This window comes from Strix uralensis, chromosome 9 (genome assembly GCF_047716275.1).
Source record: "Strix uralensis isolate ZFMK-TIS-50842 chromosome 9, bStrUra1, whole genome shotgun sequence".
NCBI classification, from domain to species: Eukaryota; Metazoa; Chordata; class Aves; order Strigiformes; family Strigidae; genus Strix; species Strix uralensis.
The window spans coordinates 30,915,790-31,056,275 of record NC_133980.1 but is presented as its reverse complement, the minus strand read 5'-3'; the positions used below and the strand labels follow the sequence as shown (position 1 = coordinate 31,056,275).

General features: G+C 53.0%; 3 protein-coding genes and 2 pseudogenes across 3 annotated transcripts; 3 read left to right on the top strand and 2 right to left on the bottom strand.

Annotated features, from left to right (window-relative positions):
• Positions 1-39,466: 39,466 nt before the first annotated feature.
• On the top strand, positions 39,467-44,621 carry LOC141946978 (coiled-coil domain-containing protein 183-like). The gene is made up of 12 exons (XM_074877443.1): positions 39,467-39,808; positions 40,497-40,664; positions 40,794-40,898; positions 41,090-41,212; positions 41,606-41,719; positions 41,861-41,921; positions 42,004-42,104; positions 42,371-42,531; positions 42,918-43,077; positions 43,213-43,338; positions 43,591-43,675; positions 44,334-44,621. The coding sequence occupies exons 1-12, from the start codon at positions 39,467-39,469 to the stop codon at positions 44,441-44,443; spliced, it is 1,656 nt and encodes a 551-aa protein (XP_074733544.1). The 3' UTR covers positions 44,444-44,621.
• Positions 44,622-50,546: 5,925 nt separating this feature from the next.
• On the top strand, positions 50,547-53,218 carry LOC141946977 (serine/threonine-protein kinase pim-1-like; annotated as a pseudogene).
• A 13,534-nt stretch (positions 53,219-66,752) lies between these two features.
• LOC141946976 (uncharacterized) lies at positions 66,753-93,835 on the top strand (annotated as a pseudogene).
• A 12,394-nt stretch (positions 93,836-106,229) lies between these two features.
• LOC141946975 (hydrocephalus-inducing protein homolog) lies at positions 106,230-114,050 on the bottom strand. The gene is made up of 12 exons (XM_074877442.1): positions 113,954-114,050; positions 112,803-112,942; positions 112,104-112,205; positions 111,619-111,802; positions 111,000-111,141; positions 109,554-109,719; positions 108,715-108,798; positions 108,193-108,624; positions 107,489-107,701; positions 106,881-107,083; positions 106,518-106,700; positions 106,230-106,298 (listed from the first exon to the last, which is right to left on the bottom strand). Exons 1-12 carry the CDS (start codon positions 114,048-114,050, stop codon positions 106,295-106,297), a joined length of 1,950 nt encoding a protein of 649 aa, XP_074733543.1. The 3' UTR covers positions 106,230-106,294.
• Positions 114,051-115,775: 1,725 nt separating this feature from the next.
• Positions 115,776-125,614, bottom strand: LOC141946974 (hydrocephalus-inducing protein homolog). Its single transcript, XM_074877441.1, has 9 exons — positions 125,462-125,614; positions 121,154-121,287; positions 119,987-120,123; positions 119,010-119,137; positions 118,700-118,891; positions 118,160-118,309; positions 116,840-117,079; positions 116,453-116,621; positions 115,776-115,945 (listed from the first exon to the last, which is right to left on the bottom strand). The coding sequence occupies exons 1-9, from the start codon at positions 125,612-125,614 to the stop codon at positions 115,776-115,778; spliced, it is 1,473 nt and encodes a 490-aa protein (XP_074733542.1).
• Positions 125,615-140,486: the final 14,872 nt, after the last annotated feature.

Sequence of the window (140,486 nt, the reverse complement as noted above, 5' to 3'; positions counted from 1 at the left end):
CAATAAAGCAGCTATAGCATTAGCACTCAGTTTGCAAAGTGTATGAAAAACATTCAACATATCCAAACAGTTACTAATAGGACGTGTTCTACTTTTTCTCGTCTTGCTCACTGGAAGGAAGCAAGCCTGGGTGGAGGAAATCTGCTGTTTATTCAGGAAATAATAACAATCTGCATTATCTCTAAACCAAGGCTTTCTCCCTAAAGGATTCCAAAGGACCTACCTAACTATATGGCATCTACTTTGTTTATCTGCCTAGTACAGGACCATCATGGCACACTAAGGTGTGTTCACATACGTTAGCATGGTAGTTTTGCACTTGAAAATGCCAGCAAAACACCTGCATATAAATCTGTGAACTAAATATATAAATTTTCAGTCATGCAAAAGCACATTCCATAATTCCTATATAAAAAGCAGTGCATTGTAACAGTTTTATTGTAATGGTAACTTGAGGATGCTTCTTGTTTATGGGATGCAATAACCATATCATAGACAAAATAAATTCTAAAAGATGGTGTTGGAATATTCAGCACTGAAGTTTATTAGCTGAGCACAGAGTTATTACCAAGTCAGCCAGAAACACCCCCATCTTGTGGTTGTTACTATGATGATGATGCTTTTAATTAAATATTAAAATACTAAAGGAAAAATATTTAGGAAAACCTTTCAAAATACAGGTGTAGAAAGGTGCATTAAGACAGACACTATTTTGCTCCTTCCTTTACTTTTGCCACCAACTATCCCTATTTCACCCATGCTGTAAGTTAATCTGGATTCCACAGTCTCCTCTCCTTCCTTCCAAGGAACAAATCCATGTCTGTAAGATAACAGTCCCTCTTGGTGGACTGAAACGGGTGTTCAACTGTCTCCCAGCACAAGCATCCATGTAACACTGACAGCAATTCTGTCTGAAGTAGCTAATAACTTGCCGATTGTAAAACTATGAGTTAGAGAGACATTTGGATCGTTATTAGAAAGAGATATTTCCCTTTGACTTTGCATACCAGTCTCTCTCACAATCTCCATAAACATGAGAGTTTATATGCTATAACACAGACTGTCATTTATTTATCAGCAGTGGAAATGGGGCAGTATATAGCAGTACAACACACTAACATTTCTCAGAATATCAGCTATATATCTACAGGCTGCACGACAGAAACATTTCAGACCAGCAGTTAAATATGAAACTGCCAAAGGGCCCTGAACTAATTTAAGTGTTCAGCTCAGAACATGGTGGAGTAATACGGCTTTTCAGAGAGGGGTCATTTCATGGTGTCTGGCAAGAGGGGCCTCTGGGGTGTTTCAGGCTTGTCTGACTACAATCTGGAGCCATGGAGAAAATACTCATTTATTTTTACTGAGAATAATGCTGCAGTTCTGCTTTGACTCAGGGCAGGCTGGCTGCATAATGCAGACACTCTCAGGAGATATTTTCCTCTCTGCTCATACCCCAGGTTCTTGCTTTGACTTCTTAAGCACAATAATCTGATCCTGGTTTTTACTGCGCTACCTCAGAATTTGTTGGCTGTGTTCTAGTTCAGCAATTTCATAGAAAAGGGAGACTGTTACAGATACTTCGTTCAAGTCCTGCTTCATACGATCGAGAGACTTTCACAAGTACCTTCTCCAACAAGCCAGATAATTTACATGACTCCAAGTAAGATGGTCCAACCCCCACACATAAATATGAAAGCTCTAACTTCAGATTTTTTAATCCATTTATAACCAATAACTCCATTTGCTGGTTCCATTCTCCCTTCTAAATTGAACAATCTTAATTTGCTTTGCCTTTTACACCATCTTTCCCCACAATAATGGCATTCAGAAATTCTGTATCTTATTCTCATATTCTGAGTTTTAGAGGTGGTACATTTTACTTTGAAGAGTCACGCTAACACAACATAATAAAACACAACGTGATTAAGTCTCTGACAGCAAACACTGTTGGAGATAAGACTGGGAAACGCTGATTGATTGCTCTGAATTCTTATACTCTCATGGCAATATTATTTTATTGAAATGGAAGAGCACTGATCTTACTGAAACGAGCTGCTTTGATAGTGCTTCATCCAAAACTTCCCTATGCCTGTTTTCCTATGATACACCACTTCCCTGTCACTGAACGCGAAGACCTTAGCAGGATGTGGCCTCTGTGCTGATGCACAGTCAGACCTGCCACTGCCCACAAAGCCCAGAGATTGCTAAGAAGCCTCCCTTTCACATATTTATCAGGGTTTTCTACTCTTACATCCAAAAGACCAAAGCCCGAGCCTGAATTGCAGCTGGCAAGGGCACAACGCGTGGAGAAAAGGAAGAGCTCTCTCCACTTTGAGGACTGCCAGTCAGGGAGATTTATCTTCCACCTGATACGTCCCTATCAGTCTGTCATCTCAGATCGATTCACGGCTTCATCAAACATCACAGCTCATCATTAAGCAAGGCTATAAAATCAGGTAGATGAATGGCACTGAGGCCATAGTCTGCCAGGCAATGCTGCTCTGGTTTTCTCAAAATGCCTTGGCCTCCTTTCTCCCTTTTCCCTGCTTAAATATTTCTGAAAGATGTTCATATGGATCTTCAGCAGTGATGCCTGTGAGCTAAGGAGCCTCTGTCCCCTATGGGGATATTAGCAAGAAATTAATTTCATCAGGTGGATATACAGGGTCCAACATGGTTGCTTTGAAAGACCAAGTCTGAAAGTTTAAGGAAATTGCATGTGATTCCTCAAGAGAGTGAGTGAGTTCAGTTCCAGTTTCTAAAAATCTGGACAGTTTGCTTTGCGTGTCCCTTTCACATCTCTCTTCTCTCCCACTGAAAAGCTGTGGGAGTGGAATACCTGTTTCCCTGTTCAGACCTTTGAAAATATCTGTCCGTCCTTGGTTGCCAGCACGGTAAGTCATGCCAGAGATGACAGAGGTCTTTCAGCTCCAGGGGCCCAGCGGAAACCCTTGGAGTAAGTCAGTTATGATGGGCACTTCCATGTGAACTTAAACTTTCCTGCCACTATTTTCCTACGTGAGCAATGAGGCTGATAGTGTTGAAGTGAGGATTAATTACTATTTGTAACATGTCAGAAGACAGAGTAGGTTCAGATATTCTGGCCACCTGAGCACAAGATCAACTTGCATTTCACTTTAATCTCTTTACTATCCAACTCCAGAGGTTGGTCTTAGAGTAATGTAACACAAAACTCAACACTAAGGCAAATCTAAACAAGTTGGAGAATTCTGAGGCTATCCCATGAACTTTGGAGTACCTGAAAGGAGTTGCCAGAAACTATTTATGATGGTTGTACTTTGATTCTTTTCACACACTTTTAACTGCAGGCCTACAGTGAGTGGTGAAAACACCATCACAAAGTGCAGAGTCCTGCTATGCCCCTCTCTGCACACCTTTGAAGGACCCTGCAGAGAAGTTCTCTTTGAAGCCCAAGGTCAGCATGCCCTTCTGACTCTGCCAGTCTGTTTTCAAGGCTTTTTAGCAAAAACAGTAAAAAAAGCCTGAGGTTCTACTCCTTTCAAGAGCAGTTTCTTCTTCAGGCTAACCCTGTGAGGCTGAAAAGTGTGATCATGAAATCTCACAAGTTTTTTAATCCCGTGGTGGACAAGTTAATGAAAAGGAGCTGAGGCAGAAAGTAGGATGGAACAGAACAATCCCAGAGTCCAGTGGTTGAGGGACCAGAGCAAAACAATGCCACATAAAGTCAATACAGTACATACATATAACACATTTGCTATGTTAAAAATACATATTTAATCTTACTTATTGCTCCAGCAAGTATAGACCTATCCCCAAGATGTAGTAGCAATAAACTAGTGATTTCTACAACATTTGAACAATCTTCATATTCTTTGCTCATCCACATAATGGAGATAATTTCATTTACCTGACAGTTTTTTGGGGAGGAGAAGAGCAGGCTGCAGGCAAAACAAGGATGATTCAGAAATTTTTAGGCCTTGAGAAATCAGTCCTATGTTAGCACTGAACAGCAGCAAGCAAATGAATTCATACAAGGATGATGGGTCACTGACTTTTGCTTCATAGATTTTAGAAGCAGCAACAACAACAAGGATAAAAAATAGCCTGAGGTTCTGATCTTTCTGAAACAAGAGAATTCAGTTCTGGCTCACGCTGAGCTGAGATTTCATTTTGTCATACAGCTGTGATTTAATAGAACATTGGCTTGGGCACAGATCTAGGACCTACTTGACCTGTTAACAGAGAGTTCTGTGCGTAAGCACAAAGTGCTGAGCAGGACAGCGCAGTGCCACAGTCCGTTTTCTGCGCTACGGAGGCTGTGCTTGGCTAGCCACCAACTGAGCAGTAGGAATTGGGCTTGTGGCTCAACAGCCCTGGCTCTGTTCTTCACCTGTCTCCACCCCACCCTTCACCCCATCCTGACAAGCAGCAGCAGGAGCAGGACCTAATACCAATGCTTCACTTGGCTTGCAAATGCATGAAACAAAGCTGCCCTGCTCAAAGAGGTGCAAGGCAGAGAGATAAACCTCACACCCAGTGCTGACAAGTAGCCATGTGTACACGAAACTGGAAGCTGACATAAAGTGTGTCCTCTCCTGGGTGAGAAAATATATCTGTTCTTATTTCTAAGTCAGTGGATCTAATAATCTTGTTGCTGTTATTTATCTTGTAAACATCTTCTTAAATCTACCAGTCAGCTACCATTATTTTCTTACAAGTCTCCTGATAATGATACATATCATCATTCCTCAGTTCCTCATTTCTCTGTGTACATGGAAGCCTCAGCTTTCCTTTATAAAAGACAAGCTTCTCACAGCCCACCCAGATCAGCAGAAAAATGTATACAGGTGACCAGACACAAGGAGAAGGTGAAGAAGAAAAATGTCAAACTACCGCTGAAAAATCAGATAAAAGAAAAATTAAACTCATGATTTGTTAAAGCCAATTTTAGGATTTTTGAGTCATGAATTTTGGATGCATTCAGCTGGTAGAGCTGCACATCCAGCTTGTTACATCTCTTACCAGTAAGGGGAGGAGAGGCCACTGCAGCGCTGGGCTGAAGGTATTTCTCTCATGCTACGGCGCGAAGCTGGGCTGGCTTCACACAGGGTGACCCACTGCTGCGTGCTGCTGGGGGGTTGGATCAGCAGTCCAAAATAACAGCATCAGCAGAGCCGTCTGATTAACAGCTCAGAAGTGCTGTTTTCTCAGTGCTTTTGGACATTACACCCTGCTGATGAACAAACTATCTTGAGTTTTAAACACCATTTTGCTCAAGGAGAGCTTTTTTGTGGAGACGAGTCCAAAACTAGAGCTATTAATTAAGAAAAACCAGCAGTGAATGCAACAGTAATGCCAACATTCTTCCTAGTCCCCAAGGGTATCGTTTGAAGAATACCATCCAAGGCAGTGGCAGAAGGTCTGAATAATCAGAAGTGACTGCTCATCCACCATTTAATCACCTAAAATGATCTCAAAGAGGACCATAGTCAAGCACCACAAAGTTTCTCTACTAATTCTTGGAAGAGCTGGGATGAAAGATAGAATGGAATTTGTCACCCTGTGAGCCAAGAAGATTGTTATGAATGAATGGCAGGCTGTCCAGAACTCCACCAGCTGTCTCCAGCAAAGAGGAAGAAACAGAGCAGGAAGGTTTTGTTAATCTATATATTAGCTACTGAGCCACATGCTTCAGCCAATGTGGCACTGGCACTTGGCTGGCCATCAAATAAATTCAACATTTAGAAAGGATTTTTTTCCTGATGGATGCATTCCTGAGAACGGATAGCCATAAAAGAGAAAACCAGACTGGCTATGCCCCGGTAGCAACAACCTGTGAAGTCATTATCACCAGCTCCCCCTTGTGAATTAGGATCCTGTGTCTGTGCAATGCACTTTCTGAAGTAATTTATCAGCGCATAAATTTATGGACTCTGAAAAAACTGTCTTGGTCATTGTTTTCTGCTCCAGTTTACTAGAAATACCTCTATTTAGATTTTGTCAAGATTACTGCTCCTCTGTGTCATTGCTGGGTGGGAAAAGCGGTCTGGCCTCGCAGCAGTGCAATTAAATACTCGTGGCAGGAGGATGAAATCCAAGCAGACAATGGCTTTCAGAGAGTCTAGCTGCTTTTCTCCCAGAGGTGCCCAGAAGAATCCATTCCCATCATTGTTACAATTTCCAAGATGGGTAAGTTCTTGTAGGCTACACACCTTCTCAGAAGGTTCACCCTCGCATTGCCTGGTATTTCCACAGCTCCTTTTCTAAATGCCTGGGACAGTTTAAGCTTGGAGCGTAGTCACCACTGAACCAACCGACGCATTCCTGGATGAACAATGGTCCCTTCTGAAGCACACTGTCATTTCATTTTTACATCTGGACAGAGAGTCTCTGTGGTCCTTTGAATTCCTTAGAATAGGGGTTAACATAAGTGTAACAAAGCCAGACTGCACCAGGCTCTCCACTGGCACACATCCACAGGCTGGCTCAGCTCTGGTTTACCTCAGCAGAGTCTGGCCTGATGTTGACTCCCAAATTGGTTTTATCTTTATTTGAACAGCTCTATTGACAACAGTGGTTCCAGCAAGGGCCTACATGGTGTGAATCAGGATAGAAGCAACGGGGAACATAAGGGTGATGAAAAACAATGTTTATGAAACAGAAATGCAGAAAAACAACAGGAAAAGGAACATTATTTTGAAACTCCAGCAAGAATGCACTACAGAAAGCTGTCTTTCTTCCTGAATATTGAAGGGAAGGAGCTGATATAGCAGGAAATAATCTAGCTCCCCCAACAGCATGAATAAAAATCCCATATGTACAATGTGTGCTTTCTACAGATGGCAGCACGTGGAAAGATCAGAGAGTTAACGAACAAAAATATCACCGTAAAATAACCTGATGCTCTGTGTACCTCCCAGCTCCACGTACCTCTCAGCTCTTTTTTCCCATGTTTTCACTGCTGAACTCTAGTGCAGAGCACAGTGTGAAGCCAGTGTACCTGTTACAGGTTTCTTGTCCCCTCTGTGGGTCTACACTCTCTCTCAAGTTTAGGTTCAACTCTGAAGTTCAGACTGCACATCATCATTAGACAGACTCTCAGGTATGTATGAATTGGCTTAGCACAAGCTCCAAAGCCATCTGACATGGGAGGAGGAGAATGTGGCTGGTACCTTCCCATGAACACAAGCTGTCACTGCTGTGACTGCAGTGGTTCTATTCTGCATGAAGCCCACGGCCCCTTCCACTGACAGCTACCTTGAACAGCTCGGCTGTAAACAGCCTGACCTAACAGAGCTGGATAACTGAAGGTGTTTATAACTGAGCTGGTGTCCCAAGCTTCCTCCTGCACTCAGTGGAGGGACACGGACATATCCAACAGGACATTCACCTCATCCTATGACAGGTACCTAAGGCAGGTCAGATGAAAGCTTTTGACACTGTCTCACACGACATCCTTGTCTCTAAACTGGAGAGACATGGATTTGACAGATGGACCACTCAGTGTATAAGGAATTGGCTGGATGGTCTCACTCAAAGAGTTGTGGTCAATGTCTCGATATCCAAGTGGAGAGCGGTGATGAGTGCTGTTCCTCAGGGGTCAGGGTTGGCACTGGCGCTGTTTAGCAGCTTTCTCAGCAACACGGACAGTGGGATCAAGGCACCCTCAGCAAGTTCACCAACGACACCAAGCTGTGTGATGCGGTCACACACTGAAGGGAAGGAATGTCATCCAGAGGGACCTGGACAGGCTGGAGAGGTGGGATGTGCCAACCTCATGAAGTACAACAAGGCCAAGTGCAAGGTTCTGCCCATGGGTCGGGGCAATCCTAAGCACAAACACAGGCTGGGTGATGAGTGGGTTGAGAGCAGCCCCAAGGAGAAGGACCTGGGGGTGTTGGTGGGTGGAAAACTGACTGTGAGCCAGCAACGTGCACTCACAGACCAGAAAGCCAACTGTGTCCTGGGCTGCATCCAAAGCAGTGTGGGCAGCAGGGTGAGGGGGGGATTCTCTTCCTCTGCTCTGCTCTCCTGAGACCCCCCTGCAGTGCTGGGTCCAGCTCTGGGGGCACCAACATCAGAAGGACATGAACCTGCTCAAGTTGGGCCAGAGGAGGCCACGAAGATGCTCAGGGGGCTGGAGCAGCTCCCCTGTGAGGACAGGTTGAGAGAGCTGAGGGGGTTCAGCTGGAGAAGAGAAGGCTCTGGGGAGACCTTAGAGTGGCCTTCCAGGACTGAAAGGGGCTACAGGAAAGGGAGAGGGACTCTTGATCAGGGGGGTAGGGATAGGATGAGGGGTAATGGATTTAAACTGGAAGAAGGCAGATTCAGATTAGATCTAAGGAAGAAATTCTTCCCTGTGAGGGTGGTGAGACACTGGCACAGGTTGCCCAGAGAAGCTGTGGCTGCCCCCTCCCTGGAAGGGTTCAAGGCCAGGTTGGACGGGGCTTTGGGCAACCTGGGCTAGTGGAAGGTGTCCCTGCCTGTGGCAGAGGGGAACTAGATGATCTTTAAGGTCCCTTCCAACCTAAACTGTTCTATGATTCTATTCTATGAATTACCCCTGGAGGTGCCTGTTTCTCCCCACTGGCAGTAATGCAGAGGTGTCCAACTCAGAATCAAGCAACCAGCTCTTTGTCATCTAAAATTTCATTAGAAAAATCTCATCTCTGAGTCCAAGGTGCAGCTAATAGCTGCAAGGGGGAGGGTAAATGACTAAGGAGGCTGACTAAGCCTGTTCTTTACTCTCATTGCCAACAAAGCTCTGTTGGCTCCTTTCAGCATCTCACCACCAGCTTCCCTGGGATTAAGGCAGCCTCAGCTTTGTGCTGGAGAAATGGTCCCCTCACTGAACAGGAATTGGTTGGATTTGAGAGACACGGTCAAACAGATGGGTTGGGGGGAAATTATTAGATCAAAAGAAAAGCTGGCAAAAATTCATGGCAAAGGCTGAATTTGAACTAAATCTCCTTTATGGAGATTGGAACCATCTTGATTTACGAAGCGAAGGAGCAAACCTTTACGGCAGGGGTCCAAGTGCTGAGTTTCCCTTTCTGTGCTATCTTTCCGTCAAAAGACAGGGTTACAACTCCCCCCATTCTTGCACAATCTTTCTTAGGACTCTACTACGTGTCCATTTTGTGAAGAATATGGTGGTGATTCGTGTTAAAATATGATGACTTGTTAAGAGTTTACCATGTGCATAAGTTAAAGGAGATCTGTCATAGTTTTATTGTTAAAAGGAGTTTGGAGGTTTTTTTACTCAGTGACAGATGCTAAGCAGGTGGAAAATTACTGGCGGGACCCCCGTCAGAAGACCCCAGCAACACTGGATTGCGCAGGTGAAATATGATTGGAGGAATCCCTGCCAGGAGCCCCAGCAACACCAGAAAGCCCGGGAAAGTTTGAGGGACCCTGCTGTGCATGTGAAGGAGGGACTATAAAAGAGAGTGACGTAGCACCACCCGGTGCTCGTCGGTGCGGAGTAGGAAGCCCCCCCTGCCCCCCGGCGTGCCAATTTTTTTTTTTTTACTTGTTCTTATTGCAAATAAATTTATAAAAGATATTTTCGGCTCTGCCTCGGCATTTATAACAATTTCATGATCCTACATATTAACTCATGAATCTACAGGGCTGTGAAATAGTGCCCGAGCTATTCTTTCCCCTCTCTTCACAAACAGCAGTCCAAGAGAATTGCAGAGTCAACAGTTTTATGGTACTGACAGGTATTTGCTTTGGCTTGCCAGTTTTATCTGTCAGGCTATAAAGCTGGCACTAGAAATGGATCATGCTGCTGTAGGGATCTCTTGCTGGCAACCAATACGTGGAAAACCTGGAAAGAAAAAGGTGCCATTCATTAAAAGGTGGAGGTGCTCTGGCATGGCTTAGGGCATAAAAAGGATCAAAGATAGTTTGTTTCTAGGGGGCAAGAAGAGGCACCTTGCGATTCCTGGGTCCGAATGCACTGCTGAGTTTTACTCCAACACAGCCCGTGTCCCTGGGGGCAGGGACAACCTCGGACCCACGGCCAGGCAGCTGCTCCTGTCTGCATGTTTTGAACCCGGCTTCTGCCCCAGCACATGTCTTCTTTGAAGTTTCACTTCATGTCCATTTGAAAGTTATGCTCTTGGCCAGGTGGCAACTGCCTTTTTTTTTTAACCTACTCCAGACATGCCTACCCAGCATCTGCACAAAGTCAGCTGGGAAGGCTTCTGTAGGCAGGTGAAATGAATTTCTTTTTTTGCAATTCCAAAAGCATACTTCATATCAAAGTTAATAACAACTGCATTTTGAATAAACGCTGAAGGTATATTAGGTACAAAATTAAAGTTAAGTAGCTCTGCGGAAGAGACATATTTACATTCAGCACTGGTAAAACTGGGCAAATATCTTTTAAAAATTAACTGTACCATAACTTAATAAGTTAATTAATAACCATGCTTAGCATTCTGCTTTTAATACATATGTGGTTATGGTGCATTTTTTACAAGAAACTTTAATAACACTCTTCATCCACTTGAACAGTTGTGATGAGTGACAAATAGCTCAGGTTGTGACTAAAACAGGGACAAATCCTATAGTCCTCAAACAACTGTTTTTTTCATAGGTAGAGACATAAAGATTAGTTCCACAAACTGGATGATCATGGTAAAATTGATCAGTAGAGTTAACAAGACTGGTTACAGGTAAAGGATCATGCTACATCCCTTACAAATCTCGGAAAAGACATTCTCTGCTATTAGCTTGCATTCCAGTATTATACAACTGTCTTATGAAATTTTAATTCAACCCTTATTGGAGATGAATAATTCAATGGCAGACAGTAACAGACAGTCATCCAGCCTATGGCCCTCAAAGGAAAAAAAGGAGGATGTCAGACCACGACAGTCTTTAGCCGATGTAAATCAGCATCACTCAGTCAACTCCCATGTGTCTGCACCAATTTACTGTAGCTGACAGACTAGTCTGCACGTGCGAGAAGATACTGGTCTAGGAGCAAGAGCACTGGCAATTTGTGTTCTACCAGTGAGCTGATCTGACCATCAGTTACTTGGGGATTGGCAGATGGGGTTTTTTGACCCAAAACACATCTTCGATCACATGTAGCTACCACTTACACACCAGCAAAGCTTTCCCTTTTTCAGGAAACTGCTTGAGAGGTGTGTGATTGGCAGCCTATGAACAGGGGCAGCTTGACCAGCAACAGAAAAAACCTCTCCAGCTCATATATCTTTGCCCCCAGCTGAGTTCCCTGTTCCAGATCCTGGCCTGAGCAAGACCCTGGTATGAAGCAGCAGAGATCTTCCCAGGGGACATCTCTGACTTGTACTAATGATACAAGATGGATTTCAAAAAATGATTCCTGATTTACCCCAGCCTAAACAAGAGGTGACTCAGAGCTACAGATGTTTGTCTGATTTCTGAAAAGCTGTTTGAGTCATTGTTTCTACCAGGCTAGATTTTCATTTTGCCATAGAAATTGATGCACAGAAAGCCAGCCCACGGCTCCACACCATGTCGTCCTATTGAAGCCCTCATGATGTGAACACCATTCACTCTTCACCTCTACATTTGGAGGAGAAGAGGGATAACAAGGGAAAGAAGAGCATTTGCTATTCACTCTACGGAGTAGCTGTTCCTAATTCATTACTCTCTCATTGCACAATTCAAATTCTCTGAGTATGAAGCAGAAGCCATATGGTTAAAGCTGAGCAATATATGGGATTCCTATTCTGTGGCAGATCCCCATGTTTCAATACTTTGTTTTCATCCGAAACTGTGATAGAAAGCGAATGTTTGTTATTGAACTTAAACTCCAGAAGCGTTTCAGTGAGACATTTTCTAAATGAAGAGAAACAGGTTGACACGTTTCAAGCTGAAAGATCTCACTGCTTTTTGTTGAACTGATTTAAAACATTCCCTTTTCAGTGCTCTCAGTGTTAGGCAGGATTTTCCCCTTTGGGGTACACTCTCACATCAGAGCTGAAGATTTGCCACCATTTCTGGATGAATCCTGCAGAAAATATAGCATGTGCCAGAAATGACTGAACAAGGAAGTATTTCATGGTTCATAGTTCATAGAACTCTTTTCTAAAGAGCAAAGTTGAAATTTTCCCTATTTTAATGAAACAGTTGCACATTCATGATGCAATCAGGCACCAAGACACAAATGAACTCTTTCCCATCACTGCTGCTCAAGTCAGATGATGCACTTAGTACTTTATAAGATAAAACTCCAAGAAATCTCCAGCACGCTGACCCTAAAACCCAGGTCCCTGCTCTGCAGTTGGAACATATTTGCCACTCACTGTTAATATGAGTCAAAGACTTTCAGAAAGAAATGTGTGCATTGTGACAGAGGGTCAGATTTCTTCAAACAGGAGCAATGTGAGAAATCCAAAGTTAGTTAGGCTTACAAAACGTGGGAATCTGGGCTCAATCCTGCCAAACTACTGTTCTAATGGGGCTGGAAAAGGCCTCACTTCACACAGCAGGAATCTCCTAGTCACCAGCTTCTAGGAAGAGAACTGACCAAGATGCAAAGGAGTTAAACCCAAATCTGTAAAACGCGCTTAGTTAGGAGGGAGCTTTACCCTACTGAGAACAGGTCCTGGGCCCAGGTGACTTTCCTAAGGTCAGAACAGGAGTCAGTATCGAAGGATCCCCTCAAGCCCTCGTTTAATCAAAGTCATTAATTTAAAGTATGAATTCTAACACTCCTTTAATCCTTCTTAACAATAAGAAGCACTATTAAATCCTTAATGTGCCTACTTTAATTATAACCTATCAAACATGGAACCAATTCTAAGTGGTAAACACAAAAAGCAGTATTCTGCAAGTGGATGAGATCACGCCTTTTAAAATGCAAATTGAGACTGAAGCATTAAACCTATAATAAAGTTCAATTAATATTTCTCCTTAAAACACACACAAAATATTTAATCTCAGTCTAATCTCAGAGGCTGACTGAATCAGAGCCAAAGCAGGCAGCTTTGGTCATATGTAACCAGGCAGGAGCAGGAATGTCCTGTCCTTGGAGTCACACAGATCTAGGGAGGTGGATGTTCATGTGGGGGGTAGGGGAGCAAATCCATTAAAGTTTAGAATGAAGGTGATTATTTTTGGAGGATTATATATATTAAAATTTCCCATTATCTCATGAACCTCTCTAAATTCCCTACCTGGAGAGACATCCACAGACAAGTTACCTAAGTAAGAGTGCAACAGCAGTCCCTGTCTGGGGCTGGGACAGTGACAGCCTTGGACTTAACTGATTTACAGCTCTTTTCTGCTCGCCAGTGCTGAGGAGGAGCACAGGAAGCAGAGCTGTAAATTAGAGGGGTAAATCAGAGACAGGCTGGAGAGGTTCTTGAATAGTCTCATGGTACAAAGAACCACTAAGGATGCTGCAGTGTCTTGTCTTTCTCATCTCTGGCAGTGCAGGATCTGAGCAGTCGAGGTGGATTCTGCCCTGTGCTGGACAAGCTTGTGGCCAGCCCCCCTCCTCCTCCTGGAGTGCCAGTCTGCTACAAGGCAACAACTGCGAGCTGTTACTCCTCTCAGTCCAGGGAGGAAAAGCGCTGGCAAGCTGCTGTGTTAACACTCAACTTGTGATTGCTACAGTTTCTTCTGCAGGCACTTCCCCAGAGCTGCAAGAAATGGGCTCAATTCATGTATTCCATTTCCTAGCAAGTTTGTTTTCTGCTGCTGAAGAGTGTAAAAGTAAAAATGTAAATGCCAGTCCTGCGAGTGTTAAAAAAAGGCATTTGGGGATAATGAAGCTATTTTGTTTTATGAAAGGGAAATGTTCCAAGCTGGTTACATATTTTTAAAGGAATATTTATGTTGTAAAACAAAGATACTTCTAAACAAAAAGTCACTTGAAATACAAATAAAAATGTTTTGTTTTGACAACCTGGGAACAGGATATTGATGTATTATTGAACAGCCTGACTATTTCTTTTTCCCTCCTGAAATACAAATTCACCAAATTCAGCATGCTGTTGTGAAATGTTTTGCTTTTAAAAAATGGCTGTTTTTTGCTGAAAAAATGTTCAATTGGAAGATTATAGAGCAAGTCTGCATCTGAACAAAGTGGGTGTGGAGGGTTATTAAATCAACACAGAAGGGTCTTGATATTGCTTAGGTGCATGTGTTGACACTGGATGCACTGTAGTGGAGAGATATCCCTTTTATTATCAGTGTTATTTAGCTCTGATAACGGGTTCAGTCCTGCAGAGAATATAAATGTAGCTGCACAGCTGGACAAATAATGACAGTATTTGTCTTCATGTCATTTTTGATGAAAAATATTGGCAAAACGTCCAATGAAATTTATTTGTAATGAATTACTGGATAATTCAACAAATGAAGTCAGAACAGCTAGAAAACTCATGGAGGATGACTCTCCACCACCTTGCAAGCTGTTGTTACAGCAGCAAACAGCAGCTGTAAAATGTTAGCACGGCAATCGGACAAAACTTGATGACTCCCAGCCACTCGACTTGCATTTATGTAAATGCCTGCCAAAGGCCCTGGTTAGTAGGAATCCTGGATCAGTATGATGCTAAATACAACCTTAGATCCCAATCTTTACAGAGTTGATTATAAAAGAACAGATAAAAAACAGATTGTTTTAAATGGCCTAAATACGTCCAACTCCTGCAGTGCTGAATGCCCTTAGCAATGCTTCCTTGCTGCCTAAAGGCGTCTGTCAGGAATGCTATTAATAACATTAGCAGATAATGGGTTTACAGCTTTTTTAAATCTCCCCGTGCCCTCCGTTTATTTATTGTGCATGTGAGTAAAGACGAGGCAGCCATTCTGCGTTGCTGGGAGATCTGTTCTGGTTTCCCTGACATGCAATTTCCCTGCACAGCAGTCCCTGTGGCGTCCCCATATCCCGTTGCTTTTCCTTGGAGCAGAGCTATTCACTGATGTGCACTGCAATCACACACAGAAACTGTCTGTGTGCACACATCCCTCCCTGCGATAATGTGCTGCGCTGGTTTGCAGACTCCACTTCTGTGTAAATGAGTCTAATGGGTCTTGTGTTGAGAGGTTTCATTAGTAATCCCAGGTGCCTTGACACACCACTTTTTTATTACAACAGAAAAGCTCTTAGGAATTACAGCTGACCGTGGAGTCCCGAGCACGCGATGCATTCACGTTCCATTTGGTGCATCTTGGAATCTGTGATTTAGATTCCAGTTGCAGCCGTTAAAATTTCATTAGCAGATGTCTTGTGGTGCACCAGCAGTTGCCATCTGAGAGCACTGGAGCTCTTCAGGTCATTAAAGCTGCCTCAGAGAAGGTTTGGCTCTGACTGATCTCACCACTGCTCCTTAGTTATGTGCTGTGTATTTACACAGAATAAGGCAGCTGTGTGCCAAACACCCAAAGTGTGTGCATCAGTTTATGGGAGCAGAAAAAACCCCCAAACCCCAAGTGATAAATACCACTTATAGCCAATTGGGCAGCACCAATATAAGACATTCTAAGTGGAGTCCATCTTAGTAAGGGTTAATGCTCTTTGCTCCCTGCTGGGACTGTCCAGGCCATTGAGATGGTTGACTTCAGGAGCAGACAACAGCAAACCCGAGGATCTGTCCCCTCCACACACCTCAGACACCGAACACTGATCTTGGCTGTATGGGAGGTTCAGCAGGACCTCAGTTCTCTAACTGGTTCCTTTAAAATCTTCAGCAACCAGCTGCCACCACGGCCTGATGTGTGTGCCCTGGAGAAGGGTTCTCTTCACGTGTGCCTCAGGAAGTCCTTCAGTGGGCACAAAGGTCTCGCAGACTGCAAGTCTTGCAGTCTTGTCCACGCGAGGACAATTTCTGCAGTGCTGAAGGGAAGATGGGGTGCGATACCAGAGGGCTCCCATCAACTACACCTGTTATAAATGCGCTCAGACTCATTCAGATTTTAAAAACTTAACTCCAAATTTATTGTTCGAATAAAGACAAGCAAACAGCGCTGGGTGTGCCGGGAGTCTCTGCTCTACCAGGACACACACACACACACCCCAAAACCGATTCCTTTTACAATGAAGTCCTTATACATATTCATGAGCATGGGTGTGTTCCCTGAGGGGTCTGCGAAGTCAATTTTCGGGGGGTTTTCTCGGGTTTTCCCATTTATGGAGATGACTCAGCACGGCTGATGTCCGAGCACAGGTGCGATTGCAGACATAGTATCAATGAGTCCAGACATGACACTGTCTGGTCCGATGAAGACGGCTATTTTAACTGCCCTCTAACAGCAACTGATCTTAACAACAAGAACTATGGACATAACATCTTATTGCCTAAAAAAATACAAAAGCATTGAGGAACTCCATACATAAGGGAATTACATTTTATCACTCACATGGGCACGAATCATCTCTCACACACCTGTCACACCTTGCTGATGTAAGAGACTTGGCCGTGAGGGTGGCTGGAGTGTGCAGTTCTTGGCACACGCTCTTCTGGAGCCTTTCAAAAGCCCAGTGATAAAAGTTTGTTACATGTGGGGCTAAAAGCGAGGCCAACGCTGCAGTTTGCAGTGCTGTTTTTAAACACAGCAGCAGTTTGCAAATCTGTTTGCAGATTTGTTGCAGTACTGAAAAAGAACAAACCAAAACAAAACCAAAGCTACAAAAAAACCCTCACTCATCAAAAAAACCCTAAACAAACAAGGAAAGCTTTAATTTTTATAGTAGCATGTTTAATCAGTTTCATTTATCTGTGAATTTAGTTTCCTTGTTCTAGGCATAAACCCCCCTGCAAGTTCTTGTTAATGCAAGATCTACCCCTGTTGCAATGGTGCCTGGGTGGGCTTATTGCAGTCCATCCCTCGCTTTGTGCCTGGATAGCAAAACCTGTATAATTCGTGCTGTGATCCCGGCATCCTGAAAACTCAGCAAGGAGATGGTTTCTGCCTTCCACTCTGGGTCACAAAGCCCTTTGCAGTTCTCATATGGAGAGTAAGTAATAATAATAATTTTAAAAAAGAGAGAAATTTAAAAAAGGGTCACAAGCGTCAAGAAAAGCAGCGTGTGCAGGGACTATGGGGGAGGGCAGCTGGGCTGCAGCTCTGTGAGCGGAACCGGGACGGGGCAGGGAGTGAATGGCTCCAGCTGCCGCGTACCCGCAGGGTGCTGCACACCTGCTGGGTGTCACCGACCTGCCGGGTGCCACATATCTGCGGGGGTCTCCTACCTGCCCGGTGTAATGGCTACATCTGACACTGTCACCAAGAAATACTCTGACCACCTTTCGCTACAGAATTACACTTGCTATTTGCAGAAGTGATGTCATTCTCAGTTTCTCCAGATCTTTGGACTGAAAGATGAAAATGAGATAAAACTGCTTCATGTTGGTTACATGAAATAAAAACAGAAATTAAATAGGAAAGCAAACCACAAATGCCATCTGGAGACGAGCATCAAATCCCACCCTGTTCAGCTTCCTATACCGTTAACTAAAACATGAGCTCTGGGAGCACAGGGATACTGGGCTCAGCGGTGGATGTAAGTCCTCATTTTTGGAGAAGGGCTTGGCCAGTTCTGCCCTGGCTGGCCAGGCAAGGCAGATCTTTGCCCAGCCATTATCCGGACTAACTTTCACTCTCTATTTGCTCTAAGGAGAGTTGTTCCAGTGATTCAACCTGACGGTACTCAATAGCTCTATTACAAAGGATAAAAGACTCTCTTTAGCAGGGAAGAGAAAGGAAGAGACAGAAACCAGTCTTTAATCAGAAACCTGAATTAACTTCCCAGAAGGGAATCCATGCGGACTGTGGCTTTTACTTATAAACCCATTTCTTCCTTCAGGCTTTTTGTATTTACAAGGAGAAGCAAAATCATGGAGAAAGGCAGTGTTTTGAGAATATCTTGACTGAGGGTTTCTACATAGCTGTGCTGGAAAGTCCAAATAGTGAGAATTAATTTAAACACCAAAGCATAATTCAGCAAATACAACTGTTCTCCCACAAAACAAAGAAGAAATCTCATCAACATCCGTAGAAGGTGGTCCTGCCGAGCTCCAAACAATCTGAACTCTCTTCTCAGGACTTTTGCAAATAGAGAGATTATTTCCATTTTATTCTATTAGAAGGGGGGTGGAAGGGTGAGCAACTGAGAAACTTTATTATATATTGAAAGAAGGAATGATTCCAAGAAAAATGTATTTTCGCATATGGATAAATGGATGGATATGGATATTTGAGACTCACACTGTGTTCTTCTTCCATTGCAACTTGCAAAGGCTTTTCATTCCGCTTGTATTTCATGTTGCAAGTGGATTATTTCCCTTCAGTTGATAAGAGTGTAATTCAGTCAGGCCTTGGAGATAGTTACTTCATTTCTCAAAAGGATATTTTGCATGGAAGGTTCAATTCTTTTTTTGCTTTTTTAAAAAACATCACCTAGAGCCTGTGGAAATCAGATATATTAGCAAGTACTAAATGGCTAATCACATGGAGAGCGAGGGGTAAATTAAACTGTGGTGGGATGAAAGCAATACTTTGCCTAACTATGAAGAGTTGTGTAACTCAATATGTAATAAAGTCATGTTCTGCCACTTTAGGCAGCTCCACTGGGCCCTCTATCAGCTCAGCAGCTCAGGTGAACACCTTTTTGCAACCAAGGAAACACTGCAGCAAAACCACCTCCTGCTTGTCTGCTTGTCCCTTCTGCCAGCATCTCTGGCTGCTGGACTGGCTGCTCTCAGCCTTCTGGCAACAGGAGATGCCTCCGGTGGGAAGAACACGTGTGCGTACGCTCATCTGGACACTGAGGCCAACAGGGCTCCTGTCCTGGTTTGAGCTCAGAAGGCAACTGCTCCCTCACCCCTTCCCCCTCAGGGCTGGGAAGGAGAAAATAAAGCAGAAGGCTCGGGAATCGAGGTAATGACAGAGAGGGATGACTCACCCATTACTGTCAGGGGCAAAAGACAGACTCATTAAGGGAAGAAGAAGAACAATTTAATACAGAGACTAACAACAACACTTAACAGACAGAGTAGGACAGTGAGAAGCATTACCACATTTTGAAAACACCTTCCCCCCACCCCTGCCTTCTTCACAGGCTCAGCTTTGCTGCCCATTTCTCTACCTCCTCCCCTCCAGCTTCCTGTGCTGCCCCGGCGTGGGTCCCCCCTGCGTGTTGCAGTCCTCCCAGTGCCGAACTACAACAACGAGGGCTTCTTCCCTCACAGTCCTGGCCTTCTCCAGGCGCAGCCCCCTGCTCCAGCGTGGGGTTCCCCACCGGCTGCCGGAGGGCACCTGCTCCATCAGTGACCTCCGTGGGCTGTGGGCACAGCCTGCCCTCTCCACACAGGCTGAGGGGGGTCTCTGCTCTGGCACACCCCCCCCCCCCCCCCCTTTCTTCCACTGACCTCGTGTTCACATAGGTGTCCTTCTCGCAACTCCTCCTCACAACTCCCAACTACTCCTCCGAGGTTCCCCTTCTTAAACACGTTATCAGAGGCGCAGCCACCGTCGCTAATTGCCTCGGCACAGAGCCAGGTCCGACTTGGAGCCAGCAGGGGCTTTGAGAAGCTTCTCACAAGGGGTCACCACTGTAACCCCCCTCCTCCACTGCCAAAACCCCGCCACACACACTAACCCAGCAGAGCTCCCGCCACCCATGTGGATATCCCAGGGACGGCTGCAGAAGGGGCTGGAGTGGGCCGGCCCAGTTCTAGGTTTAGCTCCCTAGAGAGGTGGGCTGAGATGCTGGCATCAGCACCTCAACACGTGTCAATCCCAGTATCAGGGTGTGGGTCTGGACCACTGAAACTGCACTGTGTGACTCAACTGTACAGTCCCAGTGCAGTTTCAGTCTCCTGCGACATGGCACGGTGAAGCATTTTTACCTAATGTCCTGCCCCCTTCCCTGACAGCAGTTTCAATACAGCCACCAGTTTGGAGACTAAGAGTTTGACCTCATGGATGTTTCAGTTGGGGTCAAGGCCAGGGAACAGCCCCTGGCCCTTTCTGGGTAATAAGCATAGACAATGCCATCTATATGGTGATATATGGAGATATATATGGGTTATATCTGCTCTGTGCTAAGAGACAGTATTTAAATTTGGCATGACAGTTGGCAGAAACCAGTTACATTGCTGCTGGCCCTAGAGAAAGGTCAGTCTGAGCCCCACTGTCTGCTCCAAACCCTCACAGCCTTTCTGGTCAGCCCACTCCACATATGGTCCAGAGGGAAAAACACTGTGGAAGAGGGCAGGCTTGGGTTCTGGCACACTGGTCAGAGATTCGTCGAATAAAATCAACAGCAATTTGTCCTTGACTGTGGGAGTGTCAGCTCTGCACAGCTGTGAGAGATTCAATATGTTGAGTCAAATCATGTGTTACTGGTCAATGATTAAGAGGCAAGTAGGCATTGGGCTGTCAGCCCTGCACAGCTGGGGGAGATTCAGTACTTAAGAGCCAAGTGGACATCAGTTGGTCAGCTCTGCTGGGTGAGCTCTGTTTGGGGAGATCGGCGAAGGTGGAGAGCTCTGCTTGGGAGAACTCTGCTTGGGGAGCCAGGCAGGAGCTCTGTCCTGTGCTGGCTTGGAGAAGCGTCAGCTCTACTCTGCACTGGCCTGGAGAAGCAGGAAGGTTTGGAGGAGAAACAGGCCTTGGAAGAGAGGTACCAGGCTGTGCTAGTGTGGTGAAGAAAATGGCAGCACCGAGACTGCCTGTATGGTATGGAACTGTTTGTGGGGTAAGAGCGTTGATGACCGTCTAGCTGCTGATTTGCTTATCATGAAGTCAGAGCTAAGGTAGCGAGAGCATAAGTATGTACCATTTTAATAATAAAGGATTTTCCTTCTGCACTTCAAGGGAGAGTCCGTGCCTCAGGTGCCACACTTGACTTCATGTCATGTTTCCACAGCTCTATGGCTTCCTTATAGCTCCTGCTGACTGACACAGAGCAAAGAGAGGGAAACTGCCGAGAGGGGTAGGAGAGACAGCAGGCGTGAAGCTGGGCTGAGCTGTGCATGTGTGGCACTGCCACTATCCAATTGCCCAGATTTTCATGGAACACAAGCCAGACGCTTGAAGCTTGTTCAGACAAGTGGCTCTGTCGATTTGCTTCTGTGGGGACTTGGAAGAGCAAAGCATATTAATGACCCCTTCCCTTTACAAGAAGAGCTCTGCTGTGGCAGAGGAATGATCAGAGACTGAACCACTTGGAGGGAGCACAAAGTGCCTCGATTTTTAGAGACCTTCATAACATCGTGTCAGAGCCCACTTCACTATGAATTTATAGGGTCATACCCTCTGACACGAAGGGAAAGTGAAGACTGTCATTCATACCTTTCAGGGGAGGGATCACGGCCAGTCTGCCTCCCTATTAAAATGTCACATATCCTTTTACCAACTCATAGCTTTGCATTTTTCCTATATGAAGCATTAAGTTTGGAGCATATTTTGTAGAAGCCTTCAATTAAACACCTCTGAGGACAATAGCTCATTAGTATGAGATTGTTGCTGTCATTCTCTTCATCCCCTCCTGGCTACTTCTATCTTGATTTGGGTGAATTACATGAGACTTTTCTGAGCTGCATTCCAATCAGATCTTCAGTTAAGTGCTCAGTGTTAGGGAGGGAAGATGGGCCGGAGGAGCTGTCACTGGAATATTAATGTGGTACATCAGCTCCAGAGAAGGGAAGGCTACCTGTGTGTGTACTGACTAACCTAGGGCTCTGTGCTGGCTCTTTTCCCTGCTCTGAAACTGGCTTCCTAATGTCACCCACCACGCTGTTCAGGACTGTAGCCAAGGACATATGTGATGTCCCTGACCTCTGGAAAACACAAGTGAATTTGTCTTCACTCCTCAAACTCTTAAAAAATATGACTAGCTATGCCTGTGAGGTGCTTAGCTCCCATATGGGGGAGCAAATCCATGTCAAGAACCATCGCCCCAGCTGTACAGGAACAGGGAAACAACCACTCACCAGTAAGTCTTTTAATCTGGTAAATCAGAGATGTTTTCAGTGAGATCCCAGCCCCTTCACTGGGTAGTTTACAGATTTAGTCCCATTCTAAGCACCTTAACCAAACAATGTGGGAAACTGAGGCACAGGAAAATTCTTTCACAAGCAAGTGTAACAGGCAGGAACTGTGCTGTGCTTCTCTGCTCTGTCCTGCCAGTTGCTTGAGGACGGGACTCTCCATCTGGGTAGTACGGGTGCTGCAGTTACCCTGGCTGAGCTTTGGATTCCTCTCCTGTATTGTGCATAAAGGCAGCTTAAATGTAGCCTGTGCATTCTCTGCATGACTACAAGGATCACAGGACCGTACTTCTAGAGCAGGTAGTAACAGTATTTGCACTTGGATGTTTGAATGCATGTCTGGGAGGGGGGTGGTGGGCTTGGAAGCATTATGCAAGGATATGTGGTAGTGAGAAACATCCTTTTTAATGAATGCTCATCTGCCTCGGGAAGGGCAAAAGTAGCAAAACTGCTTTTACAAATGACAGGGTGATTTTCCCCTACCACCCAAAAGAGACTGGGCAAATCTGTGTAGCTCCCAGTCTCTGGAGAAAGCTATCCTAGCACACAAAGTACCTGTGCTGCCTAAATACTCTTTCAGCAAAGAGTTGACTAGCACCTGACATGCCATGCGAATTAACTGTATGTGAGGAAGGCATCGCTCTGAGCCTTGCCCTCCCCTTCCTCACCTCTCAGCACAGGTGGGAGTGTGTGGGTGCGCAGGTGTTGTGAAGGGCACCAAACCACCACCTGAGCTCCTGCAGGTTCCACTGTGTGCTTCCCATGATGGAATTCATTAGTCTGTTTGACATGAATACTGTTTTCAGGTTAATATGTTTAACTTAATGAGGCATTTATTTTCAGCCTAAAAACTGTTTAAGAAGGTATGTTTTCTTCCAGTGAGTTCAACTGACGAGGGGATTAATAACAGGCTTGAACAAGCAGGCTAAGAAAATAAATCTAACAAACCCCTCTGCGCAGGTTATGAAGTGTGCTTGGATTGATCCAAGACAATCATTTCTGACAGTATGGAGAAAAATAAAACACATTCTCATTGCCTGCACATCTCAACTTATTTCTGCCGGTGGCTATCTGCTTCCTCTAATGCTTTTCTCCCAATCCCATGAAGTCTCTGACCTACGTAAAACTTTACAAGATCTTTCAGAGGTCAGAGGAATTCCGGTGATATACTGAATGAATCCAGACCTATGTATTAGCAGCAGAAGTTTTTTCCCAATCCTTCCCCAAATGAAGAAAGTGGGATATCACTAATGTACAGGGATATACTCCTGAATTTCTTCCGTCACAGGAGGGGACTTTGCACCACATTCCCCTTCATCCCTGGCCAGATGCAAAGCAGATGATCCACCTGCACATGGACACCACAGACCGATGCACTGACCCTGATCTACCACTAAAACAAGAGATGTCAAACTCTGTACTACCTCCCTTTGATTTTCGTTATAGGCAACAGATGGAAAAGGGAGTTCCCTTAAGGCTGTTAACATTATGAAGAGATTAGATTAGAAAATCTGATGGATTAATAGGGCATATTTAAGGTGTCCCCTCCCAGCTCTATTTGCAGCAATCCTCTCTCTGGGCCAAAGGAGCACCCTGGAAAATTAACAGCTAGGAGTATGGTGCTGCTAGAGTGGTTCCTGCAGCCTCTCCTGGTCACACAATTTCCTCAGTGCATCTCAGAACCCAGCAAAAAAGCACATTCTGTGCAGAGCAGGCCTTAGCAGACACAGGCGTGCCTGTCATGAGACAGGAAGACTGGGATGGCACAGAACTGCTGGAAGAACCTGTCTGGTCCTAAATCTGCTCCCCACTTGATTCTGGAAGGAGGGTCACCATCAGCAAGTCCAGGGCTGAATGAATAGTCCTGGCATACTACAGATATCTGCATTAGCTGGTCCTGTTTATTGACTGCCACCAGCTGATACAAAGATGTTTCTGATGTTTTAGAACTCCAAGGCTCAGCCTCACTTTTGGATGTTCCAGGCTCTGGTACCTGCACTGCACCCACAGTAAGTACACACCTTACTCCTACACTGCTCTGATTGTAAATTTGAGCAATTTTCAGTGTGGAGCAGATGTTGCAGGGAGTCTAAATTTCAGTTGATATCATAAATTTATTTCAGTGGTTGGTCTGGAATATTATGTTTCTCCACGATCCCTGTAGAGGGATAGAGAGTGACTCTGGGCTTCACCAAGTATTTATAGTTCCTGCCTGACAACACAGACATCCCATCCCCCCACCCACCCCCCCATGCAAAGCATCTGTTGTCTCTCATTTCCCATTTCAGGGTCTGGAATAGTAGCTTAGATGTAGCTCTCTAACTAGTAGGCAGCCAAAGTTGGACCCCAGGTGAGATTCATCTCAAAGAGACACCTCTCAAACAGGGGAATCCTGTCCTTGCATCTTTGTGCTCTACTAAAACAGTTAACTCAGATGTAGACCTTAGGATTTATTTCAGTGCCAGAGCTACAGTCATTGACAACCAAAACCTAGTTCCGCTACCATAATGCAATGATGAGTAAGTGCATGCCCTGTATTAGCTTTCTGTACTGATATCTCAGACTTAGAGAGACATGATTCTGTACTTGACTCAATCTCCCTCCGCTTCCTGACCAAACAGAACTACAAACCTATAGGAATTCACCCTCACTACAGAAGCAATGTAACAGTTATCATTTTTATATCAATACTTGCAAGGATTTCTATTCATTCTGTTCAATACCATCTCATTCCTAGTATACCACAATTTATTCTTTGTGATTAATTTTGGGTATTTTCTGTAATGTCATAGCCCAAATAACAAAATTAACTCCTTAAGCCTGTAAGGAGTTTCCTTTAATAGATAAACAGGGAACTGAGAAACAAATGTGTGGATGAAGTTGAGACAGCTAAAATAAGACTGAACTGTCTGACATCTCCTGCTGTTTCTTTTAGGATGCCCAGATGTGTGCATAAGTCCTGCCAACAATTTTTAAAAAGGGACCAAAACTCAAAAGCGATCACAGAGGACTGGCTGCAGATGAAGAGGATATTTGTGGACAGTACTGAGAAGAGGACATAAGGTGCAAAAAACCTGTCCCTTAGGATCTCTTATAATGGTATTTTTTTGTTTCCATTTCATTGCATCATTAAGCATGTGAACTTTCTTCCTTAAAATGTCAGGTTATTTGGAGAGAAACAAGCAAAGTGAGGCTGCTTTAGTCTGCAAAACTGAACTGCAGTATGCATCCAAAGGCTTCTATAGGGCGAACAGCATCGATATTAATACAGTTATATCACAAAGATACAGAAACTATTTTTCCTAAATCAACTCACATATAATTTGCCAAATACAAAAATCATTACAGTTAATCTGCCATGGATAAATGCCATCTTTATTTTCTTACTGAAACAAAGATTCCTGCACCCTTTGAGAACACTCACACCGAGGGGTCAGAAGCCAGACACACCTCCCACTGCACTGCGTGTATCCGCACATCTCAGCACACGGGCTGACAGCACCACCTCTGCATCAAGAGAAATGTCCTGTCTGTAGATGTGCCATCAACCTGTTTGTGGCATCCTGACTCCCACTGAATTTCTCTGTACTTCTGCTCTTCTGTAATTAAAATAAGGAGTAAGACCTTTGCTAAGTACATTGAGATCCACTAGTAACGATGCAGTGGGTGAATTTTGACATTCTTTTTTTCTAGTGGTTCTTGGAGAATGAAAGCTCTGACATAGCAGAGTTTTACCACCAAGTTCCTGAGTTCAGGAATACTCTCACAGAATTCAGTATTAACCCCAGATCAGTCCCTTTAGTGAAGCTGGCCTGACTGCTGGCTCAGAAACAGGGTGAATAATGCATGGGGAAGATACTGAAACTTGACACGAAACTTTCCCTTTGCTCAGAACTAAAGTCTGATGGAGATCTTGGCATAAAAAACAGGTTTAATTTGTGAATTACCTCCTCTGATAACATATCCTTTCCTACAATTCAAGAATGACTTTCTCGCTGATCGTTGTTCAAATTAATTTAGCACTGAAGCTTGCTATTAGCATTAGTATGTCACCATCCAGCACACAGCATTGTAAAGAAAAGGATCTCCTATGCATAAATATTCGTGCCACTTCCCAGGTCTCCAATGGAATCCTGATCCGTTTTGGAAATCTTTTAGCAACCTTCACAGAATGCAGCTAAGCAAACTCGCTTCATGTTTCCTTCAGAGATGCGTATCTCTCCCCAAGGAGGAAGGAAACTTCCTTCTGGCCAAGCAGGATAAGAACACATGCAACCTGTCTGTCTCTGTAAAGCATATTAATTGAATTGAGGATGAGAAAGAGGAAGAACTGTGATCCCCTCTGCTGGTGGATCCTATGGAAGGAGAGGTTTGACTTCTGTGGGCAGCTAAGGAGGCCTAGACAGTGGCAAAGCTTTAAAACTTAATAGGCAAGCTGCAGCTTTGACCAGAAAAAGTTCCCATTGCGATAGGAGCTTGTGACAGGGACATACAATTAACTGCTGCTTACATGACAGTCTGGGCTGGGATTTTCAATCCTAAATATTCTCAGTTCTCATTAACTTCAGTTATTGATTCTTGCCTGCTCTACACATCCTCAACCCTCAGTCTACATAGCTGTAACCTTCCAGGGGATACTGAGATTGAGGAAAGTGCTCCGTTTTAGCCTTTCTGGAGACTTCTGTGTAGGAGGTAAGGAACTAAACAAGAAAAAAGCACATAGGGAAGTTTTACTGGTATTTCAACATGTATAAAAACAGATACATCAGAAACCTTCCTTGTGTCCTTGTATTTCCAAATTCTCCACCTTGTGTCAGAAGATCTGCACAGTTAATCTCCACAACCAAACCGCACTGTCTTCAGGTCTCACCGAAGGTTATACCAGTAAGGTTTTGGCCTGACCTCCTTTACCTGTTCCTTACATTTGCAGACTTCCAGGCTTTCCTCTAAAATGCATTCGGAACATTAGTAACCTCCCATCGGGCTTGGCCTCTGGCATTCACTAAGCTCTCATGCTTCCTGGACCTACCTCGGTAAAAGTCTTGTCTTTCAGACCTTGCAGTGCAACTTTCAGTAAACAAGCTCCCTGCAATTGCTAGAGACTTTTCTGTCAGCATTACCTGCCTGTTGCTAATTAGATTTATGCAGGTTTGTTTCTGCTCAGAGATCCTTAAATATCAAGTTCCGTATCTCTTGGTCCCAAGGCATCTAAGTGGGAACCTGTTAGTCAACAGGATGCAATCTGGTGAGTTTGAACACATCTCAGATACTGCAACATGGCCAGGAAACCATCTGTCAAGTGAGCATCTTTGGCTTACAATTCAAACCGTTTTTTCCGCAGAATATGAGAAATGTAAAACATCCTTCTGCTTTTTTAGAGCAAGGACAGAATAAAGTCTTCCCTGATCACCTGATATATCACTGGATCGCCTTACAGTATCAATGATGAATCAATAGGGAGGAGCTGTATGAATGTTGGCTTGGACAGTTCGTGGATTGATAGGATTTGCATTAGAGAGACGAGAAGCAGTTTAGGAAGGAGGAGTGGAAATTCTGGTACCAAAAAAAGATGACCAAGAAACCTTTTAGTCTATCTTGGATGCTTTCCAGCTGAGAATCTGAAAGTGTTTCATCATTTATGGACAAAGGATACGTCTACTCTATAGTCACAGAGCCTAACAAATCGATAGTAGTCTAGCTGTCTGTACAGAACTCAGTGGGGGCTCATTTACCATCCTCAGGCTCACAACGGCCACAGGAGTGGGTGCATATCTTAAATTAAACACACAACAGACTAAGGAAGGGAGAGCACACGACTTCATCTTTATCACGTCTCCTCGCGTGACATTGGTTGAGGTGCCTGGTCCAGGCCTTTTGCTAGGGTAGATCCAGGCTGCAAACCAGCAGTGACGACACTGAAACACCACCGATGGACAGTGAGGTCAGAAGTGAGCTGTGACACTTCTCAGCACTCCCTTTCAGCTACCAAGTTCTTGTTCATATGGAGAAAAACAGGTTAAACATTGTGAGTTACAAGTGCTCTTTGATTCATGCAAATGTGAGGGAACTGATTAGTTGTTTGAGATTCCAACAGCAGCCCCAATTCTTCAAAATATATGTATGAAAGATCAAAAAAACCCTACCTATGGACATTGTAGAAAATGGGGCTGTTGTTAATCAGTATGCACATTTTGGTAAATTTACACAAGATTATAGGAAGGGAAATATTAATTCAGCTATGGATATTAATACAGAAGAAGAAGGAGCTCCCATTTGCAGCCTCAACTGTAGACAAAAATGCAATTCTTTTCAATGATATTATACTGGATTACACGCTGAACCACATTAACATACTCCCCAGTGTTTTGTGATCTTATAATGAAACTTCTATTACAAATCACCCATGAAAGAGATACTATTGTGGGGAAAAAACCACCTTAGAAAGACTTCAGGCTGAGAAAGCAACACCATATCAGCTGGTTTAAACTGTCATGGTCTCACTGACAGCTTTTGATAGGGGTCACGACAGGACAAACAAGTGGGAGGCAGGACTTGGAAAAAATTTACCCCTTCTCCTCATCAGCAACCACCTGTTTGGTGGATGTTCTATGCCACGGCATGGGAGAAGGGCTTTGCCACTGCTTCGCTCTCCCTGCAACAGCATTACACCCTCCAGATGTCTCTGAATGGAGTGATGATCCATCATCATAGCCAGATCAGAAAAATTTAGACACTCAGAGATCCATCAAAGTCCTGCAGCTGGTGACAACTTCTCACACTTCTGGAAAATATCACCATGGCTCATGCAGAGACCTGGTTGGTTGAACAGACAGAGGGTGATTACATTGGCTTGGGCCTGAGCTTTAAGTCTAACAGGTATTGAGCCTGACCACTGCTCTCTGCAGCTGAAGAGTAGGCTCTGGTGGACCTCAAGACTTTTGGGTCAAGTCACATTAACATAACGGGCAGCTCTAACTAGCATGGAGAGAAACTCAGTTCAGCCAGAGCTGTTTTTCTTGAAATTTGCTGTGATACCTTGAATTACATCCATTTAATTTAGGTTTAATAAGAATGTTGTTATAAGTTAAACAAATACCAGCAGATCACTGAAGACAAGGATGTGCTGCATTGTTGTAACTGTTCTGGAACAGATAATTACCTATTATATTATAAACCTCAAATATGTTTTTAATAATAATTGTTTAAATAACATACATTAGCTGCCTTATTACAAATTAACCTTTGAGAATCATAATTTACTATAGCAACACTTGCACATTTGGAAACCCAGAAGATAGGAGCAGTGTCTAGTGGTGAAATCTGCAAGTTAATGAGTCTTCGATTCTTTTCAAGTCTCTGCCACAGCCTCTCTCTATGATCTGGGTAATTTGACTTTCTACATCACCCTAATGGTATTCTTTCCATTTTTGAATGAGCATCATCATCAGCTATGAGCAGAATGGATTGTATGTGCTGTCCTGGTCCTTCAGAAGAGCAGGACAATATTTCCCGATGCAGAGGACACCTCGTGAACAGCAAGACCAGGTTCAGGAGGGAGGGAGGGCAGCTCTACACTTAGTGCTCCCACCTTGAGGCAGGCAGCCTAGAGAAGGACTCCATCCCATGAGAAGTTACAGCATTAAAGCTGAGCCCAAGGATAATGACCTTTGCAGTCCTTTGAAGGTTCAGAGTGATCTTTGGGATGTCTGTTTTCCTCTCTGGAAGCTGGAGCTCTGACCTATGCATTGAATGTCAACCAGGTCATGCCAAGATGTACCCCAGACTCTCAAAGGAAACGCAGCTGCTTTCATTCTTATTTTGCCCCCACTACCCCACGGTGTAATTCTCTGACACAAGCACAGTAATACTGTACCCTTGTCACTCTAAAGCAAGATACACATGATCATTCTTGGAAAGAGCTAAACCTCCCCCTCTCAAGGGAAGGGCTGCCTTCCAGGGAGTTGTCTCGAGTCCCTGAATTTGCATTTTCTGAAAATTAGTATAGTTGACAAAGCACCTCCTTATCAATAGCACTGCCTGGGGCATTGCATCCATCAGATCCAAAGCTGTTGGAGTTGATAAAAAATCTCCCAACGTCACTGGGAAGAAGATCTGACCCTTTGGTTTCCCCTGCAGGATGCATGTTCAGCAGGAGGTAAATGTGTGAGCAGAGTCACTGAACTATGAACACTCCCGCCTTGTAGGAGGCCGTCCCACCCCATGGAAACGTTCCCTGATTAGTTTTTAATGAAAAACAAGTTTGCATCAAAACTAAAATTACATTGTCAGCAGTTAATTATCACTTGTCAAACAGAGCACAGGCTGCATTGTGGATTTAATTCTCATGTAGTTTTGTAAAACTGCATTCCTTTGTGTTGCATGAGTGAGCCTCTTTTTGTGAAGAGATGTATGTTGTTTGAACTGCTCTCAGTGGATCCTGGTATTTAAATGAGCTTTTGATTTCCTGGAAGATGAGAGGCTCAGTGTTTTTAAAGTGGCTCGTCTGGAGATCAGACAGCACAATATATCTTAATGATTGTTTACATTGTACTTTCATACTGACAGAACACTTCTTATCCTCAGGTGTTTCATAAACTATTTGTAGCTGTGGGTCTACTGCTGGATATACCAAAGTATTACTCGAATGGCTCTAAGAAATGTGTTTGATAAAACACAGTTTTTGGTACACCTGAGATATCCTCATTTCTTCCATTTAAGGAAAAAGATCATCAGAATATTTTAGCATGTTGGTTCTTTCACAAAGTCATTTTGAATCCTTTGAAACAGAACCAGCTTGTGAATTTGGATGTTCTTTCTGACACTGTTCACATTTTGTAAACAGTCCTTCTCTTGGCTTTCAGAAAAAGTGAATATGAAAGACTGTCAAAAGTAGACTTGCTCTTCACCAGGAGAGGGTTGAGTTTCTATGGTCACGGGGTGAGTACCTCAGCAGCTCCCTGCTGATGCATTTGTTAGAATCTCCTGGGAAGGAAGGTGATGGCCTCCCAGCTCCTGGTGACTGTCTCAGCACAGGAGACTGCAGTTTGAGAGTGGAGGCCACATTAAGGGCATTTCCCCACTGAGAGAGCCTAGGAGATCTGCACACTTTGCACGCTAATCTGCAAATCTCTTGGCCACGGAGTTAAGGTTCACACACCCAGTGTAATCCCAACAACATCTCTGATACTTCTTATTGAGAGGGTGATTGGCACCGTGATCTCTGCAGCATCTGATGATGTCCCCAAACAGCCAGGCCACCATGTGGTGTCAGGCTGTGGCAATAAAGTGAGCAATGGCAGAAGAAATGAATAAAATATTACACTGTTACACTACAGACTATGAAAATTACCCTCATCCTGCCAGAGTGTACCCAATGCAGGACATTTTCTTTTTGGCAGCCTTTACTTCTTGCCGGCCCATGGTTTCCTTTGTCCGATTAGGACTGTAAATGCAGTCATTTAAATGAAGGATTCATGCAGCTTGCACCTACTAAGTATCTTCCCATTAACCAGATGACACTCCTGCTTTGCATAAGGCAGGGATTCCTTTATCTGGCATGATTAAAGGAAGCAGCACTTTTGAGATGCACCTATAAATTTTTGCATTCATTTAAGTCACAAATAGCACTAGCACAATGGACAGATTGTGTCTAAGGCTGGGAAAATAAAACTGCCACATGATATTGATTTAAGTGTCATCCGACCATCCGCACAGTTCAAAAACCGGAGTACATCTGTGTTAGCACAGCCATCGATAAATACACTTTGGGGATTCCATCCTGGGCAGGCAATGGGATGTGCCTGAGACTGTAGTTTGACTGTGTGGGGAATTATTGCAGAACCAGAGTGTAGGGTTGGGGAGTCAAAATGTTCCAGCAGCAATGAAGAGAGAAGTATGCAAAGGTTTGAGCTGCCAGCCTGCACACACTGGGTGTGCATGTACTCGAATGCACGGCTGCATTGCCCCAGGCTGCAGAGGTTATTGTGTAGAAAAGCCCTTGGTTACTGGAATAATTCTCTGTTGTTGAGGATTTCTGGAAGGTAAACGGCAGAGGTGTTATACTTCTGACTTGTTTATTCCCTCACTACAGCCAGGGTCTCTCTGACTGTGTCTTAGGGTGTCCCTTTCTAGCCTTGGCCTTTTGTCTGAAGTTGGTCTGCTCAATTTTTGTGATCCTTAAGGATAAAGTAGTTCATGGCGAAAACTGAGTCTTCATCTGAGTTCATGCTGATAACACAGTTCATGATTATTCTGGGTCAGGGATTGTCTCTTTTATGCTACTACGGTGCTTGTGGCTGAGTCTGGTACTCGGTCAGGGCAGCCACAGCTCTGGAAATTGGTGACACCCTCTGCTGCTGACCCATCTGTGAGCCCCAGTGGGACATCCCGTACCCTAAACCTGGCATCAGTTTTAACCACGCAGTCCTCGCACAAGGAGTTCTTGAGACAGGACATTAAAGCAAATGAATCTTACCTGGCTCTGATTTTTCTGACCCAGAAAATCTGTTCCCAGCATGATGTGTCAGCAAGTACTGGGAAGTGAGTTAAGTGTAGAGCACTGATATGCTGTAGTGAGCTGGCTGGAAAGCTGTTGTATGAAAACACACCCCTCCTTGCTAAGAAGAAATGGGAATTATTTAAGAATTCCCTGTTACTGCTGTGTGCTGGGGGTACTAGTTGGGGACTACATCCCCCCTGTGTTAGTGTGGAACAGACATCTAGTTCTGGGCTGTCACAGCAGAGCTGGTCTTGTGAAATGTGTGGGATCACCGCTGGATCTGGGATGCAACTGCTTTCCAGAAGAACATGAGGAAAGCTGCATGCTTTTGGCTGAACTCTGCTCTCTAGGGGAGCTAGAAAGGTGGCTGTAGCAAGCTGGGGGGAAGGAGAGGGCTCTCTCAAACAGAGGTGAGCCCAGTGCTGGTGGGTTACTCAGGGCTCTCGGGCAGTAAAAGGAGGGGAGGGCTGTGTCGGCCTGAGTCAGGGGATGGGGCACAGTCCAGGCAGAAAAGCAGGGATCTGAGCAGGTGATGATCGTTTCAAATGCTGCAGAGTGCCTGGGCACATGGAGGTCTGGAGAAAGGAAAGAATGGGAACTTCTGGAGTTTGGGACTCGGAGGGCAATGAAGAATGTGCCTTCAGGCTCAGGGGACCGAGTGCGGGGCTGTGGCAGTGGGACGAGGCTGTGCCTGTCCAAATGCACAGCTGCCTGAACCGTAGCCACCAGCTTCCAGTAGCACCATAAAGTGTGCAGGGCGCGATCTGTGCCGGAGCTGACTGTAAAGTGTCAGGTAAACCTGTTCTCTGATGATTGAATGCTGGGGCAGCCTTGCTCGGGTTGGGAAACAGGGAGCTTTGGAGGCAATACTGTGACAGCAGGAGTGCTGTAAAGCAACAAGAGGGAGCAGTTTGTCGAATTGCACCGTCAGACAACGCGGACCTTTGATGTGACAAAGGGAATTGCTAGAGCAGAGGGCAGAGGGCATGGAAATTGTGTCCTAGGTGGCTTCTTGGGGAAGACTGACTTTTTGTCAAGGACTTGGCTTGCCCACTTCCCACTGAGCTTTGGGATGCAGATCTCAGAGCTGGCTCCATTTAGATGGAGCTCTGCTTCCGAGCGGCCCTTCAAAACCTTGTGGAGAATGTACCCGCAGGGGGGACACTAATTACCTTGTATTTTGACCATAATGGTATGGGGAAAAGAACATGGTCAGCTGTAAGGAATAAATGAGATGTTATGTCTGATGACTCCCAGATCTTATTTTTCCTGGGTGTTAGGTACGCTGTGGAAGGCAGGAGGAGGGAGTGGGAGCCTGGGTCTCCTCAGCTGTGTAGGTGCCCCGTTTTTAAATCCTGGCTCAGCAATGGGATGCTTGTTAGAAAGCAGGGATCAAGAAGGGAGACCTGGGCCAAGCTCTTTGCTGGCAGAACTGTGCTGAACTCTGTGCCCTTGCACCAAGAGATAATTTGCCTCCCAGTGCTGGAGGGCTGAGCAAATGCTCCCTGCGGATGGGAAACAAGTTGCTCTGTCTCCCCCCTGCCCTTTCCTTTTTCCTTAAGGAAAGAGGGAAAACCCTAATGAAGACAGGATCCCTGGCACAAAAGGGGAGCCATGTGGAGTTATTTTCAAAACTCGCAGTACCTCTATGGAACCAGAGCAGATGAGGAAGGTCAGGGTGGCTGAGCTTTGGATTTAGCTTCCGCTGTGGCTCTGACAAGCCCATGAGCCCATCCTGCCATACATGACCGTGAGCAGCACAGCCCACTCGAATACCTGCCAAAGTCAGTGTGTGGGAGCAGAGGGAGCTGCTCTTCCCCAGGTTCACCAGCTGGAGAAGAGATGGTGTCCATCCTCACCCTGCCTCGGGGCTGTGGCAGTCACCTTCAGGAGACGAGTGGTCTTGGTCTGCATCTGGGCAGTGGAATGGGATATTTGCCCTGTGACACAGAGGTACCTCTCGGGCAAAGCAAAATATTTAGAGATTTTTTTGACGAATTTTCATTTTCATTCTGATTTCATGCTGCCTGAACTGTTTTGTCGAATCCTGACTGTTCTCCCCAGCTGTCCATCACCCACTCTCATGTTTTGATGGCTTTTGTCACAGACAGCCTGGTAAAAAGATCTTGGTTATTTTCTCTTTCCTTTTTTTCCCCTTTGAGAAGTCTCATGAACTTTTTGCAGCTGTCCTGACTCTCCTCCCCTGTCCTCACTGCAGCAGTGTGGCAGTTAGAGTTGCCCCCCCGGGAGGAGGTGTGCTCTGCTGGCTGTTAAAGAGTTGGCAGCGCTGTGCTCTGTGCTCATCTCCAAAGCTTCTCTGTTCCCCCTGGGCAGTGGATTTTAGTGTTCTGCCATTCCGAGTAAAGTAACATCTGTACAAATACAAAACCTCTAGCTCATGGATTGGGTTCGTGAAGCCCTGATTCTTTTAATCTCCTTCGGAAGCTCTATTGCCCCACATTTTCTCTCTCCCCTCTTCTCTGTCAAACTGTTTCACAGCTGGCCTTCTTCCCCAGGCTTTGCCTCGTCCCCTGGTCAGACTCGAGCTGTTCAGTTCCTGCAGGCCCAGGGGCTGTTGGGGGATCTGAGCTGCTCAGAGACAGCAGGGCCTGATCTCTAAAGGAAGCAGATTTTGTGGTCTGACTCTGATCTTGCTGAAGCTGCTTTTGTCACCCTTTCAGAAACCAACCGAGGGCTGAATCAGAGCTGGCCGTTTGCTGAAGGTACCAAAGAATGGGGGGTTTAGAAGTCAATGCCTAATCCTGTGGACAACCTTAATGCTGTTTGTTTGGTAACTTGTCGGAGGTATTTTATTGTGGGTTTTGTGTAAGGTGCTATAAAGCAATCCCATGCAGCTGGAAGCCAGAGGCAAGACTATTTATTTCAGGGCTTCGAAGATCTCTACTCCCGGGACAGCTGTCTCGCTGCTGCAGTGGTTGGGTTTTATTTTGCTTTGGAAAAACTGAACAAACACTTTCGTTCCATTTCCTTTTCCCTGAGGTGGGAGAATTCCTGGAAGTCTCCAAATCGAGTTAAGGGGTGTCTTCATCTTTTTTGCCTGGGCTGGGCTGAGTGCAGCTCCCAGAAGGCCGGGGTTTGGAAGGCTGGGAGCGCTGACCCGACCAGTCCGAGAGGATCCTGACAGCAGGGCTGGGCTGCAGATGTGGCTGCAGGTACTGCGGGGAGATGCTGGGTGTCTGGGTGGGCTGACCTGGCTGGTTTTGTTGTTTTGAGGGTGCTGTAGTCTCTGCACCAGCTGCTAATAAGGTGTTTTCTGTCGGCAGGGCTGGTGGCCCATCAGTCTGTGTTCTCAGAGATGAGCCCACAGGAGTCCCTCGCTGGGGCTTGGCTGCAGAGAGCTCTGTGGTATCTCGACAGTGTTTGACATTTCCCAGACAATGCTTAAACCTGCCAGCTGACGCTGTTTAACACTCTCCTCTGTCAGAGCCTTCCAGCGGGGATGCCTATCAACTCTGGCTTTCCCTTCAAAGAATTGTTACCAAAAGCTGCTGTATCTTTGTCACTTGCCAGATGCCACCAATGAATCTCTACTTTTGTTGCTTTGTGCTTTTACATGTTGCCTTTAATTAGGATGTGTGCTCATCTGTCCAGGGGCTGATGGGCAGCTCTCTGGTGACCAAATCCCAGAGAAAAGAAGGGAGTTTACTGTATTACCTCTTGTACTTGAAGGAACAATCCTTTAGCCCAGGTGTCTTTGGATGTGTCTTTTGGGAGGGGGATACCAGGCCTCCAAATCCAGCAGTTCGTCAGTTTATTCTTTGTCCTGTTTGTGTTTTGCTTCTGGCCCTTAATCTGCAGCGGCAGATTGGGGCTGCGTGATGCACAGAGGTTCAGGGCAGGGTCACCTGTTCCTCCAGGACAGGATCTGCTGATTCAGCTCAGTATTTTAAGCAAGATGGAGCCGAATGAATCCTCCTTGTAGCAAGAGCTGGTAGCCAGGATGGATGAGGAGTTCATTCACAGTTACTGAAACACTGAAGGAAATTCAATTTGTACATTTAAAATTGCTTTCTTAACCAGTGTTTAACGTCTTGGGGTCTCAAGGGTTAAAATACCCCTGGCACCTTGGATCAATCTATGGGGATATAAAAGTGCTCTGGATTAAACAGGCAAATGAGTTAAACAGCACTTAGCTGATTCCCTGGCTGTGAATAATCCAGCCAACCCTGTGCTGAAGACATCTGGGGCTCGTCTGCTGTTCGTAGTGGAGGTTTCGGACCCTTTCTCAAAGATGTCACCGGTCTGTAAGTTACGGCTTTACTGACCAGAAGGTAGGAGGCACTTTGGGAGTGGCCCCTTGTGATGGAGACTGGAGACCTCTGCTCTTCTGTCCTGGACGTCAGGCAGTGGCTTTCACAGTGGTCCCATCTCTCAGCTCAGCTCTGCTTTCTGTCCTGAGGATACAGCTTTGATTTGCCAGGGCTGAGTGAACTGGGACATCCCCTACTGCAGATCTGCACGAGACATACCCCTCTAGCAAGGTACAGGACAGCCTTACAAATACAGAAAGCTGAACCTCCCACTAATTACTCAACGGGAATGCAGCAGGCAGAGCTTTTTGTCTAGATTGCATCCGTGCTGCTGTTAGCTTCAGGAACCCAGTGCTTCCAGCCCTGCATCTTCCTCCCCGTTCTCCCCCATGCCCTGGGCAGATCTCTGTTTCAGGGTTGGCCCTGCTGTTCCATGAGCTGTGCCCTCTAGGTGTGGTTATCCAGTGTTAGGACAGACTTTGGGTGCTGCGCTGTGTTGTTGCAGTGGTTGTGTCAGTCAGATGTGGACAAGTCCCAAGTGCAGATGTGTGGTGACAAGTGCCCGTTATTTGGCCCTGACTGCAGGAAGAACTGAACCCCTTCAGCCTTCTCAGTCTGGGTGGCAATGAGTGATGGAAAGCAGTTGCGTACTTTCAAGGGATCAGTGAAAGGAGGATGCTTTGCTCTGCTCCCTCAACTAAAATGCTCTGCTGGCAAGCAGCAGCTCTGGGTTTGCCTTGATTTTTGCAGCGACTGCTTGTGTTTAATCTGCTGCGCTGTTATAAGCAGTCTCCCTGCGAGCGAGAAACTTGTGAGTGGCTGAGCTGAGATTTCCAGGTTCCTGATCAGAGGAAAGGCTGTCCCAGCCACATTGGAGTTGGGTTCCTGACTGCATCCCGATAGAAAAGATTATTCATCCAGTGGGAAAAAAAAACCAAGCCAGAACTGCTGTTTTATCGAGTGTTTGACATACCTTAGCTGAGCAGATCTTGGCACTCAGTACGAGTTACAGCTCTGCTTTTCTGAGCCCATGAGCTGGGCTCACTTACAGCTGGCCTGACTCTCAGGAATGCTGCCTGCTTTCTGACTTTTCCTGCCCCGTGGGCCTTGGGGGCTTCAGGAACCCTTTTCCTCCTTTCCTTTTCATTATTTACCACATGCTCCATCAGGTTGTAATAGCACAGTTAAGCTTTGGCATGAGGAAATTATGTTCCTCTTGCCACTGGCCTGGCTGGAGCCTCAGTGCCAGTGGCGCATGGCCAGGTAGTCTGGGTCTGCATCTGTGCCCGCATGTCGGGGGTCATTCTGACCCAGCTCATTGAGGCTGAGTCATGAGAGGGTCAGAACTACCAGAACAACAGTGGGTTCGTGGTTTTTAAGAGGGGTGTTGTTACACATCATCTGCTGTAAACAAGTGTGCGGAAGAGACCCAGGTGTGAAGCACGAGGCTTTGCTGGAAAAGCAGCTTGTGTGGTTGTGTGTACGGAACTGTGCTTTGTGCCCCTTGAGAAGGTGAAGCACTGAGTCATTTCTGACTTGTCTTTGGCCTGTAATTTTGGGAAGTGAGGCTTTGGGTCTAGAGGGGTGTTCTGCAGGGCTCTTGGATATCTGTCTCGGTCTGTTTCCCTAATGGACTGGTTTACATTATCTTACAGCCAACAAAGATTGATTATGGTAGAAACCAGGCAATCTCCTTTTGACTTTCATAATATATTCTTATGATAATCTAATAGTTCTGAAAAGCTGGTTGATGTCTATCACTGGATGGGTTACAGACCAAAACTGTTCATTTGGGTGCTTGGAACACTTGTATGTAGCTCCCACTCTGGCAGAAGGCAGGTGGGGAAGGGGCAAACAGGCACTTTCCCACGCAGCTCTGCAGTTAGCACTGACTTCTGCTGGCTATGAGCTTGCACGTCGTCTTTGGCAACATGGTCTTCCTGGGAAGACTAAGCCAGGTGGGGAGTTGTTTCCTTGGTTTCTGTGTTCAGCACCTGCAGCACAACAGGGTGGCTGCAGGTTGAAGATCCTGAGTTACAGAAACTTAATCAAAGCTGGTTTGCGAGCGTGGTGCTAGGAAGGCAGTTTCCTTCTAAAGTCTTTTTCTGCAAGTCAAACGTTCGGGATTTTCTCCGGCAGAGGGAGCTTGGTTTGATTGATGAACAAACACATGTACACGCTTGCATTTCCTGCCCTATTTGTAGTTCACAAGAGTGCACGGTGCGCATCAAAATAAACATCAGTGCTGGCAGCTGGTTTGCTCCTGCCTGTTTCAATCGGAGCGTAACTCCCTGCACCACCGTTTCCTGACTGATGCGCTGACATTTCCAAAGGTGCGTATCTAGGGAGATGGCTCTGGGCATTTGAAACAAGCTGGCAGCTCCCAGGAGAGCGCCGCTGCTGTGTTTGGATACAGGCGTGCAGCTGTTTTCCCTGAAATCCTCCTCGCCCTGTTTCTGGTTGGGCTTGGGGGGCTCCCCCGGCTGGGCGGGTTGCAGCTGCCGTAGCCATGGTGATGGGAAGGAGAGCGGGGATCTCCCCTGCCCGCCCTGCCTTCTGCTGCTCCGGAGAGCTTGGTAACTGATTATGACTTCATAAATGATCATGACTGTTCCGTGCCCCGGCGACGGTTACCAGGCACAGGGAGCTCGGCTATACCTGTGGTCACAGCCCGGGCTGTCTCCAGTGCGCGAGGAGCTGCGATGGCTGCCACACGCGCGGCGGGGCTGAAGGGCCGAGGCAGGAGCACCAGCTCCATACAGGGCCGGAAGGCAAAGCTCAGCCAGCACGCCCAGGAGCTGCGCACCATCATCGCCTCGCAAGGTGCTGCCCCTTGGGTTTGGCGGGGACGGCCCAGGGCGGGCGGGGGGCTCTCGGTCCCCCCCTCGTCCTGCGTGGTACCAACAGCACCTTCGTGTCCTCCAGAGCAAGAGAAGAAGGCTACCCTGCAGTTCTGCGAGGAAGAGCTCCACCGTAAGAGAGAGCTTCTCGCACACCTGCGTGAGGCGGTGAGGGACGTCCGTGCCCCGAGCGGCGTCCAGAAGGTACCGGCATGTCCCGCCTGCTGTGCCCCTGCCTGTGCTGGCCCTGCAGAGCCAGCTCCCCCACCGCTCCTCTCCAGGAGCAGGCAGCACCGGGCAGCCAGAGAATGTGACCGTCCCCAGGTGGGGAGCTCCCTGAGCAGATCCTTGGCCCCAGCACAGCTCCTGGTCGTCCCAGCCTGCGTGTCCCCAGGGCTGCCCGGCTTCCTGAAGGCTCCAGCTGCGTCCCTGGGAGAGAGAAGCTGTCTCTGCCCTTCCCTGCCTGTCCCCAGGTTATGACCTGGCTGTAAGGCCGTGGGGACAAGGGGCGCTGGCCCCACGGAGCTGCCTTTCCCCGGGGCCCTCTTGCAGGGACAGGGCGGTGCCACCGCTCTCTGCCAGCAGCCACATCTGGGGCACCAATTGATGGATTTTATTGGTGCCCAGCCCCAGGTCTGCACTATGCAGAGCCCCTAAGCCCGACCCAGCGCTGCCCTCAGCACATGCCCACCTCCACCTTAGCCCAACCAGCCCCCTAGAGCAAAGCTCTCCCAGAACCCGTCCTGCCAAGGGAGCGACGATATCCCGGAGCAACGTCCCGACATCTGTGGCTCTACCTCCGGGGCAGTTTTCCAGACAGGACCCTTCTCCTGCGAGAAGGTGCCCAGCGAGCCCTGCCTCCAGCCTGGCCAACGCTCCCATGTCCATCCAGGTGGCCCAGGAGAAGCTCCAGGCCGAAATCTATGCCCGGGTTAACACCTGCAACATGCTGCTGTACCAAGTAAGGCAGCGGAGCCGAGCCCGGGACGAGCTGCAGAGGCGGCTGCGGTGGCTGCAGGCTGTCGAGAAGCAGGACAAGCAGCACCAGGAGCAGCTGCAGGTACCCAGGGCCCCTTCCTGGGGTGGCAGCACCCGTGGGGGGCCTTCATCCAAGCCCTGCACCCCCCGGGTGGGTTCCAGGCTCGGCACGCGGGGTCACCCCGTGTCCCCCCTCCCGTCTCTGCCCCAGGTGGTTCGCCAGCTGGAGAACAGCATCGAGAAGATGCTCATGAAAGTCCACGCTGGACAGAAGGTGACCGCCCTGTACCTGGAGGTGCGGGATGTCCTGAGAAAGGTGAGCTCCTCCTCACTGTGCCATCCTCCCACCTGCTCCCCCTGCCAAGGCAACAAGGTGTCCAAGGGGCTGCTCTGGTGGGATGCCCTGCTGCATCAGCCAGGTCCTCCTGCTCCCCTCCACCCCCTGTCACAGTGCAGGGGACCCCTGGGACTCAGTGGGGTGAGGTGCTGTGACTCCCTGTGTCCCAGGAGCTGGCCCACCTGCCTCCGCACCTGGACCTCCTGTGTGGGACAGCCGAGCTGTACGATGGGGAGCTGGAAGACGTGGAGCTCATGGCTGCGGATGCCCTCAGAGCTGCTGCTGCAACCAAGGTGAGATGGTCCGGGGAACCTTGGGGCCCTTTCCCATACTCCAGAGCCCACAGACGGCACCATGCGCCCTGGCTGGGGAGTCTTCCTGCAACAGAGACTCAGCTGGGCTTGCCCACAGCACCCACATGCCTCCAGAGCTCCTCCTGGGTCTCACTCTTGGGCCAGACTGCCCTGGGGCTGGGGACAGCCTCCCTGAAGCACCAGCCACGGTGAAGGCAACGTGCACATCACGCTCCCATCCTCCAGCCCTCCTGGCCCACTCTCCTTCCCAGCCTGGTTAGGTGGTGTGGGGGGGTTGTCCTTTTTGACACTGGTCACCCCAGAAGCTCAGCCGGCTCCCAAAGGTCCATTCTGGCTTTGGCAGTCACTTCTCCCTTCTCTGATACGCTGCAGGAGGACCTGAAGAAGGTGGAAACCCAGCTGCGGGCGGACAGAGAGTTCAGGTACCACTCCCAGGCTGCGCAGGAGGGGCACGTGGAGGAAGGCAGGGAAAGGCATCTGAGAGAGGTGAGCTGCGGGGACCCGGCACAGGCAGGGTTGTGGGCAGGTGACAGGCACCAGTGCCGAGCTCCCCGTGGGTGGGGGGCCTGCTGGGCCAGCTCCCCCAGGGTGCCAGCAGCTCGGGGGTGACACTGAACGTTCTTGCAGCAAGCCGGGCACAACCTCGCCACGGACTTCTTGAACCTGCACCTGCAGGACCCTCTTGCAGGTGAGTGCCTGGCGGGGTGCACGGGGGTGGGACGTGGGCACAGCTGCAGGCAGCATTCCCTGACGCTTCCCTCCCACCCCAGGCACCCAACTGGAGGCCACCAAGTCCCAGATAGAGCACGAGGCCTGGGTCGCCACAAAGATGGAGAAGGCCAAGGCTGCGGTGCCATGCTCCCACCTCTGGGTAACGTAAAAACCCATCTCCGTTAAAACGCAGGGCTGCGCCAGCCCTGGGGAGCCGAGACCTTTGTGTCCTTGCGGGGTTCTCTGCTCTCCTCCGCCCCTGCAGCCCCCCAGACCCCCTCTTGTGCAGGCAGGGATGGAGCTGCTTTTCTCCATGCCATGAACCTGCAGCAGTCTGTGGTGCAGAAACCTCCCCGAGGCCACGGCCCGGCTCCTGTACCCTCCAGGAGTGCCACGGGCTGAGTCCTTGTGCTCTCCCCTGGCCAGGGCATGGCTGGCAGGTTCCTGGCACAGCAGAAGTCCTCGGCGGAGCTGGAGCAGTATCTCCAGCAGTGCAAGGAGAAGGAGCAGGCACTGAAGGACACGCTGAGGAAGCTGGAGCTGGAGCACGCTGAGCTGAAGTTTCGCCAGCCCCCCAACACCCACAGGTGCTGCTGGCCTTGGGACAGTCGTGCCAACTGGGCTACCACCCTTGGAGGAGGGACATGGGCATCCTGGGTGTCCCAACAGGGCGCCCCTTCCTCCGTCCCACTGCAGCCACCCACCCCTCCTGCTCTGGGAGGATTTCTGAGCAGAGTGCTCCCCCAGCGCTGGTCCTGGCAGAGCACCCAAAGCTCCCACTGTGGGTGGCAGCAGGAGGACCCTTGCTCCTTGCCTGGCATGGGGAGTGGGACCAGCAGCGTGGGGTTGGGTTGCAGGCAACATCTCTGCTCTGCAGGCGGTGCGGGGGGCGAGACGAGCAGTTTTGGCAACAGATGTGGGGTGTCTCTGCACCCCTATGCAGTTGTATGGATGTGAATGTGTTTGGCTGCAGGAAGCTGGAGGAGGAGCTGAGGAGGAAGTTGCAGCAGGAGGAGGCTCGGCGGGAGCAGATGCGAGCCCAGATGCTGAGGGACGAGGATCTGCTGTTCCAGATTGAAAATGCCACCAACAACCTTGTTGTCCTTCTGCGTGGCATCACCGTGCCCGGCCAGGTACCCGTGCGGTGCGGGGGTGACCACGGCTCCAGCCGGTGCTTGGGGGTGCAGCGCGGTGACGCTTGGTGCGGCCACTGTCACCCCAAGAGGCTCTTCTTCCCACCAAGGGGGTTGTTCTCTCTCTGATTCCAGGACTCTTCTGCCAAGGCCCAGGGGGTGCACGAGAAGCTCCAGCACTGTAGGCAGAGGCTGCAGTACCTGGTGCAGCGTGTGGACAGCCTGCCCCGCAACAGCCACAGCCTCGATGAGGACGACAAGGTGCGTGTGTGGGGGCTCCATCCCTGCGGTGGTCTTTGGGGACCCGCACAGGGCTCTCCCAGGTGGCCATCCCAGCTGTCCTCCCAGCTGGGAGGATGGAGGTGGCCCCAGGGAAGAGCTGTGGAGCAGCTCAGCCCCAAGTGGCACTGGGTGCTGTGGGGTGTCCCCCACAGGGGGACATGGAGGTGGAGCACCCCTGGGCTTGGAACACCCCCCTCCCCTTCAGCACTTAACCCAGAGTGTCTTTCACAGGCTTTTGTGAAGGTCAGAAACCTCCTGGAGAAGACAATGGCGGAGGATCCCCAGAACCTGAAGATTTCCTTGGAGGAGACAGAGAGTAAGAGAGCACAGCGGGGACACTTCCCCCAGCGACTGTCCCAGCCCCTGTCCATGGGGAGTTCTGAGCGCCCCACTGTCCCAGCAGACCCCGATCCAGGAGTTGCCTCCAGACCTTGTCTCCAAGGCTTTGAGCACGGGGGGTGGCTTTAGGTGGGGATGTGGGAGAACGATGGCAACCGGTGGGGTGGTAAGCGCTGAGCCCCAGCAGAAACAAGGAGAGATGCTGCGGGGCAAGGAGGGGGCCCTCGTCTTCAAAGTCCCCTTCGCTGGCTGTGAAGAAGAACTAGTGCTTGGCTCTGCCTGGGGCCTCCTCTGATTAGATGCTCTTGGAGCAGACAAGGAGCTTTTGGCAGCTCACCGCCCTTTTATACCAAAGCGGAGGTGAACCCACCGCCCCGCAGCTCCAGACCTTCATGGGAAGCCCCAGCAGTGTTGGGGATGGACCCCAGCAGTGGCATCCCCAGGTCCTGCAGGTCACCCTGGGATGCTGGGCTGGAAGAGCCCGTCAGCAGTGCCTGTGCCCGAGGGCCTGGCACGGGGCTCTCTGGGATGCCACCAGCCCTCCAAAACGGGCCAGATCTCCCCGGGGACACGGGAACAGTGGAGGTGGCCCCGCAGACCCTCCCCAGCCTGCTCCTCTCTGCTCTCTCCTCCAGACCCCCCTGCTTTTGATGATCAAGACCACGACCTTGTCCTCACCCGGGAAGACATCAAGAAGCAGGGGCTGCGCCTGATAGAAACCAGCAAGAAACATGGCAAGAAGTAGCGGTTGCTCTACGCACAGGAGCTCTGGATGCCTCCGACCACTCCTTCTGCTTTGGATGCCCCCGACCACCCATTGTACCCTTTTTCTTAATACAGCAAGTGTTCTTAGGCTTAATACAGCAGGTCTTTGTCATTTCTCCCAAGCCTACAGTAGAGCTGGACCGGGAGCTCCTCGGTCACTTCTGTCAGCCAGAACGCAGCAGGGTCAACCCCTGAGGGGTGCTGAGCTGGGTTTGGAGGCAGCCCCATCCCCCTGCCCCTCGCCCGCCCAGCTGCTCTCCCCGCAGAGGTGGGGATGGGCTGGGCCGGGCTCAGCTTTCCCAGACAGAGCAGAGCTGGGGGCAGGCTGGCTTTCTCCCCCTTGGTCCTTCCTGGGACCTCTGCCCCCCCAGACAGCTCTAGGAGCCCCGTGGGCTGGTGTCTGCCCAAGGCAGCTCTGGGGAAACGTGGGGCAGGGGCTGAGGCCTGGACAGGTACTGGATCTCGGGGGGGGGGGGGGGTGCGTCTTCGTGTGCGTGCGTGGGAGTGGAAGGGCAGAGCCTGCCTTGGAAAGGGAGAGCCGAAGCGGAGGTGAAGCCCCTCGCCTGGGCTGTCTGACCTGGCGTGGACCCTTCGTGCCTCTTCCCTCCCCTGCTCCCTGTACACACATTGTGCGACTCGTCCCCCTGAAATCCGAGCGAGCGTCGGGGACAACCTCTGGGCTGCAGGGAGGTGCCTGGAGGGAAGGGCTGACCCAAGGTGCCCCAGGCCAGCAGAGGATGCTGCAGCAAGCCTTTGGCTCCAGGATGGGATCCCCAGCCCTGTCGATGGCTCACAGACACCCAACCGTGGAGGCCGCAGCGTCTCCTCTGCAAAGGCAGAGAACCGGGGACGCTGCTGGTTCCCAAGTGCAGCCAACGCTGAGGGATGCTGCCAGGGACCTGTGGTCCCAGCTGGAGGCCCCCGAGAGTGGCACCTCCTCCAGCTCCCCAGGGGCCATCAGTATCAGAGTGAGCTTTCCCTGCCCTTCCGACTTGGTCCCTGTGCTTCATGCTGACACCACCACGGGGGCAAGGAACAGCTCTTTCTGCCAAGCCTCTCGGCAGACTGGCAGGTCACCCCAAATGTTCGTGGTGGGTTTTGTGTGACTGCAGGTGCGGGGATGACAGTGCCCAAATACAGAACAACTTGTGTGTTTTAAAGGAAGCTCCAGAGAAAGCGTCACGTGCCAGTGAACGCATCTAACGGAGCTTCCCCGATTCGACAGTCGTCTAGGCGGGCTCTTCTGCAATTAAAGAGCACCCTAGAATTACACCCACCCACCCACCTCCCAGCCCTGTCCCCTTCTCGCGTGCCCACCACAGCCAGGCTGTGGCTCAGGGAATCCTCTGCTGCCAGGAGCTGCCCAGCCATGGCAGTAGAAACCTGAACATACTCTGCAAACCAGGGGGCAAAGCAGACAGCGGGGGTGGGTGGTGCCGGGCCACTCTGACACTGCCCACGCTCAGCACACCCAGGGTTTGAAGAACCTCAGCCAGGCCGTGCTCAAAGAGGTGCCGTTAAGAAACAAAACACCTGCCCAGCACCCCCCTTCCTGCTGACCTGCCATCTCTGCTGGTGGTGTGCAGGCAGCGCGGGCAGCGCGGGCAGCGCCGCTTCAGCACCCTGGAGAGCGCCCGGCGGCAGCGGCGCGGGGACCGTGCGCGGACGCGCCCCCGCCCGCGGAGTCCCGGCCCCGCCCGGAGCCGAGACACGGCCACGGCCACGCGCGACCGGCCCCGGGAGACGCGGCCGCCACCCCCCGCCGCAGGCGCAGCGGCACAGTCGCGCAGGGGCGGAGGCACACGGGCACCGGGGCCGGGCAGGCGCAGAGCCCCGCGCACAGACAGCGTGTGCTCACGCACCCGCGCAGGCGCACACTGAGACACGCGCACACGCAGGCACCGGGGCGCGACACCCGTGCGCGCTCCCGTGGGCGCGGGATCACCCGCACCCTGACGCCGACACCCCCACAGACCCCACACGGCCCCGCGCCCCACTCGCGCCGTCGCACACGCACTTTCTCACCCGCCGCAGCCCCCGTCCGCGCTCCCACAGCCCCCCCACGCGCAGGCACAGTCCCACGCGTACACCCAGCGACCCCCGGACACAGTCACACCCGCGCACGCACACCCGGACCGCGCGTGCTCCCGGCCCCCGACACGCCGACACACACGCCCGCGGGAGGGGCGGCAGGCGCGGGGGGGGCGCGGGGCGGGGCGGGGCAGCTGCCGGCCGCGGGGCGCGGGGCGAGCCGGTGCCGCCCGTCCCGGCGCGCCCCCGCGCCGCGGCCCCGAGGCGGGGGAGCAGCTTCCAGCCCCGGCCGAGCTGGCGGCAGACAGGGACAGCCCGGATCGCGCCGGGGCTCCCCCGGCACCTCCCGCCCCACGGTCAGGCTGCGCTCGCGCCCGCAGCGAGGGGGAGGGGGGCTGGTCCGTGAGCGGGCGCGGGGGGGCGCGGAGCAACACGCGGGGCCGGCGCCGGGCTCCGCGCCGAGGGGGCCCGTCTGAGCGGGGCCCGCGCCCGCCCTCGGGGCCGCTCCGGGCAGCGCTCGGTCGTGGCTGCGCGCTGGGGAGGGAGGTGTCTGCTGAGAGTCTGTGCGTGTTCATGGGAGAGGGAGAAAATGCGCGAAGGATAAAATTGAAAGCGTGCAAAGTAAATTAAAAAAAAAATGAGAATAAAATAGGTGTTTCTGGGCGCCAAATCCATGTGGAAATTGCATTTTGGGCAATAGTGAGATTGAATAAAGGATCAGTTTTCTCGTCCCTTCTCAGTATAACTGGACTATGTATATTTTAGCGGATTTTTAAAAGCTGCGGGGAGTTGTCTCTAGGGAATGCTGATGTCAGACTCACAGCAGACACCCGGCATTACCCTCCAGAACACCATCTGCCAGGCTGTCTGGAGATGGGGGCTGGAGTCTGACATGGGATGGCTGTTAGAACCCTTTAACCAAGGTAAGAGTGTAACTGCTTGAGGAAGCAAGAGTTAATGCCCTGGTTGTGGCCGGGTATAGAGAGGAAGGAACTGGCAGAATTATTTCTGGTGCAGGAGCACAGGACAGAGGTGCAAGGGTCTCTGTGACCGTGTATTTCTGGGATGCACCCACGGTGAAGCGATGCTCCCAGACCCCGGGTTTCTGTTCTTTATAATCCATGACCAGCCACATCGGTAACAATAGCAGCCAGGTGTTGTTTTTAGGGTGCACTGAGCTTTTTGGATTGCTGGTAGATTTTGCATAAAGTGTGTCAGTGTAGGTTTGAAGGGTTTTGCTTCAGAGGTGAGAGCCTGGAGCCTCTGCTCTGAGTTGGCAATGCTGTGGTTTTCCATGTCCGTTGGTAGAACCTGAGGTTGAGAAGAGACCTGCTGCGGTGTGAAGCTGCAGGAGGGCACACAGTGACGGGCGTTCCAGAGATACAGTTTCAGTTGGTGGCACTGGATTTACTTGTAAAGGTAAAACCTGATGTTTTTCCCCATTAATGTGTTTTTTTTGTTTGCTTGATTTGTTTGTTTGTTCTGGTGTACTTAACCTATTTTAAAAACAACAAATTAATTGTTTAAATAGTAATAGGTAGCTGAACTCTAAAGAACAGGCAAACCTCCATCTGCTGGAGAGGACTTTTGCCTGTTAACTGAACTGTTTTGTGTACCAGTCTGTTATCAGAGCTGGAAGAATCACACTGTTTCATGGATAGTCTGAATAGATTTTCTTGTAAACTGGTTACAGGTGGTTATTTTCTCGGGTAAGATAGTACTGCTTCTAGTCAGGAGATGTGAGAGATGTTTATCTGATTCGTGCCCATGTGAGTGATAAAATGTAATTCCCTTATGTATGGAGTTCCTCAATGCTTTTGTATTTTTTTAGGCAATAAGATGTTATGTCCATAGTTCTTGTTGTTAAGATCAATTGCTGTTAGAGGGCAGTTAAAATAGCCGTCTTCATCGGACCAGACAGTGTCATGTCTGGACTCATTGATACTATGTCTGCAATCGCACCTGTGCTCGGACATCAGCCGTGCTGAGTCATCTCCATAAATGGGAAAATCCGAGAAAACCCCCCGAAAATTGACTTCGCAGACCCCTCAGGGAACACACCCATGCTCATGAACATGTATAAGGACTTCATTGTAAAAGGAATCGGTTTTGGTGTGTGTGTGTGTGTGTGTGTCCTGGTAGAGCAGAGACTCCCGGCACACCCAGCGCTGTTTGCTTGTCTTTATTCGAACAATAAATTTGGAGTTAAGTTTTTAAAATCTTAATGAGTCTGAGCTCATTTATAACATCCTGATCAGCGTATGAAGTCAGGTAACGCTGGGTCAGATCAAAAATGCCAACAGTGAAGAGCATGTTCTTGAGCAGCATCTTTCGTACTGACCTTGTGCTTCTGCCACAGCACACTAAGCGCAATTCCCTCCCCGTTGGGCTGTTTCTCTTTCCTTTTTCTGTTCAGAGTAGTGGGTAGGTGTAGTGTGATAATTAGCTAGCAAGTGGATAGGAGTCCCTTCTGGATTCTCCCAAGTTCAACCTCCCTCCCAACTTATGCTTAGAGAAGAAGAAAAGGTTTATAAATTCAGCACGTTTGCTTTTTTATTTGTTTTTCTCTAATCTATTAAATACGACCTATTCAAAGAACCCTCTCTTTTTAGCACTAGCATCCCTTAACAGCGGGCGATGGGGGAAATGCAGTTTGGGGCTGGGCTGGGTTGGTGTGGGGCATTTTGGCCGCGGCCGAGGGGCTACAGGGGCGGCTCCTGTGAGAAGCTGCTGGGAGCTTCCCCAGCCCCAAGTCGGCCCCGCTGCTGGCCAAGGCTGAGCCCATCAGCGCTGGTGGTCGTGCCTCTGGGAGAAGGTATTTAAGAAGCGGCGGGGGGAAAAACCCCTAAGAAACTGCTGGAAAGCCTGCTGCAGGGAGAGGAGTGCACAGTTTGCGCGTGCCCCCGTGGGAGGGGCGTTGTGCGAGCGCGTGCATCGCTGGGGTGTGCTGTGAGCTCGCGGGTGGGCGCAGGGGCGGGTGCACGCAGGGTGCGTGTGGGGCGTGCGGGTGGGTGCGTTCCGTGTGCTGCAGCGTGTGTGTGTGTGTGTGCACACTCGGGCTGTGTGTGAACACCACGTGTTGCACTCTGTGTTCCACGTGTGTCTCGCAGTGCGGGTGTGCGCACGCTGCGGGTGTGCATCGCACCTTCTCTTTGTACCCACGTGTGTCTCCAGGCAGTGTGTGTGTGTGCATGTGCCCCAAAGCTCTCTGCATGTCGCATCGACTTTTCCTGTCCTCTTTCTGGCCCCGATGTGCAGGTCTGCTCCGTGCTGTGGGGGCTCTGAGCACCCTCCTCTCAGTAATCAGAGACCCCCATCCAGGAAATTATCTTATCTCTGGAACTCGGGGAAGCATCTCAGACAGTGACTTCTGAGGAAAAAAAAATTTTAAAAGGATTGTTAGTCAAGAGTCCCCAGCTGGAGTCGCCACTTTTACTAGAAGAGGGAAAAGTTCAGGCAGCGGTTTGCCAGTGGTGAAGTAACGGCAGCGTGGGGCGGGAGGGCGGGACGGGCTCCACCGGGAAGTTGTGAGATCGCAGGAATAAAACAATAAAGTGAAGAACAAGGCAATAAAACATGGGGATTTTGGCGCAGATGCGGGAGGAAGAGGAGCTCCGTGGCTGCCAGCCGGCCGGTTCTGCCGGCCCGGCAGAGAGAGCAGCCTGTCAGGGCGAGCAGGCAGCATGCCCGTGGGCCCGATCCCGGACTGGCGGCAGGGCTGGGCCAAGCCTGCCCATACCCCCTGCCCGTACCCCCTGCCCGTGCCCCCTGCCTGCACCCCCTGCCCGTGCCACCCCCCCCCCCCCCCCAGTTTGCATCCTGCGAGCCGTGGCAACCGCGGAACGCTTCGGGGCTCCCTGGGCAACAGCCCCGTGGCCAGGCAGTCGGGCAGCGGACGAGTGATGGCCGGCAGCAGCGGTTTGGCTCTCCTAGCGTTTCTCGCCCCCGACCCCCCCCACGCCCCTCTGGCCCCTTCCCCTTCCCGCCGCACCGGGCCCCACCGCCTCGTCCCTGCCCCGCGGCTCTCGCCCTATTGGCGGTGGCGCCGCTGGATGGGCCGGCGCGGCTGGGCCTGGCGTGGCAGCACCGCCCCCCAGCTCTGCCTGGCCCGGCCCTGGCCCCCGCTCCCCCCGGGGCCGGCGGGGGGCTGCTGTGCCGAGGCCGCTCCCTCCCCGCCGCCGCCTCCGTCTCTGCCTCCTCCGTCTCCTCCTCCTCCTCCTTCTCCCCGGGCTCCCCCGCCCGCCCGCAGCCACTCGGCAGCCCAAGTGCCGGCACCGAGCCACCGGTGCCCGGTCTGGTTCGGGAGGTGCCGAGCCCGGGCCCGGAATCGGGCGAGGGGGTCGGGGTGCCGCTCCCGAAGATCCCCTCGCCGGCCCGTCGACGTCCCGGGAGCGGCGGGGGGCTGCATGTGGCCAAACCACTGCCCGGTCAGAGCGGGACGGGCCGGTTTGGCTGGGCCCGGTTCGGCAGGGGGCGGGGGGGTGGCCGGGGCGGGGCGGTGACGGCCCGGTCTGGCCCACAGGGAAGGAGAAGGGGCGGCTGGAGAAGCTGTACCGGGAGGGGCAGCTACTGGGGAGCAGCGGCTACGGCTCCGTGTACTCGGGCATCCGCCTCTCCGATGGCATCCCGGTAAGTGGCGGGGACGGTGGCAGAGCGGAGGGGGGGAGGAGAAGGAGGAGGGGGAGGCTCATCCCGCCACTCCCCTTGGCATGCAGGTGGCCATCAAGCACGTGGCCCGGGAACGTGTCACAGCATGGGGTGAGCTGGTGAGTGACCGGGGCTACCAGGAGAAACCGGGGCGTCACAAGGTGGGGGATAAGGCGAGGCCCGAGAGGACGGAAACTGGGACACCGTGGGGGGAGCAGGTGTGGAGTCACTGGGGGACACGGAGCATCCCGGGTGAGGGGCTGCCCAGTACTGGGGCGGCCGGGCGGGGGGGCACTGGAACTTCGCCTTGGCAGGGGGGATGCCCGGGCACCTGTGGGGTCAGGTGGGGGGCACTGGAACATCCCGGGCAGGGGCTACCAGACCTGATGGCATCACGGTCCCCCCGCAGCCCAGCGGCACTCGAGCGCCGATGGAGATCGTGTTGCTGAACGCGGTGGGCTCCTCCGGCTTCCACGGTGTCATCTGCCTCCTCGACTGGTTCGAGCTGCTGGACGGCTTCATGCTGGTGCTGGTTCGTCTGGAGCTCGCGCAGGATCTCTTTGACTTCACCGTCGAGAGGGGATCCTTGTCAGAGGAGGTGGCGCAGGGGCTGTTCCGGCAGGTACTGGAGGCCGTGCGGCACTGCAACGCCTGCGGTGTCCTGCACCGGGACATCAAGGCGGAAAACATCATCATCAACCTCGCCAGCGGTGAGCTCAAGCTCATCGACTTCGGCTGTGGCACCTTCCTCCAGGACACGGCCTACACCAAATTTGCCGGTGAGCCCACAGCCGGGGGGATGCTCCCGGCACTGCACGGCCCAGCCTGACCGGGCACCGGTTCCCCCTTTGGAGGGGGGGGGCGGAATTAATTACTCAGCCGGCTGCCAAGTTGTTTTTGGCACGGGGCGGATGTTGTGAAATGGGAGCCGGCTCCCAGCCGCTGCCACCCACCTGCCCGGGGCTGGGGTGGGGGGAGCCAGCCTGACAGAAACAAACACCCGTGGGGGTAGCAGAGGCAGTGGGGTGGGAACCTGTATGCTGGCCAGTTTGGTTTGCAGGCGTGGAAGGGCTTGGGCTGCTCCACTCCCCTTGTTTGCCTTGGCTTTTTTAAAATTTTTTTGGGGCTAAGGCAGGGGGGAAAGGTGTGGTTTTTCCCCACCCATGGGTTTTGGGTTTTTTTTTTTTTTTGCACGTAACAGTCAGGCCTTCCCCAGGCCCGTGCTGCCCTCTTCCAGCACCAGCGGCTTTTTTTTACAACCCAAAGTTTGTAAACAAGAGTCCCGTGTTGGCGAGGGGGCGGCAGGTCACACCATGCGTCGTCCCCCCCACCAGCGGTGCAGCCCCCGTGTCCCCAAGGACGCTCGGGTGAGGATCCGGGAGCGGGCAGCATCCGCCTGACGAGCTCCACCTGTCTCCCGTAGGAACACGAGAGTACAGCCCGCCGGAGTGGGTCTGCTACCACCGCTACCACGGGCATTCACAACAGTGTGGTCCCTGGCCATCCTGCTCTATGACATGGTCTGCGGGGACGTCCCCTTCGAGCAGGATGAGGACATCATCAGGGGACAGCTCTTCTTCCGCCAGCCGATCTCCCTCGGTGGGTCCCCGGCTTCGTGGCGGGCAGCGGGTTTGGGAGATGGCACCGGGTGCACGAGCATCCCTGCTCTTACGGCTGTGGAGGAGGGTGATCTCCCGTGTTTAGCTGGGGGAGGTGGCACATGAGGAGGGTGATCTCCCGGGGTTAGCGGGGGGAGGTGGCACGTGTCCTGCCATCCTGCTCTCCTCCAAAACAGCTCCTGGATCGGGAGGTTTGGGGGTAGCTCTGAGCACACCCAGCATGTCCTGGGCACTGCGGACGGGGGTGGAAGGTGCACAGGAGCCTTCTCTGACCGGCCATGTCTGGTTTCTCTCCCCAGAGTGCCAGCATCTCATTGGGTGGTGTTTGTCCTCGCAGCCTTCAGACAGACCATATCTGGAGGACATTTTCAACCACTCCTGGCTGCGAGGTATTCACCTGCCCTAGGAGATGGCAGAGACCCCACCTGGACGGTTTGGCCCGGGACCCTGGCACATAACAGCTCCAGGCATCTCCTGGCCATAAGAAGCAGAGAAGACCAGGCTTCCTCACCACCGTAGCACTGAGCAGGGATCGTCGGGAACACGCACATCCTGTCCCGAAGCTGGGCTGGAGACTGATCTTCCAAGTGCTGGTGGCCACCATCCAACCCAGCTGTCCTGGGCTCCATCTGAATGACCCTGTGTCATTTGCTGGTCTTGCCAGTAATTTTTTTTTTTTTGTTTGTTTTGGTTCTGTTATTGGTGGAGAGAGGAGACCTTATTGCAAACCGTCTGGTTTTGGTGGCTCCCAAACATCTCCCTGACCACCTGAATTCGGGATGGCGAGAGGATCGGAGACCTTATTGCAAGAGAAGCTTCAACGGGGGAAAAACAGTGGCCGAATGGCTGCCGCCTCCGCTGTCACCGTAATCGAGTGCCTTCAGCTGAGATCTGGGCTGTGCTGGAGGAAATACTTGAATTTCCCTACACTGCTGCTTTTCCAAGACTCGCCTGGGTATAGACTTCCTCTTCCCCTTTCAAAAAGAAAACAGGTCAGAAGAGACCTGGGAGCCAAGCAGGCGATCCCTCACCTCCTGTGCCTCCACCTCGCCTGGATTTTCTGGGTTTCTTTGCTTCCCGGTGCCCTCACGAATGCACAAACAGTGCAAACCAACAGAGCTGTAAATGTGTTCAGTTATACAGGAGCGAAGTTTGATGTACAGTTGTTAATAGTGACAATGTTTTACCTTTTTTTCTTTTTTCCAGTTTTTGTTTCCAATTTATTTTCATGGATTTGTTTATTAAAGAGAGAGTTCTAGCCAGCAGGATAACTTATTTATTTATTTATAATTCCCATGGGTTTCCAATCCACGCTTGCTCCCACAGCTGCTGCCCCCCCGGTTTTCTGTTCGGGCCTTCCCTCCGTGTCTGCCCCGTGCCCATCCCCACCCGCAGTGTTTCTGGCTGGCGGGGTGCGGAGTGGCTGCCTGCTCCCCAGCTCTCTCTGTACAGAGTTCTGGTTGCTCTTGTTCCCTTGCCAGGTGTTTTGGTTTTCCCCGCGGGTGTCTTGTTTGGGGCTGGGGAGGGGGGAGCTGCTCCGGGCTGTCCGCGCTGTCAAGTCTTTATATGTTTTAGCTGGCGGGTTTTTTCTTAATAGTTCGTATTGTACAGGGAAATTCAGAAATCTTATATTTTTTTAATGCAGTTTTAAATAAAAACAAACCACTTGACGTGATGGAGACATCCCTTTACTGCGGGGCGGGATGAAGGATGCTGCGAGCATGCCGGGTACCGGTGGCCACACCGTGGCGTGGCTACTGCGGGGCTACTGTGGGGACCGCCCGTTTGTCTCCAGCTGAGACTAACCCCAAAGGCTCGCTGAGCCACGTCAGCCAGGACCAGCCAGCGACAGCCCCATGGGGAAGGCTGGACCCATCCCTCGGCGGGGTGTTTCCAGGGCCGACAGCTCCTGGCAGGTCTGGGAGGGATCGAAGGGCTGTGGAGCCCTTTGCGTTTCTGTTCACCCACAGGCTGGTGCAGAGCGTGTGCTGGGGACGGCGAGGGAACAACCATCAAAGTGACCTTGTGAAAGGCCGGGTGTTGTCAGCCACATTAATTTTCAGTCAGGCAGATCCCGTTGCTCCGGCACTGTTGGCGCGGAGCGAGTGTTGGGTGCCGGGGGTGAAGAAAGCCACCGGCGGGCTGTGACCACCTCCAGCTCGGCTGCGGCAAACACGGAGCGAGAGGAAGTTGATCTTGGGATTACGAGAAGTCGGTCGCTGTCAGTCAGCAGCGGTAACGCTTCGCTCGAGCTTTTACCCTCCACCCTGTCAAACCCCACTTCCCAGCTCTGCGGTGCTCCGGCTTTGGGGGTGTTGGTTTTGTTTTTTGTTTCCACTTGGGATTTTTTTTTTTTAATTAGTGTGCTGAATTTTGAAGCCCTGTTCCTGCTTGACCTCATGGCGCACCTGCTGCGCTGCGCACACAGGGCTGTGTCTGCCCCAAGGAAGGGGCACATTTCCCCTTCTGCAGGTTAATTTGCAAGTCCCCCAGATCTCAGACAACAGGACCATCCTTTCCTTTTCTTGCCCCAGGGCTTTATTGCTTAAACCCCCCGTGCCCTGGCAGCAGTCCCTCTCCCTGGCTCACCCCGGGCTTGCCAGCACCGCTGTCCGAGCCGGGGGGCTGCTGTGCGAGGGAATGAGGGGTCCTGGAGCCACGTCCCAGCCTCGTGGGGTGACCTGGTGTGCTGTGTCACTGCTGTGCCTCCGTCTTCAGCAGAAAGCCTTAACTCTGTTTGTTTGTTTTGCTTTTTTGGTTTTTTTTTTTTAAACTCAGCTGCATCTTTCACCTCCTCAGGGCTGCTACAAGCAGGAAGCGCAGCTCCACACGCCTTCAAAGTTTAGGCCTGTTTTGAGACGTGGTTTGTATTTAACCTCCTCTCTCACTCACTTTTCCCCCCGGACCATCAGGGAAGCTGCTCTTACACAAAGCAAACCTCCCCGCCATGCTGCCTGCTACCGCGAGGAGCCTGAGCCCCTCAGGTGGCTGCCGTCCCCCTCGGCACCACTGAAATGCTCTGGCGGCTGCCCCGGCTGCGGGCTGAGCTCAGCCCCCCCTGCCCGTAAACGCTGGCTGACTGCTGCGGTGTTCCTTAGAAAACTCGCCGCAGAAAGGCTGAGCAGGTCAGGCGCGGGGCTGGGGCGCTGGTAGTCACTTTGTTTCCACCTGTTGCTGATGATTTTGTCCCTGCCAGGCTTGTGCTGCAGGAGGGGAACGGTGCCATCGTGTCCCCCGGCAAGATCCCGCTGCCCGGGTACCGTTTTGTCCTGCCAGGGTGACGGGGTGTATCCAAGGTTGGGTGTTGGGAAAGGATCGGTGCGTGTTTGATCCCCGTGCACCCGCCTTCCTGTGCAGTAACGCCTTCACGGGGCTGAGAGCCACCAGAGTCATGTCCCAGACCTCTGCCACGGGGACAGGACCACGGTAGGTGTGACGGGAGACCTGAAGATGGGCAGCCGATGCCCGTTGGTCCCCTCCACATCATCGCATTGTGGCACAGGGGCTGGGGGAAAGGAAAAGGTCTTTTCACCCCTCATTTCTCCTCGACAGGGAGATGTTCGCTGCCCTTTGGGGCTGTCAGCTATGATAGGAGAGGATGAAGAGGCAGGAGTTTTCCAGCAGGAAGCGATTTGGAGCCAACATTGCACTCCCACCTCTATTTCACAACTTTTTATTGCTCCCTGCTGTCAGCAGGGGAAGGACCCACATTTCAGAAAGCAGAAAAAAATGATGAAGCAGGAGCAGGATGAGATTTCAGACTGTTGGACCTCCCATTCTGGGAGTACCAGAGTCCCATGGATGGCTGAGGACTCGCAAAGGGCCAGCACTCATCACACCTGTGGCTTCCTGTACCCATCCATCCCCAACAAAGGTGCTTGGTGATGCAGAGAGGACTGGCCAGGGCAGCCTGCAGCCACAGCAACAGCGAGGGTTGTGTTTTGCACGTCCCTGTCTGGGAATGAGAGATGAGCAACAGCCAAACCCCTGCCACGGCTGGAACAACGCAGATGAGCACCAAGGAGAAAAACCCCCTGGGGAGTGGGGGCCGGGCTCGCCGCAGGGACCCCCAGAGCTGGAGACTTGGAGGTGGCATCTCAGCCCACGTCCTGCCGCAAGGAAAACATCCAGCTGCCCCCGAGGCGGCGTCTGAAACCCTTTGGCCCTTCTCAGCACAGTGAGGCACAGGAGCTATTTTAAACACCTGCCTTAGGATGGGGTGAATTATCAGCAAACCAGGTGTCCCGCGGCTCCGCCCCCCAGTAATGAATCCCGGTGGAAGTCGGTCTCCAAAGGCTTTTTGCCGATGGCCTGTGTGGCAACAGCACCACCTCCACAGGGCAGGTGGGGAAACTGAGGCACGGAGCCCCAACCTGCTGGAGATCTTCTGCGGTGGAGCTTGGGCTCACCTGCCTTTCCCTGCCCTACCCCTCCTTAGGCTGGGACCAGCCGCAGAGGAGCTCCCAGCTTTAAACCCCTGATGGCCCCACATCCCCCAGACGGGATTTAGTGCTCCAGGAGTCAAGACTAAAGCCCTGCACCCCCCTCAGCATGAACCCGGGGTGAAGCCTGTCCCTTCCCAGCCCTCCTCTGAAAAACAAACCCCGTGCTGTGACAGTGGGGGCGGCCAGGTGCTGGTGTCAGGCACCTGTAGCCCCGCTCCAGACCAGAGTCTCATGTGTTGGGGTTTACACCGACCTTCCTGAGAGTGGGATCTGCGCTAACCCTGCCTGCGTGACACGTCGAAACTGCATCACTCGGCCTGAGAGTTGGTGGGGGTTTTGATGAGGAAAAAACCACTTTATTCACTGTAAAACAGACAAACAAACAAACAACAACTGCAAAACCTTTCCAGCGTGTAAAGTTGAGTCAAATTTAGCAGCTTCAGCTAAGGAAACATATTTTTTAAAGGAATAATCAGTGTGATTCTTTCATCCTTTTCCAAGCTTTTGGTCCCCTTTCTCCAGGGTAATATTTGTGTGTCCTTAATCACTGTGTTTATTACAGTTAGGAGGGGGTTAAGCAACCCGAACATGGAACAGCTGCTCCTGTTTCACATTGAAGCAGCCGCTTCAGTGAACCTGCAGTGACACCCCGGCACGCGTGTGCATCTCAACGGCTGCAGGGACGGAGATCTCACCCCGCTGCAGAAGCTGTGAGAAAAACAGAGCAGCAAAATGTCATTTCAGGTCAACCCCTGCCAAAAGTCTTCCTCTTGCCCCAGCTCCCCGAAACGTGCAGGCAGGGCCGGGCCCCCGGCACACGCGCGTGGCCTCGTAAGCCATCAGCACCCACCCCAAAGGAAACCGTCCCCGTGCTGCCACCCGCGTGGCACGGGTGTGCCACGACAGCCGTGATCTCGGTGCCAGGCTACTACTCGTAGTAATCACTCGCTGTAGCGTCCCTATGTGTGCACATGGGTGTGTGTAGATCCCCCCAAACACATAAATTTGGCTCAGTTGGGCCCAGGTTGGCTCCTGCCGTCACCAGCTGAGACCTGACGGCAATCGAAGCACAGCTGAGGATGCCGAGGACTTGGATTTCAGCCCTTTTCCCCCATCCTCTGGGGGGGGTTTCTCTCCTTTTGGGGAGAGGAGCAGGATGAGGGCAGCGTGGAGACAATGAGCCCCCTTCCCTTTCCAGGGTGGAGGGGTCACTCTCCTGCTGCTCTAGCAGGGTGTTTCCAAACAAAGTCTTCAATAAATGAAGCACGAGAAGATGGAGTGGACTGGCCATGACTCCAGGACAGACGGACAGACTCTCTGGCGTGCTCAGCCTCCCGCTGACACTGAGGGCTCCCGCTCTGATGCAGGATGGTTTCTATCTCTCAAAGTCTGCAGCTGTGTTACGGGATGAAGTGATTTGCAATAACCCTGTTTGTCACACCTTGCAGCCCACAGGTTTTTAACTCTGGTGGAAGGAACAGTGTTTCCACCCTGGATGAACCAGCACCTTTCTGGAAACTTTGCTAGTCCAACACTGCACCCCTGACCAGGAGGGCAGTGATCTCCCTGCAGCTGGGTACCTCGAAATGCTCTATTGCTTGTCAGTTCTTAAGTTTCTCTTCTCTGCTTCAGCTTTGAGATGGGAAAAGGAACCGACTCTTCTCTCTCAGTTTTCATTCTCATTCAAAATTGAAAGCTGTCAGAGATCCCGGGCTCGTTGCCACGGTCTTGGGCTCACTCTGCCCCCCGAAATATCTCCCTGTACCCCGAGAGCAGCTGATGGTGAGGGAAGGAGCAGGAACAGGTTGGGTCAGGGCAAAGCACCCAGGTGCCAGGCCAGACCCTGTGGTGAGGCGCCAGCGATGAGCCTGTGCTGCCCTTTGCTGTCAGCCCTGTCCACCCAAAACAGGCTGGTTTTGCAGAAATGCACCTGCTTTTTAATTTTTCATCCCTTTTTTGAGTGCTTCCGATCCTCCTGTGTCCTGAAAGGCTCTCCAAGCCTCTCCCTGAATGCTTGGCAGGAGCCATGATCCTGCCAAGCCGGGACCTGAACCTGAGGGGATGGCAAGAGCCACCCTGGCCAGGAGGCTGAGCTGGGGGGGGTAATTATCCCTTTTCCGATGACCCCCCCCACCTGTGACACCCCGAGGGACAGCCAGCTCCCCTCCTGCCATTGCCCTGCCCTTTGCAAACAGGGGAAGCTGAGGCATCTCCTCAGGACCTGACTCCTGTGGGGCAAGGCCCTGCCGGCGGCCTGACCGTGTGAGGCGGGTGCTAATTCAGCAGGGCCATCGCACGTTTCCCTCAGGAGCAGGACGTCCCCATGTCCCCACAGCCCGGGGACACTGGTGACAGCAGACCCTGTCCCTCTCTGCCCATACCCGGCACCATTAAGGCCCAGTGGCTGCTGGCCACCCCTGTGGTGAGGTTTCTCCTCAGGGCACGAGAGGGATGGCAGTGCCCTGCAGGCTGGCAGGGTCCCAGTCCCATGTCACCTGGGAAGTTTGGGGGGGTTTCTGACATCTGTGGGGTTTTTTTCCCAGTTTATCCCCATTTATTCAGGAAGTGACTGCTTGTGCCTCATGGTATGTCCAGCAGAGACATCACATCACAGAAGTGGTCAACTGGGCTGGGCCACAACCCTTCAACTGGCTTGAGAAGTCTGTGATGATTGTGAAACCAGTCAGTGCCCCAAGCCCAGAGCCGGCTGCCAGTGGGGAAAACACCTTCCAGCTCATCAGCCTGTACAGAGCATGGGGTGACACATGGCCAGGGACTGACTGTAGGACACGGTGGCCAGCGGGTAACACTCGCAGACTGCACGAGATCCAAGGAAATGGAGCTGAGCCGTACAGTCCTGAGCAGAGATGGTCCGTCCCCTGTCAGGAAGCTGGCCAGCAGCCCGGGCGGGTTGATGGAAGCACAGCACATCTCCGAGCTGCTCAAATCCACCAGAAATACATCGGGCTGTGGCGACGCTGGTGTCACCACCAGCACAGTGACGCTGTTCCCAAGCACAGCCCCTGCACAGACACTGAGAGAGAGGAGGAAGAGGCACCTGGAATCAGGCGCTTTCCCAACCCCAGCAGCAGAAGCTCTCCTGGTGACGTGTTTTTCCCATTCCCCTTTCTCCATCAGTGTCCTTGGTCTGTCTTGTCCCCTCCTGTCAGAAAGGGCACCTCTGAGAGAGGGAATATTTGTGACAGAAAGCGTTACCAGAGGGAAAGCAATGTTTGCATACACCAGGCTGTATTGGGTACCCTGAACAAGAGGCCTTACTCAGAGTTGCTTAAATTTTATGTGCTTGCTACCCCTGGGAGAGGATGTATTGTTTACCGGGAATCATCGGCCGCAAAACTTCTTCTCATGGCCCCCTGCAGGCCCCACAAAGGCTTCTCATCACCCCCAAGGACACAGGGGACATTTATTGTCCATGCAAGTGTTTCTCATCAAATACAAGGACAGATTGGACACATCAGACAGGTCAGGCTGTCCTTCAAACAGTCAGCAAGGAACTTCTAATCAGGAGCTATGGTCCTTGGAGAGGAGAAACACCCTGGAACATGGAAGCTCATTAAAATTGTTTTACTTAAATCAGTTTAAGAACCTGCCCAGACACAGACCCTCACCCTTTAGAACTGGCGCAGACAATTAAAACCCCACTGTCACTTTAAATCAGAGCGAGCACGTCACTCCCCACTGAGGGGTACAAGCGATAAGTAATTAACCAATACTCACTGCAGTAAAGGTGTAACCATGTAGTCTGGGGTGTATGAACACTCCGAAGTTCTTTTGTGCCGAGTGCTTGACCTGCGGACTCTTCCCCTGCGCGGGATAAAGCAGTATCTCCTCTCCAAACTCACCTTGGTCTCCAGAGTCTTTATTTCAGGTGTCACACTCCCGTGCAGGGCTCCACACTCCGTGCGAGAAGAGCAGCGGGGTCTTGGCGAGGCTGCTCCTCGGAGCGCGCCTTTCCCCCGAGCAGAGGAGTCGCCCCAGGGAGGTCCCTGTCCCCACCTCTGGAATAAAGAGGGAACAGCCTCTGCTCAGGCTTCAGCAGGACGGCCGCTGCGCCTCAAGTTATTCCCAGGACGCTCTGCACAGGCGGGAAAGGTTTCTCCGTTTGCTGTCGGCGGGAGAAAGGCACCTCAGTGTGGGAGAGATTTAAATCTCAGCCCACGGCCGAGGAGAGGGAGCAGCACCAGCACCCCCAGCTGTGTGTCTGGCCAGGCAGGAGCTCCCGGCACTCCCTGAGTTGCTGCGGGGGGTGTCCAGCTCCTTACCGCGTCCCGGGATGGGCCCTGCAGGAACGGCACGGACAGAGCAGCGGCAGGACAAACGGACAGCTCGGAGGGGTCCAAATCTGCAAATGCGGAAACTTCAGATTCCAGACATTTTTAATTCAACATCCTGGCATTTCAAAATACAGCACTTTCAAATTCAGACTGCCGACATTCCAAAACCCGGACAGATCAGATTTAGAATTCAGAAAATTCAAATCTAAAGTTCAGAGATTTCAAAATGTTGAAAGTCAGAAATTTCAGATTTCAGAAACGTCCAATTCAAGATGCGGACATTTCAAAATTTGTCATTTTCAAATTCAAGATTCCAACATTCCATAACCCAGACATTTCAAATTTGGAATTTGGAAAATTCAAATCTAAAGTTCTGAGGCTTCCAAATTTCCAAATTCAGAAATTTCAAATGTGTCCTGGCAACCCCACACCCCCCAGACTCCCCCAGGACCCCCAGACCCTCCAGACCCCTCCACAACCCCCAGACCCCCCCTAGGACCCCTCCTGGCACCCCTAGAACACTCCCAGGATCCCTAGAGCCCCCCCAGACCCCTGCCATCACCCCCAGACCTCTCCAGGACCACCCCCAGCACCCCCAAGACACCCCCAGCACCCCCTGAGGATTCCCAGAGACCCCCAGACCCGCCGTGGTACCCCAAGACCCCCCCCCCAGGAACCCCCTGGCACCTCCAGACCCCCCCAGGCCCCGCCCCAGCTCTCCCTGACCAGGGCGACCATGCGCTGCCCCTCCTCCCGCAGCTGCTCCTGCCGCTGCCCCTGGGCCTCCTGAGAAGGGGTGAGGGCGAGGGGGGGGTCAGTCGCCCCCCCAAAGGCCGGGGGGTGTTGGGGGGACGCGGGGGGCTTCGGGGGGGCAGGGAACCCCCCCAGAGCGGTGACAGACATCACAGACGCACCCCGAGCCCCGGTTGCAGAAGGTGCAGTGGGGTCACTACCAGCTCTGCAGTAAAAAAGAGGTGGGGGGGTCAGGGCTTGGGGTCACCCCCAAAACTCGGGGACCCCCCCAGGAAGGGCGGGGACCCCCCAAACTGACCTGGGGGCTGGGGGGGCCATTGGCGAGGGGGGGGGGCAGTCGCAGACCCCGCAGAGGACGCTGGGGCCGGGGTTCAGGAAGGTGCGGGAGGCGCAGGCACAGCCCCCACCTCGCTGCTGGTGTTGGGGGGCAGCTCCAGAGTCGGGGGGGCCCCTATAGCGCTGGAGAGGAAGAAAAGAGGGTGAGGGACCCTATAGATCCCCGTAATCCCCCATAGGGGATCGGGGGGGTTGGGGGGGCTGTACCCTGGGGTCCCCCCATGGGGCTGGCTGGGGAGTCTGCCTGGAGGAGGTAGGGGGCGGGGGGACACTCTCAGGATCTATAGGGCCTCTATAGGGGCCCTACAGACCCACATGTGACCCCAGGAGCCCCCCCCCAGGCCCTCCAGCCCCTCTACAGACCCTCCAGCCCCTAGGGACCCCCCAGCACCCCCTATGGCCCCCCCAACCCTACAGATGCCCCATAGAGCACTCACAGCCCCTACAGAGCCCCCCTATAGCACCCCCAGCCCCTACAGAGCCCCTCTACAGCCCCCCCAGCCCCTATAGAGCCCCCCCCAGCCCCGTACCTGTGGGCCTTCCCCATCTGTTATTGGCAGCGAATCAGCCACCAGCAGCCCCTGGGGGCGGGAAGAGGAGCCGCTCCCAGTTCACAGCAGTACAGACCAGTATGAACCAGTGACACCCCCACTCTGCCCCTCCCTGTACATCCCTGGGCACCCCCAGTATAGCCCAGTGCCCCACCCACCCCTCCCAGTGCAGCCCAACCTCCTCCCAGTCCCTCCCAGTATAGCTGTGTGCTCTCCCCAGTCCCTCCCAGTTCCCCCCAGTCCCTCCCAGTCCCCGCTCACTTCAGCCCCCCCACCAGGATGTCAGTGAAGAACTGGGGTTTCGGTGCTGGTTCTTGGGGGGAGGGCAGGGGGAGAGTCAGAGTCCTCCCAGTGCATCCCAGTACATCAAAGTGTCCCTCAGCACGTCCCACTGCCCCTCCCAGTACTCCCCAGTATGGCCCAGTGCCCTGCAGTATGTCCCAGTAACCCTCTCAGTTAGCAAAATACTGGGATGCTAGAGAGGGAAATTGGGGTTCTGTGGGGTATATATTGGGGTGATACGGGAGGACTGGGGTCCTTGAAGTTTTGGGGTCCTGCGGGTTTTGGGGTACCTGCATGGCGTCGACGGTGCCGCAGCAGACGGGGTTCCCGAAGTGGACGGTGTGGCAGTGCCAGGGGGGCCGGGGGGGCCGGGCTTCCAGCCGTACTTCTCCAGGGTGCTGAGCGCCGTCCGCAGCCCCCCCAAACCCTGTGGCTGCCCCCCGTCACCTGGGGGGGGACAGGGAGGGTCAGGGGAGCCCCCAAACCCCCACCGCACCCCCACATCCCCCCACTCCCCCTCCCACCGCCCCCCACACCTCATTCCCCTGTATTTTGAGTGCCCCCCTCCATTTTGGGTGCCCCCTCGTAATTTTGGGTGTCCCCCTCCTGCATTTTGGGCCCCCCCTCCACCACACCAGGCACAGGCTGTCACACAGCAGCTGGGCCCCGTCCAGGTGCCGACACTTGTCTCGGGGGGGCCGGGGGACCCCCAAAATCGGGCTCAGCTCAGCCAGCGTTGCCTCCCCGGGGTCCTGGGTCAGAGCCACCTCCAGTGCCGCACGCAGCGCCCCGAAATTGGGCGGGGGGGCCCCTCGCTGCCCCCCAGGGTTCGGGGGGACCCCCCCTGGGTCGGGGCGTGCCCCCTCGGAGTGGTCCGCGATGGGGGGGCACCCCTGGGAGGACCCCGTGGTGTGGGGGGAGCCCTCAGGATCTCGGGGGGCCCCTCAGAGGCCTCCGGGATGGGGGGGCCCCCCCGGGGTGTGTGTGGAGCCCCCTCCGCCGGGACGGGGGCACTGGGCTCGGCCTCTTCCACCATCACCTGAGGGGTGAGAAACGGGGAGGAAAAGGGAAATTTGGGGGGGGGTGATGGCGAAAATAACGAGTTAACGGGGCAGCGGTGACTCTAATGGGGGCGCACCCCTCACCTGGGGTCCCCGAGGGGTCCTGTCCCCCAAAACGCCCCTGGTGGGGGGGATCCCAGTGGGGGGGGGTGTCCCTCTCCCCACCCTGTCAGGGGGGTCCCGTCCCCTGTTCCCAAGTGCCCTGTCAGGGGGGTCCCCGGGAGGGGGGGGAACGGGGGTGCGTGAGGGTCCGGGGGTATCAGGGAGAACTCGGGGACCCCCGTCCCCAGCGCGGGGGGTGCCGCGGGGAGGGGGCGCCCAGCGGGAAGCCCCTGCCTACCTCAGGGGCTGGCGGGGAGGAAGGCGGGGAGAGGAGGGGGGAGAGGAGGGGGGAGAGGAGGGGGGAGAGGAGGGGGGAGAGGAGGGGGGAGAGGAGGGGGGAGAGGAGGGGGGAGAGGAGGGGGGAGAGGAGGAGGCAGCGGCGGCAGCGCCCGCCCCGACCGGCGCCGCCTCCACAACGACAGCGGCGGCGGCTGCTGAGGGGAGGAAAGAGCCTTCCCGCCCTGCCGCCGCCCGCCCCCGAACGGGCTGCCCTCACCCGCCATGGCGGCCGCGGCGTCGCTCCGCACCCCCCTCCGCGTCCTGCGCATGCACCCCGATGGCCCCGCCCCTGCCCTGGCAATGCCCACACTCCCCATGGAGGACGCGGCGTCGCCGGACCCGCCCCTTCGCGCCTGCGCGGAGCCGCCTCCCTTTAGTCTCGCCCCTTCTCCCCGCTCCCCTCAGGGCCACCATGATGGCGGCGGCGGCCCCGCGGCTCTGGTCGCTCCTCCGGGCCCTGCGGGCTCAGGTGAGGCGGGAAGGCGGGTAGGGGGGGACCTGGGGTGGGGGGGCGGACCTCGGGGGTGGCGTCACGCCCGCGTCGCGGCCTCACCCCGCCCGGGGGGTGTGAACACGGCGGCTCGGGGGGGGGGGGGTTGGGGTCCTCCCTCCCCTCTTCCCTTCCTCCTTGTCGCCGTCCCCTTCCCCGTCCTTCCCGGGGGGCACCGGAGGCCGGGATGTCCCGGCGAGCGCCCCGAATGCGGGTCGCGCGGATTCAGCCCCCCCGCAGGCCCGGCGCTGGCGGAGCCGCTGGAGGCGGGGGGGTGCGGGCAGGCGGGCGGCCTCGCACTGCTCACGCACCAGCGGTGGTAGCGGGGCCAGGCGGGGCCCAGCGTCCCTGGGGGGCGACGGGGGGGTCAGGGGCAGCCCCCAGGGAGCCCCCCCACACCTGCCCCGAGGCAGCCCCCACAAATCCCCACCACATGAACCCCCACAGGGACGTTTCACGGACCCATAGAGACCGCCCTGGCCCCACAGAGACACCCCAACCCACAGCCACCCCCCCGATCCCATAGATCCCCCCTCAGCCCCACAGAGATCTCCCCCAACCACCCAGAGACCCTCCCCCAGTCCCACAGAGCTCCCCCAACCCCAGAGACCTCAGCCACCCAGAGAACACCCCAGCCCCACAGACTCCCACAGAGACCCCCTCCAACTCCCCAGATCCCCCCTCAGCCCCACAGAGACCCCCCCCAGCCCCACAGAGCGCCCCCCCGCTCACCAACAGCCATGGCCCCCACCAGGGCAGCCCCACGTGGAGGTGCAGGAACCGGAGGAAGTTTTGCACCAGCCCCGCGGGGGTGTAGGCCCCCAGCCCCAAATGCTCCATCCGCTCCTCCCCCTCCACACCCACGGCGGGGAGGGGGAGGGGGAACCGAACCCACAGCAGGGGGTTCAGACTCACGGTGGGCTCTGTTCACCCCACGGTGGCTATGGGGGGTGGGGAGGCTGCCTGGGAGGGGGAGGAGAATGGGAGTTATAGGGGGGTCTGACCCACAGCCCCCCCGAACCCCCACCCTGCCCCGTGCTGCCCCCCAGAACCCCCAATCTGCCCCCCAGAGCCCCCAATGTGCCCTCCCAAAATCCCTGTCCTGCCCCATGGCCCCCCCAGAGCCTCCAATCTACCCCCCAGCCCCCCCAATCTGCCCCCCCCCCCCCCCCCCCCCGAACCCTCCGTCCCCCCCTCACCTGGGCACTGGCGGTGGCGAGGGTGGGTTCAGGACGTGGGGCCCAGCCCCAGGGGGGGTCTCCAGGCCCAAAGGGGCCCCCGCAGCGTCGGGGGGGTGGGGGGCAGGGGGGGGCATGTGATGTCACATCACATCATCGCCTCCCACCCCAGGGGCAAAGCCCTCCCTCCGCAGAGCCCCAGCACGGCCGTGACGTCACCATGGAGGGCAACACTCATAAGGGAGAAGTGGCAGAGGAGCGTGACACCACTGCCGGCCGTGATGTCATGATATACTTTAAAAAAAAAAACAAAACACCACAGGAAATGACCCCTACTAGGTCCTGCCCCTCGTCACTGCCTCTACCTGGCTTGTCCTTGAGGTATGGTGGGACGGGGCGGTTTGGGCAGGACCTACAGGAATGTTTAGAAATGGAGAATATGGAGGGTTTTGGTAGGACCTACAGGAATATGCAAAGTTTGGCTATGGGGGGGTGGGTAGGACCTACATGAATGTGTAGAGATGGGGAGTATAGGGGAGTTTTGGTAGGACCTACAGGAATGTTTAGAAATGGAGAATATGGAGGGTTTTGGTAGGACCTACAGGAATATGCAAAGTTTGGCTATGGGGGGGTGGGTAGGACCTACATGAATGTGTAGAGATGGGGAGTATAGGGGAGTTTTGGTAGGACCTACAGGAATGTGTGGGGTTGGGGCACACAGAGGGGTTTGGGTAGGACCTACAGAAATGCAGGTGGCACCAGTGCAGTGAAGGTAGAATCCAGCTCTTGGGGTCACCACCCCTGAGAGCCCTGTGCAGCCCAGGGACACGGAGGCTGCTGCAGGCACAGAGCAGGAGATGGGCTGGGGCAGCTCTTGGGCTGCATGTGAGGGGCGGTCACTGCAGGGAGTTGCAGAGGTTTGGGGTTTTTTCTTGGGGTGTGGGAACAGTTTCCGTGTGTTCCAGACACCCAGTGCCCCCTGCTTAGAGTGACAAACATTCTCCTTCCCATCAGCTCCTCAGTGATGCATCGAACCAGCAGCTGCTCACCAACAGAATTCAGATTTCCTGGGCGAGGTCGCGGGAGAACTGGAGGTAAGAAAGGCTCCACTTCCTGCGCTGCTCCAGAGTCATTCGCAGCTCTGCTCTTTTTTCCCTCGGGGAAAGCAGAGCCTGGGGCAGAGGGTAAAACTCTGCAGGCGTGGGAAGCTTGGCCTTGTGCTGGTGACCCACGGGGTTTGTGTGCTGCTGGTGTCTGGGGTGGAAGGGCTGAGGTGGGGACCCTCTGAAGAGCCCACGCTGCCCCAGACCCAATCTGACAGACCCACAGCAGAGTGCAGCTGTTGCTTTCGTACTTCTCGGCAGCTCTTTGTCCTGATCCTTCCCAGAGCTTTGACCTGCAGGAGGAGGGTGACAGTCTGTCGGGGGAAGAGGAGCTGCCCTGAAGAGAAGCCCCCGTCTGCCTCAGCCCTGCACCCTGGGACTGTTCTTCCCTCTGCTCTGGATCTCTGGGGCTACTCAGAGCTGCCCTTGGCAGAGTGAATCTTCTCAGGCCCCGAGAGCTCTGGTGATGTCGTTACTGCAGGTTTCTTCAAGGCAAAGCTGGTCAGGAGAGAGAAGCCATGTTTGGGCCTGCAGGGCAGGGTCCTGCCAAGATGCTTTAATGGTACCTACTGGAGAGAACAATCACTAAATAACTTTTTGTATAAAGCTTTGAGCTCGCGTGCTGCTGCCCTTCTGTCAGCAGGCAGCCCAGTTACTGTCCAGTGCCAGTCCAGCTGCCAGCCCTCGCCATCGCCTTCACAGCCAGCGCTGCCTCTGCCCATCGTGATCTCTGCTGCAGAGTTTCTCTGGGTTTCCTTCCCCGTTCTGTCAGGGAGCAGCCAGGGCACTGCTGAGCACGGGGGATTTCTCCTTTCAGTCCCACTAGAGCTGAATCTGGGGGACTCACCCCAGGAGGTTTCTCCTGTCATGCAGTTTCAAACTGTGAGTTGCTGTCAGCCATTTACCTTACTTGGCTGTAAGCTTCCCTCAATGTGCAGGGTATGCCCTGACCTACTAGTTAATTCTTGAAGCCTTTTGGCTGTTCCATATGTTTCTTCTTATCTCTGAGGAGAAAATAGCCTCACTCCTCAACCCGTCAAATGGACCCATTGCTCAACTATCAGGATGTGTCCCGATCCCAAAGTGTCAGATGGGTGATTTGTCCCCAGCAAAGATGTCATCTTTCCTGCCAGCTTTTACTGCTGCACCATTAACGTGCTTCAGAAGTGAGTCAGCTGATAAAGATGGTGGTGTGAGTATGATCTCTTTCTTGATCCTTTTGCAGAGATGTGTCTGAGCTGAAGGCAGAGCAGATGAGGCGTTCTGGCTCTGTACTTGTAAACTGCTCCCACCTGAACTCTGGTGTGCAGCTCTGGGAGCCCGTCAGCCTGGGCAGACCTGTCCTAAAGGGTCAGGCACAGCAGCAAGCGGAACAGGAAACAAGCCAGAAGACTTGGGAAGTGATGCCCTTACAAGTCAAGGGGGACCTGGAGAAGAAGGAGCTTCAGGACAGGTGAATGTGTTTTAAACTTTGCTGTTACCAACATTACCTTTTGTGGCTGCTTCTTGGATTCACAGGCGGGCTGTGTTCACATTTAAAACCCACCCGTTCTGCACAGCCTTGTTTCTGTCCCTAGCCAAGCTATGGCCTTCAACAGCACAGGTAGAAAAACACGTCTGACCGACAGAAGCTTTTGTAAGACAAGACTGGAAAAGAGATCACAGTGTATTACAGTGTTTTTGCTGTTACCTGATTGTTGGTGAGAAGTTGAGACCAGCATAAAGAGAGCTGTGTCTCTTGTACAGCCCTTGGTACCCCCAGGGCTGTGCAGAGGAGTTGGGAGGGATTTGCCCAGGGCCATCCTAAGCCCCTCTGTACTGACAGTTCCTTACCAGACTGAGTGCAGAAGTCCTTTGGGGCAGGAAGGGCCATTTTGCAACATCAGGCATGTTAACCTGTAGAGATGAACGCTGCCTTTGCTGTATTTTCTGGGCTGAACTTTCTCTGCTGTGCTTCTGGGAGCTGCTTAGCTCCTCAGCGGGTGCTGGTGTGCGATGCTTTTGGAATGGCACGTGGACCTTCTCTTCTCAGGGGGACGGAGCTCTCAGCCTTGCTCGTGCAATCTCAGAAGCAGAACGAGGAGAAGGAGAAGACAGTGAAAACACTTAACGACACTGTGGAGATTCTAGTATGTTTTACCTTTATTTGGGAGATGGCCCAATGGTTGCTCTCCAGCTTTAGCACAAAGGGGTGTGGTTTCCTCAAGAGAAAGAGCGGTGAGGACGCTGACTGTGTGGGAGCATCAGGCACGTGTGAGTCAGCCCAGGGGCAGGCAGTGGCGGGGGAGCTGCAGACAGTTCCGGGGGTTGCACCAGTGCTATTCTGCCTGTGACTAAATCTCTAGGGATCAAAGTTCCTTGGAATTGACAGCTTCATAGCAGCCTGTGAAAACCAGCTGTTGGTCTTTCTCTTCTTAGTTTTAGCAAAGAAGGAATTCAATAGATGTGGGAAGGGATACACTGGAATCACTAGGGCTGAGGTTTATCAGCACGACGATGCTGCTGAGGCTGGGAATGCTGCAGAGGGGAGCAGCTCTTCCCCACCCACCCTTTGCTTATTCTATTCTCAGGAAGCAAGTCGGTTAGAGAAAGAATATGAAGCTTCATTGACTAAAAGTGTCAAAGAAGAGAATCTTTCCCTCCAAAAGCTGATAAAAGATATAACAGAGGTGAGTACAGAGTTGGGACCACATCCCTGTAATTTGATTTAAAAGTACTTGAGGAAGGCAAATGACTGGCCCAGGGAATAGATATATATGTTTTATACTGTCTGTGTTAACTGCTACTGGCTGTTTAATTATTATACCACTTTTCTGACATCAAACCTGCTCTAACTTCTGAGTTGGCTGTCCTGTGACACTTGAGCTAAGTCACTAGAAGTTTCCGTACCTTTGCCTTTCCTGTAAGGTCTCTATTTGACTGTGCTTTGAGTTGGCTACTTGACATTTGTGTTCTAGTGTTGCCTGGAGGCTTCTCCCACCTCCTTGAGCAATGACTCTCTTGTTCTTTAGATTTTTATAAAAGGTCACTGACTGAATCAATGCGCTTGCCAACTCTGCTCCTTCACTCTGCATTCACTGACCATTATTATCTCCCCAGAATTGCAACTGATCTAACTGTTTAGGGCTAACTTTAGCTTAGTCCTAAACCTCACTCTAGGGAGGGGGGTTTAATCATCAGATGTTTTACACAGCTTCTCACAAAGTCAGTTCTTTCCCCTTATGTAGTCATTTTTATCCTCTTGTGCTACTGCTCAGAATAAACATTAGCTTTTTCATTGCTGTTTTCCAGTATTCCTCAGCTTCCTTCTTCCCTGGGTAGCATTAATATTTCCTTTCATTGCTATTTCCAGTGTTGACCTGGTGCTCCTCATCTCCGTGGCTCTAAGAAGCTGAAGGAGACTAAAATCATTCATGAGAGCTTCAAGAAACTGAGCGTTCAGGCAGCCTCCAGCCACTTCACACTTGTTTCTTCTTGTTTGTAGTAGCTGTATTCAGAAACCCCTGGAGCACTTGTGACCGCAGGGACAAAACTTCTTTGTTGACTGAAGAAATGAGAGAATTGAGTTTTTAATGACTCTAGGGTGAAGTGGGAGAAAAAGGAGAAATAGACAAAGAAAATCAAGTAGAATGAGCAGAGAGTAACAGCTTGATGTGGGCTTTCAGGTGGTGTTAGATGAATGTGCCAGCGTGGTCGCTGACAGCTCCCAGCAGGCAGAGTCTGGCAACGTCCTTTCTTGTCAGAGCTCCGTTGATGCAGAGCGTGCCTTTGTGTTGGTTCAGGAAGCGCTGGCAAGGAGGAGAGGAGCAGCACAGGTGAGAATTTCTCCTTGCCTTCACCACTGGCCGCAGGCTCAGCTGCTGATGCCTTGCTTATCTTGAAACCTTTCCATTCCCTTAGCCAGTTTCTTTCTAGCCATCCCACTCTTGGTACTCTATCACCTCACCAGTCTCACCAGCTCTGTGTTCTGCTGCTTTTCTCTCTTTGATCTCCACCCCCTCATCACAACTTTTGCCTTCAGGTGAGCTGTCTCGCTGCTTGCTTCTCTCACAGCTATCAGGAGCCATCTTCCCTGCTCCTTATTGCTGTTTGTGCTTTTCCCTGCCCATTCCTTGCAGGCCCTAAAAGAAGAGCTCTCTGCCAGGCAGGACTCTATCAGTTTCCTGCTGCACCAGCACAGGCAGCAGGAGGAGAAGTGCCGGAAGCTGCAGCAAAGCCTCGAGCAACTGGAGCAGGAATGCCAGACGGCCAGCAGCCACCAGCAGCACCTGCAGTCTCTGGTAGAAGCACTCAGAAGGTGAGTGTTCCCTCCTCCTCCTGCGGTCTGGAGGCAATCTGCTTCCAGTTCTGGCAGTTCAGAGCTGTTACGGGCAAAGAACTCACCTGCCCTCCCCATGTATGCCCCTGTTTGGCACTTCAGCATCCTCCTGTCACTGCTTTTCCTGCTCTACTGTGAATCCTAAGGCTGTCTCGGAGACTCAGAGCGACGTTGGAATACAAGACGCCTCCCTCTCGATGTGCTGCTTCTCTGAATTCTGTTCTTTGGGGGCCCTTTCCTAGCCACGGCTTCTCAGTGAATGAAGGCAAAAGCCTGCCTGCCTTCCTCTGTCCCTCTCCAGTGACCTTGTGAGGGGAAGGGCAAGTTCTTCCTTACCGTGCTGCCCACAGCGCCAGCCTGGAGTGACTGGAATGGCATCCGTGACTCTTCAGGCCTGTTCATTCTTCTGACTGAGCCTTGTCTCTGCAGTGACCGTGCAAACCTCGAGAAAACCAGGGCAGAGCTACAGCAACAGCTTGAAGAGACGGAGCAAGAAGCCTCGCGTCTGCATCAGAGTAACACTGAGCTGCAGCTGAGGGAAGATGCAGCCCAGGGGGAGAGGGTGGAGCAGCAGCAGAGGATGGAGAGAGCACGTCGTGACCAGGAGCTCCTGTGAGCATTAAAGCTTCCTCTGGGCAGGGGTGGGTGCTGCCGGACGGTGGGAGGCCCCCCTAAAAGAATGGATTTTGTCTGCTCAGCGTGTGTAGCACAGACTGGTGAAGGGAGCACGTGGGCAGGTCTGGCTCCCTGCTGACACACAGCAGAGCTGCCTCCTTGTACTTTCTTTATGGCCCTTGAAAAAAATCATTCCAAAGCTGACCGGAGTAGTTGATGACAGGCCTAAGGTGAAACAAGAGAGGTTCAGGCTGGATTTAAGGAGAACAAAAAATGGAACCATGAAGGCAATCCTGCAGCAGAACAGGTTGCTCGAAAGGTTGTGCAGATTCCATCCCTGGGAATTTGGAAGCCCCAAGTGGATCGAGCCTTGAGCAACCTGGACTGATCCCATAACTGACCCCAGGTGCTTTGAGTGAAGATTGGGCTAGAGGCCTCCTGGGGTCCCTGCCAGCCTGAATCATCCTGTCATCTTATGGTTATTGGATTGGAAATTCATACAGATCTCCCCAAATAGATTGCAGGCTCCTTCATTGTTTTGTTGCCACAGGCAAGAATAATGGAGAGAATGTTAATCTGGACTTTAAAAGTCTGTCTTATGCAAAGAAGAACTTTGGAAAGTCTGGTATCTAATGTATCAAAAAGGAGAGAGAGAGCTAGCAGGCAGGAAGCTGTTGAGAGCACCTGAACTTTTTGGAAACCTGTGATTTCTGGAAGCTTGTTTTACTTTCTCAATGATGAATGTTTCACCTGGGTCAGTGACAAAGACTGATGCAGCGCTAGGCAGGAAATTGCAGCATTCTTTGGGGGTAAATAGAAAGCTGTTGCAAATCGTTCAAACTGCCATATCTCAGAAATAGTATGTAATCTTGGTTTTGGAAATGAGAATGTTTTTACATTAAAAACTTGTTTGTCTTTCCCCTTCTTGTAGGCTGAAGGACTTAGCCGCACTTGAAGAAGAACATTCTTTATTAGAGAGTGACCTGGTAGTTGCAAGAGAGACACTGGAAGAATCGCACCTTCAGAGGGATCTGCTGAGGCAAGAGAAGCATGAGCTTACCATGGCCCTGGAGAAGGTATGGTCACCTTATTCCTAGCAGAACTTGTGGGAGAGGGAGTTGTGATAGCAAGACCAGCACAGGTGCCGTTTCTGTCAGTAGAAGACAGTGACAGTGTTGTTCTCCTCCTTGGAAAAGGGAGATCAGACCACACAGGCTCCTTGGTGCAGTCAGTCCCCACATGGTTATTGGGAGCGCTGGGCTGGGGGTGTGTCAGAGACACCAAAGGGGATCTGGAGTCGCTGCTTAAAGTCAGGGATTTTCTTGTCTTTGCTTTCATGTTGTTCTTTTGTCTCTTCAGGCAGAGCAGTCAGTAGCAGAGTTGAGAGGGGCTCAGAATAAGCTGAGTGCTGAAGGAGCTGTTCTACACGTTGCAGCAGCGAATATGAGCAGTGTCAGTGAAGCTCTTGCACTGGATAAAGTGCGACTGAACAAACTTGTGTCGCAGGTGAGCAGTTGCCAAAGATCTTGCCAAGTGTTCGTCTGCAGCTGCTGCTGCTTTTCAGACTTCTTGCCTTCAGACGTATGACTGCCTGAATATGGAAATGTTCCTTTTTCTGTCGAAGCCAAACCTTCTCCGTGGTAAATCTCACTGTATTTCATTTCCTCTGTGCTTCTGTGACTGCAGCTGGAGCAAGAGAATGAAGTTCTGTCGGGTAAAGTGGCTGAGCTGGAGAGAGTAAGGATCTCTGACCAGGAGAAGCTGAGCTTGTGTGAAAGAACAAATGAAGAGCTCGGTGCAGAGAAAGCCCACCTGGAGCAGCTGCTGAAGAAAGTGGAGGAGCAACGGGAGGGGCTGCAGGTAGAGCTGAGGATACTGGCAGAGGAGAAGGCAGAAACCAAGAGCAGCTCAGTCAGGTGAGACCAAACACCTGGTGCTTTCCGGGTGGGCTTTTGGCTGCTCGGCTCGGTGAAGCTCAGTCTGTTGGATTCTGGGGTGGTTTTGTCAAGGAGACACTTGGTAGTGCTGGAGGTCAGAAACTTTGTTTACTGCCTTTTGGAAATGTGTTGGTGGCTGGCAGAGCTGTTCTGCAATTCTCTCAGTTGTCCTCTGCTGCTACAGATGACTTCAATCCACCTGCCTGTGGTGGCCTCTTTTTTGGCTTTTGATAAGCTGCAGAGAGATGATTTGTCTTGCCCATGAATCTGATGAGGCTGCTACTCTCCCATGTGGCAAAAGAAGCAAACAGCGTAGCTCTTCACCCTTTTTCTGAGTCAAAAAAACCTGGGGTTGCATGTTTCTACTTACGCTTTTTCTTGCGAATCTGCAACTTTCAAAACTCCATTTGTTGGAGCCTGGAGAGTGGAACAAAGCTGCAGGTCAGTGTCTGCTGTCTTGTACTGCTAAGAACGGGAATGAGATCCTGAAATTGTTGAAATTGTATTTTAAGACATACATGTAACTTTGTGGCTGGAAATATGCCTGGGGAAAAAGGACCTGGAGGTGCTGGTCAGCAGCTGGCAGGTTATGAGCTGGCAGTGTGCCCAGGTGGCCAAGAAGACCAATGGCATCCTGGCTTGTGTCAGAACTAGTGTGGCCAGCAGGACTAGGGCAGGGATTGTCCCCCTGTGCTCAGCACTGGTGAGGCTGCACCTTGAATACTGTGTTCACTTTGGGCCCCTCACTCCAAAAAGGCCATTGAATGACTCGAGCGTGTCCAGAGAAGGGCAACGGAGCTGGTGCAGGGTCTGGAGCACAGGTCTGATGGGGAGCGGCTGAGGGAACTGGGGGGGTTTAGTCTGGAGAAGAGGAGGCTGAGGGGAGACCTCATGGCCCTCTACAACTCCCTGAGAGGTTGTAGCAATGTGGGTGTCGGTCTCTTTTCACATTAACAAGCAATAGGATGAGAGAAAAAGGACTCAAGTTGCACCAGCAGAGGTTTAGGTTGGATATTAGGAAAAATTTCTTCATGGAAAGGGTTGTCAGGCCTTGGAACAGGCTGTCCGGGGAAGTGGTTGAGTCACCATCCCTGGAGGTATTTAAAAGCCATGTCGATGTGGCGCTTAGGGACATGGCTTAGTGGAGGGCTTGGCAGTGTTGGGTTAACAGTTGGACTTGATGATCTTAGAGGTCTTTTCCAACCTAAATGGTTCTATGATTCTGTGAGCTGTTAGAGCCTCTTCAGGCTTTGAGGAAGATGAGAAATAGGTGATCACACAAGACTTTTCACTCTGGACTAACTGATTTTGATACCCTGGAAAAAGAGCTTGGGAGAATCATGTCACTGAAGGAGACCAGGGAGTTTGTCATCATTTAAATGTCAGTTTCATAATGTATAATCTTGGATATTATGGGATAACTTTGAGAGAATTGTTTGTTTTTGATGGTCTGTTCTCTGTTAGATGGTCAGTCTTGGAGTCCACGGTATGTGGTGTTATATTGAAGAAAAGCAGAGGTGTTATATTGAAGAAAAAAGCTAAAAAAACATGGTTAATCTTCAAGTTTGAATACCAGCAAGGTATATTAGACAACTTCTTTGTGTAAAACAAGCAAATAGTGTTGTTGACATGAACTACTGTAGGAATAGAGTCTACCATCTCTTTGGCCGCATCAGCCAGACTTCAATAAATCACCCCAAGGGCTGTTTCCCTGCTCAGCATCACCTCATTGCAGCCAATGCACTTGGATCTTTTTCTTTTTTTCCAGAAGGAGAAACCACGTGTATTTTCACTTTCTTCAGCAAGCAAAGTTGCTTTTGCTCAAACTTTTCTGAAAATTTCCAGCACTGGGATAGATTCTGATAGAATTCCAGTTTGCAAGGTGGCAGATCTGGAAGGTGCCGTATTTTTGCGTGCAAACACGTAGTCTGGTGTATTTATGTTTGCTGTGAAGGGGCTGTGTGGTCGCAGGCAGCCCAGCGTGGCCTTACTCATCACTTCCAAGTTAACAGTCCCAGTGCCTTTTGGCAGCCCAGGGTATTAGCGTGGTATGGAGCAGATGCTCTTAAACTTCCAGCCCGCAGTACAGGAGCTCTTTCTCCTCCAGCTGAGGCAGAAGTGGCACTGGCTGGCTCTGCACAGAACTCCAGAGAAAGGGCTCTAACTGCCTTTTGTTCTGCTTTCAGGTTTACCGCCAGCAAGAGTCAGCTCGCAGCGGTCTGGAGCAGCTGTGCCAGGAGTCCTCTCGCCAGGGGCATGCACTGGCCACGGTGTCCAAAGAGAAGGAGTTCCTGGAGCATGAGGAGGCTGCCCTAGAGGTGCGCCTGGCAGCCCTGCAGCGGGACAGACAAGGCCTGTCAGAGCAGCTGGCAGAGGCCAGGTAAGGGCGGGGAGGAAACCCTAGGCAGGACATTATATATTGGCTGTAATTATAAAGGTGGTAATCATTCCACGAGGATTTATTGCATCCTGTGTGCTTTTCAAATGTTTTCACCTTCCACGGGCAGAAAATGAAAGAATCTTGAGCAAAATGAAAAAAAGTATACTATGATTTTAACGTTGTTTTCCTGACAGCTCAAACTAGCAAACATCTCCTGGGCCTCGGGCTCAGGTTTATGTCTCCCTGCACATTCCTGTGTGAAGTCCAAAGCAAGGCAGCTTGGCTCTGAATTGAGCAATAATTAAACCCTGCAGGCGTTTACTGAAACTGAAGTTTCTCTCTGGTTTTGGTTTCTTGTTCTATGCATTTGAACATAGATCTGTCCTTATCAAGTAGTTTGGCTGTCGATGGCTGTTCCATGCAGACGTTGTGAGTAGGACACTGCCATCTAGGGTGGAGCCAGAGGCTGGTGCTGCAGATCTCGAGGGCCTTCTGGTTGGAAGGTAACTCTTGTTACTGTGGTGCAGGACCCAGGGCTGGTTACTCCAGCAGCTGGAAAACCTCTTTTGAATCCTCACGTCTCTGAGGATTCTTGCCCATCACTGATGTCTGCGTCCTGTACTCCTTACCACCTGCTGTTTAGAGACAGATGTGGAGAAGTTACACAGAGAAGGAGCAAGATTCTGTCCTTCTGCCTTTCTAAGGTCATATGTGATAAGTTCTGCTCAGAAAAAAAAAATGGAGTTGTTTGTCATCCTTGTAGGTGTTTTTTAGAAGACTCCTGAACTTGCAGAGCTGTACAAATGATGTTTTAGACATTGTTTTTCATGTTTCTTGACTTTTACACTTTATTACTCCAGAGTATGTCGTTAGGATGGCTGATAAACACCCATTTTGACTCAGTGTTTCTTGAGAGCTGCTGCTTCTTCTGAGCTCCAGCTTCTCTTATTTGATCCAGCTGAGTTATGTTTGGTCAGTTATTGGGCTGTTACTAAAGTATTAAATGTTCATCTCCTTTTTAAAAATTTTTTTGAAAAGGGATACATTATTTTTTGAGAAGATAAATTAGTTCTGAAGAACCTTTGACAATAGATAAAAATTCAGCAACTGTTCTTGGCAGATGTTGTTCTCAAGAGCCTTTTGTTGTCACAGTTTTGGACTCGATCTTTTCTGTTCTGTTTTAGAGACTGATTCTGTTTATCCTAAAATGGAGCATATTTGCTTTGGACTGCCAGAGATTGGCACAATCAGAAATATGTGCTTGTTCTCCTTGAAGATACACCCTCCATTGTCCATCCAAGCAGTGAAATTCTACTGCTGTGGTTTTTATGGCACCCCCGTCCTAGCGAGGCAGTGCTGTGTGTTGTGGGAACCTGGCACACAGGGCGCTGTGTTAGATCAGGGAGGTCACTTCAGCTCCTGGTTCCAGAACCCTCATGTCATACGCAGCAGTTGGTTGAAGTCTGTGGCTGTAAGAATTTGGCTCTGCAGTACTACAGCTTCCATTTTAGAGAGCAACAAGTCACTTGGGCTACTGCCTCCTTAGTTAGCAACACTTAGAGAAAAGCAGCAAGTTTTTCTCTTGAACTTTCAACAGTTGAAACTGAAGGCTGCCCGTCTCTCCTTTCAGTGGTCCTTGTTCAGATAGAATCTAGTTCAGGTTTCTTACGAGTGCTGCTCCAAGCGAGAGATCCTGCTATATCATCTCATGTATTTCTTGAGTCCCTTTTAAATACAAGGAGTCTGGAAAGTTACTTACCTATAGCTACACTGTGAACAGCATTCAAAAAGTCACCCAGGGAAATAGTCTTGTTCTGTCCCCCTGCAGAGCAGCTTGGAAGCGCTGATGAGCTGAGGGCTGTGAGCAGAGCCCGGGCTTTTGCTTGTTGGCCCAGACTCTGGGCACAGCTACCCGCGTGTCAGCCAACAGCAATTCCAGATTTGGCCGTTGAGATCAAATTCAGCTGGGCTTTCTGTGTTATGCTGGGTCATAAGCAAAGCCTGGGCATCCCCCGGAGGGGCCGGCATTGCTATTTTAAATGGCAGAAATATGCTTTCTGTATACAAGTTTCCTTGCAACCCATCTTCTGTACTCAGGGGTAGGGATCTTGAATGACTTCTTACTGGAATAACTCTCAGTGGGTGTCAGGAGCAACAAACTCATTTCTCTCTGTACTCACAACTCACAGGTCAGTGAAGGAGACGCTGGAATCCAGCCTGTTTGAAGCTCAGCAGCACTTCTCTCAGCTGGAGATCACCAGGAGTCAGCTGGAAATCCAACTTCACACAGTCATGCAGGCCAAGGAGGTGATACAAGGTGAGAGCCTCCTGTCTCTGGTGATCCCCCTGCTAGGGAAGATGGTATAAAAATAGCTCTGTGTCCGAGTGCTTCTGAGGAGTGAAGGAGATGGAGGCAGATCTCTCCTGCACTGAAGTGCAGATGGCATAAGGTCAGTGAAGTCAGAACCATTGTGTAGACTCTGAATCTTGCCATTTGTCCTGTTTGCAGGGGAAGTGAAGTGCCTTCAGTGTGAGCTGGAAGCAGAGCGATCTCTAATGAGGCAGGAACGGGAAGACATGGCACAACAGCTCTTGCAGGCAGAACAGCAGTGTAACAATACCCTCAAACTGCGGCAAGCTGATCATGAAGTGGAAATAAACCAGCTCCTACAAGACCTGGTAGGAAACAATATGCTTCTGAATTCTTCAAGCAAGCTTTGTGGGCTGGCTTTAGAAGAGTAATCACCTGAGTGTGTGAAATGGGAGAAACCATCTGTCATAGGTCACACCTTGCTGGGCCAAGCAGATAATCCTGACCCCTAACCCCATAACCCTAACCCCCAACCCCTAACACCAACCTCCTACCCCTAACCCCTAATCCCTGACCCCTCACCCCTACACCTAACCCCTAACCCCAACCCCTAACCCTTACGCCTAATGCTAACGCCTAAACCTGACCCCTGATCCCTAACCCCACCCCTAACCCCAACCCCTAATCCCTACCTCTTACCGCAAGCTCCTAACCCCAACCCCGAACCCCTCCCCCTCCTCCCTACCCCCTAACCCCCAACCCTCAGCCCTAACCCCTTATCCCAACCCCTAACCCCTTATCCCAACCCCTAACCCCTTATCCCAACCCCTAACCCTATCCCCTATTCTCCCTAACCCCTAACCCTAAACCTTGTACTTGAAGGCATGTGAAGACCCCCAGGACTCTGCCAGGACAGTAAAAGCAGCCACAGATTCAGTGTGGGCCTAAGGCGAGTTTAGCTGGAGGTTGGGTGCCACCCAAAGCCTGTCAGGAAAGGGGTAGGATCTTACAGACTCCTGTCTGCCATGAAGTAGACTCCTCACATTGCTGCCAACTGCAGTCACGGGAACTTTCTCCCTTTCTTTCTGTCCTGTCACCGTCGTCAGAGGTGTTATCTCTGGGCGTGACGCATGTGGAACAGGCCCCTTGTTCCTGGTACTTCCGTTTGTGGCCTGTCTTGTGACTGGGGCATCAGGGTACCGGTCTCTTTCTCACCCTGCAGTTCATCTACATCTTTTCACTGATGGAAAGGGATGTGAGCTTTGAAAATAGACTCTAAGAATAGAGAGAAATCCTGAGGAGACAGGTGCTAGGAAACAGGCAGCCATGGAGAGAGGAAGGTAACATCTCCTTTTCATAATGGTTGGACTCAATGTTCTTAAAGGTCTTTCCAACCTAAATGATTCTATGATTCATCCACCTGCTGACCCACCTTTTAAGTTCCTTGACAGGACGTGATTTATGGAGAGCACAAAGCCATTGTTGTGCACTGTTGAGGTGGGGGGTTGTGAGAGGGATGAAGCTTCACATTTGTTTTGAGGAGCGTGGCTGGGACTTCACCTTGAAGTCTTTCCCTCCACTCCTCAGGCAAGTGAGCGGGAAGGGCATCATTCAGAGCTGCAGAAGATACTGGAGCAATGGGAAAAAGAGAGGGCAGAGACAGAAGGGGAGCATGAGAAGAAGCTGTTTGATATGAAGCAGAAAGTTGCTACCACACGAGCTCAACAAGAGGAGGAACGAACCAGAGTTGAAAATGCCAAGCAAGAGGTACAGACTGTGAAAGGAGAATTTGTGTAGCTTTTTTGCAAGGCTAGAGCTGTGGGAGATGTCTGGATGTCAGGCTGTGTGGAGCATGCCCTACATGTTTTCTACATTGAATTTGGTGAGGTGAAAGGCAAGCAGGGTTATCTTTGGGACTAGGAGTGAGACCTGTCAGAGGAAGCCAGGCAGAAGCATCCCCTTTCAGTTGAGATTTTTGTGCTGCTATTGGTTTTTTAAGACTTACCTCAGAGTATCTTCACAGTTCTCTTAACAGTCCTCCTTTGATCTGTACTGATACATGCTTATAACCTTAACTCCATTAAAGACCAAACGGAATTTGTAGGACTGAATCCCCATGAGGATGGGGTTTTTGTTTGGGGGGGACAGGGGGGCATGGCAGGATTGTTGACAAAAGAAAAACAATTTTCAAGACTCCTCTGAAATATTTCTGAGCAGTAAAACAGGGGTGTCTTCTGGGCTGTTTTAAGTCACTTGCTGGTAAGCTGTTTTGTGCCCAGATCTCCTGTGCAACCCTGTCACACAGTGAGAGTCCTCCTTGTGTCCCACCCAAAGTCCTCTTCACAGAGTCTGCCTGGGGACAGCAGTACCCCCAACTGTGTCTACAAGTATTGAAATGCCAGGGCAGTGCTCAGAGATGTCAGTGTGTCCCTGTCATGTCAGTACTTTACCAAAGTCTAATGAATACCTTAAAAATGAAGTAATTTTCACCAAACCCCACTTGGAATACATGAGTTTTCTGAAGGAGCTGCTCGCTTCAGCCCTCTGGCAGCCCTGCATTTTCTCTGCTGCTAACTAGGTGTAAAAGTTGCTATTGAAAGACAAACAGGACACAGCAGAAGATGAGGGACACCCTCACCAGCAAGGCGAGACATTTGAGAAGTGCCACACATTTTCCTGTTAGATGTTTGTTGGAGGTTCAATCACAGGGGGACTGTGGCTGGACCATGTTCATACGGCCAGTCTCACTTAGGAAGCTGTGTCTGCAAGTGGGCAGAGAAGGGCCTGGGAGAGCAGCAACACGGCGCTTTGAGAACGTGTCAGCCCGTCGGTGTTGGAGCCTTGCCACACAAATTCTGTGTGGGAAGTTTAAACCTGTCTTCTCCTTGTTTCTGTGCAGGTCCTGCAAGAAAAGGAGCATGAGAAGAGTGCTTTGTTAGAGACACTACTTCAGCCTCAGGGAGAGCTAAGAGAAGCCAACCAGCAGCTGGAGCAGCTCAGGCAGGAGGTGAAAGAGCAGCGCGAGGATGGGCAGGTAAGTCTGACTAGTAGGGTGGGTTGAAGGAACAGGCCGTTGGCAACTGGACGTAAGCTGAGAGAGGCTGAGAGACCCAGGTAACAGAGTGAAGGGCAGTAACAAGGAAATAAAACCTAAGTGCTGTGACTGAGGAGGCAGGGACTGGTGCAGGCACTGAAAGCACAGAGCCTGATGAGCTCCAGAGATCAGCAACAGGAAGGAAGTGTTACAGTGGAAGCAGAGCTGGGTAGAAAAGCAGAAGTGGCTGAATGAATGTGATTTTGAGACAGAAAGAAGAGAAAGCTGGACCTGATGGCAGGTCCCAGCAGCTTGCTCTCCATTTGTGTTGGCAGAACATCACAGGAAAACTGCAAGCAGAGCTGCAGGAAACTCAGAGTAAGATCAAGGCAGTGGAGAAGAGGCACAAGGAAGAAATCAAAATAATGAAAGAAGAAATTAATGTCCTCCTTCAGCAGAGGGATGCTCTACAAAACCAGGTGAGTGAAACAGCAGTAGCTACTCCAGTCATCAACCAGGTGGTCTCTCCCCATGGCAGAGCAGCAGGGGATGGGGTGAGTCCCTCTGGCTGCCATCACACTGTGGTCTCCATCTCAGCTGGGCTGAAGGAGACTGACCGGCCAGCTGCTGCCCTGGACAGATGGGCTGCTCTTTGTGCCTGTTTGCCAGCACTCATCAGAATGGATTTCTGCTGGCCTGGTACTGCTAGCCTTGTTTTTTAAGGTGCTTTTTCAGATGAACATGGTGACCCACTTAGATTTTTAAACAAGCCAGCTGTATCCATTGTGGATCTGGTATTTTCATGAAAGGGTGAAATTTAAAGTTGTTCTTTCCCTTTCCTCACAGTATATGATATGGCTGATATGGCTGACAGTGGCAAGCTGTAGTCTTTGACTGCTTTGTTGTGTTTTACTTGAGGTGGAAGAGTTGACATCTCAACTAGCAGCCTCCAAAGAGTCCCAGCAAGTGATTGGCCACAAAGCTCAGCAAGATCCGAGTGAGGCACAGGAACTGTCAAGGCAGAAGGTGCTGGAGGTTGTGCACGTCCAGAAGATCCTGGAGGAGAAGAGGAGTCAATGGGAGAAGGTAGAACATCAGAACAAGGAGCTGCAAGTGTGTTTGCAGTCTTTGGAGGGGGAAAGGAGTTGATGAGAAGTGGAGCATCACAACACAGAATTTCAGGCTTCGTTGAAGGTCCTAGAGAATGAAAAAGCCAGGTAAATGAAAGTCTGTGAAACTCTCTGTTCTGTTTAATGGATTCCCTCTTTCAGATCTTCACATATCCAAGTGGCTCTGGCAGCATTTCATAAAAAGCAGAATTCTGAACTATCCATGCAGATATGTTTCATTCTCTTGATGTGGTGTTTCATTTTCTTTTAATCCTTCAGTTACAGTTTTTCTGAAGACAGTCGCTTTTGGAGTAGTCCTTTCCTTAAAAGGAGGTGTTGTTTTGTTAGGTCGGCATGTTAATGCTGTTAAATGAAACTTTCAGGGGTTTCAAACCTGAAACACACCAAAGGAGGCAGAACGAGCTGCAGTGTAATGAGCTAGATACATCCATCAGCTCTGTCTTGGGTCTAGTAAATTTTAAACATTTGGGATCTGTATCGGTCTTCCATCCTGATACCTTTGGTTAAAACCATGATTTTGAACTAAGCCAGATTCCCCTCTGAGGCACCCAAGAAATAAGCATGTTTCTTACTGCCATCTGTTTCCTCATTCCTCAAAAATTCCCAGCCGGTGTCTGGAAGGGCTTGAGCAGAGTCCCTGCCAGCCTCAACAGTTACAGATGTTACTGACTGTCCAAGGAATGCAAGAAAGAAGATGAAGGGTAGGTAGGGTACTTCACCTGGTAAAGTCTTGCCAGCCTTCAAGACACACCTTCATTGAAGAAGAGAAATAAAAAGCTGTGCCCTCTTGCTTCCCCCATGAGGGATCTGGCATGTTATATAAGGATCTGAGTATTTCCTCCAAACCTCCATTACTGCTTCTGGTATCAGCCTTCATTTCTCTAGCTGAAAGTAATATGGTGCTGCAAGTCTTGTGAAACTGCCCAAAGATCACCTGGCTGTCAGTTGCTGCTGTTCCTACCAGGACAAGTTAGGGGAAGAAAATGTCTCTTCATTATTGACAAAACCTCTCCCTTGGAGCCTCATTAGTCAAAAGAAAAATCTTCCTCTGCCCTAATGTCTTCATTTCAAGACTTTGTTGTGTTTCTATTCACATTCCCATCTCAAAAAAAAATAGGGTATTTAGCCAATAATTCACCTTTCTTCTGTGGAAAAAAGCGTAGTGGGCACGTGCTTGGGTGTGGTTGCCAGCCTGGCTGAGGACTGAACAAGCAGCCTAGTTGTTCAGACAAACCTCAGCAGACAAATCATTTTTCCCCTTTGGTGGTGGAAGTCCTAAGAGTTTATTAAATGTTATATACCATGTAGTAATGAGTTGCTCTGACTTTCAGGCTGACTGTGTCTCTGGAAGAGAAGGAACTGAGCCTCAAAACCCTGGAAGAAAACAACCTTGCCCAGCACAACAAGGTGTCTCAGCTTCTTTCTGCTCTTCGCCAGGCCGAGCAGCTCCATTCAGACCACAGAAGAGAAATACAAGAGCTCAACAACCAGGTGACCTGTGCACTAGCATCCTCTTCTCCAGGGACATAGAATACCACCTTCAGCTTGTAGGCCTCAACTTGTTTTCCCTCCCAGCAACATGCACTCCTTCTGTGTTCTGCCCAGAGACTGCACACTGAGGCTGGATCTGCTGTGTTCTGCCTGGGTTTTCCCTGGTTCTCTCATGGTTCATGGCATTGAAGACTCCTTTGGAGCTTCTCAGTATCTCTGTTCCAGATGTTGTCCCCAGATGGTGTTTCTGCCCCTGCCAGGCCCTGAGCAGTCTGGTGAGACAGCATTGGTTATGGCAGTCTGTGGGAGCACTCCCAGCTCGGCCGTTCAGCTGGCATTGGGGAGGTGCCCCATGAGGGGTGCCGATTGTCTCCCCTTTGCTTCTAATCTCAAGCGTCCCTGGCAGCCCCACTCTCCATGCAGGAATGCTTCATCTGCCACCTCACCCTGCCAGCCAGCCCCTCGCACCCTCACACACACAGGAACCTTCATTTCTGAGGTTGGAAAGCACGAAAACCTGACAGTGTGACCGTTCCTTTGGGGATGGGGAAACTTCCTTCAGGCCCCTTAGCCTCCAGGTACCTGTTTGTAGCTTGTTTTGCTCAGTTTGAATCCTTGCCCTCGTGCGTTCTGTTTCCAGTGTGGTTTTTGGCTTGAAGTAATTCCTCCTTGGCCCCTTCCTCTATCCCGCTCTGTGCCTCAGCAGCAGCGCTGTCCCTGAGCGCTGTGCGTCTGTGTTACAGGTGCAGTTGCTGCAGGAGGCAGCGCTGGAGGAGGAGGCTGGCCTGGCAGCTGGGGAGGAGCAGCTGCTGCGGGATCTGGAGGAGTCCCAAGCAGGCGAACGGTGCTCGAGGAACTCTCTGCGCGTGCTGGAGGCTGAGGTGTCTGAACTGTGTTTGAGGCTCTGTAGCACAGAGAGCAGAGCACAGGCATTGGCCACGGAGTGTCAGCAGCCAACAGTGCCCCCCGCGAAGCCCGATCCCAGCTGGACAAACTGCACTTGGTTCTCCAGCGCACGGTCTGTGACAGCAGAGACTTAGTCCCTTGGAGTTCAGACAAGTGTGGGGCTGGGTTCACAGGTCTGTAGGCGGGTATATGGGAGCAGGTGCAGGGGGGGTGGTTCTTTGTAATCCTGATGTGACAGACCTGTCCTGTCAGTTTAGGCTGATTCAAGCCTTGGGAAGTCTTGGAAGCCTGACATCCCTGCAGAGACAAGTCCGTGTTTGTATGTGGAGAAATGACCAGCATCAGAATGAAATAGGGCCCAAGTCCCAGGGCACATGCATCCTTCCTTGAGGCAGTGCTGACATTAGTGGTCATCAAAATAATGTTAGCCCAGGACACACGTCTTGCTGTAACACGAGCTCTAGGATGACATCAAAGGCACTGCCACCTCCTCCTGTGCATAAAGAGGCCTTGTTTGTTGGAGACCCTTTTGGTTAAAGCTTGCAACAGAATGGCTTCTCTCTCCAGAACAGGGTCATGCCTGGGGCCCAGCTGTTTCCCAGGCCAGGGACCTCCCTGCAGAGCTCACAGTGGACAGAGTGGCCGCAGCCCTACGAGACCTGCGTCAGCACCTGGAGCAGACTCAGCAAGATCTGGTAACTTGTGTCTAGTGCACCCAGAAATCCCGTCCTGCTGCTGCACTGAACTGACAAGCAGAGTGCCCAAGCCAGAATGGATGTAAATTCTTGTGGGCCAGGTTGGCTTGCTGCCACGGGGGAAAGGAGAATCCCCATCCCATGTACCATTACTGCCCAGCTGCCCCCTCCCACCTTGGCTGTTTCTGCCTGTGTGTTTGTACCTCTTTGTCTCCCGCCAGCAGTGGCTCTGTGAGGTGATGCTTCTCTTCTTACCTCTTCCAGAAGGATGCAAGGAAGAAGATACAGGACTCGAAGCTGGAGCTGAGCAAGAGGCAAGCTGAGAAGGAGTATTTCAGTGCCTGCAATCAAGAGCTGCAGAAACAGTTGGCTCAAAGCCAGGAAGGTACAACTTCCCTTTTCCAACCCACTGACCCCATCCTGTCTCACCAGTGGGGGTCTCTGATACCACACAGAGGAAAAATGCAGTGCCCAGAGATGGGAAGAGGAGAAAAACAACAAGCCTGAGACTTATTGATAGAACTACCAGGGAAAGATTTTTGTAGAGAAAGATCCAGTGTCTGGCAGTGCATCTGGCTGTGTGACTGGTGATAATGTGCAGAGGTGGTGCCTTTCAGGTCCCATGTCACTGCTAAGTAGGTGTAGCATGATGCCTCACAGTATCCTTCTCTGTATGGTCTTTAAAAGCACCAACCTCAAAAAGCCTTGTCTTTGTCGACTTCCTTTTCCTCTTACATGGCAGACTCACAGAGCATGAGTTCAGTGTTAAGTTCCTGTGGTATTGCATCCTTCCTTCTGCTGCTTTTCCTCGTTCTCTGGTACCTCATGCTTCTGCATCCTTCTTACCTGTTTTCTTGCCGATACTGATTTGGTGTCTGAGCTCACAGCCATAGAAAACACAATTTTTTACTTCCGTAGCCTTTGGTAACATGTTCATGTTGTGTTTATAAACTGGTTTTCACATGTAGCTAGTTGCCTTTTCCTCTAATCTCCAGGCCATCCCAGAGCCTCCAGGGCTATTGCCCTCTCTCTATTATAGCTGGACAGACATTCCTTCTCCTTTCTGTCATTGCTTTCCCAGTCTCCACATCAGAATTGGGTTTTTATTTCATTGTTGTGTTTTCCTTGTCCCAGACTGCAGGAACAGGGAGGTGTGGGCATTGCTCGTTGCCTCCCTCACAGGCTGTCGCCTGCTCATGTAGAGCCTTTACCTGTTCAATATTTCTTCATGTTCCCTCTCTGAGATGGAACTGCTGATCATTTTTCAGAGAGTTTTCTAGGCCTTGGATCACTGCTTTTTTCTGGAACATTCATAGTTTTTACTACATATGTTACATATGATAAAGCTTATATACTTGAAATTCTGCCATTGGATGGATCCTGCTTGTCCCACTAGTCAGTTCTTTCCATCCTTAGTTCCTGTCTATTAGTTTAGTGTATTAGTTTAGTTTTAGTCCTGTCTATCTGTAGTCATCCTTGATTCAGGTCTCGGTACTGGTGTGATGTTCAATTGTTTTTTCCTTGCCGTTGTCCTAGTACCACTGAATATTTCCTTTCTTCCTTTTCCTGCCAGTGCACAACATATTCCCCTAGCTTCGTTCTTTTGAACAAATACCAAAGCACATCTTCAAGCACAACATTGACAGATCTGTTTTTTTCTGTAAAGTCTCTTAAGTCTTCCTGGTCAATGAACTGTGTCACAGTCAGTCTTCACTTTTGCTTCTTCTTCCTTTTCCTTTAGGACACTGGATCTGACTCTCACCTCCTGTCTCTGCCCGTGTTTCACTGATGTCAGTGCTACCTGCTTCTCACACTGTGGGTGATGTGCTGCCATGCCCTTAGCCCTGCCCTTTCAACTCGCAGAAGAGCAAGCACATTTTCATATTCTCCTGAACCTTGCCACTCTCATTCTTCTTCTATTCTCTGCCTGGAAGTTTCCTTTATTTATGTGTGCTTTGAAAGCCCTTGTGGGCTTAGGGCCTGGAAAACACAGACAGGCAGGTAAGAAAATGGTGTTTTCTCTGTAGGATGCAAATCAGTTTGGTTTTGCTTTGCTTGTCATCTTCTCCTTCATCTTTCCTGCTGCAGAGACACAGATGGCAGAACACAGGAAGAACTCTCTACAAAGTGCCTTGCAGGAGGAGGCTGCTGCTCTAAAGAAGGAGACTGTGACTCTACATCAAGAGGTGGCACCTTTGGAAAGGAAACTTGAGACCACTGAGAAGCACAGAAAGGATGTCCTGGTGAGGATGGCAGATGCCATGAAGAGCCATTTCTTACATATTTTTTGGCCTTCTGTTAATAATTTTAAGGAGCAACTTTTTCCAGTGGAGATCTGATTTTAGGTGGTCTTGTACAAGTGCAGTCCAGATCGGAGAAGGCAGAGAATATGCAAATGCTCACCAAGCTTCCCTCATTTTCCCCTTCCATTCATCATTCCTGTTTCCCAGACTTGCTCTCCTGCCAGGCCAGGTAAGCTCAATTAGCAGGGTCATCACCTTGGGTAAGAGAAGGCAGTCCAGAAAGGAGAGATCATTGACATGACCAATATCACAGACTTTGTGGAGAGACCACAGACCACCATAAGAGCAGAAGAATATTGTTTAAATCAGTGGCTGTTTTTTAGTTTAACTTTTCCAGTTACATCCCTCTGAATAAGTAGGGAAAGATGCTGTAGTCATATAAAATTCAGTTAAGATTCAGGGTGTTTATTTTCCTCTATTTTGACGATTTCTCCCCTTGAAGCTTAAGTCAAAGTAATTTTCAAACTTGTCTCTATTTACATTGCATGGTGCGGGCTATTATTTGTGTCCAAATCCGTATTTAGATTTCTAAATATCTGGATCAGAAAAAAGGGGTGAGAATACAAAAGTTTGCTAATAATAGAAAGCTGTTCAACATTACCACTGAGAGCAGACAGTGGGAAAAAAATAGAGACATTTGAGAAACAAAAGTGCTGAGCCAGATAAATATGTCTGCCTGCAAGGGGACAGCCAGTCCTGATTTGAAACACAGAATGACAGTCTGTGATCTGACCATCACTCCTTCGAGAGGCCACAGTGCGGTTCTGGAGGATGGTACCATGAAAACACTACACAGTAGAGGTCCAAAAAAACCCCCAACCCCAAAATGGGAAATCAAATGTCAGGGTTGTTCTCTCTTCCCTTCCTCCCTAATAGAGAGAACATCATCGTGCCACTGCCTAGATCATGCTTAGTCTGGACTTTAAATCCTGGCTGCAGTTCTGCTGGCTCCTCCCCAGAAGAACATCCCAGAAGTTCAGAGAAGGGCAAAAAGGCAGATAGGCCAGTGGGACTCTGAGGGAAGAAATAGCCATCCTGCAGAGAATGGTTTCAGAGAGGGACACGGGCCGGTTTCATCATCTATGAAGGATTCTAAAGGTGTTTCCCATAAAGATAAAGGAATATATATTCCTACAAATACATGACCTGCTTGGCCAGAGAAGCCATGCTTGCAGCCAGCAGGTTTGCCTGTCTGTATAGCTCCGGCCGGAGACCATTCACCTGCTAGAATGTTTTCTGTCAAGCCCAGAACTACTGAAGGAACTACGGAGCTTGCTGTTAAAATTACCTCAGGTGCAAAAGCTGGGGATGGGTAATTGGTTCTCTCTTACCTGGGCAAACCTAGCCAACATGTTGTGGTTAGGATTTGGCATGGAAAGGAAAGGGCACAATTGAGCGAGAGTAATGTACTAAACTGTGGTGGTTTGACCTTGGCTAAATGCCAGGTACCCACCAAGTCGCTCTATCACTTCCCCCCACTTCCCCTTTTTTTCTCAACAGGGCAAAGAGGGGAAAGAAAATAAGATAGAAAAAAAACCCAACCCTTGTGGGTAAAACAAAAACAGTTTTAATATAAGCAAAATGAAGCAAAGGTCCGTGTGTGGAAGCAAAAAAAAAAGAAAACAGATTTATTCTCTACTTCCCATGAACAGGCGATGTCGGGCCTTCTCAGGAAGCAGGGCTCCAATACTCATAGTGTTTGCCTCGGAGGACCAAGGGTGACCACCCCCCCCCCCCCCCCTTCCTCCTTTTTCCCAGCTTTATACTGAGCAGACGTCATATGGTCTGGAATATCCCTTTGGTCAGTTGGGGTCAGCTGTCCTGGTTGTGTCCCCTCCCAAGATCTTGCCCACCCTGTCCCACTGTGGGGGGGAAATGTCAGAAAGAGCCTTGGTGCTGTGTAAGCACCACTCAGCAGTAGCCACAGCACCAGTGTGCTATCAACACCCTGCCAGCTCCCAACATAACACAGCACCATGAGGGCTGCTACAGGGGAAAACCAATTCCGGCTCAGCCAGACCCAGTACATAAACTTAGTAGAATCGTATCACAATGGCTGAACAGCAGCTGCACTGATGGTGCTTAGAGGATGCTTTCGGAGATTTAGACTTCTGAGGTACAGCTTTTCCAGTGTATTGAAAGGAATTGAATTGGTCTCATTGCCTGATCTGGTTAACGGCTTCCTTGTGCATTCAGGACGTCCTTGTGCTGTGGTTCAAAAAGCAAGAAGGCAAATTTGTGTGGATTTCTCCAAGGTGATCTGGAGGAGGGCCCCTAGGGAGAGAGTGTGTTGTCTTGGCCTGTGGACAGGAGGAGAAGGGACTTAGCACTGTCCATGCCTTGGGCCGGTCACTCTCCCAGACTTGTTGATTCTGGCCCTTCCAACCCTGATGTGGCAGCAGCTCACGTAATCCCCTCTCTGTACCCAGCAGGCTGCTGCAGAAGGGGAGCAGCTCTCATGGCTCTCGGAGAAGAGACTCCTGTCGCAGCGGCTGGAACGTCTGCAGCAAGCGGTTGCAAGGCTGGAACTTGAGAAGAAGGAGCTGAAGCAACTCATTGCTGAGCTCAGGAGGACTCTTGAGCAGGTAAAACCGGCTTTCACTGCCTCTGCAAAGCCTCACGGTCCTCTGGAACACAACACAATTCCTCAGACAGCACTTTGGAGTCCTCTGCTTGTTTCCTTCCCTCTCCCACTTTCCCCTGTGGACACACACTTTGGTATTTTCTCTCTCTTCTCCCACCCCATTGCCTTCACAAATGCACATTCACTCCAGTACCACCCTTCTTGCCCCAGTGTCCCCATACGCACACACATGTCACTCTCGTGTCAGGAACTGTTTCCTCTTGCTCTTTCTCTTCCATAGTCTACTTCGAGTGCTTTTTGCCCTCGCTGTTCTCTGGTGCAGTTCCAGTCTCTGAGCAGAAATCTCCCTGCCGTGATGTCCAGAGGTCCTTTCGCCCCTTGTTTGGTGGCAGCTTTCTGTGACCCTTTCTCCTGTCTGACCTGCAGGTGGAACGTGAACGGAGGAGACTGAAGAGATGTTGTTGGTCACTGCCAGATGCACGAGGATTTTCCCTTTCTGACCAGCACTAGATCCCTGCTTCTAGAGAGGTGAGAACAGAGTCTTACTTGGTGGGAGGAGGGTCTGGCCATACAGAGGAACGATGGCAAATCCCAGTGGCAGCAGCCCCCCAGTATAGACCCAATAGAAGTTGAGTACAGACCATGGCCCTGACCAGACTGGAGACTAAAAAGAAATCCTTGCGTTTTCTTCGCAGGAGGAGTCTTGGGCTCGCTGCAGTCACTGATGAGCTGAGTTGCAGAACCAGGTGAGGAGTAGGAAAGCTCTCATCAAAAGCTGCTGTGCCCGTACTGATGGGCACAACTTTGCACAACTCTACAGCCCGAGTTCTGTCTGGCTGTCAGGAGGTGAGTGCAGCAGTGCTGGGAGGGCCCCGTCAGACACATCTGTTGGCCATGGCCAAACGACATCATTCACCTGGGTCTAGTCTCTGACTTGCCTAAAGGTCAGGCATGGTGGGAAAGAGATTGAAAGAAATTCCCTTTGCAGGGCTGGCTGTCTGGGTTTCACATCTAGTCTGCTCTCGATGCTTAGCAGATTAGGGTCCCCTTCTTTATCTGGTTTGGCTTTATGTTGACAGACCTTGGTACTGTAATTCAAATGTAGCAGGTTCCATAAGCCACAGAACTCCTTTAGGAATTGCTTCTGTTGTTTGAGTTCACATGCCAAGAGAATATTTTCATATTCCCAGCCTGAGGTTGGGGGTGGCATTCCCATGGGGAACACGGCCCTTGGCAAAGCTCGTGTCACTTTGAGAACAGAGGAAAGCCTCTGACCTGAGCTGTTTCCCCAAAACAGCAAAGCCCCGAGCGCTGCTCCCAGTGCTGGCGTCTCCCACTCTCCAGAGCAGGCAGAGGGCAACATGCCAGAGCTGCTGTGGCTGCACCGCACTGCAAACCTACTGGGGGGTGGGAGCAGCGGGGTCTGTCCCACCAAAAACCCAGCAGGCACCACCCCGTGTTGCCAGGAGATGGTAGAGCTTGAGGATTGTCAAGGCCTCGGCAGTCCTCATCGAGTTACACTCTGCTCATTTGTGAAACGCTCTAAAGTTAGGAAAAATGAGGGTTTGCTCCCTTTCCGTGTGCTAGCTGTCAGGTTTTTAAGCCAGACCCTGCAGAGCAGTTCTTCACTGCCTGGTGTAACCAGTAGAAACTTGAATTGTTGCTCATCTGAGCTCGGCTCAGGGGACTCTGGGAACCTGCTGCTCCCTGCGGCACAAGGACACAGCGTCGGTCAGGGCTGGAGGTAGAAGGTGCAGCCGGAGCCGTGGAGCTGCGGCTGGGCCTGGCGCTGGGGGCTTGTCTGAGCTCGGCCTTTTGCCTCTTCCAGGCGTCCCTCCTGCAGGCACAGCCGGCACGAGACCCAGCAGCCGAGCAGGACTCTATTGGGTGCTGTGCGAAGAGCAGCCGGGAGCTGTCGGACCTTCCCCCAGAGCTGTCTTGCTCTGTAGCAGTTGGGCTCAGGGAGCCCGAAGCTGCTGTGCTGGGAGCAGAGACTGGGAACCCGGGTCCCCTCCCTGAGCCGCCGTGTCCTGCAGAGGGACAGCTCTTGGGGTTCCTTTCTTGTCTGCCCAGAAATGTGCCATGTTTTGCTGTGGGGAATGGGGGTGCATTAGTTCTGTTGGATTTGGAAGCATCTCCTAGTGACAGAGATTTTAAAAATTATTTTTATAAAAGAAATTTTGCAGGACTGCACTTTTTCACCATTTTTTGTCCCCATCCCTGGGTGTGTTTAAGGGCCGTTTGGATGAGCTGTGGGGGGATGTGGTGTAGGGGAGAACTTTGTAGAGTCGGGCTGAGGGTTGGCCTTGATGACCCCGAGGGTCTTTTCCAACCTGAAGGATTCTGTGATTCAGTAGCAAAAAGCAGGCGGTAGGTAAATATGTGGTTTAGGGAGAAGGTGACCCCAGTTTTCGCTGGCCCAAGGAAGCTGTTCCAAGCTCCTCTCGAGCTCTATCCGCAGCTGCTGGCGGGGCAGAGAGGGCAGTGGGGGCGTTACCCCAGCGAAGGGGGGAGCACAGGGTGGGGATGGGGGGGCAGGAGGGGGGGTTTTTCCTCCCTTCCAGCCTCAGCACAGCAAGCGCCGGTTCGCTTCCCGAGGTGGCTGATCTGCTGTCAGTGAGCGGCTGTGAGAGCAGCCTGAGGGCAGCCCGGGGGGTCTCGAGAGGGCACCGGGAACCCAGCCCCGACCGGCCAAAGCGGGAGGTGGCGGCGGGGGCGATGTCAGCCCGCGTGGAACCGCGGGGTTGGGGGGGCTCGGAGGGGACCTGCCGGGGCCGGGGAGGCCTGTCCCGCACCGGGAAGGGAGCCCCAGCCCGGCCTGCCAGAGCCCTCGGCCGGCTCCAGGCCGTGCTGCCGGGGGGGTGGGGGGGTGGTGCCCGAAGTTCCAGAGATGGACTCTCCAGGTGGATCCCACCTCGCCTAAGATCCAACACACGCACACAGCATTTGGGAAGTTGACCAAGTTGGGACGGTTCTGGATCAGATCCCGTCTATCATGCCAGTGATGGGAGTGGGTTAGGGTCTGGGTGCCAGCAAAGGGCACAGGTGACAGTGAGGGTCTCAGCTCCAGCCGCTGGGACCAGGACCAGTAGGTGTGCCCCGGGTGCAGCTACTGGAGGAACTGGGATGAGTAAAGTGAGCAAGTTGTGGCAGCAGCACACGAAGCAGGACTGCAGGTCACAGCCTGTGGGCCTGGTGCTGCCTCTGGGGAGCCAAAGTGATTACATCTCCCACAGACAGCAGGGAGAAGTGCTGGGGATGTCACGTCTTAACAAATTTCAAGTGGGGGCGACTGGTGAGGAGGAGGTCCTGGGTCCAGGCAGGGTATCGGGCACAGGCTCACGCTGGCATGTGGGGAATGTGTGGGTGTGGAGCGTCTGTTGGGTAAATGTGTCAGTGCGTGTGTGTGCACAGGAACTAGACCAGCTGGTGTGTAGGAGCGAGCCGGAGGGCTGAGGGTACAGGGCAGGGTTATCAGATGGACGGAAGAGCTGTGCTGGTACTCAGGGCATCTGTGCTTTCACTAGTAACCTTCAGTCCTTGCCAGCTGTAGAGGAGAAAAGGGACACGGCTGGCTGTGGTCATGTGTGTTGGGTTTGTGTGTGTGTGACAGGGGGTTGGTAGCAGGGGAGGGGGCTACAGTTGTGGCCCCCCGTGAGAAGCTTCGAGGCTCCCCTGGCTCCAAGTTGGACCCACCTCTGGCCAAGGCCGAGCCAATTAGTGATGGTGGCTGCACCTCTGTGATAATGCACTTAAGAAGAGAAACCTGGGAGGAAGAGTGGGAGTGGTGAGGAGGAGCTGTGAGACACCTCTGCAAACACCGAGGTCAGTGGCAGAAAGGAGGAGGAGGGGGGCAAGGCACACTGGAGCAGAGACCCCCCTGCACCCCATGGGGAGAGGGCAGGCTGTGCCCTGCGCCTGTGGAGGTCACCGGGGGAGCAGATGCCACCTGCAGCCCAGAAAGGACCCCAGGCCGGAGCAGGGGCTATGCCCAGAGAACGCCGTGACTCTGAGGGCAGCTCACCCCGGGGGGCTGTGACACACCGGAGGGACGCAGGCTGGGTCAGCTCGGGAGGAGCTGCAGCCCCTGGGCAGGGCTCCTGCTGGAGAAGGTTCATGGAGGACTGTCTGCCGCGGGAGGGAGCCCACACTGGAGCAGGGGAAGAGTGCGAGGAGTCCTCCCCTGAGGAGGGAGCAGCAGGGACAGCAGGTGACAAACTGACCTCAGTCCTCATCCCCTGCCCCCCTGCGCCACTGGCGGGGAAGAGGGAGAGAAATCGGGAGCAAAGCTGAGCCCGGGAAGAATGGAGGGGTGGGGGGAAGGTGTTTTTAAGATATGGTTGTATTTCTTACTGTCCTACTCTGATTGGAAAATTAACTGGTGGTGGTGTTTAACTTAAATTGATGTTCTTCTTCTTCCCTTAATGAGTCTTTTGCCTGTGACCATCATGGGTGAGTCGTCCCTCCCTGTCCTTACCTCGATTCTCAAGCATCAATGAGGACGGACTTAAAAACTCACAACAGCTCTACTGGAGGAATCGCTCATGGCTGTACTCAGCATTCGCACCCCCCCACCTGCAAGCGCAGACATACTGCAGGGCACTGGGCCATACTGGGATATATTGGGGAGCGCTAGGAGAGTCACTGGCACATAGTGGGGGCATTGGGAGGGTTGCTGGGATGTACTGGGGAGCACTGGGAGATACTGGGGTGCACTGGGGTGGTTACTGGGATGTACTGCAGGGCTCTGGGACATGCTTGAATATATTGGGGAGTGCTAGAAGAGTTATTGGCATATACTGGGAGGCATGGGGACATACTGGGGGCACTGGGAGGCTTACTGGGATATACTGCAGGGCACTGAGACATACTAGGATATATTGGGGAGTGCTAGGAGGGTCACTGGGACATACTGGGGACATTATGAGTTTTACTGGGACGTATTGTAGGGCACTGGGTGTTTTGGTAATTGGGGATATCAATTAAACTCAGACACCAGAGTGAAAAGAGCGGGTGTATTTTACTAGAAATAACTAAATAATGTAACAGAATAATACAGAAAATATACAGTAAGAAAAGACAGAACAGTGCACTCAAACAAATAGGAAAATACAGGGTAATGCATCACATCATTGCTACCTGAGAGAGAGAACAGTGATTAAGGAAGATCCATCCCCACTCACACCCGTTCCCACCACCCAGACCCGCAGGTGCTGGGCAGCCCCGGGTGCAGCGAGGATTTGTTGAGCCTGTCCCGGCGAGTGGGAAATCCTACGCGGGGCGTCCACCCGTAGGTGAGGGACCCAAAGCTGTGAGCGGGTCTGGCCTTACATACCCAAAAATCAGCAAGGCAGAATAGCTGGCACCTTTGTTTTAAGCGGAAATACCTGGTTTAAATTTCACATTAGGTTCCCCCAGAGCCTGGCCAGGGCTCAAGGGAGAAGCTCAGGGAGTTTCCCTGCTTGTCGAGTTGATTTATGAGCAAGGTCACACACCAGGTCACAAGGCCAGACAACTGTCTCTGTGACCCTGTTACCTTGCTCACTCACACAAGGAAGGATACATTCAACATAGACATGTTTTATGATGTTTAAGCTACATCTTCTATGCATATTTCACTAATGACTACACACAGAGTTAGCAGTTTCAGTTCAGGGCCTGTTGCTCAGGCTTCAGTATTCCCACCTTTTACATCAGAACAGTTGGTTTGCTGTAACTTAGTATAATACCTGTTAGCACAATGGTTATCAGTTATAAAATGTACAGGATTCATCTATAGGTCAACTCTGGCTTGGGCTGGTTGTCCAAGCCTTAGCACTTCACTGGGACATACTGGGATATATTAGGGAGCACTAAGGGGGTCATTGGGACATACTGGAGGGCACTGGGATATATTGGGGAGCACTAGGAAGGTCACTGGTACCCAGTGAGGGTCACTGGGATGGTTACTGGTACTTACTGCAGGGCAGTGGGACATACTGGGATATACTGGGGAGCGCTAGGAGAGTCACTGGCACATAGTGGGGGGCTCTGGAGGGTCGCTGCTATGTACTAGGGGGCACTGGGACATATTGGGGCGCACTGGGATGTATTGCAGGGCACTGGGGCATAGTGGGATAATTGGGGAGTGCTAGGAGAGTTACTGGGATATACTGGGGGCCACTGGACATACTGGGGGCACTGGGAGTGTTACTGGGACATACTGGGATAAGTTTGGGAGCGCTAGGCGAGTCACTGGGACATACTGGGGGGCACTGGGTGTCGCAGATGAAAGTATTGACACGGCGATGGTTTAGCAGGAAATCTGGATTTATTAATCACTAACAGCAATTTATCATTACAAAATAATTCCGAGATGCTGAAAGAAAGAAAAGCGACTGATTCACAGACTCTGAACTGCCCAGATTCACACTCCCTCCCTCACCGGTGCCTTCCCTGACCCATCGATCCCTGCGCATCCACCAACGGACAGACACCCGGAAACGAGGGTCCGTCCCCCCATGAGCAGAGACCGAGCGGGTGACAGAGCAGCGAGCTCAGAGAACATTTCCCTCCTCTCGAGGGCAGAGCCAATCCTCCCGAGGCCTCGGCATTCCCCCGCGGGCCATCCCTGAGCCCCGAGCGGGGGCACCTCGCCCCGGCCTGCCCTCAGCTCTGGCAGCAGACGACACCTCCAGGGTTTGGTCCCTGCGAGGCTCCAGCTCAGGGCAGATGCTGGTCACAGGCCGCTGGGATCCAGGGGAGCTCCAAGGGTCTCCCTGGGGGGCGCAACGCGGCGTCCGCGGAGGCGCAGTCAGCGCGGAAGGGGGGGTCCGGGGGGGCACCCCCGGGCCGCGCCCGGCGCCCAGGAACCGCCGGTGCCGGGGACGCGCCGCCCGACGGGACCAGCCGGGACGGGCGGCCCCGCGTACCGCGGCCCTACTCTCAGTGCCCCTTTTTCCTACGCCAGTTTTACGCCGTTTTTAATCCCTCGGCGGACCGTGTTTTAAGGCAGAACCAGTTTCGCTACAGCAACCCCCAGAGAGAAACATCCAGCCGCACGCACTGGCACCACGGCGCAGTCTTGGATTAAGAGCCCCGCGGACCAACAGCCTCTCGCTACAACAGTCCCAATTCTCCCCATTTTCCTCGTGCTGTGTCTCACCGTCCAGGATTTCAGGGATCTCTCCTACGTCCGCTGAGTAGCGCCCCCACCCATCCCTGTGTTACTTGTCAGAGAGAGGGCTCGGACCAGGCGCAGCCCCCCCCATCGGGGGTGTCCCGCGAGAGCCCCCCCGCTCCGCTCTCGGCCCCGACAGGACCAGCCCGGGGCCACCCTGCCCGGCCCGGCCTCCCCCTCCCGCCTGCCCCCGCCGAGGGACACCCCCCCCGCCCCGCGGGGCCGTTCCGCAGGGCCCAGCGCGGAGTAAAGCGGCGTCCGAGCCGGGGACACCCTCCGGTGCGCCGGGAGACGGCGGCCGCGGGACGGGGGGGGGGGGGGGGGGGCGCAGAAATCGGGAATTCCCCACAGCCGGCGTGTCCGCCCGCCTTCCCCTCCCCAAAACACGGTGCTGGGGGCGCTCGCTGAAATACCGCGGGCGCGTAACCGAAGCGGGACCGTTTAGGCCGGGCTGTGGCGGGCGGTGACGGAAGCGCACAGCCGCGGAGCCGAGCCCCTGCGCGTTCCGCGCCCGCCCCGCACGCTCCGGGAATAACGCGCCTCTCCCCCAAAAACTCTCCCCTCTCGCGGAGCACCCCCGGCCACGGCGGTACCCGTCCCCCCGCCCCCGGCCCTCGGCTCCGCGCAGCCCTCGGGGGGCCCCCAGCCAAGCCCCGCACCCCCAAAGCGTGGCACCACCCCCTCCCCCCACCCACCCCCCCCCCCACCCCCCCCCCCCCCTTCCCCCCACGCCCACCCCCTTCCCTCTCCGCCGCAGAGACCCTCGCACCGCGCGGGCGCTTCCCCAGAGCTGCTCCGCGGCCGCGGAGGCTCCGCCGCAGGACGCGGGGGGGCGGCGGGGGGGCCGCCTTCCCCTGGCCGCCAGCGCAGCCGCGGTGCCCGCCGCTGGGCTCCGAAAACAAGAAGAAACGGGGAGAAACCTCCCGCACGCTGTTTTTCCTCCAACAGCCGCTCCGTGAATTACTGCTGCGCGCTCGCCATCTCCGCGGAGAACAACGCGCGGACTGACTTCGTCGGCACCTCCTGCTGTGTCGTTCAGAGCGGAAAGGCGCTGGCGTGCGGAAAGGGAGCGATTTGATAGAAACCGAACCCGCAGCCTCCGCGAAGCGCGCACGAACGCCCGCACGGACTCGTTGACAGCGCGGAAAAAGGACCGAGGAGCCAGAAACCCCGCGCAGCTGCCGCCCATCGCAGCGCGGCCTCCCCCACCTACCGAGGTCTGGCCCCCGCCCCCCTCCGCGCTTCGCTCCGCACCCCCCGGGGCTCGTCTTCCGCGCTGCCGCCGGGGACCGACGACCGCTCCGGCGCCGCAGCTCCGCCGGTCACGGACGGTCCGGGGGTGTCCCCGGCCCCCCCGCTCTGCCCGCCGGGCCGGGCCGGGCCGCGGCTGGGCTGGCGGTCGCGCCGTGCCTGGTCGCGGCCAGAAAAACCCCCGAAGCCCCGCTTGCCTCGCCGTGGCGTCAGGACTAAACTCCAGCGCGGTGCCGTCCGGGCTTAGGTCGGGTTTAGCGCGGGACAAACGGGTTTCCCGGGGCTCGGCCCCGCCCCTCGCTCAGTGACGGTCCTGCAGAATCGGCTCCGAGGATTTGAAACAAGGATCAGGGCTTTTAGGGGGAGAAGAACACGGGGCTTCTCCTTTCCTGCAGCTGCTCGAGAGCAGAATTCCCTTTTCCCAAACGGACCGTGTTTAGGGACGGACGGACCAGTCTCCGTTTGCTTTCCTGGGGCTCCGCGGCGCGTCTCGCACCTATCGTCAGGCGGAGCTGAAACAAGGGGGGGCGGGGGGAGATGGAAACACAACGGCGAGTTTAATTAAAGACACCTGGCGAGTTAAATAGGCGCAGAGAAGCAGCGCCCGGGTATTTACGGCCCCTGCGACGGACCCGCTGTTGCTTTATTCCCCCGCGATGTGCCGGGAGCAGCAGCAGCGTTTGGGGTGCGGGAACTCTGCGGGGAGGGCTGGGCTGGCGGGGGAAGGCGCCAGCAGCCTGCGGCCCCCCCGGCTGGGGATGGTCCCGGCTCTGCGGGGAGCTGAGGGCAGCCGGCGCCGAGCACCCTCTGCCCGCGGCGCGGCCGAGGCGCGGGGGTTCATTAGCCCCGCCCGGGGGTGTCGGGCTCCGTTTCGGCCCCGGAGAAGGGCCCCGGGCGGCTCCGATGCTCCTTTTTCAGCTGAATGAGGAAGGTTTTCTGGCGGGACCCCGGGGGCGCTGTAGGGCGGGGGGTGGCGGTTCCGGGGGGGCGCGCTCGGGCTCTGGGCGGCAGCAGGACGGACAAACCGCTCCCGCGGGCCCCGCGCTCCGCCGCCTCCGCCGGGTTTGCTCAGTCCGCGGTGTAGGTCGGGTCTTTGTTTAGGCGGGGGCGGCGGGGGGAGGCTGTGGCAAGCGGGGAAGGCGAAGGGGGGGGGGTCTCGCCGTTTTTTTGTCGCTGCCATTGTTGCTGTTGTCGTCTGTGTTTTCCCCCTCCTCCTTCCCCGGAGATAACGCTCCCGCGGCGCGCAGGCGGGTTTTGCGCGGGGTTGAGGCCGCCGAGGCAGGTCCCCGCGCCGCCGGGCCACCCGCTGGGAAACAGAAACTTTCGCTGCCGGCGCTGGGAGCAGAGACCCGGCGCGGGGTCCCGGGGCCGCCCGGGGGATGCGGTAGGGCCGGGCCGTGGGGTGGCAGCGCGACCCGCTGCTGCTCTGCGGCTGGAGGACAAGGACCTGCCCGCGCCCGGCTCCCCCCGCAGCCCACCCCGACGAGGACTCCTGCTCTTCCTCCGCCGCCCGGTCGCCCTCCTGCTCGCCGCGGTCCGTGGCCTCGGGCTCCGGCTGCGGCCCGGCCAGTGCGTCTGCAGCAGCTGCGGCCCGAGATGGTGGGCAAGGACCTGCTGAAGGGGGGAGCGGGGCGGGGGGGGGGGCGCCCGGCCCCCGGTGCCGCGCTGCCCGCCCCGGTATCTAACCCCGGTGCCACGCTGCCCGCCCCTGGACAGGACCCCGGTGCCACGCTGCCCGCCCCGGGTCCGGCCTCCGAAGCCGCGTTGCCCGTCTCGGGACCGCCCCCAGTAAGGCGCTGAGCGCCCCGGGACCGAACCCCGGTGACTCCCATCACGCCCCGGGAACGGACACCGGTACCGCGCTGCCCGCCCTGTGAGTGGCCCCCAGTGCCTCCCAGCCCGCCGTGTGACCGACCCCACTGCCTTGTTGCCCGCATCGGGTGCCTCTCTGCCCGCCCCGGTTCTGGACCCCGGTGCCGTGCTACCCGCCCCGGCACCGCTCCCGGTGCCTCCCAGGCCGCCCCGGGACCGGCCCCCGGTGCCTCTCTGCGCTCCCCGGAACCGGCCGCCGGTACCTCGCTGCGCGCCCCGGGACCGCCCCCGATGCCTCCAAGCCCCCCCCGCGACCGGCCCCCGGTGCCGTGCTGCCCGTCTCGGGACCGCCCCCGGTTCCTCTCTGTCCGCCCCGGTTCTGGACCCCGGTGTCGCGCTCCCCGCCCCGGAACTGGCCCCCGGTGCCGCGCTGCCCCCCCCGCGACCGGCCCCCGGTGCCGTGCTGCCCGTCTCGGGACCGCCCCCGGTTCCTCTCTGTCCGCCCCGGTTCTGGACCCCGGTGTCGCGCTCCCCGCCCCGGAACTGGCCCCCGGTGCCGCGCTGCCCGCCCCGGGACCGGACCCTGATGCCGCGCTGCCGGGACCGGACCTCGACGGCGCTGCCCGCCCAGGAACCGCCCCCGGTGCCTCCCTGCCCGCCCCGGGACCGGACTCCGACGGCGCTGCCCGCCCCGGGACAAGCCTCCTGTGACTTGTTGCCCGCCTCGGGACCGAACCCCGCTGCCTCGCTGCCCGCCCCGGGACCGGAACCCGACGACGCAGCCCCTCCCGGCACCGGACCCCGGTATCTCTATGCCCGCCCCGGGACCGGACCCCAGTGCCTCCCAGCTCGCCCCGGGACCGCCCCCGGTGCCTCTCTGCCCGCCCCGGTTCTGGACCCCGGTGCCGCGCTCCCCGCCCCGGCACCGGCCCCTGGTGCCTCCCAGCCCGCCCCGGGACCGCGCCCGGTGCCTCTCTGCGCGCCCCGGGACCTGCCGCCGGTACCTCGCTGCCCGCCCCGGGACCGGCCCCCGGTGCCTCTCTGCCCGTCTCGGGACCGCCCCCGATGCCTCCCAGCCCGCCCCGCGACCGGCCCCCGGTGCCGCACTGCCGGGACCGGACCTCGACGGCGCTGCCTGCCCAGGAACCGCCCCCGGTGCCTCGCTGCCCGCCCCGGCACCGGACCCCGACGGCGCTGCCCGCCCCAGGACCGGACACCGGTGCCTCCCAGCCCACCCTGTGACCGACCCCAGCTGCCTTGTTGCCCGCCCCGGGACCGCCCCCGGTGCCTCTCTGCCCGCCCCAGTTCTGGACGCCGGTGCCGCGCTACCCGCCCCGGCACCGGTCCCCGGTGCCTCCCAGCCCGCCCCGAGACCGGACCCCGACGGCCCTGCCCGCCCCGGGACAAGCCTCCGGTGCCTTGTTGCCCGCCTCGGGACCGAACCCTGGTGCCTCGCTGCCCGCTCCGGGACCGGAACCCGACGCCGCTGCCCGTCCCGGCACCGGCCCCCGGTGCCTCCCAGCCCGCCCTAGGACCGCCCCCAGTGCCTCGCTGCTGGCACCGGCACCGCCACCGGTGCCTCTCTGCCCGCCCCGGGACCGGACCCCGGTGCCGCGCTGCCGGGACCGGACCTCGACGGCGCTGCCCGCCCCAGGATCGAAGCCCGACGGCGCTGCCTGTGCCGGGACCGCCCCCGGTTCCTCGCTGCCCCTCCCGGGACCGAAACCCGGTGCCGCGCTACCAGCCCCGGCAGCGGTCCCCGGTGCTTCCCAGCTCGCCCAGGGACCGGACCCCGACGGCGCTGCCCGCCCCGGGACTGGACACCGGTGCCGCACTTCCCGCCCCGGCACCGGTTCCAGTGCCGCGCTGCCGGGACCGGCCCTCGACGGCGCTGCCTGCCCCGGGACAGAACCCGGTGCCTCCCTGGCGTTCCCGGGACCGGACCCCGACGGCGCTGCCCGCCCCGGGATCGAAGGCCGACGGCGCTGCCTGTCCCGGGATCGGTCCCTGGTGCCGCAGCCCGTCCTGCACGGGGAGGTCGGGGGCAGCCCGCTGGGACGGCTGGGGCCGTCGAGGCGCCGGCCGAGGCTCTCGGAGCCAGGCTCAGCACGCTCGGGGAAGCTTGTTCCCCGCCCCTGGCACGGCCCTCCCGCCCCGCCGTCGCTCGGGCAGCCGGTGCCGGTGCCGCCGCACGCCCCGTCCGTGCCCTCGGTGCCGGCCGCAAGTGGAGGTGCCATGGGGGGGCGGGTAGAAGTATGAAGCTCGTTGCGGGCGTGTCTGTGAGTTCGGGGCCGGGGGGAACTGAACTGCTGCTCCCGCTCCGGGCAGCGCTTTCCCGGTGCTGGGGTTGGGTTTTCTTGCCCCGCTGCAGGAGAGAGCGGGGAGGGCAGCGGATGGTTGGAGCGGGGATTGCTGCCCGGCCCTGCCCGCCCCCCCGGGTCCGCGGGGCGGTGGGACCCCTTTGTTATCAGCTACAGTGACTGTCTAGGGTGATGTCGTGAGCCTCAGAGCAAAAGTGCTTCTGGAGAACCGCGGCAATCAGTTATTGCTGTGAAAGGTGCTCTGGTGCTGTCTGAGGGGAACAAGCTGTGGGGTGCAGAGGGGTTTTGCTGGCCTGAGCGTTCAGGCCTGAGTAGGATAATTAAAAACCAAACAACCCACGTGACTTTAAATATGAAGTGTTAATGTGGTTCGAAGGGGGCTATTTTCCTTCTGTTACACCACCTGAATTACCCTGGATCAGCCTCTTGCCCTCTGTCCTTCCAAAAGCCAGGCAGAGCCCCACACCAGGAGTCCCTCGGTGCCATCAGCCGCGGCTCACCCAAGGCCACGGCCCGTCCTGCAGAGGGACGGCGGTGACGCTGCTGGAACCATCGCAGTGCTGTTCCTGGGGCACTGGCTGGGCTCTGCGCTGGGTGAGGAGCTCAGAGGAGCGGGTGTGCTGGGGCGGTGTTCATTGGGAGCAGGGAAGGGGCAGGGGTGGGGAGCTGCTCGATCCCGCTGGTCCGAGGGAATCCTCTGCAGCGGGGGGCTGGCGCAGGGACAGGGCACGGGGCTGGCAGAGAGCGCACTTGGACTTGGTGCCAGTGGCATGAGCTCCTGTGACGCTCCGGCAGCTCATTTGTGACTGTTGCTGTCTCCTGTCTCAACAACTGGGATAACTGGGTGTGGGGGTGCAATTCTCACCCCTCCCTGCCCCTCCTGGTCAGGTGCTTGGTGCTGGGTGTGATCCCCCCCACCTCCCCCAGCTGTGCCCCATCTGTGGAGATAAGGACTGAGAATGTCACCGAGCCTGGCTCCTGCCCTCCCGCCTGCTGGGGATCGGCTCTAACGGCCCCTCATCTCCTCAGGGCCTGGCACACCTGGGCTGGGGTGGGGCCAGATGGGAACAAGAACAGAGCTGCACATTCATCAAGTTCTTGTGCAGCTGCTGGGCGGCACCAGAAGGGACCTGACAAAAGTCAATGATCTTGGACCCTCTAAACTGCGCCCCCCAGGGAGACCCTTGGAGCTCCCCTGGATCCCAGCGGCCTGTGACCAGCATCTGCCCTGAGCTGGAGCCTCGCAGGGACCAAACCCTGGAGGTGTCGTCTGCTGCCAGAGCTGAGGGCAGGCCGGGGCGAGGTGCCCCCGCTCGGGGCTCAGGGATGGCCCGCGGGGGAATGCCGAGGCCTCGGGAGGATTGGCTCTGCCCTCGAGAGGAGGGAAATGTTCTCTGAGCTCGCTGCTCTGTCACCCGCTCGGGCTCTGCTCATGGGGGGACGGACCCTCGTTTCCGGGTGTCTGTCCGTTGGTGGATGCGCAGGGATCGATGGGTCAGGGAAGGCACCGGTGAGGGAGGGAGTGTGAATCTGGGCAGTTCAGAGTCTGTGAATCAGTCGCTTTTCTTTCTTTCAGAATCTCGGAATTATTTTGTAATGATAAATTGCTGTTAGTGATTAATAAATCCAGATTTCCTGCTAAACCATCACCGTGTCAATACTATCAACCGCGACACCCAGTGTCCCCAGTATGTCCCAGTGACCCTCTTAGCACTCCCTAATATATCCCAGTACGTCCCAGTAACCTACAGTACGTCCCAGTAACCACCCCAGTGCGCGCCAGTGTGTCCCAGTGCCCTACAATACATCCCAGTAACCCTCCCAATGCCCCCAGTGACTATCTTACCACTCCCCAATATATCCCAGTATGTGCCAGTGCCCTGCACTATGTCCCAGTAACCATCCCAGTGGCCCCCAGTATATCCCAATAACTCTCCTAGCACTCCCCAATTATCCCAGTATGTCCCAGTGCCCTGCAATACATCCCGGTAACCCCCTCAGTGTGCCCCAGTATGTCCCAGTGCCCCCCAGTACATCTTAGGGACCCTCCCAGTGCCCCCCACTATGTGCCAGTGACTCTTCTAGTGCTCCCCAATATATCCCAGTATGTCCCAGTGCCCTGCAGTATGTCCCAGTAACCATCCCAGTGCCCCCCACTGTCGTTATTGAGACGGACACGACAAACACCGAATTGTGCAAACGTGGCTACTTTATTGTTCTAACAAGCCTTTTTATAACTTTATGAAGAGTACGTGTCCATATCTGATTGGTTTAATTACAGACTAACAGTTCATGGTTGGATGAGTTCTCTGCTGCAACCTCGATACCCTTCCTCTCCTTGCGGTCAGGCAGTTCCTTACTCTTGTTTACGCAGCTCCTCTCAGGACGTTCACGCCTCTTCAGGGTACGTGGTTATCTGCTCAAGGTCAATATCAAACTTACATTCTGATCCCTCAGACCAGCCGAGGTCTCCCATAGTACCAGTACTGGTTCCCAGCTCCAAGCACGGAAGAGATACTGGGCGGCTCAGGCCGCATGCTCTGCCCAAGCCAGAAGGTCACTGGGGCACAAGGGGCAGCCCTGGCTCTGAGCTCAGGGGGGAGCAGTGGGGGAGGCTCCCACGCCCCAGCCTTACCGTGGGTCCTGGCTGACGGTGGGATACAGGCAGGTACCCCTGCAGTGCACCTGGTACAGTCGCTTTGTCCCCAGGACCTCAAAATGCAGCGTCTGGTCAAACTGCCCCGGCACCGTGGAGCTGAACTGGACCTTCAGTTCCACCTCCCCGTGGGCAGGCACTATCCACCGGCAGCTGCTCAGCCTGGCAATTAAAGAGGAGGCTTCAGACATTGCTAACGAGCAAATGGGAGAAGGAGGAGGCTCATGGACTCGCCATCCCGTGGAGGCACCGGCAGAGGGTCCCTGCGGGGCTGGGGATGATGGAGCCCGTTTGGCAAGATGGATGTGAAGCAGAGGGATCACCTCCTCCCTCACAGCTCACCTGACGTATTTCCCCCGGGATGGGACCCTGTCCACGTCGCTTTGGTGCGCGTCGGGGGGCTGCGTGGGTGCTCCCGTGCCCGGCGCCTGGCGACCTCTCCTGCCCCGGCTGGAGCTCCGCTTCTGCCTCACAGCCTTCCGCCTGCCCGCGGCTTTCTCCTTCCCCGACTGGCCCCCGCTTGGCGTGACCTGCTCCTCTGACACCTTCACACCAAGGGAGAGAGGAAAGGGAGAGAGGTGAGACCTGCCCCGAGACACCCCCATCCTGGAGAGAAAGCTGCAGGTTTGGTAACAGACAGGAGGGAGAATAAACCACCAACCCCCTCTGCCCATGGATTTGGTCTTCCTTATGGGACTTTGTTTCGCCTACAACACCCCTCCCTCCCCAGGACCCTCTCCTCAAGGGAAGTTGAAGGTTTTAGCTGATTTTTTTTTCTCTCATCTCACAGAACTGCCCTATGTCTCAAGCAGAGCTGGCTCTTTTAAACAGACAGGAGGGATGCCTGCAGACACGGGGCCCCGTCATGTCTTCACTGCCCTTCCACAGTGATCCTCTTCCATCCCACCTGCCCCCCATGCCCCCACCCAGCCTGGCCCCTGCCCTGGCACCTTCACTGCAGGCACAACGGGGACATCCAAGAAACTTCTGGTTTCCTTCTTTCCTTCTTCTGCAGTGGCACTTTCTGGCACCACAAAGGCGAAGTGCTCGAGGGCTTCTCCTGCTGCAGGGACCATCCGCTTCTCCGGGTAGCGGATCACAGAGTAAAAAGCAGTAGGTGGAATGGGAGGCCCCGAGGGACCCAGTCCCAGGTCATCCAGGATCTAAAGCATAAGAGAAAACCCTGTTTATACTCCCGTGGCCTTCATCCTCACACTTCCTGAAAGGCACTCAGCTTTTGGCAATGGGTTTTTTTATTTAGATGGAGTACAGTGCTTTTTTGTGCACAGTGGGGTGGGCAGGCTCCAGAGCAGTGCCAGGACCTACAAGTGGGACCTAGAGAGAAACCTCAACTCTGAGTGACTCAGCTGAAGGAAACAATGACCAGGAGTTGCCCTGCCCTGGGACCATTTTTAATGATTTCCAGACTGGGAAACTCTCCAAACAGAGAGGATGTTCCAACAGAGAGCCCTCCCTCTTCCCACCCATCTGGGGGATGGCAAGAACTTCCCCAGCCACGTGGCTGCTGTGAAGCCATCGTGGAACATCATCAGTGGCCTGGACAAGGGTATGTGCTGTTGTCACCTGGTGGGACACAATGCACCAGGGCCCAGACCACGGCAGGCTCAGCATCTGAGCCTCACAAGGGCTTTACCTGCTCTGCCGCTGGCAGCTTGCCGCTCTCCAGGATCGCCCCAGTCACATCTGCAGAGCTCAGCACCTGGATGTCCAAGCAGGGCACCCCAACGTCCTGGCCTCTGGCTGACCCTTCCGCACCTTCCCCTTCCAGCCCAGATAACTCGGAGTCCTCAAGAGCCTTCAGTTTTTCCAGATGCTCATTCTCTCTGTCCTGCCGGCTCCCCTGCCTGGATAAATGCCGGCGCTGGCCTTGTACTTGGTGCTGCACCACCTCTTGGTTCAGAGGGGACAGCAGGATACCCTGAGCCCTGTCCCAGGATGACAAAATATGCGTGACATCCCTCTGCGATGCCTCGTAGATTTTAAACCTCAGGGCCAAGTTCTTCTCGCTGTCACTCTGCGCCTCGGTTTTGGTTTCCCCCTGTTCTGGGTCTGCAGGTTGCACAACCTCCAGGGGGCAGGCATCTGTCGGGGGAGCCTTGCTCTGCTTTTTCTTATCTTCCTTGTCACTTGCAAGAGAGTCTGCGTGCTCCTTTGCAGATCCCTTCTTCTCTCCCCCCTTGGTGACATCGGACAGGTTGCCGGTGGATGCGCTGGTGTTGCTAGCGGATGCGTTCGTGTTCTGGGCAGGAGGAGCAGGACAAAGCGGTGAGCATTTCAAAGCACCAACTCAAATGCTGTAGGACAGCGGCGATCTTTGCAATAGCACCCCACGCCTCATCTGAGACCTGTGCTAGGTGCTCTACAAATCCCAATTCAGAACGCAGCTGGTACCCAGTTGAGCTCAACTGAAACTAAACTCCCCAGCGCGAGACTGATGAGGAGTCCTGCAAACCAGCTGAGAAACAGAACAGCTTCCCCAACCCAAACAGGGAACTTAAGACACCTCCTTACTCCTGTGCAGTCCTCCGGGCACGTTTCTGGTGTGCTGAGCATCCATCCCTGTGTCTGGCTGACACTTTGGGAAGTCTGGCTGCTAATGAATACCTAAAGGGCCTGGTGGTATCTCCTGCCAGTCAGGTAGCAAAAGACCACATCCCAGGCGGGTCATGGCTCAGAGGTGTAAGTCACATGCAGAATGGGGAGAAATGCTGGACTAAAACTATCTAGGGCTTGGAGTTATGTGAAGCCATGACTCAAAGGCAGCACGACCCTAGAAGAACAGCTCTACCCAACAAACCCATGTGAAAATACCCCTGGTGAAGCAGCAGCACGATCAAACACTGGCTGCTGTTTCCCAGCACAGCCCCGTGTGTTGCTGACGGCCAGGTACCCACCCCCAGCACTGCGGGGGGCTGCTGGCTTCGCCAGGAATGGTACGGCTCAGCAGGAGGGTCCCCAGGGCTTTCACTCATCTCTGTAAACACAACCACCCACCTGTCTGACTCCAGGCTGGCTTTTCTTCCTTGAAGCATTTTCTTTGTCTTTTCCAAGCTTTCTCTTGGCCCACTTAGACAACTTCTTCAGCAATTCTTCCTCCCTCAAGCGTTCTAGCTCCCACCGCTGCTTTTCCTCAAGCTCTCGAGCCAGCCGCTCCATCTCCCTTCAGCAAGACAAACAGAAAACATCCCCGAGAGTCACCGCCAGAAATCTGGGCTCGCTGCAATCCCAGCTGGTCCCACACTTCATTCACTAACCCTAAGGCCAGGCACAACTGTTAGACCAGCTCTGTGGACTTCCCTCAACCTGGGGAGGCTGGGACATCCAAAGTGAGGGAAGTGGGAGGGGACCTCCAGGGCCTGCCAAATCTAGGCTTTGCTGTCACAAGGTCTAAATTGCACTACTTCTCCAATAAGGTCCACCTGGACACCTCCAGCATGCTGCCAAAGACTGATCCACCATTGCTCCACACTGGAGCCTGAAGCTCTCAATATCCAACTCACAAATCACTAAACCAGCTCACCAATCACTAACACCTGCTTATCCCTGCACCAATACTTGGCTTATGCAGCCCTTCTCCCTGGGCACAGCCTGCTCCTTAGTGAGACTAGCCATACCAATCAGAAAGCAAAGGCTGCAGTAACTGCCCTCCTGCAAAACAGGCTCCAAACAACCAGGCTTCCTGCTGGAACCCAGCTGGGACCATGGGAAACTTGTGCTGCCTGTCCTGGAAATCACAGTCTGACTCAGCCCTAGTGATCTCCTCCCAGGGAAACAAACTTCAGCTGGGGCTGAAAGAAGTGCTGAAACACAGGCTCGCTTTAAGCAAGTCCCTCCCCAAGTTTCAGGCAGGGGTTAATAGAGGCTTAAGCTTATCCTGTGTATCCTCTTGAACAGGGCTGCTTTGCTGGATCAGAGCTTCTCCCAGGCTCACCTGCTGCTGCAGCTGAAGGTGAGCCTAAGAGACACCAGCTTTTGTGGCTGGTGTCACTCAGTAAGGAAAACCCTGGGAGCTCAGCAGTGCAAGGGCCTCACCTACGGCAGGACTGGGATCCAAACCAAGCCAGCACAGCTGCGCCTCACACCAACCCACACCACAACCCCTCTGGTTTCGTGAAGAAGGGCGATGAAGATGAGAATGAACATAATTAACTTAGAGACACTGGTAAGCACAGTGGCAAGGGAAGCACAGAGCCCAGCTCCCTGCAGCCAGTGTTGAAGCTGAAGGGCTCACCGCTAAAACGGAGAGAAGATGTTCTCATCTCACCGGAGGAAGGTCCCTCCTCTGCTGGGAACCAGGGAGGTGGAACTGGCAATCCTTGTGCTGCTGGTAATTAATGCTTTTGGCCTTGGTAACCCCTCTGAGCACAATCAAGGTCTCCGGAGCAGGGAAACCCTTTGGGGACACTATCCTGGGGAGGCACCCATAGAAGGCTTACAGACCTTTTCTTCCTCTCACGCTTGACTTGCAGTATACTGTTATCAAAGTGAATTTTCTCCTCCTCGGTGAGGGCATCATACTCGTCCTCTTCCATCTCCCAGAGACGTGCTTTCTCCCTCCTGGCAGCTTCTTCCCGCTCCCGTCCTTCAGCACAGACCAGAGAAGAAACCATCAGTGCCTGCAAGCAGAGCTTGCTGCTCTGGGTGAGCTGCCAGGATTCACAACTCTGTCCTGACCCAGCCTGTCATCCTGCCAGGAGATACTGGCGAGCTCACATCCCTGCTTCAGAATTCAGATAAGCCCCAAACTGTCGCTGGTCAGTGAGTTCCCATGCCTTGCCTGGCTCACATGCACCAGCACTGTGGACAGCTGGCCAGTGATTAGTTATTGAGCCACAACAGCTTGCACTTGTGCCCAAGCTTTAATGTTAGAGACTGAGGTCAGCCTCAGCATTGCTGTATTTTAAGCAACTGTGAGCTGAGTGCTGGCTACACCGAGGCAGAAGGTGGAAGGATTAATAAAAACATCTCTTACAAGTTCTGCTGGTAACCCAGATACACACGGGTAAGGCTGAGGGCTTGAGAGAGAAGATTTCAGAGTTACGGAGATGAAGAGTCTCACCTTCCTGCTCTTTTGCGGCCATCTCCCTGGCTTTCCAAGAAGCATAATCCTGGAACAGGTTCACAAAATAGATGTGAGGCCGATTTCTGACAGCTTTGAGCAGGCAGAGGAGAGCAGATGCTGTGTTGCGTGCAAAGGGGGTCTCCAGGCCATCAAACACCACTCCCTGGTAGCAGTCACTCAGCTGCAGATAAAGTCAAAAAGGAAGAGAAAGTCAGCTGTCGCACGCATTGGGCTCTCAGCTAGTCACTAAAGCCTGATGTCAGAGATCACCAGCCATCACAGTTCCAAGTGCAGCAGCTCAGACAAGCTCTGATCTTTCCCCATGCTCTGCCAATTTATGTCATCTGCAGCTTCACCCACGGATCCCTGCACGCAGCCCAGGACTCCTCCAAGAGCAGGCACAGCCCTCCTCCTCTCTGAATTGTACCTCGCTGCCTGTCTCTCTGTAGCAAGAATGTACCATTTGCCCCCACCCCACGTACCTGCAGCCTTTCAGAGAGGATGGCCACCAGCAGCTCCTCGGGCAGCACGCAGCTCCTAAAGCCCAGCTCTCCTGATGTGCTGCCACTGATGCTCAGCTCTCGCTGCGCAGGAACGCAGGGAAGGGGAGAGTGGTGAGAACTTGATGAGCCCTGCAATGTTGAACACCACAAGAAAAATCAACCACTTTGGAAACCCCCAAACAATTCCAACTGCTGGGCTTGGAGCTGGGGTTTCTCACTAGCAGGAGACTAGAACAAAACTGCAGGCCAGCAGCTCCAGGGGACCACGCAGGAGGGTGCATCCATGGCCAGCAGAGACCCAAGCTCGCAAGCCCCCAGCGCAGCATCCCGCAGCTTTGCCCACCGCTGCAGCCACGTTAGCCAGGACTGCACTTTGCCAACAATCTGTTAAGATGCCGCAGAGTTTTTCTGCCAGAGCACAGGGTTTCATTCCCACCCCGAGCCATGCCCAGCCTGCCCAGCTGGCTCTCTGCACTATAGACCCCTGCACCAGGCTCTGGGTGATGCAGAGCCTCCACTGGAAGCGGCTCCTTCACTTCTCAGAGGCAACAGAAAGGTCCCAGGCATTAACCAGTGCAGATCGTGCTTCACCTGGGAGCCTGTCAGATCCATCAGATGCTGTTTCTGGGATTGGGGGGTGGGGCCATCTGTCTTCTTCTTGCCCGCCGCAGCGCTCACCTGGCCTCGGGACCTGACGGACCGCAGGCTGAGTTTGCCCACAGAGCTGGACTGCAGGCTGAGTTTGTCCACAGAGCTGGACCGTCTCATGTCTAGGCTGTGCTTGGCCTTGGTGCTGAACTGCAGGCTGAGGGACGCATCTGCGTTGTGACCTGTGGAGGGGACAGACGCTCAGTGGGGAGCAAGCAGGCACCTTCCACCCCAACAGGCACAGCCCTGCGCCCTGGCAGGGACACGGCCATTGTTCCCCAGCCTGCTGGGCACTAGCAGCACCCATCTCCAGAAGCAGCTCCTGCCCTGCTTCTCTTATTAGCATGGTAAAGCACACCATCTGATACTGGATTTTAAAGCCAGAGAGTTTTTAAGGCACAGCTCTGCGTCCCTCCTCACAAATGTGCACGCAGGTGACGCTGCACAGTAGCTCCCCTATGGATCAAGCCAAGGCTCCACTATCCAGGAGCATCATTTCTGTACCTTGCACCCATCCTGCATTCTCACATGGAGATGGTAACATGCAGCCCTGCCCCAGCTGCATCCCCCATCTCCACTGGAGCTAAATCCTCTGCATGGGATAACCCCACCTGGGGCCCAGATCCTTCTTCCTTCCATCAGCTCCCAACCCAACCAGGTTCAAAGCTGAGCAATGCAAAACTTCCCCCACCAGAACCAGGGTCTGGCCTCACCCTGCAGAGCGCGGGGCACCAACTGCCCAACCAGGTTTTCTAAAAGTCTCTGGTCTCAGGTGGAGAACAGCACCACATGCACGAGCTGCGTGACCTGACAGTGTGTATAGGAAAACCTCTGGAGAAAAGAGCTCATCTGCAGCATGTCTCATCTGAAACTCTGGGAGGTTATTCTTCCCTTCCTCTCATGTTTCTGAAGCCACACTCAGAGTCAGTTGTCTAGTACTTAATGAGCAGCTTCAGAGGGCTGCTTCGTTGTTAAAGTGGGCAGCAGTTCTGCCTGATGGCCACAAGGAGCCAGCTGGATTCAGCTTTGAGGAAATATAAAAAAACCCTGAGAAAAATACAGGTGTGCTTCACCACTCCTAGGAAAAGGAGTATGGGCTGAGAAGCCCAGAGGCAGTAAAAGTGCCCCTGTCTGAGCCCTTAAAACAGAGATTATTTTTTTAATAACATGAGATGCTTTACGAAATGGCTTTGCATTTCTACATGCTGCACTCATGTTCCCTAGGAGACCCAGGTCTGTCAGCCTTCCTCTCTGGAGCAAGCAGAAGTGGATGGTCATGGTGGGTTTCTGAAGCGCTGCTCTGGGTCCAGCATTTCTCCTTACCAGCATCCTCTGCCTCCTTGCAGCTCTGCTTGATGGCAGCCCTGATGCACAGCTCCCGGGCGCGCAGCCCTGCTGAGCTTCTCCTCTCCGAGATGGCTTCTCTCACCACGGTGTCGATGGACAAGCAGGCAGCGCCGTAATATTTGGACAGGGCAACCGCTGTCGCTGTCTTTCCTTGAGAGAGAGGAAGACTGCTTGGTGACACTTGCACGTGAAGCATTTCCAGGGACAGGCTCTAGAAAGTCCCCAGACAGGATTTCAAAGTTTCAAGGACAGTCGGAAATCAAGTGCCCCTTTAGGGGAGACCGTGAGGGAGGTAGTTGAGCATGGCTAGAAGCGTTGTCCTCTAGAGCCAGGAGGATCACGTCCACCTCACATCCAGCTGAGCACTTTGTCCCTCATGGTGACCTCAACCCTGGGCCAGAACATTGTTTTGAGCCCTGTCCCGCCACCACTCAGAGCGTTCGCCAGCCTGTGCTGGCCGGCGCTGCCTCAAACAACGTCTGGGCACGGTCTGGGGGTCAGCGTGGGCGAGGGACTGCTCCCATGAGGCTACATGGGCACTAGGCACTGTGCTCCCACGAAGCAACGGGGACATGGCCACCCTGTGTGGGGGAACGATAGCCTAGCTGTGTGGACACAGGGTGAGCCACAGCCCTTGCCCCAGCTGGTGAAGGCCTGGGACCATTTCATGTACCAGCAGAGCTGCGGCTTACCTCGCTTTGCTTCAACAGGTCAACCAAGCACCACGGCCCACCAGGATGTGTCTCTCCTGCTTCCCCCCTCCTTGCAGCCACGGGCTGCGGCTCACCTACCTGTCAGGGGTGCCCCATGGATGATGACAACGATCCCTCTGCGGTTTCGGGCCGCGCGCCCCTCTGCAGAGATATCGATGCCAAGGTGGCGGGCGATGGCCCTATAGACAGGGCTGTCGGCCAGTTCTCCCGCGGCCGCCTTGCTGCTGGTGATGCTCCGCCGATGCTCTGCTGTGCAGAACCAGATAGAACAGTCAGCCTCCTGCCTACCTATGATCCTGATCATCCTCCCCATCCCCTCAGATCCTGGGAGAGAAGACTCTGCTGAAACCAACACCACACCGAGGTCTCACTATGCCTCTCCTTTAGGCTTGTGCAGATCAGGGTCTGCCCTAGATGGTGGTCAAGGTGCCTGTTCAGAGTATAGGAAATGGGGTGGCAGAAAGAGGAAAGAGCAAGCATTTGGCAATACCTAAAAGGACTGGGCCAAATCTCCCATGCCCTGTCAACATGGTCCTCATGGGAGTTTGGTCCCAGGTCCTGCTGAGTAAGGGGGGGACAGGCAGAACCAGGCATTTTACACTGTCCCAAGGGAGAGGCTCCATTTGCGGATCAAGCGATTATCCAAAAGCTGGATGCTTTAGGAGTATTATACCAGGAGATGTAGCTGGGCTCTGAATTCACCATAACAGCATTTGCAAAGAGCTCCCACCTTTGCCCTTAGGAGGTCACCAAAAGCCATCTCGGCTTGCAGTGTCACGCAGGACAGAGAGCGCGCTGCCCTGCCTAGGAAAGGGAACAGCATCATCCTGATCCCAGCAGCTCCCGGGGGAAAAGGTGCTCATTTGGCAAAACTGGGGAGAACCTCTCTGGCCTCTCACTTGTCCCTGCCCTGTCTGCAACATTACCCATCCCCTGTCTTTTCTCAACACCTTCCACCTCCTCCGCATTCAGATTTAGAGTCCACCTTGTTGGACTGGCTTTCATCAAACACGGAGGGGAAAGTGAATGAGCTCTGGGATGAGACAGTGTGAATGATCCCAGCAGAGGACTTTCTTCCTTGATCTGACAGAGACTGGACATCTTCAAAGTTTGCTGAGGAGGAAGGACACGGGGAGGGAAGAAGAGGGTGGACATGGCCAGGCAATCTGTTCTTTGCCATTTGCCACTTTGCACGGCCACGTGCAAAAGATGGAAAGTTTCCCAAGGAGAAGTCTGTCCAGGCTGTCTCTGCCCTCGGGGGGATTTTGAGTTTGTGCTTTTGGTGCTGGGAAGGAGCAAATATAAGATAGCTGGTGGTATTAGACCTGGTCCTGCTGGCTGAAGAACTCATCCAATCCTATTTTTTGTGGTTAGGGGACACAAGAGGACAACACGATTATCTCCCCGGTCCATGGTAGGCAGATACGAGCTTGCTTTGGCTGCACTCAGGGCTGGTAGGGGATGCGTGTTACAAGCCACAGACCTTCACGCTGGAATTCCTCCACCAAGCTGGGGAATGGGTGGCTGCTAAAAGCCTGGGCTTCCCATGGAGAGCTCGGGGCATGCAGGCTGGACTCCCCGCTGTGTACACACTCAGGACAGCCAATGCCAAACCCTCACCGTTGTCCTGGTCTGCTGGTTCCCCAGTCTGGGACTTCGTCTGCTCATCCTGCAGCCTCTTCTGGTCCTGATAATATTCCAGCACCTCAGGGGGCAGCTTCTCACCCGGGGCACGCGGAGGCAGCAATAAGGTGTTGCGGCAATCATAGTCTTTAAGCGTCTGCAGGATCTGTGCATGTAGGGAAGAGAAGCCATATGCAGGACGTGTTTCTAACAACACGGACTATACAAGCCCCTCCACAGTCTGCCAGCAGAGCTGGCTAACCCTGAAATGCCACCAGACTTTGCCCTGGGGACTGTCTCCATCTCCCTGGCAGGAACCTAGGAATGCTGGAGCACTGTGAAGCTACGGGACCGTGCACATGGGGACCAGACCTTCCCTCTCACCTGCTCCTCAGCAAGGTACTGCTGGTCGAACTCCAGTGAGTAAAACTCGATGGGGAACTCGCATGGGTTCTTCACCACCACCGTCCCCTCTGCTCCACAGCTGTATGGCAGCAACGGTCCCAGCTCGAGCACTGGGGGGCTGAACTCCAGCTGTGGCTCCAGCCCACGCCCCGAGACCTGCAGCTGGAGGTGCTGGCTGCTCTGGAAAATGTTAATCTTCAGCTCACTTCGGTAGGACTTCTGAAAAGAGAGCAGCACAGAAAACTCCTCCATGAAGTCCCAGCTGACAGGGCCTCAAGTTCAACTTTTGCCCCAAGGCAGGGGTGTCACCAGTACCTCTAAGGGGAATGGAAAACAGATATTTACTTCCAGCAGGGGCTACAGCATCTGCATTCTGGCTCTGAGTAACTGGGATGAATCCTGGTGTGAAGTGTAACTGGATATTTGGGTGTCAGATGAATCTAAAATGCACTATCAGATGTTTTGACCTAGTCACGAGGGAGTGTGATGCTCATGAGAAAGGTCCTCAGGGTTATGTTGCCCAGACACAGTCCTGGCACTGCTGCATCAGGCAAACATCAGCTCAATGAATGAGGCAGATGAGCTCGCACTGGCTAGAAATAAGGGTCGTCTTCTCTGCTCAGTGTTTGGCTCTGGTCAAAGCCAGACACAAGATGGTTACACCTCTACAGCAATTAAAACATCCCTGGGACTGTTTCCAGGCACGGAAGCACTTGTGTCCATCCTGTTACCCACTGCCAGTTTCCAAGTCACGGTGGCCACAGGCAAACTGCCTTTGGGAACTCCCCATCATTTCAGCTGACTCCCAGACTGCCTGGGAACGTGCAGGCAGGCTGGGCCAGAGCCACAGGGACTGCTGGCAGCACACCACTCCAGGCGACTGTCCTGCCGTGCCCAGGAAGGTGCCTGGTGGCTGTTTTGTCTGCTGGTACCAGCAGCAGGACTTGCCTAGATTGGCCCTTCCAGGGTTATCCCCTGCGAGCGCGCCAGCTGCTCTGCACCAGGGCGTTGCAGCCTCAAACAGGCCCATGCAAGGGGGAGATGAGGGCAAACAGGCAGATTTCCCCCCATGCGCTGAGAGGCAGCCACCCCACCGTTCCCTGATGCTAAGCAAGCTCCCCAGGGGATTTCAAAGCCCCTCTCAGAAGAGTGTGCTGCAGGGGAAACTGAGGCACAGTGGGTACAGGGCTTGCAGAAAGCTCTCTGTGGAGGCAGACGCCGTCTCCTCCTCCCTGTGCTGGGCTCTCGTTACCACACTGCCCTGCCAGACCTCTTGGGGGTGACACTCGCTGATCTCACCTCTTCTGTGGGTGAAAACCTGACTCGCACGTTGCAGCGCTGTCCTGGAGCGAGGGCTCCAGCCGAGGGCAGTGCCTCGAAGACACAGGGCTGGGCCTTCAACTTCTGGGGCACCTTCTGACGCCTCCTCGCTAGCCAATGTCTGTCCACCTGAGAACAAAAAAACAATTGTATGAGGTCTCCTTGGTCTGTGAGGACAGACCCTCAGTTCCTGCAGTGCTCTGAGACACCGTCATGGTGCTGAGGGCACCCACAGCCAAACCAGCCGAGGCCACCTCTGGCCTAGAACTGGAGGGAGAACAGGCAGGGCAGGCAGATGGGGAGGCACCATCCTCAGAAGAGGAGGAACGGGGGAACCTGACAGAGAAGTGAAGCACCAGCTAATGCACAGGTCCAGGTGAGCCAGCCTTGCTCTGTACCCGAAGCCTTCTCAGATGAGCTGTAGCCCAAGTGCTCACGCAGCCACAGGGGCAGAAAGGGCAAGAGAGGCAAAGAAAACCCAACCGAGAAGTTATGTGTTACACACTGTCTGTGCTTTACCTTCTTAACAGGCTCATTGATAGTGATGAGCCAGTTACAGGGGACCTGTTGCTGATTGTGGAGCTGGACAGTTTCTTCCTGGCACTGCCCACACTGGAGAGTGGAGAACTCCAGTCTGTCCCTGGAGACGCAGAGGGATGGCATGGCCACGCTGGCATGGAGGCGGACGTGGAATGTGGGGCCTCCTGCTACCTAGGGAAGGACAGAGCATTCAGCTGAGAGCCCCGGTGACATCTGCTCTGTCACCGACTCTCCACCTGCCCCGAGAGGTGCACGGGCACAGCGGGGTGAGGAAGCACACCGTAGGTACCTTGATGGGCAGGAGCACGTCCACCTCTCCCAGGGGCAGGTTGGCGCTCTGTGGGTCGAAGCGCACTTCAAACATCTTGGTCTCGCAGCAGAGCAGGTGCTTCACGTGGTCCAGATCCACACTGAAACCTTGAACAGATGAAAATAAAGCAGCTGAGATACACAGTCGACATGAACGTGTCACAAGCACGTTGAAGCCATATGTCCTGTCTGGCAGCTCTGCAAAGGACCCCTTTGTACCTGTGGAGAAGACTGCCACTCCTTCTCCCTTGTCACCACACAAGGAGAAAGGGCTTTCACAGCCAGAATCCAAGACCCACAGGGTAAAAAGGAAACATCTCAGTTGAGGAGCTCCAACCATTCCTTCACTAGGCATCCCAGGGAAGGATGCACAGACCTCTCCAAAGGAGAATTTCCAACTAAGATTCCCCCATGCCATGGTGCTCCCTGAAAAACAATTTAGAGGAGGCACCTGATCACCCTTCAGACACAGCGAGTCACCGTTTGCTGCTACTGCAGCCTTACGTCAAGGCCTGTTTCAAAAGCCTGTTTTGATACAACAGAGGGCCTCACAGGCTGTCTTCTCTATAGAGGCTGAACAGAAGTGCTAATGGCATTATGAATTTTAAACAAAGCACTTCCAAACCACAAAGCGTCCATCTGTTTGCAACACAAGCCCATGGAGTGCCCATCAGGTGATGCTCATGGTAGCCAAGAGCAGAAGATGCTGAGAGGTGACCAAGGTGATCAGCCCATCCAGCCCCTGCAGGGAAGTGTTAGGGCAGGCACGGGCAGGCCGGGTCTCTGAGCACTGCTGGCCAGGAGAACTCAGGCTCTAAAGCACCAGGCAGAGGGTCCCAAGGAGGAAAAAGTTATACATACAAGCACTCAAAAAAACTCCCCATGTCCAGTGGCTTAAGCTAATCTGTCAGAGACAGCTCCTTCAAGCCCACGTGAAGTCTCTCCAGCACTGGTTACCTGTGTCATGCAGGACCCGTCTATCAGCGCGGAAGGACACAGGGAACTGCCCGGTGTTGGTGATCCTCATGATGTGCGTGGGGGTGTTACCGAGAATCACGTACCCAAAGTCCAGGAGGTATTCGGGCAGCTCAGCTCTGAAAGGAGGAGTAAGGACAGTCCTTAAACCACAGCCTGGCTACATTTCCAGGAGCATGGAAGATGCAAACAAAGTGAGTATTTCTGGATTCACTGCTGTAAAAACTCAACTCAAGCCCATGAAACCCAAGGTCTGACCACCTGGTAATAAGACTTTGGTAAGTCACGAGGAGCATAGGACCTAGGTTTTATCAGCTACCAGTGGGACCTTAAAATAAAAGTAGTTTAAAATGAATACTGGTCACAGCTCCTCTGCTACAGAAAGCAGAAAGTAGGTAAGTCCAGTGGACCTCCACTGGTCTCAATGAAACTGCTAAGCCTGGTGTACAGCCCCAGCCTGAAACGGCTTCAGGACCTTGTCATAAGACTCGCCTGCACAGGAAATCTTCACTGCTCTGCAACCAGATCTGTCCCTAAAGCAGCACCAACAAATGCAGTAATCATCACCTACAAGATTCACGGGAGGGTCCTTTTCCAGAGCAATCACACTCGGGAAAGCACATACGTGATCTGTTTTGCAGAGCATCTTCCTGAACTGGAGCCTACCGTGCCCGTGCCTCCTCATGAAGGAGCAGAGGGAAGGTACCGAGGCAAGCCCTGCAGTCCCACCAGCATCCAAGCCACCTGATTTAGGGTTTGTCAAGGGTGTTCCCTACTCTTTTTGCTCAGTGTGGTCTGTTAGCTGGAACAAAGATGCCAGCTTTGAGTTGCCTCTTTCAGAGCTGGTCAGCAGGGATGGTGTTGGTGCTCTCTGAAGGGCTTGATGCTCTGCACTGGACCCCCTCAGCCCTAAGAGCAGGACCCAGCGCCTGTGGGGAGCTGAGTACCTCCAAAGCTCAGGGTGGCTCTGTGGAAGTGAGGACACTCAGCTGCTCACAGGGAGCATGTCAAAGCTACCAGGATCAGGCCCTTTCTGAAGTCCCCACTATCCCCAGCTCTGCAGACACAAGGACCTCTCAGGAGCAGGGGTGCACTGCTGGGTGTTACCCTTGGGGCACCTGGAGATAGGGTACAGGAGGCCCTACTAACTTGAGAAGCCTCCGACGAGCGTGCTGGTCAAAGGCAGTGGCCTCTGGGGGACCAGAGGTGAGAGCTTTCTGCTGCTCCAGGGCATGTTCCTCCATCAGCATCTGCTCCATCTGCATCTGCAGCCGAGGGTCCAGCTGAGGGAAGGAAAGGCAGAGGCTGGTTAGCAACGGTCCTTCCCAAGGCTCCCCCCTGCTTGTGTTGAGAGGGGTGATGGGGTCCTTCTGTCTCGCTGCTCAGTGTCTGTGACACCTCCTGCTCTCTTAGCCAGGGCCTCATCTCAAGGGCAATGAACTCCAGTATCTTCGCCTGCCCAGTCACTGTTACAAAAGCTGATCTGGCCAGACAAACAGACAGACAAGCCAGGAACCTTCCAGAGCTCCAAGTCTTTGCCTGCCCCCAGCCAGTGCCAAAGCAGCTCGGACAAAAGCTCTCTTGTAAAGGGAGCCACAATAACACTGCTGTCTCTTAGAGGTCAGCCCTGGCAGCACAGTCCCAGGGCACAGTCAGGCTGCTGCTATTAAGCTCTGTAAACCTGGCAGGGCTTGGGTTGTGAGCAGCAAATACCCCAGTGATGACCTACATCTCCATCCCAAAGTACCATAAATTCAATCACTTGAGCAGGGTCTTCAGGATCTCTCCCTGGGGCAGCCCCGGGGGCAATGCTGAGCTGATGCAGGATCATGGGCAGGTTGGGCAGGGAGGTCCCAAGTGCCAGCAGGGCACCGGGAAGCCTGCTGCGGGCAGCAGGGGACCAAATGACACCGGGGGAGGGTGGCACGCGTCAAACGGGGCAGCAGCCATTCTCACCACGGCGTCCAAGGGATCTGGGGGTGGCTCCGTGGCCACAGCCTCCCCCAGAACAACTGCTTCCTCTCTCTGGCTGTCTTCCATCTTTTCTATCACCTCCTTGAGGACCTTCTCATATTTTTCATTTCCTGAAGGAAGAAAACATCCACAAATAGAAGCGTGGCACAGCGCTATTCCCATTTAAGCTGGGAAGCCCCACTTCCCCGATTCTGGCCTCTCCCAGAAACACCCTCCTCAAGCAATGTATGGAAAGTAGATGCTGCGTTTCCTCTATCAACCCTGATGTTCATTCCCACCCATCTTCCTCCCCACATAGGAGCATCTCATCCCCTGCAATGTGACCCAAATCCAATCCTGCCAAAATCCCTGCCAGCCTGTGCTCAGCTTTCCCGAGCATTTCTGTCCAGCCACCACCTTCCCAGGACTCCGACACATGCTGGCAAGCTCTGCAGGATGGTTCATGGGGCAAAGCCCACGCAGGCTCATCTGCCAGAGCCTCAGGAAGCAACCAGGGGGTTGAGTGTTGGTCTGACAGCCCTGAAACCTCCAGGCTCGATGGAGGCAGGTGTGAGCTGCCCTACGGGCATCTGACATGGGGGAGAAACAGGGGACCTTCCTGGGGAGCAGACAGGCCGTGCTCACCTTTGATGTTCCTGGGCAGGTCCAAGTAGATCCTGGGAAAGCTCCCCTCTCCTTTCAGGGAGATTTCTTCTGGTTCTAGGTGACCCACTTGGATCTGGAAAGTCCTGCAGAAGGCTCCAGGCACTCCTGGCAGGTAATAGACTTTCAGGACTTGCTCCTGGCCAGGTCCAATGTAACCCTGCAGGGTGTGGGAGAAGAGGGAGGGAATGAACCAAAGAGGGTTTGGTGGAGGGATGGCTCAGACGACAGATATGCTGAGAAGAGAAGGCAGGTTCTCATATATAAGAAAGTATCAGACAACATCGCCTTCTAGCTTTCTTGTACCCAGAAGCTGAAGTCTCCTACACCAGGTCCTTCAGAGGGCTCATAGGGATGCATTCCCCCAGGACAGACCCACAGACCACCCCTTGCTCAGCATGAGCACAGCTCTGCCCCTAGCGGTGTTTACCCTCTGCTAGCAAGAGCCAGACTGAAGAAATAAAAGCTCTTTTACCAGCCACTATGCAAAATAAGTGAAGTGTCCACACTCTCAGCATGGCCAGCAGCTCCTGCCACAGCACATCAGCGGTTCCCAGGCTGGTGTTGAAGGGCCTGACCCCTTATAATGATCCCAGCCAAACACCTCCTGCCTGTGCAGTTACACCGGGGGTGCGTGAGCCTACCCAGGCTCATGGTGACCTGCAAACATGCATCTCTGGAAAGGCAGGAGCAGAGACTAGGACGAGATCTAGGAAAGGTGTTGCCAGGAAGGGCACCTCCTCTCCGGGCTTCCAGAAAGGCTGCCTGAGCCCCAGGCTAGGCTCCCGCCAGCCAGGCTGAGAGCAAATGCAAGCAGACAGCAACAGAGCCCTGGGTGAGGGACACAGCCACAGCTTTCCTCGGCTTGCCCTCTGCACACTGGGCTGGACCCTCGGCTCCTCACTCCCCTTCATGCTGTAGGGAGAAGCTGCTGAGTGGGACAGATCCTGCCACTTGGTCCCCTGAGCCCCTGGTGCAGCGCAGAACACAGCTGCAGTGAAAGCCAGCCCTGCCAAGCTGCCAGCGCCAATGGGGCTGTCACAGCAACTGACTGCGCGGGTCCGAGCAGAGCTGGGTCTTTGGAAGCTCTCAGCAAGAGGGCATCAGTGTGTCACCCCTTGTAGGAGACAGGCATGAGGAAATGTGAACACCTTTGGCTTCCTCTTCCCACTACAAAAAGGGACTAGACAGGAATGCTGCTCCAGCCCAAAGACAGCCACACAGGACTGAGAAGTTGGGATGGTGGGATGCTGCACACTCCTCTCCTCACTGTTCCAGCCCTGCTCCTGCCTGGCCCCCTCACTGCCCCACAAAGCTGCTGCGGAGCAGCAAAGCTGGGGGAGTGGGGGACCGGTACAGGGGCTGCTACAATTTCTGGCAAAGCAGCTTCATGCCCAAGTGAGAGCATTTAAGTCCCGCTCAGTGCTGGCAGGGGGCTGGCAGGGTGGGCTACAGGCAGGGACAAGGAGTAAGCCCTGTCCAACCACACACCCTGGGAAAGGTGACTCTCAGGAGAGCCGGCACAGTCCAGCCCCAGTGCCCGCACAGCCGGAGCACTCAGCAGTTGGGGTCCCCAGAGCCCCCAAAGCGCTGGTGCCTCTGGCCGGTGGCTGCTGTGTGACAGCAGGGTCACCCGCCGGCAAAGGCCGTGAAGGCGTCGATTAGGACCATGCTTGCTTGACCCTCCCTGCCCCCCAGCAGCAGCTGCTTACAGCCCTGTCTCCCCTGTCTGCTTTTGTGGGTTGTTTTCTTTTTTTTTAATTTTGTTTTTTTCCCCTACAACCCCCTCCTGGGCAGCCTGACCCAGAGCCAGGGTCAATCACTCACGCCACCTCCATACTCACCGTGCTGGGCAGGACCAGGGGCACGCCGGGCAGAGGGCTGTCTGCGGTGCCCGCGCTGGGCCTTAGCACCACGTAGGTGAATCCCATCTTCCCGCTGTTCTGCAGGGTGACCTCTGCTTCGGTGACTTTGTTAAACAGCTGAAGAGAGGACAGAGGAGTGGGAAGCTGAAGGCACAGGCCTGATACTGGGAACCTCCTTCTGCTTTCATTGGGATGCGAGCAAATGAACTCAACACAGGAGAAAAGCAGAGGCAGAGGAGGTACGGGCACTTGAGTCTCCCAGGTTAACCTGGGGAAGCCACCACCACAGGGCACCCCTTAGCCCTACACAGGAACAGATACTGATGGCGGCATGCAGAGGGGCAGTGCCAACCACAGAGATCAGTCATAAGGAAACCAAGGAGGAGACAAGCTCTCTGCACCTCATGGTGTCATCTCACACCCAGCTGGAACAAAGGAGGTGGCATCAAGACATTGCAGAAGAAAAAGCACCTGCAGTGACAGCAAAATGGGAGACAGGGCAACAGCTGGAAATATCTGTGGGGTTTTTAACCAAAAAGAAGTAAAGTGGGGATTATTCTAGGACATTCTTTCCAGCTACAGTGACTGGGAAGCCCAAGTTAACTTCCTCCCTGGTTTATTTTGCTGATTAATCAAGAACATCAAAAGAGAGCACCTCCTTGGACCTCAGGCTTTAGGAGCGGATCAGCAGATGTATGTCTTGGGGCACGTCCCTCTGGAGATCACCACTGGGACCCTGCCTGCCCCAGGAGGCGGTGTTAGTTACCTTGAGGAGGAGGAATTCCCAGCTGGAGAGGGGTGGAGATGGCCATTAAAAACAGCTTGAATGCAGGATATACCACTCCAAGGTTGTACTTTCAAGCCATAGAGCCAACAAAGTAGTTGGGAAGGGGAGAGAGCCCTAGCCCTAGGTGGGTGGCAACCCGCCGGTGATGGTTTCACGACAAGGACCTCTGCCAAGAGAAGCGTGCGGTACCTGCAGCCCGCAGTCGATCTCCGTGACGTCTAGGAGGTAGCTGATGAGCGAAGCCTCCCCACTCAGCGTGATCTCATAGGTCGGGCCTCCCTCCACCCTGCACAGCGCCATGACACGGGCGACGATATTTGTGTGGCCAAAGAAGGTGAACATGACCCGCTGGCTCTCGCCTGGCTGCAGCACACCGTAGAGCGGCAGGACATCGAAAACCTGGAGGTAGGCGAGGAGAGATCAAGATGTCAAGCATGGAAATTGATGCAGAAGAGCAGCCATGGCTTGGAGTGAAGTACAGACGTGGCTGGAGGGGGCTCTTCCTCAAACACAGGCAAAATCACCCTAATCTCATCCTGTATCCATTCCACTTACCAGTGGAGGGGCCACGGGAAAAATCTTCTCCCATACTCACTAACGCATTAATTAATACACTACATATTAAAGTAATTTGGGCTGTCTCCTGGCAGCAAGAAATTCTCTTCACTGCAGAACTTGCCTTTAAAAGCACCTTTTACTGCCTTAAGAGAAACACAGTATTCGGAGGTGAAAGCCCTTAGAGCTGGGGGGGAGGACTCCAGCCCAGCTCATCTGACTCCTGATGCTTTTCGCTCTCTCCGATTTGCATGCTGCGCTCTCTCAAGATGCTACAGCAAAAGCTACTGCAGAAATTTCCTGTTGACCCCTTGATTAGCAAAGAGATGAATAATGCCCTCCACAGCTGCTGCACAGGTCAACCCTACGACATGTCCTGCGTGGCCTCTCCAGTGACCAGTTGCTTCAGCAGCGCTGTGCGATGGGCTTGGAGGGACGTGAGGCCACTCTGCGAGCAGCATCGAGGGCCACCAGTGGGAGGGGGGGGAGCTACATAACTGCTTGCCACACTGGAAACGTGGCACAAGATGGATTCCCACTTACCTCCTCCATTCCCAAGATGACGGGCTCTGCCTCCACAAGCTGCATCAGTTTGTTGATCCCCACCAGGCTCTGAGTCTCCACAGCACCTTCCAGCTCCGCAGCAGTGGATGGCAGGAGCTGGAAAACAAGCACCGTGGGCTGCAGTGAGCAGCTGGCTGGTCTGGGTGAGACCACTCTGCTGCAGGAAGATGAGCTGCAATCCAGACATATCCTTTGAAGCACTTTTGGATCCTACTTAGCCATATCTACTTGAATTTCTTTGGTTTATTTCTGCATACATGGCAACAAAGCAGGAAATAAAGATGATTCCACCCTTCTATCCGAAAACATTCAGCCACACTATTCTTTACGTCTACAGGGTATCATTTCTCCTGATTCAGAAAAAATGTGCCGTTATAGTGTTAAAATGACCGGTATTTGGATGTGAGCAGATGCAATCCCTCTCCTTGAACTTAACGCCAACGCCAGTGCTTTCAGAACTTCCCATGCTTTCCTGCATCCTTTTTTTTTCCCCAGGAGCAGCCTCTGTCCCACACAATGCAGAACAAGGCACCAGTTCCCACTAGCACGGACATCAAGCTCCAAAGCACCGAGGTTCACCAGGAAGGTCAGCAGACCAAAGGCCATTTTCCATGCCAGGAGGAAGAGACAATGACTTTGCAAAGTCTCATTTTATCAAAGACAGCTCTGTGGCCATCTCTGCAATACTGCAGGTCTTGGGTGAAGGCAGAGACATAAAAACAGGCAGCTCCAGCTGGGGTTGAGAAGGTGGTACATGGAGATCACAGTACTTGGCACAGCTTGATACAGGAAGGAAACTGGAGGCCTTCACATCATGGTGCAGATAAAAGCCTCATTTTACAGTGTAAAAACAAGCCAAAAAAACCCAAACTCAGCATAGGTCCGTAGGATCTGAGTGGGCTTCTCCAAGCAAAACTATCTGATTTCTCCCTCCCCAGAAGCCCCGTGTCCAGCCACTGGCCCTGCTGCCCAGCCCGCCCTCAGGGCACATGACAGCAGGGCAGCAAAAAGGGGGATTGGCACAAGCATGGCTTTTTGGTGGCAAGCTGGGGGAGGCAATGCAAGCGGTAGGTGTACAAGAAAATCTACCTTTGCTTCCAGGGAGTCATCTGCATCTGCTGGCTCTTGGGCAGGATCCCCTGCGGCTCCCAGGGCTTTGGCTGGTTCCTCCACACCTCCATCCCTGCAGCTGCTCCCTGCAGACACCGAGCGCTTGGACCAGGCTCCCTCCTCCTTTGATGGTTGGGGTTTGATGAAAAATTTAGGTACTGGAGGGCTGAACCTGGAAAATAACATAACTTTGATTGTGGACCTGCAGTGGGAGGGAGGGAAGCCTGCACGAACAGCTCCTCAGCAGGATGCGGCCCCCGGGTGGGCACTGGTGCTGTGAACTCAGTAACGGGTCTGACCCAGCAGCTCCGAAACCAGGATGGAGCAGGTCAGCATATGGGGCTGCCTAGGGATGATGCTGGTATAGCGGCAGCGCAGGCAGCTGGCAACTGGCTGCAAGGAGAAATGGAAGAGGACACAGGTGAAAGCCTTGTAGGGAGGTAAAAAGCACAGCAGGAAAGGAAGAGACACACAAACTGTGCAAAAAGGTGAACCTGAGACACAAAGGGGCAGATCCGGACAGCAACAAGCCAGTGCAGACCCACCAGTGCCCTCCTGAAAGCACCCACAGCTGCGGACTGTGCCTCCCCCACCCAGAGGGCCAAAGCCAGAACTTCTGCAGCTCTACCAGGTGCTAATGCGGAATATTTCCCCTGACACCCACCCGCAGCTGCAGGTCAGCACAAGCAAGCAGCAATGCCCGAGGCTTTCTCCAAGCGCCGTAAGGCAGGAGCAGGGATGGAGCCCGGAGCCTGCTGTGCCCTAACCCCGACAGAGCCCAGCACCGTGCGGGGGCACCCACGGAGCCCGGCATGAGACACCCCCACACACGCGGGGCAGCGTGGAAAGACACGCTGAGCAACTCCAGGCAGAGACTCACAACTGAACAGCCCATTGATCCCTGAGGAGCACCGAAGCAGCAGCGACTGGTGCTCTGGGGAAGGAAGCTTTGGTCATTTTTAATCAATACACAGCAAACGCCGATGACAAGCTTCAGCTCCTGCTGTGCCACCGGTATTCCCTGGTTGTGAAACAACAGCTCCAACCGCACCTCGCGCTAAAAGGGCAGCAGCTCTGCTGAAAGAAGGCTATAACCGATGTGGCACTTACCAACGGCACGATCACCTCCCCAGCAGCTTCTAAACACAAACCATTTGAGGACCAATTTGGCAAATGATTCAGCAAAGCAGTTCAACAGCTCATCTTACTGACAGGACTGAGTTGATAGTTTGACCAACATGTGTCACTAAAAAGTGTTCGGTTTAACATTTTCAAACATTCCTAGTGACTCAGACTACATTCCCTGTTTCAAATTGCAGCAGGTGCTCACAGTAACTCTGTTCACCCTTCTGATGCCCCATGGAGGGACACACTGGAACCATGCCTGCCTGTCACCATGCCTATCTGCAAGTGTTCCCGAGGGCAAACGAGGCCCATCTTTTACAGCAATGTGGGTGCTTCATTCCCAGCCGGGAACTCAGTGCCTTTAACAACGTGCTCCCAAATGAGTATTTGTCTCTAGCTTTGCAGCTCATCATTTAAGGCTGGTTTCCATTTCTGGATTAGAGGCTCTGTGCCTCACAACCCCCAAGAGATCTAGGAATGATGATCCTTATGGGTCCCTTCCAACTTGAGATATTCTATGAATCAATGCTCCTGCAGAGCTACAATGGCAGTAGTAACAGCAGGTCTTCCCACTGTGGCTGTTTTCAGGGATGAAGAGATGGACCAGGTGGATAAGAGAAGATTTTTTTATAACAGGCTCATTTAACAGAGTCTATCACAGCATGGAGTGGCTCCTCACCTAGAGCACATGGAGCTGGTGGCTGTGGCCAAAGAAAACATTGGCAAAGAAACCATTGTGGGACCAAAACACTGGCTCTGGCTTTTAGAGGAACAGCAAGCATTGCTTCTGCTCCATGCCGGGACAGTCTCTTGTCTCCTCGGTGATACAAGAGGAAAACAGAGCACTGGCACATGCCAGGCAGATCCCACTCTTTCTGAAAAACAAATACAGGATGGTGTTTTGGGAAATGATCTCCCTGACTGGTATTCTCGTCTGCCTTAAACCAGTCAGTCAGCAGCAAGAGATCTGAAACCCACCCAAAACCCATCCTGCCCATCCACCATCCCAATATCAGCCTCTCGGGGAGAAAGAGTGGCTGTACAGAAGGATGAGCACCAGTTTCACTGTCTTGTGAGTGTCCAGCCTCATGCAGGACAAAATCCCCATTCTCTGGAAGGGTTTTTGCTGCCAATCCCTGTCTCAGCAGCAGCCAGCTCAGGGGTGATGATGGGACCAGCAGGGAAGCTGGGCTCTCCATCACCTCTGCACTAGGCAGCACCTTGGACTAGAATGAATCAGCACAAAAATCCCCTGTGCAGATTTACACCCAAAAAGATGTGAAGATTTGGCACCTAGATTCAAATTTGGCTTGAGCCTCTTCTCCTAAGAGTTTAAAGATTTCTCACCTACCCTCTGAAGACAGGGATGCACCAGGAAAGAGCACAGCGATACTAGAGACGGCACTCTTGGGCAGAGCGACGCCAGTGCGTTCAGAGGGATTTTCCCTTAAGGAAAGCTGTTTGATGCACAGCTTGCTGGAAGCAGGAAAAGAGTGAAGGGTGAGAAACAGCTGGAGAAATTACGAGAAACAAGGTCTGGAAAATTTTGTCACCGTACTCCTCATTGCCACATGCAGTGACAGCAGGTCAGCAAATAAAGAGGACTATAAATAGCCCATCCTACCCCCCAGATTTCATCTGGTGGCTTCACTACTCAATGCTCTGCCAGAGAGATGACGGGGAAGCAACAGCAGCAGTCCCTGAAACGATGCTCTCGCTCTACCTCATCCAGGCTATGACAGCAAGCCGTTCCCATGAACAACAGAAAAATTTAAAAAAAAATCAACATTTTGTTTCATAAACATTGAAGCTCTGCAGAGACCGGCCTTGAGCAGCAGCCTCCTGCCCAGAGGGAATTAAAGGAGGAGCCATCCAGGCCGCACGGGCGTAACATCATTTACAGGGAGAAGGATGCTGTTTGCAGTGCAAACATACCTCGGGTTCCCGCTGCGTGCCCCGGGTAATGAAGATGTCCAGAAAGCAAAGACAGAAGTCAGCTGCTCCCCAGGTTTGCTAGCTGAACATCGCTGACAGAGCAAGACGTCATCACCTTCCAGACAGCGTTTGCTGACCGGCTACAAAACCAGAAGGCAACCCCCATCCCACCGCAGCCTGCTCGGGGCATGGGTGGCACAGGGACACCTCCCACACTTTGTCCTGAGACAGTCAGCTGCCCGACAGCACCTTGGGTAGGACGTGCAGCACTTTTCACCCAACCAATGCTTTCTCCTTCGCCTTCCCTACCCTCAATCTGCTCCTCCAACAGCCTGGGGCTGCTCCCCAGTCCCCGAGGCGAAGGACAGCTCTCAGGGTCTGTCACCCTGTGCAAAGGAGGAGGCTGAGCCTCAGAAAACCCAAGAGGAATAGTTAAAGCAATTCTCACGCAGCTGTTCTGGGCTCCAACCTCCACTGCAATGGCCCAGGTGAAAGTCCTCCAGGTGTGCGACAGCGTAATGGGCGGTCAGAAGCCCTGGGGCAGCAGAAGCTGTCTCAAACCTGCAGTCAGGCTCCCAGGAGCGCAACCAGAAGGTGCCATGCCCAGGCCTGGGGTAGGCTGGCTGACTCGCCAGCACGTGAGCTGGGAAAAGAGCAGCACCGTGCTGGAAAAGGCACGGAGATGGAGGATACATGGTGACAGCAGAGAAGAAAGAAGCTTACAGACATGTTGCAAACAGAAAATCATCACCCCCGCAACCTTTGTCCCGATAAAGCATCACTGTGCCACACCTAGTATGCAGGTTTATGTCTCTAAGATAGACTTGGTAACAGCATATGCTCGCTTACGCCTGGCTCCAAACCCCTCCCTGGCAATCATTTTATTTACTTTTCATTCTCTCTGGGTGCAACAGGCAGCAAATTTCCAGGTCTCCCTTGCTCCAGCTCCCCAGTGTCTCTGTCCACAAGCACAGAGACTCTCCATCAGCTGTTCACAGCAGCCGCACTGCCACCCCAGAGGTGAAGCCTGCCTGGCACCAGTCCTTGCTCCCAGACACTCCATCTCTAAGAAATAAGAGGCCACTTCTCCCTTACACCAAGCAAAACGCTTCTCTGCTGCTGCCAAACCACACGGAGCTGAAGGCCGCATTCAGCAGCACATTTCCATCACGACTCAGCCCTTTTCTACCTTACCCACGGGATTTAAGCAGGGAAAGCAGCACCCATGGGGCTACCAAAGCCCAAAACGTACTGCCCCGAGGAGCTGATGGCACTGGGGGGATGAGGAGGGGGTATGGTCTACTGTCACCCATCTGAGACTCCCCAGCACCAGGGGCACGGTGGATGGGTGCATTTCGGATGTACATGCTCGCTGCTGCTGTTGCTACCTCTCCCCTCCGCTGGCTGACAGAGGACTGCTGTCAGATTTTTGCCTTGCACTGTTTTTCACTGCCTGCATTTTCCATTTCTTCCTTGTTACAAAAACAACAAAGCAGAAACCCCATCAAATATAACAGAGAGTTGGGGTTTTCTGGTCAGTAACAAGGCTGGGATCTGGCTCGCAGGGTCCCTGCACTGCAACCTGCCAGGGGACATGGAAGGAGAGAGGGCGGAGGAATGAGAATTTACTAATGCTGTAGGAAGATCCACTTGGGAGGAGAAAGGCTCCTGGTTGATTCAAAACACATTGGCCGAGAAAATCCTGGATGGAAAGGAGTCATTTTCTACATGTTTAGCTCAACAAAGCCTTTCCCCAAAGAATGTACTGGCAATGCATTATGCTGGATTTGTAGCTACGAAGTTCCCACTCTCCAGACACGCCAGATCAATACACAGAGGGGGTCTGACATGTGCCACAGAGGTGCAGAGCTCCCTGCTGATCCATCCTGGCACACGGACTGATTGGTGTGTGTCAGCTCTGTCCCAGGGAGGAAACGTGTCTCGCGTGAAGGGGACAAAGAGGTGATGCAGGAACAGCCACGCTCAAAGTAAATGACAAGGCACAGGTCCTTAACAGAGGATGAAAACTCTAGAGAACAGCGAAGTTTGGGGATGAGCCTTTGGCAGCCTTTGTCACAGGTCTCAAAAAAAATCCTTGTATATCCTTTGGGATTTAATGTCTTCCTTTTGATGGGAAACCCAAACAAAGCTGAGGAGCTGGATACTGCCCTTAGAAAGGGGGACAAATCAGTCTTTCAGGAAGAAACCTTTAAGGTAAGAAATATGATAAAATGTCCGAATTTGAGTCCAGACCTACTGTCTCCTGCTGGGTGACTCTGGTGACCCATTCCAACGCTGCAGAAAACATCTTGGTGCAAAGGCTTAACTCAGCTTTGAGCTATCAAAGGCCCAAAGGGTGAGGAGAACGTATTCTCAGTCTGTCTCTAACCATGTAGAGGTCTAGAAGAAGAGTAACCATGAGAGATTTATGGCTCAGCAGTGCCAGAGAAGGGACATGGGTTGGCGTGAGTTGGGCACGTCCAACCACACAGCAATGGTTGGACTGTGTTGCTTATATGATTGCTCTGCTCAAAGTAGCAGCAGTGATTAAAGGGTAAGTAGGAAAAATAGGTTGAACAATTAGAAGAAAAAAAGATCTAAGCACACAGTCTTGTCCAGGCAGAGGAACAACATTTTTCTCTCCTGGCCAAAATAAACGTGTGTGTCTGATTGATGGTGGCAGTCTCTGATGATCGGCTCCAGCAAGGTCAGATGGACGGATGGTTAAACTCTATTGATCTCACCTTCATGAGACCTGATGTTTGATTCCCTCGATGTCAGACTGGGTGAGTTTGATCTGAAAATTTAGAATACTAACAGTGCTTAATGTGGACCAGAAATAATATCTGACATGCTGCCCTTCTGCCAGGCTCTTAATGAGCAACTTGAGGTCTTAATAGCTTGGAGACCATCTTCATTTCCAGCTCTGCCACAGAGAATCACATGGTGTCTGCTGAGGGACCCACAGAAAGTACATTTCTGCTTAATTAATATACAGAGCAGAAAAGGGAGCTGCCACAACGTCCCCAGTGCTAACGAGCCAGTGAAGGGGCTATGCCAAACCCTTCGGAGCAGAGGCTGCTACCCTGCCAGATGCTCAGGACCCTCAACTGCTACCGACTCAGCAGAGTTGGGTGACTCAGCATCCCCTGGAAGAACAAGCACCTGCAGGCTCAGGTCCTAAGACAGTTCAGGTGGAGACGGGGTAATTAAAAGCTGAAAACTGATTCAGCATTCACATTTCCAAAAACCTAAATTGGTTCTAAAAAAAGGAAAGAGTAAAGATAAACAGGCAACTGGCCAGCAAGTGGCCCCAGAAGAAATTAATTCCACACAGGCTTTGCTGTAACGTGCTTGCTTCTCTGTTATTATAAAACATATGCATTGTTCTATCATCAAAATTAGATTTTCCCTCTAGCTTGCAATTAAACCCTAATCTAGTTTACCAGGAGATGATGGGGCCTCCAAGCAGAGCTTACAGCTCTGCTCCTTCTTCCCTGCCCACCTCCCTCCACCTGCTTTTGCGGGCTTTCCTCTGCATTTTAGTGTCTGTTCTTGAAGGTGCCGTGCATCAAGAAGGGCCACACTAAAGACTGGTTGTTACTCGGTAAGATCCAGCTGTGAACAGGCTACCCCAGCGCCCAGGTCTTCTCCCCCAAGCTCTCCTCATAGCCATAGCTAATCTCCAGTTCCCAGTAGGTTGTGTCCTCTGAGCCAGATCCCAGTTCTCTAAACAAACCTGTTTATTGATGATCTCTATTATTTGTAATGGCAGCACTTCAACGCACAATGGTTAACTTTGCTCAGTTTCCTAGGGCATTATGGAAAAACCATTTGCTACTGTAATTAAAACTGCCCAGACTAGACTTTTGTGCTATGCAGAGAGGCCACAGCGGGAGGAACTGCTGGAAATGTGTTTATAAATGTGCTCCAGCATGACTGCAAGATTGCTCTTGGGCTTGGAAACCACAGCCCAGCACTGGATGGCCCCGCTTCCCATGGACGTTCAGACAAGTGCTCCCACCAACACCTACAGCTGTACCCAAAGCTGCAGCAGAACCTGCCGTTTCCCTGTAAAACACTAAATAGCTGTTTGGAGAATGTGATGAGCAGTTTAACAGATGAAAATTCACTTCACCAGTGTGGTGTTTGCCTCAGGCCACAAAGGTCTGAGAAAGCAGCTTTCCAATACCAGCCTTCCTTCCCAGGGGAACCAGTATGGGGGCTACAGCAAAGCAGCAGCAAGAGACTGGGGCAGCAGCATATCGTTCTGGTGGCAGTGCCTGTGTAGGTTCTTAGTGTAAAATGACAACACGTAGGGTTGGCAGGAAAGAAAAATCATATATCTGCTTGTCCCAGTGCCTAAGTATAGGTTTGTAGCTCCAGAAATAAAGCAGGACTCTAGGCTATGGACAATGCAAAAAGTGTTGGTAGCATCTCACAGCCCCAGCTTGGCTGGAGAACGTTGTCTCCTTCCCAGTGTCAAACTGGTGGAGATCACTTATTCCCTGAGCACCTAAGCCCGACCACGGCTGGTAGGTGTTACTCCCACAGGGAAAGTTGCAAGCAATTTGTCAGATCACAGGCAAATAACCTTGGTCTTTGCAAAGCACAAACAGGACACGAGGAAGGAGAAGAGCTGCAAGGAGAGAGCGAAGGGGCACATACCTCATCTGGCTCACGCGGCTGTCCATCAGGAACGCCCAGTGGTACTGGACAAGAAGTGGGCTGCGGTTGGTCATCTCGATGTAACGCACACCTTCAGTGTCGTTCAAGATGCAGCCAAAGTCCAGGGCCGTGGGCTGGATATGGAGATTCGGAAAGTAGACTTCTCCCCGAACCGTGACCTGCTCCTCATGAGGGTGCTCAAGAAATCGTATCTTCAGAACCTTCTCTACTACCCGGCTACACAAATCCTCTTCATAAGCAGGGTTAAATCTGATGGAGAGATGAAGTTCCTCCCCTATCTCCAGCTTCACGGGCTGCAAGGAAATGAAGAGTATTAATCACCAGTGTGATGAAGTCCCAAGGTCTGGCAGCACGAAACGTGTAAATGTTCAACGTGTGACCCCAGCGTAGGCTTCTCAGTTCATCCTGCGTTTCCTTCACAGTGTGCGCCTGACTGCAAGCCCCACCACGCTCTTGTCTGAGACTATCTCAGGCTCATCTCACTGTGCTCTGCATCAATACACGAGGAAAATAAATATTCTTCTGCTGAATTCGGGACCCACAGAAGCGATGTGCTAAATACCCAACTAAATCAGCACTCTGGCACACCAGGGCCTTTTGCCCCAGCTCTAGAGGAACTCCTTTACCCTCACAGCACAAGCAGCATGGCACTGCAGCCTCACCCTTGCAGGAGCTAGTCACTGGCACAGCACAGAAGTGGTGGCCATGCCTACAACAAGCGTTTAGCAGAGCCCATGTCCAACACCTTCACCAACAACAGGGCAGGGGCCAGGCAGCAGCTGGAGGAGCTTCCTCAGCCTTCCTGAAAGCAGGGCTGCCCTTGAAGAAAGCAAGCTCCTCCTGAGGTTATCTGAGAACGGCTGCTGGAGAGCTCGATGGCCTCCAAGAGACACCTTTACTACACGGCTTGCCCAGACCTAGCTGCGGGCTCCCCTCTCCTCACGTCTTAGAGCCAGGATGTATTTCCCCAGTTCAGATGATATTTCATTTCCTTCAGCAGCTCGTTTCAAATCTGATTTAGTTCAGGCCAGTCTACCACTGAGTCTAAAGAATAAACTTCTCTACTAGAGGACCTCCCAACAGAAACGTACCACCACACTCCCCCCTCTTCAAACCCCACCAGCAGGAAGGCCCACGGCTGCTCACCTGAACGTCTGCAGAGAGGGGCTGCTGGTCTGCACCGCAGATTAAGAAGGGCTGCTCTAAGGCCAGGACAATGCTGAGTGGCAGGGAGGACGCGTTTCTTAAAGAAAGAGGCTGGTACTGCAGAGTTAGGACATCACTGGGTTGCTACAGAAACAGGACACAAGGGAAAAAAACAACGTGAAGTGGCCATGGAACTCCTTCCCTTTCTGATGCATTTCAAGTTTTTCAACCCCAAAGGGCATACACCTCTATTTACTATTTTTATTAGTTTCTACCCTTCTAGGTGGTTTTTCTCTAAGTATATCTGATGCCTTTCATATTTAGAAACCACAGCATCCCCCGGGGACAGGGAAACACTCTTGCATACAGAGGAGGGAATAGGACCCCGCGAGGAGGCAGCTGCATGAACAAGATCAATAGCAGAAAGTGAACCCAGACCACTTGTCTCCAGTTTTGTATCCTCCCTCGAGAAGAATGGCACAAGATGATTTTCACTCACATACAGTAATTTCTTACAACCTTATCAGCTCTAGTAGCCTCATAAAAGCAGTGATGCTGGTCAGAGGAGAAAAGCGAGCAGGATTTGGCCCACAGTGGAGAGCCTGCAGCAGCCTAAGGTTAGCTTTGAACATCTACAGGCACATACAGCCAGCTAGAAACCTCAACAGTCGGGCTGCAACAGGTGTCCTGCTGCCCCTGCTCCAGTGACAAGCTGTCTGTAGCCTCAAAGCTCAGCTCTGCCTAAGCTATTTCTTCCTGTTTATGCATTGCTCTGGGCTACCTGCATGGTTTATATCAACTAGACAGTGTTTGGGAAACTGGTTCTGGATGTATCGATATCAAACAGCTGCAGCGTCGTAACACTCGATAAATCAGAGCGCATGGCATCAAGCAGACCACAGGCAGACATCAGGGAGAGCTGAAAAGCTTCTACTTAAACCCAAACTGCCTGCTCACAGGATTCTGTGCTTCTCTGGAAGCCTGGGAACCAGAGGAGAGACCTGAAAACACAGAAACTAAATAATGAAATATCTTCTCTTTTTCAGACACCTCACGGGAGAGTGAAAGGTGATGCAGGAGTCAGGATCCAGAGGCTAAAGGGCATCTGCTTTGCGCTGGTGTTATCGTCACTGCAGCTGAAGGATGTCTGCGGGTCCTTTGAAGAAGGTGAAGCTTGGGGAATTGCAAAGAGCTAGCATCCATACCAACAGCAGAGAACGCAGAGAGAGACAAGAGATGACAGGTTTTTCTCATCAGCCTGAGGAGCTGACAGGAATCTCAGTTCTTCTCAGCTTCCCTACAGGATCAGTGTTCAGACATCACTGCGCCTTGGAGGATCCCCAAAAACCTCCCTTCACACCGAGTACAGGAACTGGTGTCTCTCTAGAAGTAGCCATGATCCCCCTCGGCAGAGCAGCTGTTATCTCAGTTTTACTTGGGTGAAGTTAAACACCAGTCCCATCTCTAAAAACATCTTCACTTACTTTATGAAGCACCTCAGGACGGGTGAGGAGGGGGTTTAGCATCGCTCAGCTGCAGCACTCTGCTCGCCCACCTGCAGCCCCAGCACACGAGGTGCCTGTGCAAAGCCCACGCTGTTCTCGTGGGTCCCACACATCTCGCCCTGTGCCCTTGGCTCAGCAGCTCAATTCTGTCTCCACATCATGAAGGCAGAATACAGCTGGTGGGACTGCTCCCAATCCCAGAGGAGCGAAATATTGATCTCAGTGTTAATGGCAAAATCTTGGTCCAGCTCAGCTCAATAGTCAAAGTCCCACGGACTTGGAGAAGCCATTTAACTTCCTCCTTTGAACACAAGCACACACCCCCACCAGGCTTTCAGTCATCAGCCATGCTCTTCAATGCCAGGATGAAATCCAGAGACTTACCTTCTCCACCCGGAAAGTGATTTCTCTGGAGGACATCTGCAGGACGGGAGCAATGAACTCGCACGTGACATCCACTTGCTTTATCTGTGCCTTCCCTGCCTTGCTCCCCACGACGGTGTGGCACAGCAGCCGCTCCTTCACCACCTGCACGGAGGAGTCACCCGTCACTCAGCGGGGGCCAGCAGGGCGTCCCGAAAACGCACTGCATTTGCTACCCACCCAGCCAGAGACCGTATTACCGCCATCAAGTTACAGCCACTGGGCTCCTCAGCAGTCCCCTTTTCTTTTTATGCTGCATCCTATTTATTCTGCTCTCAAACGTCCGTAATGCTACAACCCACTATCCACAAAAAGCCCTTGTGAGTCATGTGCTGCCTACAGTTGTAATAGTCCCTGCCCCAAATGATTACTGTTTTGATTTGTACCACTGCCAAGCATAATACTTATAGAAAGCTGTAGGAACTGATTTAAAAAAAAAATAATAATACAACTATATTAAGGAAAACAGGTGATAGAAGGGCCAACGCTAGCAAACCCTCACTTGGAAGCTTAGTGGACAGGATCCATGGGAAAAACCCAAATAGCCAGACGGCCTTCAGGTAAAGAGGGGGCCACTCATTCCTAGCAGGTACCGTGCCCTCCTAGAGCTGGTTTTAAAAGAAACCTCCCCAGGAAAGAGATGTCTTGCAGTTCACATGAAAACCCTCTGCTTAAGCTGGATGCTCTTACACTTAAGACTTTTTCCTGATTTCTCATGGTTTCAGTTCCCCAAATTCCTCCCTTCACTTCTCACTCTTCCCTCTGATACAACACCACAACCCAACTCCTCCTCGGAGTCTACAGACTCAAAATCATCCATGTTGCGTGTGCAATGCAGGGAGTTGGGCTTCTGACCAACCTCAAGAGTATTAAGTTCTCAAGACCCGAGGAAGGTGGAAAGCCCACTCCCAGGGTCTTGGCTTTGACTGCAGGAGGCAGGTAGCCACAGCTCAGCTCACAGATCCCCTTTTGGCTTTCCAGGCAAGACAGCCTCACCTGCACCCTGGTCACTTTATTTCCTTTCTGGTACCTTTTCCCCGTTTCAGCAAAACAAACTGCACAGGGACAGTCCCATCGCAGTCAGCTAGGTGAGTAATCGAGTATTCCTCAAGCTACCACCAAGGCAATCCTTTCAAACACCTTTCAAAACACAAGTTTCAGCAGGAGCTTGATGTAGATTTATTCCACATTCACCTAAATATCTGTGGTCAGCGGTCTTGGAGAAAGGGAATGTACACCAGGGTTAGCTGGCAGCTTCTCTGCAGAGTTGGATTTCCCTGGAAAGAAGGGTCCAGGGAGGAGAACACCCAGTGATCCTGCTGAAATCTCCCCCTCTGAGCTGCCATCCAAGGGTGCTGCGAGACCTGCCTGCCCTTGGGACCCCGGGACTGGCTGAGAGACTGGGGCAAGCTGTTATGGAAATATTGACAAAGGCCAAGCTGTCAATTATAATGATCTCTGCGAACAGTTTCCCACATGGATGAACATCACCCCGATCACTACAGCTGACACACTGTTCATTTTTCTGCTCCAGGACTCAGTCCTAGACAAGCCCTCTGCCCATGTTTGTCTACAGAGGAAAAATGATGCTACTCCCAGACACTCCCTCCCTTCACAGGTGTTTTGTTTTACTCACTGCTTCCCCCAGATACATTACTTTGCACTTTTTTATTTACTTTCTGCCTGTGCTCCTAGTCTAAGTGTAACTTATTTTCTCTGCCCTTCCTTTCTGCCTCAGCACATGACACCTTGTAACCTGCCATTTGCCCCTGAATTAGCAATGTTTCCTTCAGCCCGTGTTTTGGTATCAGCAGGTTGGGTTTACGGTAGCCATGGAAACATGAAAAAGCCTTAGGAGCTGATGGTGGCCAGGGAGGAAAGCAGCTGGTGCTGCCATGGTAACTTGTGGCTCTTGAAAGCACTTGCTCCTGATTGGGAAGTCTCAGCCCTCGGGGGGGACCTCACCTGGGGAGTGCTGGAGAAGCCTTCCAGCACCATCTCCATAGTCTTGCCCGGCATCAGCTCCACCCTCTGCGGTTGAACCTTAAACACAGGGCAGGCAGGTCTGGGGCTCTGGGAGGAACCTTGGCCCTTGGTGGTGCTGACAGCAGGGACACGATCGCGCTGCTGAAACTGGCCAAAACCTTCTGTTGACCAGTAGA

What these genes read in the sequence shown, in the direction of transcription:
- LOC141946978 (XM_074877443.1), top strand. Translation starts at nt 39,467, where the DNA reads ATGGCTGCCACACGCGCGGCGGGGCTGAAGGGCCGAGGCAGGAGCACC. An exon ending in CAGCCCCCCAACACCCACAG is followed by an intron (nt 42,532 to 42,917) that starts GTGCTGCTGGCC and finishes GTTTGGCTGCAG; the next exon opens with GAAGCTGGAGGAGGAGCTGA. An exon ending in GCATCACCGTGCCCGGCCAG is followed by an intron (nt 43,078 to 43,212) that starts GTACCCGTGCGG and finishes CTCTGATTCCAG; the next exon opens with GACTCTTCTGCCAAGGCCCA.
- LOC141946975 (XM_074877442.1), bottom strand. Translation starts at nt 114,050, where the DNA reads ATGACCATCCACTTCTGCTTGCTCCAGAGAGGAAGGCTGACAGACCTG. An exon ending in CCGTCAGGTCCCGAGGCCAG is followed by an intron (nt 112,206 to 112,802) that starts GTGAGCGCTGCG and finishes GTTCCTGCGCAG; the next exon opens with CGAGAGCTGAGCATCAGTGG. An exon ending in AAGCGTGAGAGGAAGAAAAG is followed by an intron (nt 109,720 to 110,999) that starts GTCTGTAAGCCT and finishes GTCTTGCTGAAG; the next exon opens with GGAGATGGAGCGGCTGGCTC.
- LOC141946974 (XM_074877441.1), bottom strand. Translation starts at nt 125,614, where the DNA reads ATGTTCACCTTCTTTGGCCACACAAATATCGTCGCCCGTGTCATGGCG. An exon ending in TCAATGAGCCTGTTAAGAAG is followed by an intron (nt 118,310 to 118,699) that starts GTAAAGCACAGA and finishes TTTTGTTCTCAG; the next exon opens with GTGGACAGACATTGGCTAGC. An exon ending in AGTACCTTGCTGAGGAGCAG is followed by an intron (nt 116,622 to 116,839) that starts GTGAGAGGGAAG and finishes CTACATGCACAG; the next exon opens with ATCCTGCAGACGCTTAAAGA.